Source organism: Magnolia sinica, chromosome 5 (genome assembly GCF_029962835.1).
Source record: "Magnolia sinica isolate HGM2019 chromosome 5, MsV1, whole genome shotgun sequence".
Classification (NCBI taxonomy): Eukaryota; Viridiplantae; Streptophyta; class Magnoliopsida; order Magnoliales; family Magnoliaceae; genus Magnolia; species Magnolia sinica.
In genome coordinates this window covers 52,925,606-53,069,784 of record NC_080577.1, presented here as the reverse complement: position 1 = coordinate 53,069,784, position 144,179 = coordinate 52,925,606, and positions in this window count along the sequence as shown.

The following is a 144,179-nucleotide window of genomic DNA, read 5'->3' as shown; positions in this document are numbered from 1 at the left end:
CTAAAACTACTCCCAAATCCCAAAACCTATTACCTAAACATAACCTTTCCCTAAACCATAACCCATTCTCAATTCCCTAAAGCTATAACCTATAACCTAAACCTAAACCTAAACATAAACCTAACCTAAACTTATAACCTTTCCTAAAACCTTTAACTTAAACCTAAACTTAAAACCTAAATGTATTCTCAAATTCTTAAACCCAAACCTACACCTAATCCTAATCTCAACTCCCTAACCTAAACCTAAATTGAAAGCCCAAACCTAAACCCAATCCCGAACCTGAACCCGATTTCCTAAACCTAAACCTTAACCTGTAATCAAGTTCCCAAAAGCTATAACCTATAACCTAAACCTTAACCTAAACCTAAACCAAAATCTATAACCTAAACCTTAACCTATAACCTAAACTTAATTATAACCTATAGCCTAACCTTAACCTAAACCTATAACCTAAACCTAAACCAAACCTAAACCTATAATCATATGGTGAGACCATTTCTTTTGTGTCAATTTCATTCCTCTTTGAGTTTTTTTTTTTAATTCATTAAGAAAAAAAAAAGTGGTTATACGTGATCACTTCTTTTACTGTCTTTCTTTTCTCTAATGGGCATTCTAATTTATGAATGACATGACTGTTTGTAGGATGATGGAATATACGAAGCTGCTGAAATTCGGTGAAGTCGAGCACATTTCTCTAATGAAGCCAAAGATTTGTATTTTCAGCATTATTGTATTTGTAACTGTATTTGATTGTAATTGTAATTAATTGAATGAAGGATAGTAATTGTAATTGAATGAATGAAGGATTGTAATTGTAATTGAATGAATGAACGATTGTAATTGTAATTGAATGAATGAATGATTGTAATTGAATGAATGAATGATTGTACAGGTGGTATTTGAATGAACAGGTGGTAATTGAATGAACAGGTGATGAATGAATGAATGATTGTACAGGTGGTAATTGAATGAACAGGTGATGAATGAATGAATGATTGTACAGGTGGTATTTGAATGAACAGGTGGTAATTGAATGAATAGGTAATTTAATTTTTCAATGTACAAAATAGCTACGGATATTGACCGTAGCCACTAGTCAAACAGGTGTAGACTTTTTAATTTTGGCATATTGCTACGGACTTTCAGCTACAAATAATATCCGTAGCTATTTGAAGTTTTTGCTACAGATATAATTGCTATGGATTATATCTGTAGCTATTTACAAAATAGCTACGGATTAAATCCGTAGCCAATAATCAGATAGGTATAGCCTTTTAAATTTTGCCCTATTGCTACGGACTTTCAGCTACAAATATATCTATAACTGTTTATTTTTTTTTGCTACAGGGGAAAAGGCTACGGATTTAATCCGTAGCCTTAGGTCTATGGCTACGGATTAAATCCGTAGCCATAGGTTCCAGACCTATCGTTATGGCACCTACGACGACGGTCGTGTTACGGACTAGCTACGGACTTAATCCGTAGCCATAGACCTAAGGCTACGGATTAAGTCCGTAGCCTTTACCCATTTTTTTGGTAGTGTAAATAAGCACACTTAGCTTAGATGGAGCACAGAATTATCTCTCAGAAGTTCGACGAAGATTGGCTTGAATGGATTAATTAATTCGATGATTTCTTCTGAGATTCGTGCACTATTGATAGGTGAGCAAATCGTGTCTTCGACTGGTCTAGGGAGCTCTTCGACTAGTCGAAGCAATAACAGATATTTGAAAAATCAGGCGCAATAAGTTTTGACCGTTCTATGACTGGTCGAAGGTCTCCTTCGACTGGTCGAAGAACCTGAAAAACATCGCTGGATTTTGAGTCGAAGATTTTCGACTGGTCGAAGATGCAGTCGACACTGCTGGTCAAACAGATTCCTGGACTAGTCAAAGCCTAACAGATTTTATCCAAAATTTGTAACAAACTCACGACTGATCGAGGAATTTCTTAGACTGGTCGAAGCAACTCTAGGACTAGTCAAAGAAGGCCTAGGACTAGTCGAAGAACAGATCAAACTTATGTAAAATAAACATTCGATTTATGTATCCAAACTGACCTACTTCTAAGGTCAACCTAAGGTCAGTCAAACCTCAACTATGAAGTAAGGACATTGAAACATTAGGAACTAGTGACCTTGAAGTATGAGCCTTGAAGTCTTGATGTAGTTCAATCTTGAAATCTTGATGTAGCTCAATCTTGAAATCTTGATGTAGCTCAATCTTGAAATCTTGATGTAGCTCAATCTTGAAAGTGTCTTGAGTTCTTTACAAACTGCCTTGTACTCTTCTTGAAGTCTTGCAGCTTTTGTCTTGTGAGTAGTTCTTGCATCCAAGATTAATCCTTGTACTTGTGAGCTTTGCTTGTTGTGAGCTTAGCTTGTTCATGAATGTTGATCCTTGAGAGAGCTTCACTTATGCAAGTTATATATAACAGTGATTTTGGCACCACAAATTTGACAACAAACAGGGATATAAACTATAGCACTTACAATAACTCCATCGTTTCATGCCAGATTGGATGAATTTTTGGTCATCTGAAAGGTACTTTAGTGCTCTTTCATTCCTGATTGGAATCGTCGTATTCCGAGACCATTTGGGCAACCGTAAGTGGGATCGTAGTCGTCAGTCCAGAATGTTTCCTTCATCTCCTTGTCCAATAGTAACCCTCATAACTCTCTCTTCAGAGGGCAAATTTAAACTATTTCAAGTCATTGGAATGGTAACTTCTCAATCTTCCAAATGGGACTAGAATTGCTTAATTCAGAGACCGTTTGATATCTCAAAAGCACGTTGGAACTCTTCGATCGTCATTTTTCAATATGGATTGTTAATCTTTTCAAATCGTGCAATCCAACGGAGACACCTATAACTCCATCGTTTGATGTCAGATTGGGTCGAATTTTGGTCATCTGAAAGGTACTTTAGTGCTCTTTCATTCTTGATTGAAATCGTCGTATTCCGAGACCATTTGGGTATCCGTAAGTGGATCGCAGTCGTCGGTCCAGAATGTTTCCTTCATCTCCTTGTCCAATAGTAACCCTCATAACTCTCTCTTAAGAGGTCGAATTTAGACTATTTCAGGTCATTGGAATGGTAACTTACCACGCTTCCAAATGGGACCAGAATTGCCTAATTCAGAGACCGTTCGATATCCCAAAAGCACGTGGAACTCTTCGATCGTCATTTCTTAATATGGATTGTTAATCTTTCCAAATTGCGCCACCTAACGGAGATGCCCATAACTCCATCGTTTGTTGTCGGATTGGGTGAATTTTTGGTCATCTGAAAGTTACTTTCGTGCTCTTTTATTCATGTCTGGTATCATTGTATTCCGACACCATTTTGCCAACCGTAAGTGGGATGCTGTCATCAGTCCAGAATATTTCCTTCATCTCCTTGTCCAATTGTAAACCTCATAACTCTCCCCTCAGAGTTCAAATTTAGATTATTTCAAGTCATGGGAATGGTAACTTGTAAAGCTACCAAATGGGACTCGAATGTCCTAATTCAGAGACCGTTTGATATCCCAAAAGCACGTTGGAACTCTTCGATCGTTATTTTTCATTATGGATTGTTAACCTTTATAAATTCTAATGGAGACACCCATAACTCCATCTTTTGATGTCGGATTTGGTCAAATTTTGGTCATCTGAAAGGTACTTTAGTGCTCTTTCATTCCTGGCTGGAATCGTCGTATTCCGAAATAATTCGGGCATCCGTAAGTGGGATCGCACTTGTCGGTCCAGAAAGTTTCTTCATCTCCTTGACCAATAGTAACCCTCCTAACTCTCTCTTCAGAGGTCAAATTTAGACTATTTCAGGTTAGTGGAATGGTAACTTGTCAACCTTCCAAATGGGACCAAAATTGCCCAATTAAGAGTCCGTTTGATATCCCAAAAGCACGTTGGAACTCTTTGATTGTCAATTTTCAATATGGACTGTTAATCTTTCCAAATTGCGCGATCCAATGGAGAGGCCCATAACACCATCATTTGATGTCAGATTGGGTCAATTTTTGGTCATCTAAAAGGTACTTTAGTGCTTTTTCATTCTTGACTGGAATTGTCGTATTCCGAGACCATTTGGGCACCTGTAAGTGGGATCGCAGTTGTTGGTCCAGAATGTTTCTTCATCTCCTTTTCCAACAGTAACCCTCATAACTCTCTCTTTAGAGGACGAACTTAGACTATTTCAGGTCATTGAAATGGTAACTTCTCAAGCTTCCAAATAGGACCAATATTGCCAAATTCAGAGACCGTTCGATATCCCAAAGGCACATTGGAACTCTTTGATCATAATTTTTCAATATTGATTGTTAATCTTTATAAATTGAACGATTTAATGGAGACGCCCATAACTCCATCGTTTGATGTGGGATTTGGTCGAATTTTGGTCATCTAAAAGGTACTTTAGTGCTCTTTCATTCCTGACAGGAATCGTCGTATTTCGAGACAATTTGGGCATCCGTAAGTGGGATCGCATTTGTCGGTCTAGAAATTTTCTTCATCTCCTTGACCAATAGTAACCGTCATAACTCTCTCTTCAGAGGTCGAATTTAGACTATTTCAGGTCACTGGAATGGTAACTTGTCAACCTTCTAAATGGGACAAAAATTTCCTAATTCAGAGACTGTTCGATATCCCAAAAGAACGTTGGAACTCTTCGATCGTCATTTTTCAATATGGAATGTTAATCTTTCCAAATCGCGTGATCGAACAGAGCCGCTAATAACTTCATCATTTGATGTTGGATTGGGTCGATTGGAGGTCATCTGAAAGGTACTTTAGTGCTATTTTATTCCGGACTGGAATCGTCATATTTCGAGACCATTTGGGCATTCGTAAGTGGGATCGCAGTTGTCGGTCCAGAATCTTTCTTCATCTCCTTATCCAATAGTAACCCTCATAACTATCTCTTCAGTGGACGAACATTGACTATTTCAGGTTATTGGAATGGGAACTTGTCAAGCTTCCAAATGGGACCTGTATTGCCTAATTTAGAGACCATTCGACATCCCAAAAGCACGTTGGAACTCTTCGATCGTCATTTATCAATATGGACTGTTAATCTTTCTAAATCACGCGAACCAACGGAGATGCCCATAACTCCATCGTTTGATTTCTGATTGGGTCGAATTTTAGTCATCAGAAAGGTACTTTAGTACTCTTTCATTCTTGACAGGAAGGTCATATTTCAAGACAACTTTGGCATCCATAAGTGGGATCGCAATCGTTGGTCCTAAATGTTTCCTCCATCTCCTTGTCCAACAGTAACCCTCATAACTCTCTCTTTAGAGGTCGAATTTAGACTATTCTAGGTCATTGGAATGGTAACTTGTAAAGCTTCCAAATGGAACTAGAATTTCCTAATACAGAGACCGTTCAATACCCCAAAAGCACGTTGGAAATCTTTGGTCGTCATTTTTTAATAAGGATTATTAATCTTTCTAAATCATGCGATCCAATGGAGACGCAGATAACTCCATCATTTGATGTCGGATTGGGTATATTTTTTGACATCTAAAAGGTACTTTAATGCTCTTTCATTCCTATCTGGAATAATCATTTTCCGAGACCATTCGGGCATCCGTAAGTGGGATCGCAGTTGTCGGTCCAGAATGCTTCCTTCATCTCCTTGTCCAATAGTAACCCTCATAACTCTCTCTTCAGAGGTTGAATTTAGACTATTTCAAGCCATTGGAATGGTAACTTGTCAAGCTTCCAAATGGGACCAGAATTTCCTAATTCAGAGACTGTTTGATATCTCAAATGCACGTTGGAACTCTTCGATCGTCATTTTTCAATATGGATTGTTAATCTTTCAAAATTGCGCGATCCAACGGAGACGCCCATAACTCCATTGTTTGATGTTAGATTGGGTCAAATTTTAGATATCTGAAAGGTACTTTAGTTTTCTTTCATTCCTAACTAGAATCGTCATATTCCGAGACCATTTGGGCATCCGTAAGTGGGATCGCAGTGGTCGGTCCAGAATGTTTCTTTCATCCCCTTGTCCAATAGTAACCCTCATAACTCTCTCTTCAGAGGTCGAATATAGAATATTTCAGGTCATTAGAATGGTAACTTGTCAAGCTTCCAAATGGGACTAGAATTGCTTAATTCAGAGACCGTTAGATATCTGAAAAGCACATGGAACTCTTCGATCGTCATTTTTCAATATGGATTGTTAATCTTTCCAAATCGCCCGATCCAACAGAGATGCCCATAACTCCATCGTTTGTTGTCAGATTGGTTGAATTTTTGGTAATCTGAAAGGTACTTTAGTGCTCTTTCAATCCTGACTGGAATCATCGTATTTCGAGACAATTTGGACAACCGTAAGTGGGATCGCAGTCGTCGGTCCAGAATAATTCCTTCATCTCCTTGTCTAATAGTAACCCTCATAACTCTCTTCAGAGGTCAAATTTAGACTATTTCAGGTCATTGGAATTATAACTTGTCAAGCTTCCAAATGGGACTAAAATTGCCTAATTCAGAGACCGTTCGATATCTCAAAAGCACGTTGGAACACTTTGATCGTCATTATTCAATATGGATTGATAATCTTTTTAAATCGTGCGATCCAAGGGAGATGCCCATAACTCCATCGTTTGATGTCAGATTGGGTCAAATTTTGGTCATCTGAAAGGTACTTTAGTGCTCTTTCATTCGTAACTGGAATCGTCATATTCCGAGACCATTTGGGTATCCGTAAGTGGGATCGCAGTCTTCGTTCCAGAATATTTCCTCCATCTCCTTGTGCAATAGTAACCCTCATAACTCTCTATTCAAAGGTCGAATTTAGACTATTTCAGGTCATTAGAATGGTAACTTGTCACGCTTCCAAATGGGACCAGAATTGCCTAATTCAGAGACCGTTCGATATCCCAAAAGCACATGGAACTCTTTGATCGTCATTTTTCAATATGAATTGTTAATCTTTCCAAATCGCGTGACCCAACGGAGATGCCCACAACTCCATTGTTTGTTTTCGGATTGGGTGAATTTTTGGTCATCTGAAAGGTACATTAGTGCTCTTTCATTCTTGATTGGAATCGTCGTATTCCAAGACCATTTTGGCAACCGCAAGTGAGATCGTAGTCGTCGGTCCGAAATGTTTCCTTCATCTCCTTGTCCAATAGTAACCCTCATAACTCTCTCTTCAGATGTCGAATTTAGACTATTTCAGGTCATTGGAATGGCAACATGTCACACTTCCAAATGGGACTAGAATTGCCTAATTCAGAGACCGTTCGATATCCCAAAAGCACGTGGAAGTCTTCGATCATAATTTTTCAATATGGATTGTTAATCTTTCCAATTCGCGCGACCCAACGGAGATGCCCACAACTCCATCGTTTGTTGTCAGATTGCGTGAATTTTTGGTCATCTGAAAGGTACTTTAGTGCTCTTTCATTCCTGACCAGAATTGTCGTATTCTGAGACTATTTTGGCAACCGTAAGTGGTATTACAATCATCGGTCCAGAATGTTTCCTTCATCTCCTTGTCCAATTATAAATCTCATAACTCTCCCCTCAGAGGTCAAATTTAGATTATTTCAGGTCATGGGAATGGTAACTTGTAAAGCTACCAAATGGGACCCGAATGTCCAAATTCAGAGACCATTCGATATCCCAGAAGCACGTTGGAACTCTTTGACCGTCATTTTTCAGTATGGATTGTTAATCTTATAAATTGAACGATCTAATGGAGATGCCCATAAGTCCATCGTTTGATGTCAGATTGAGTCGAATTTTGGTCATCTAAAAGGTACTTTAGTGATCTTTCATTCCAGACAGGAATAGTTGTATTCCGAGATATTTTGGGCATTCGTAAGTGGGATTGCACTTGTCAGTCCAGAAAGTTTCTTCATCTCCTTGACCAATAGTAACCATCATAACTCTCTCTTCAAAGGTCGAATTTAGACTATTTCAGGTCATTGGAATGGTGACTTGTCAAGCTTCCAAATGGGATAAGAATTTTCTAATTTAGAGACTGTTCGATATCCCAAAAGAACATTGGAACTCTTCAATTGTCTTTTTTCAATATGGAATGTTAATCTTTCCAAATCGTGTGATCGAATGGAGCCGCCAATAACTTCATCATTGGATGTCGGATTGGGTCAATTTGAGGTCATTTGAAAGGTACATTAGTGCTCTTTCATTCCTAACTGGAATCTTCATATTTCGAGACCATTTGGGCATCCGTAAGTGGGATCGCAGTTGTCGGTCCAGAATTTTTCTTCATCTCCTTATCCAATAGTAACCCTCATAACTATCTCATCAGTGGACGAACACTGACCATTTCAGGTCATTAGAATGGGAACTTGTCAAGTTTCCAAATGGGACCAGTATTGCCTAATTCAGAGACCGTTCGATTTCCCAAAAGCACGTTGGAACTCTTCGATCGTCATTTTTCAATATGGACTTTTAATCTTTCCAAATCGCACGAACCAACGGAGATGCCCATAACTCCATCGTTTGATGTTTGATTGGATCAAATTTTGGTCATCAAAAAGGTACTTTAGTGCTCTTTCATTCATGACAGGAAGGTCATATTCCGAGACAACTTTGGCATCCATAAGTGGGATCGCAATCGTCGATCCTAAATGTTTCCTCCATCTCCTTGTCCAAGAGTAACCCTCATAACTATCTCTTCAGAGGTCAAATTTAGACAATTTTAGGTCATTGGAATGGTAACTTGTCAAGCTTCCAAATGGGACCAGAATTTCCTAATTCAGAGACCATTCCATACCCCAAAAGCACGTTGGAACTCTTCGGTCATCATTTTTCGATAAGGATTGTTAATCTTTCTAAATCGCGCGATCCAATGGAGACGCAGATCACTACATCGTTTAATGTCGGATTGGGTCAATTTTTGGTCATCTGAAAGGTACTTTAGTGCTCTTTGGAATCGTCATATTCTGAGACCATTTGGGCATCCGTAAGTGGGATCGCAGTTGTCGGTCCAGAATGTTTCTTCATCTCCTTATCCAATAGTAACCCTTGTTGGGGGCAAAAATACAAGTCCGAAGACTCGGACTTAATGCCTCGGGACTCGGACTTGATACCTCGGGTCGCCGAAGGATGCGTCAAATCCGAGGCATGGTTCGCTAAACCGAGACAATGGTTGAGTCGGTTCGAACGACTTATCAGCGTTCCGGGCATGTGTCGGGCGGACCGAGATCGACCATCGCAAGATCAAGCCTCATCCCGGATATCTTGGGATAAGATCTCCGACCCCGAAGCTCACGGGATCGGATGATGGCTCAAGATGGGCACGATCCTATCTCCGTGATACCAGGAGAAGATCCCGCGCTCAATATCAGGAGGACCCCAGCAGCTATAAAAGGAGGACCCTTGTCACCTTGAGAGGTACGAAACAAATCCCTCCTAAAAACCTTCCAAGACTTTGAGACCCCGAGTCCAGGCCTGACTTTGGCATCGGAGGGTCCCCTGCTCGAGCCAGGGTCTCCTTTGTTTTCTTTCTGTGCAGGCATACAAGGGTCTAGGAGGACGAACCAGATAATCGCATCAACAACCCTCATAACTCTCTCTTCAGTGGACGAAGTTAGCCTATTTCAGGTCATTGGAATGGTAACTTGTCAAGCTTCCAAATGGGACCAGTATTGCCTATTTCAGAGACCGTTCGATATCCCAAAAGCACGTTGGAACTCTTCGATCATCATTTTTCAATATGGACTGTTAATCTTTCCCAATTGCGTGAACCATCGGAGATGCCCATAACTCCATTATTTGATGTCTGATTGGGTCAAATTTTGGTCATCTGAAAGGTACTTTAGTGCTCTTTCATTCTTGATAGGAAGGTCGTATTCTGAGATTAAGTTGGCATCCATAAGTGAGATCGCAATCGTCGCTCCTGAATGTTTCCTCCAACTCCTTGTCCAACAGTAACCCTCATAACTCTCTCTTCAAAGGTCAAATTTAGACAATTTCAGGTCATTGGAATGGTAACTTGTCAAGCTTCCAAATGGGACAGGAATTTCCTAATTCAGAGACCGTTTGATACCCCAAATGTACGTTGGAACGCTTCGATCGTCATTTTTCAATATGGATTGTTAATCTTTCCAAAGCACGTGATCCAACGGAGATGCCCATAACTCCATTGTTTAATGTTGGATTGGGTCGAATTTTGGTCATCTGAAAGGTACTTTAGTGCTCTTTGGAATCGTCATATTCTGAGACCATTTGGGCATCCGTAAGTGGGATCGCAGTTGTCGGTCCAGAATGTTTCTTCATCTCCTTATCCAATAGTAACCCTTGTTGGGGGCAAAAATACAAGTCCGAAGACTCGGACTTAATGCCTCGGGACTCGGACTTGATACCTCGGGTCGCCGAAGGATGCGTCAAATCCGAGGCATGGTTCGCTAAACCGAGACAATGGTTGAGTCGGTTCGAACGACTTATCAGCGTTCCGGGCATGTGTCGGGCGGACCGCCTTGCAAGACCGACCGTCGCTAGGTCAGATCTCATCCCGGATATCTTGGGATAAGATCTCCGACCCCAAAGATCACGGGATCGGATGATGGCTCAAGATGGGCACGATCCTATCTCCGTGATACCAGGAGAAGATCCCGCGCTCAATATCAGGAGGACCCCAGCAGCTATAAAAGGAGGACCCTTGTCACCTTGAGAGGTACGAAACAAATCCCTCCTAAAAACCTTCCAAGACTTTGAGACCCCGAGTCCAGGCCTGGCATCGGAGGGTCCCTGCTCGAGCCAGGGTCTCCTTTGTTTTCTTTATGCAGGCATACAAGGGTCTAGGAGGACGAACCTGATAATCGGATTGGCGCCGTCTGTGAGAACGTGCAAAAAGCCATCTCGTATCTCTATTTGAGTCCAATGGTGATGACTAGTAGGACGGTCCCTGAAGAAGATTTGAATGAGAACGCGATTACAGGCCACCCGGTCAATCGCTGCTTTCCCACGAACTCCACCTAACAACCGCGAGGGCGGGAACAAGCAACAATCGGGGTCGCGACGATGGGCGGTTGGACAAGGAGGTTCAGGAAATCCGCTCTGATATGAATACGATGAAGCAGATATTCTGGAACGAATGTATCAGCAGCAAATGCAGCCACTCCCGCATCTTCAAGGGAGCACGCGTACCAACGGCGGCGGTTGATCCTCAACCTTCTGCGCCGCAATCTTTCCGGCCGAGCCAACCCCAAGGCGGGTCAGAACCATCTCCAGCGCATTCAGCCAACGCCTCCCTCCCCTCGACTGATCTTCGGCACGAAATAGAACGAAGAAGGCGCAATCGCCCTTCCATGGAAGGCACGACAGAAAGCAGCGAACCTTGGAAAGCCGACATTCAAAATTTTAAAAAAGAAGTGCGGGAAGAGATGGCAAAAGAGATGGCGGACATAAAGCATGGCCGGAACGTATATTCAACCGGGTCCGAAGCGAAAGCATCCCCCTTTGTGGACTCGGTATTGAAAGCCCGATTGCCCGAGAGGTTTCGATTACCTCAAATCGCTCCTTTCACCGGCAAGACTGACCCGACATATTGAGTGCTTCAGAACCTATATGGAACTCCATGATGCCTCGGATGCAGTAATGTGTCGGGCCTTTTCTCTTACATTGACTGATGTAGCTCGACTGTGGTTCAAACAGCTGAAGCCAAAGTCCATCAGTTCATTCGTTGAGCTGAGCGACGCCTTCCTCACCAACTTCATCGGCGGAAAGAAAAAATTAAAGCCCCCTGCACATCTGAATAACCTAGTCCAGAAGCAGGGAGAGCTATTGAAAGATTACATCAAGCGTTTTAATTTCGAATCCCTTCAAGTTCGGAAACATTCGGAAGAAACGGCCCTCAATGCACTCATGCAAGGAGTTAGGGATAAGCCATTCCTGGCATCTCTAGACAAAACTCCGCCCGATACTCTGGCAGAGTTTATGGCGCGGTCCGATAAATATGCCAACGCCGAGGAAGCACGAATCCTGCGTGAAACTAAAACCTCGGCCAAAGAGTCGGCCAAAAAAGAAGCCGACTCGGCCGGGGGAAGGAAACGCAAAGAGGATCAAGCACGTGACGAGCGAAGGTCAGGAAAACGGCCGGATCGAAAATTTTCCATATACACTCCCCTGAATAAGACTCGGGAAGAGGTACTGATGGAAATAAAAAACGAAGGCTTTGTAAGCTGGCCCAGTAAGCTCAGGAGTAATCCTAATCGGCGGGATAAGGATAAGTACTGCCATTATCACCGCGATCACGGGCATAACACAAGTGATTGCCGTCACTTAAAAGAAGAAATCGAACGACTCATAAAAGACGGCCGACTCGGAGAACATATGGTCAAAGCTGGGGCATCCGAGGCGCGCCCGACCGAGAGTCAGCCTATGGAAGAAATTCGGACGATTATCGGCGGTCCACAAAGTGTGGGCGACTCAAACAAGGAATCACGCACGAAAACTCAGTCAGCCTCAGTCCGAGCTCATGATTATAGATCGGCCATCAAAGGAAAAGAAAAGAGAAAGGTATTGCATATCGTTCACTGAAGAAGACGCCCGAGGTATCCATCACCCCCACGATGATGCGCTGATCGTCTCCTTGGCGATCGCTAACCGAAAAGTGTTTCGGATACTCGTCGATACAGGGTCATCTGCAGACGTGTTATTTACTCAAGCGTTCGACAAAATGGGGATCGAACGATCCGCGTTACGCCCGGTTCGGACCCCATTGATCGGTTTTTCCGGAGGACAAGTATTGCCCGAGGGGACTGTCTCATTACCACTCACTGCTGGCACTGCCCCACCTCAGACGACGATGATGGTTGACTTCCTGGTCGTCGATCAACCCTCGGTATACAACGCGATACTCGGCCGACCTTCATTGAGTCTCCTCCAGGCCGTGGTATCCACATACCATCTTACAATGAAATTCCCGACCGAGTCAGGAGTCGGAATTGTTAAAGGAGACCAGCAAGACGCGAGGCGATGTTACATGATAGCTGTAAAAGGAGCCGCCGACAAGAATCCGACCAACATATTAACAATCGAATCGTTGGACCCTCGGGGCGAGAATTATGAACGAGGACAGCCGGTCGAGGATCTTGTCTCGGTCCCCTTGGTCGAGACAGATGGATCCAAGACAGTAGGATGAATTGGCTCGTCTCTGCAGTCCCCTTTGAAAGAAAAGCTGATAGCCCTGCTCCGCAGGTACACCGACGTCTTTGTCTGGGGTCACGAGGACATGCCCGGGATCGACCCCTCGTGGTGACTCACCGACTCAACATCGATCCGTCGTATCGACCATCCGACAGAAGCGGCGACCGCTCGGCCCTGAAACGATACGCTATCATCGAAGAAGAAGTCAACAAACTCCTCCGAGGCTAATTTCATAGAAGAAATACACTATCCGGAGTGGGTCGCGAATGTCATGCTTGTAAAGAAATCCAACGGAAGTGGCGAGTCTGTATCGACTATACCGACTTAAATAAAGCTCGCCCCAAGGATAGCTTTCGCTTCGAGGATAGACCGATTAGTAGATAGTACAGTGACATGAGCTCCTTAGCTTCATGAATGCATATTCGGTATAATCAAATTGTAATGCATCAAAGATAAATCAAAAACTACCTTTTTCACCGACAAAGGCCTTTATTGTTACCAAGTCATGCCATTTGGTCTCAAGAATGCCGTGCAACTTATCAAAGGTTAGTTAACAAAATCTTTGCTCGACTTATAGGCCGAACCATGGAAGTATACATCGACGACATGCTTGTCAAGAGCATACACGCGGCGGATCATACGAATGATTTGGAAGAAATGTTTCTAATCCTGCGGAAGTTCCGGATGAAGCTAAATCCAAGTAAATGTGCTTTTGGAGTAGGCTCCGGAAAATTCCTCGGTTTCTTAGTCAGTCAGCGAGGAATAGAGGCAAACCCTGAGAAGATAAAGGCTCTGATTGATATGGAATCCCCCAAAACCATTAAGGACGTCCAAAGATTGGCCGGACGAGTCGCAGCACTCAATCGGTTCCTGTCCAGAGCAACGGATAAGTGTCTCCCCTTCTTCAAACAATTGAAAGGAAGACAAGCGATGGGTTGGACGGAAGAATGTGAAGCAGCATTCCAGCAATTAAAATTATATCTCGGTTCTGCACCTCTCTTATCAAAACCTGAACCGGGGGAGTCGTTGCTCCTCTATCTAGCTGTATCCGAGGCAGCGGTTAGCTCGGCTTTGATACGAGAATCCGAAGGAAAGCAGCTACCGGTTTACTACGTCAGCAAAGCGTTATTGCCAGCAGAAACGAGATACCCAAGCTTGGAAAAAGTGGCCTTGGCTTTAATAACTTCCTCTCGGCGACTTAGGCCGTACTTCCATGCCCACACCATCATTGTAATGACCAACCTTCCGCTTCGCCAGGTACTGCAGAAACCAGAAGCTTCCGGCCGACTCACCAAATGGGCTATCGAGCTGAGTGAGTTTGATATTCAATATCGACCAAAGGCAGCAATCAAAGGGCAAGCCGTAGCTGATTTTATCGCCGAGGGAACGTCTTCAGCCGAACTTTCAGCAAATGATACACCGAAGGACGGTGCAGCTCCGACCTCAACCGCTTCCCCTTGCCCTATTCCATGGAATCTGTATGTCGACGGTTCTTCCAACTCAAAGGCCAGTGGGGCTGGGGTGGTGCTGGAAACCCCCGATCACACCTATATACAGTATGCCTTACGACTTGGATTTCAAGCGTCGAACAATACGGCGGAATATGAAGCGTTGCTACTCGGCCTCCGACTCGCCGCTAGCATGGAGGTCACGCACCTAAGCGTTTTCAGCGACTCTCAGTTGGTTGTTAACCAAGTTACCGGTGTATACCAGACACGGAAAGACCGGCTAAGAGCTTACATGGAGAAAGCGAAAGAACTTATCAACAGATTTCAATTCTGTCGTGTAACTCGGATACCTCGTACGGAAAACAGCAAAGCCGATTTGCTAGCAAAGCTCGCCTCGGCCGAAGAAGACGATATACCCAGGTCCGTCCCTATCGAATACGTCGATAAACCAAGTATAGACGAGCCAATTAGCGAGGCGGTCAATACAATCGACTCGGAACCATCCTGGATTGATCCAATCCGCCAATTCCTTGACGAAGGAAAGTTGCCAGAGGATCGCGCCGAGGCCCGACGAATTAAGATCCGAGCTTCCCGTTACACCATACTCAACGGGACCCTTTATAAGAAAGGATACTACGCCCCGTTGCTGCGGTGCCTCAAACCCAGCGAGGCAAACTATGTGTTACGGGAAATTCATGAAGGAATCTGCGGAAACCACTCTGGAGGGCGATCCCTCGCCTACAAGGTCTTACGACAGGGATACTACTGGCCCACTATCCAACACGACGCTCGTGAACTCGTTCAAAAATGCGACAGATGCCAACGGTTTGCGGTAATTCCGAGGCATGGTTCGCTAAACCGAGACAATGGTTGAGTCGGTTCGAACGACTTATCAGCGTTCCGGGCATGTGTCGGGCGGACCGCCTTGCAAGACCGACCGTCGCTAGGTCAGATCTCATCCCGGATATCTTGGGATAAGATCTCCGACCCCGAAGCTCACGGGATCGGATGATGGCTCAAGATGGGCACGATCCTATCTTCGTGATACCAGGAGAAGATCCCGCGCTCAATATCAGGAGGACCCCAGCAGCTATAAAAGGAGGACCCTTGTCACCTTGAGAGGTACGAAACAAATCCCTCCTAAAAACCTTCCAAGACTTTGAGACCCCGAGTCCAGGCCTGACTTTGGCATCGGAGGGTCCCCTGCTCGAGTCAGGGTCTCCTTTGTTTTCTTTCTGTGCAGGCATACAAGGGTCTAGGAGGACGAACCAGATAATCGCATCAACAACCCTCATAACTCTCTCATAATAGGACAAATTTAGACTATTTCAGATCATTGCAATCATAACTTGAAATGGGACCAGTATTGCCTATTTTAGAGACCGTTCGATATCCCAAAAGCACGTTGGAACTCTTCGATCATCATTTTTCAATATGGACTGTTAATCTTTCCAAATTGCGTGAACCATCGGAGATGCCCATAACTCCATTATTTGATGTCTGATTGGGTCAAATTTTGGTCATCTGAAAGGTACTTTAGTGCTCTTTCATTCTTGATAGGAAGGTCGTATTCTGAGATTAAGTTGGCATCCATAAGTGAGATCGCAATCGTCGCTCCTGAATGTTTCCTCCAACTCCTTGTCCAACAGTAACCCTCATAACTCTCTCTTCAAAGGTCAAATTTAGACAATTTCAGGTCATTGGAATGGTAACTTGTCAAGCTTCCAAATGGGACAGGAATTTCCTAATTCAGAGACCGTTTGATACCCCAAATGTACGTTGGAACACTTCGATCGTCATTTTTCAATATGGATTGTTAATCTTTCCAAAGCACGTGATCCAACGGAGATGCCCTTAACTCCATTGTTTAATGTTGGATTGGGTCGAATTTGGTCATCTGAAAGGTACTTTAGTGCTCTTTCATTCCTAACTAGAATCGTTGTATTCTGAGACCATTTGGACATCCGTAAGTGGGATCGCAGTCGTCGGTCCAGAATGTTTCTTTCGTCTCCTTGTCCAATAGTAACCCTCATAACTCTCTCTTTAGAGGTCGAATTTACACTATTTCAGGTCATTGGAATAGTAACTTGTCAAGCTTCTAAATCGGACCAGAATTGCCTAATTCAGAGACCGTTCGATATCCGAAAAGCACGTGGAACTCTTTGATCGTCATTTTTCAATATGAATTGTTAATCCTTCCAAATCATGCGATCCAATGGAGATGCTAATAACTCCATCATTTGTTGTCAGATTGGTTGAATTTTTGGTTATCTAAAAGGTACTTTAGTGCTCTTTCATTCCTGACTGGAATCGTCGTATTCCGAGACCATTTGGGCAACCGTAAGTGGGATCGCAGTCGTCGGTCCAGAATGTTTCCTTCATCTCCTTGTCCAGTATTAACCCTCATAACTCTCTCTTCAGAGGTCGAATTTAGACTATTTTAGGTCATTGGAATGGTAACTTGTCAAGCTTCCAAAAGGGATCAGAATTGCCTAATTCAGAGATCGTTCGATATCTCAAAAGCACGTTGGAACTCTTCGATCGTCATTTTTCAATATGGATTTTTAATCTTTTTAAATCGTACGATCCAACGGAGATGCCCATAACTCCATCGTTTGATGTCGGATTGGGTCAAATTTTGGCCATCTAAAAGGTACTTTAGTGCTCTTTCATTCCTACCTGGAATCGTCGTATTACGAGACCATTTAGGTATCCGTATGTGGGATCGCAATCGTTGGTCCAGAATGTTTCTTTCATCTCCTTATCCAATAGTAACCCTCATAACTCTCTGTTCAGAGGTCGAATTTTGACTATTTCAGGTCATTGGAATGGCAACATGTCACGCTTCCAAATGGGACCAGAATTGCCTAATTTAGAGACCGTTCTATATCCTAAAAGCACGTGGAAGTCTTCGATCGTCATTTTTCAATATGGATTGTTAATCTTTCCAATTCGCATGACCCAATGGAGATGCCCATTGCTCCAACGTTTGTTGTCAGATTGGGTGAATTTTTGGTCATCTGAAAGGTACTTTAGTGCTCTTTCATTCCTGACTGGAATCGTCGTATTCCGAGACCATTTTGGCAACCGTAAGTGGGATCGCAGTCGTCGGTCCAAAATGTTTCCTTCATCTCCTTGTCCAATTGTAAATCTCATAACTCTCCCCTCAGAGGTCGAATTTAGATTATTTCAGGTCATGGGAATGGTAACTTGTAAAGCTACCAAATGGGATCCGAATGTCCAAATTCAGAGACCATTCGATATCCCAAAAGCATGTTGGAACTCTTTGACTGTCATTTTTCAATATGGATTGTTAATCTTTATAAATTGATCGATCTAATGGAGATGCCCATAAGTCCATCGTTTGATGTCGGATTGGGTCAAATTTTGGTCTTCTAAAAGGTACTTTAGTGCTCTTTCATTCTAGACAGGAATCGCCGTATTCCGAGATAATTTGGGCATCCGTAAGTGGGATCGCACTTGTTGTCCAGAAAGTTTCTTCATCTGGTTGGCCAATAGTACCGTCATAACTCTCTCTTCAGAGGTTGAATTTAGACTATTTCAGATCACTGGAATGGTAACTTGTCAAGCTTCCAAATGGGACAAGAATTTCCTGGTTTAGAGACCGTTCGATATCCCAAAAGAACGTTGGAACTCTTCGATCGTCATTTTTCAATATGGAATGTTAATCTTTCCAAATCGCGTGATCGAACAGAGCCGCCAATAACTTCATCATTTGATGTCGGATTAGGTCGATTTGAGGTCATCTGAAAGGTACATTAGTGCTCTTTCATTCTTGACTGGAATCGTCATATTCCAAGACCATTTGGGCATCCGTAAGTGGGATCGCAGTTGTTGGTCCAGAATTTTTCTTCATCTCCTTATCCAATAGTAACCCTCATAACTATCTCTTCAGTGGACGAACGTTGACTATTTCAGGTCATTGGAATGGGAACTTGTCAAGCTTCCAAATGGGACCAGTATTGCCTAATTCAGAGACCGTTCGATATCCCAAAGCACGTTGGAACTCTTCGATCATCATTTTTCAATATGGACTTTTAATCTTTCTAAATCGCTCGAACCAACAGAGATGCCCATAACTCCATCATTTGATGTCTGATTGGGTCAAATTTTGGTCATCAGAAAGGTACTTTAATGCTCTTTCATTCTTGATAGGAAGGTCATATTCCGTGATAACTTTGGCATTCATAAGTGGGATCGCAATCGTTGGTCTTGAATGTTTCCTCCATCTCCTTGTCCAACAGTAACCCTCATAACTCTCTCTTCAGAGGTTGAATTTAGATAATTTTAGGTCATTGGAATGGTAATTTGTCAAGCTTCTAAATGGGACCAGAATTTCCTAATTCAGAGACCGTTCGATACCCCAAAAGCACGTTGGAACTCTTCGGTCATCATTTTTCAATAAGGATTGTTAATCTTTCTAAATCACGCGATCTAATGGAGACGCAGATCACTACATCATTTGATGTCGGATTGGGTCGATTTTTGGTCATCTGAAAGGTACTTTAGTGCCCTTTCATTCCTGACTGGAATTGTCATATATCGAGACCATTTGGGCATCTGTAAGTGGGATCGCAGTTGTCGGTCCAGAATGTTTCTTCATCTCCTTATCCAATAGTAACCCTCATAACTCTCTCTTCAGTGGACGAACTTAGCCTATTTCAGGTCATTGGAATGGTAAGTTGTCAAGTTTCCAAATGGGACCAGTATTGCCTATTTCAGAGACCGTTCGATATCCCAAAAGCACGTTGGAACTCTTCGATCATCATTTTTCAATATGGTCTGTTAATCTTTCCAAATCGCGTGAACCAACGGAGATGCCATAACTCCATCATTTGATGTCTAATTGGGTCAAATTTTGGTCATCTGAAAGGTACTTTAGTGCTCTTTCATTCTTGACAGGAAGGTCATAATCTGAGATAACTTTGGCATCCATAAGTGAGATCGCAATCATCGGTCTTGAATGTTTCCTCCATCTCCTTGTCCAACAGTAACCCTCATAACACTCTCTTCAGAGGTCGAATTTAGATAATTTCAGGTCATTGGAATGGTAACTTGTCAAGCTTCCAAATGAGACTAGAATTTCCTAATTTAGAGACCGTTTGATACCCCAAAAGCACGTTAGAACGCTTGGATCGTTATTTTTCAATATGGATTGTTAATCTTTCCAAAACACGTGATCCAACGAAGACGGCCGTAACTCCATCATTTAACGTTGGATTAGGTCGAATTTGGTCATCTGAAAGGTACTTTAGTGCTCTTTCATTCCTAACTGGAATCGTCGTATTCTGAGACCATTTGGGCATCCGTAAGTGGGATCGCAGTCGTCAGTCCTGAATGTTTCTTTCATCTCCTTGTCCAATAGTAACCCTCATAACTCTCTCTTCAGAGGTCGAATTTAGACTATTTCAGGTCATTGGAATGGTAACTTGTCAAGCTTCCAAATGGGACTAGAATTGCCTAATTTAAAGACCGTTCGATATCCGAAAAGCATGTGGAACTCTTCGATCGTCATTTTTCAATATGGATTGTTAATCTTTCCAAATCGCGCCATCCGACAGAGATGCCCATAACTTCATCGTTTGTTGTCAGATTGGTTGAATTTTTGGTCATCTGAAAGGTACTTTTGTGCTCTTTCATTCCTAACTGGAATCATCATGTTTCGAGATGATTTGGGCAACCGTAAGTGGGATCGTAGTTGTCGGTCCAGAATATTTCCTTCATCCCCTTGTCCAATAGTAACCCTCATAACTCTCTCTTTAGAGGTCGAATTTAGACTATTTCAAGTCATTGGAATGGTAACTTGTCAAGCTTCCAAATGGGACTAGAATTTCCTAATTCAAAGACCGTTTGATATCCCAAAAGCACGTTGGAACTCTTCGATCGTCGTTTTTCAATATGGATTGTAAATCTTTCCAAATCGCGCGATCCACGGAGACGCCAATAACTCCATCATTTGATGTCAGATTGGGTCAATCTTATGTCATCCGAAAGGTACTTTAGTGCTCTTTCATTCATGACTGGAATCGTCGTATTCTGAGACTATTTGAGCATCTGTAAGTGGGATCACAGTTGTCGGTCCAGAATGTTTCTTCACCTCCTTATCCAATAGTAACCCTCATAACTCTCTCTTCAAAGGACGAATTTAGACTATTTCAGGTCATTAGAATGGTAACCTGTCAAGCTACAAAATGGGACAAGAATTTTCTAATTTAGAGACCGTTCGATATCACAAAAGCACATTGGAACTCTTCGATCGTCGTTATTCAAAATGGATTGTTAATCTTTCCATATCGCGTGATCCAATGGAGACGTAGATAAAGCCATCATTTGATGTCGGATTGGGTCAATTTTTGCTAATCTGAAAGGTACTTTAATGCTCTTTCATTCCTAACTGGGATAGTCATTTTCTGAGACCATTTGGGCATCCTTAAGTGGGATCGCAGTTGTCGGTCCAGAATATTTTCTTCATCTCCTTGTCTCATAGTAACCCTCATCACTTTCTCTACAGAGGTCAAATTTAGACTATTTTAGGTCATTGGAATGCTAACTTGTCAAGTTTCCAAATGGGACCAGAATTGCCTAATTAAGAGATCGTTCAATATTTGAAAAGCACATTGGAACTCTTCGATCGTCATTTTTCAATATGGATTGTTAATCTTTCCAAATTACGTGATCCAACGGATACGCCCATAACTCCATCAATTGATGTCAAATTGGGTCAAATTTTGGTCATCTGAAAGGTGCTTTAGTGCTCTTTCATTCCTAACTGGAATCTTCGTATTCCGAGACCATTTGGGCATCCGTAAGTGGGATCACAGTCGTCGATCTAGAATGTTTCCTTCATCTCCCTGTCCAATAGCAAGCCTCATAACTCTCTCTTCAGAGGTCGAATTTAGACTATTTCAGGTCATTAGAATGGTAACTTGTGAAGCTTCCAAATGGGACCAGAATTGCACAATTTAGAGATCGTTCGATATCTCAAAGGCACGTGGAAGTCTTCGATCGTCATTTTTCAATATAGATTGTTAATCTTTTTGAATCACGCGATCCAATGGAGATCCCATAACTCCATCGTTTGTTGTCAGATTGGGTGAATTTTTAGTCATCTGAAAGGTACTTTAGTGCTCCTTAATTCATGACTGGAATCTTCATATTCCGAGAGCATTTGGGCAACCGTAAGTGGGATCGCAGTCGTCGGTGCAGAATGTTTCCTCAATCTCCTTATCCAATAGTAACACTCATAACTCTCTCTTAAGAGGTCGAATTTACACCATTTCAGGTCATTGGAATGGTAACTTGTCAAGCTTTCAAATGGGACCAAAATTTCCTAATTTAGAAACCGTTCGATATCCCAAAAGCACGTTGGAAGTCTTTGATCGTCATTTTTCAATAAGGATTTTTAATCTCTCCAAATCGTGCGATCCAACGGAGATGTCGATAACTCCATCGTTTGTGGTCAGATTGGGGGAATTTTTGGTCATCTGAAAGGTACTTTGGTGCTCTTTAATTCCTGACTGGAATCGTCGTATTCCGAGGCCATCTGGGCATTCATAAGTGGGATCGCAGTCGTTGGTCCAAAATTTTTTCTTCTTCTCCTTGTCCAATAGTAACCCTTATAACTCTCACTTCAGAGGTTGAATTTAGACTAGTTCATGTTATGAGAATGGTAACTTGTCAATCTTCCAAATGGGACTAGAATTGCCTAATTCAGAGACCGTTCGATATCCCAAAAGCACGTTAGAACTCTTCAATCGTCATTTTTCGATATGGATTGTTAATTTCTAAATCATGTGATCCAATGGAGACACCCATAAATCAATCGTTTGATGTCAGATTAGGTCAATTTTTAGTCATCTGAAAGGTACTTTAGTGCACTTTTATTACTGACTGGAATCATTGTATTTCGAGATCATTTGGGCATTCGTTAGTGGGATCACAGTTGTTCGATATCCCAAAAGCACATTGGAACTCTTCGATCATCATTTTCAAATATGGACTGTTAATCTTTCTGAATCGTGCAATCCAATGGAGAGGTCCATAAATACATCGTTTGATGTCGGATTGGGTCAATTTTTGGTGATCTAAAAGGTACTTTAGTGCTCTTTCATTCCTGACTGGATGGTCGTATTATGAGACGATTTGGGCATCTGTAAGTGGGATCAAAATCGTCGATCCTGAATGTTTCCTTCATCTTCTTGTCCAATACTGACCCATATAATGAGGGTTACTATTGGACAAGAAGATGAAGGAAACATTCTCGACCAACAACTGTGATCCCACTTATGGATGCCCTAATGGTCTCAGAATAAGATGATTCCAGTCAGGAATGAAAGAGCACTAAAGTACCTTTTAGATGACCAAAAATTGACCCTATCCAACATCAAACGATGGAGTTATGGGTGTCTTTGTTGGATCACGTGATTTGGAAAGATTAGCAATCCTTATTGAAAAATGACAATTTAAGAGTTCCAACGTGCTTTTGGGATATCGAACGGTCTTTGAATTAGGCAACTTTGGTCTCATTTGGAAGCTTGTAAAGTTCCCATCCTAATGACCTGAAATAGTCTAAATTTGAACTCTGAAGAGAGTGTTATAAGGGTTACTATTGGATAAGGAGATGTAGGAAATATTGTTGACCGATGACTGCACTCCCACTTAAGGATGCTAAAATGCTCTCGCAATATGACTATTCCCATGACAAGAAATAGTCTAAATTCGACAACTGAAGAGATAGTTATGAGGGTTACTATTAGACAAGGAGAAGAAGGAAACATTCTGAACCGATGACTGCGATCCACTTACGGATGCCCAAAAGGTCTCGAAATACGAGGATTCCATTCAGGAATGAAAGAGCACTAAAGTACCATTCAAATGACCAAAAATTGACCCAATCCAACCTCAAATGATGGAGTTATGGTCGTCTTCGTTGAATTGCACGATTTGGAAAGATTAACAATCCATAGTGAAAAATGATGATCAAAGAGTTCCAACGTGCTTTTGGGATATCGAGCGGTTTCTAAATTAAGGAATTCTGGTCTCATTAGGAAGCTTGACAAGCTACCATTCCAATGACCTGACGTAGTCTAAATTCGACCTCTGAAGAGAGTTATGAAGGTTACTATTGGACAAGGAGATGAAGGGAACATTCTAGACCGACGACTACCATCGCACTTAAGGAAGGCCAAATGGTCCTGAAATACGATGATTCTAGTCAGGAACGAAAGAGTACTAAAGTACCTTTTAGATAACCAAAAATCAACCCAATCCGACATCAAACGATGGAGTTATGGGCATTTTTGTGAGATCGTGCGATTTGTAAAGATTAACAATCCATATTGAAAAATGACAAACGAAGAGTTCCAATGTGCTTTTGGGATTCGAACGGTCTCTGAATCTGGAAATTCTAGTCCCATTTGAAAGCTTGACTAGTTACCATTCCCATGACCTGAAATAGTCTAAATTTGACCTCTAAAGAGAGATTTATGAGGGTTACTATTGGACAAGGGGATGAAGGAAGCATTCTGGACCGACGACTGCGATCCCACTTACAGATGCCTAAATGGTCTTGGAATACGACGATTCCAGTCAGGAATGGAACAGAACTAAAGTACCTTTCAGATGGCCAAAAATCAACCTAACTAGACATGAAATGGAGTTATGGGCGCCATCGTTGCATCCCGCGATTTGGAAAGATTGATGGTCCATATTGAAACATGACGATTAAAGAGTTCCAACGTGCTTTTGGGATATCAAACGGTCTCTGAATTAGACCATTGTAGTCCCATTTGGAAGCTTGACAAGTTACCATTCCCATGACCTGAAATAGTCTAAATTCAACCTCTGAAGAGAGAGTTATGAGGGTTACTATTAGACAAGGAGATGAAGGAAACATTCTGGACCGACAATTGCAATCCCACTTACGGATGCATAAATGGTCTCGTAATATGACGATTGAAGTTAGGAATGAAAGAGCACTAAAGTACCTTTTAGATGACCAAAAATCGACCCTATCCAACATCAAACGATGGAGTTATGGGCGTCTTTGTTGGATCACGCGATTTGGAAAGATTAGCAATCCTTATTGAAAAATGACAATTTAAGAGTTCCAACGTGCTTTTGAGATATCGAACGGTCTTTGAATTAGGCAACTCTGGTCTCATTTGGAAGCTTGTAAAGTTCCCATCCTAATGACCTGAAATAGTCTAAATTTGAACTCTGAAGAGAGTGTTATAAGGGTTACTATTGGACAAGGAGATGAAGGAAATATTGTTGATCGATGACTGCAATCCCACTTAAGGATGCCTAAATGCTCTTGCAATATGACTATTCCAATCAGGAATGAAAAAACACTGAAGTACCGTTCAGATGACCAAAAATTGACCCAATCCGACATTAAACAAGGGAGTTATGGGCATCTTCGTTGGATGGCGCGATTTGGAAAGATTAACAATCCATATTGAAAAATGACGATCAAAGAGTTCCAACGTGCTTTTGGGATATCGGACAGTCTTTGAATTAGGTAATTCTGGTCCCATTTGGATGCTTGACAAGTTACCATTCTAATGACCTGAAATAATCAAAATTCGACCTCTCAAGAGAGAGTTACGAGAGTTACTATTGGACAAGGAGAAGAAGGAAACATTCTAGACCGACAACTGCGATCCCACTTACGAATGCCCAAATAGTCGTAGAATACGACAATTCCTGTCAGGAATGAAAGAGCACTAAAGTACATTTCAGATGACCAAAAATTGACCCAATCTGACATCAAACAATGGAGTTATGGGCGTCTCCGTTGGATCACGTGATTTGGAAAGATTAGCAATCCATATTTAAAAATGACAATCGAAGAGTTCCAACGTGCTTTTGGGATATTGAATGGTCTCTGAATTAGGCAATTCTGGTCCCATTTGGATGCTTGACAAGTTGCCATTCTCAAGACCTAAAATAGTATAAATTTGACCACTAAAGATAGAATTATGAGGGTTACTATTGGATAAGGAGATGAAGAAAACATTCTGGACCGACGACTGCGATCGCACTTACGGATGCCCAAATGGTCTCGGAATACGACGATTCCACTTAGGAATGAAAGAGCACTAAAGTACCTTTCAGTTAACCAAAAATTGACCCAATCCAACATCAAATTAAGGAGTTATGGGTGCTTTCATTGGATCACGCGATTTGGAAAGGTTAGGAATCCATATTGAAAAATGACGATCGAAGAGTTCCAACGTGCTTTTGGGATATCAAACGGTCTCTGAATTAGGCAATTCTGGTCCCATTTGGAAGCTTGACAAGTTACCATTCCAATGACCTGAAATAGTCTAAATTTGACCTTGAAGAGAGAGTTATGAGGGTTACTATTGGATAAGGAGACGAAGGAACCATTCTAGACCGACGACTCCCACTTACAGATGCGCAAATGGTCTCGGAATAAGATGATTCTAATCATGAATGAAAGAGCACTAAAGTACCTTTCAGATGACTAAAAATCGACCCAATCCGACATCAAACGATGGAGTTGTGGTCGTCTTCATTGGATCGCGCGATTTGGAAAGATTAACAAATCATATTGAAAAATGACGATTGTACAGTTCCAACATGCTTTTGTGATATCGAACAGTCTCTGAATAAGGCAATTTTGGTCTCATTTGATAGCTTGGCAAGTTATCATTCCAATGACCTGAAATTGTCTAAATTCGACCTCCAAAGAGAGAGTTATGAGGGTTACTATTGGACAAGGAGATGAAGAAAGCATTCTGGATCGATGACTGCGATTCCACTTACGAACGTCGAAATGGACTCGGAATATGACGATTCCATTTCAGAATGAAAGAGCACTAAAGTACCTTTCAGATGACCAAAAATTGACCCAATATGACATCAAATGTTGGAGTTATGGGCGTCTTCATTGGATCACGCGATTAGGAAAGATTAGCAATCCATATTGAAAAAGGAGGATCGAAGAGTTCCAACGTGCTTTTGGGATATCGAACGGTCTCTGAATTAGGCAATTCTGATCCCATTTGGAAGCTTGACAAGTTAGGATTCCAATGACCTGAAATAATCTGAATTCGACCTCTGAAGGGAGAGTTATGAGGGTTACTATTGGACAAGGAGATGAAGGAAACATCCTGCACCGACGACTGTGATCTCACTTACGGATGCCCAAATGGTTTTGGAATACGACGATTCTAGGCATGAATGAAAAAGCACTAAAGTACCTTTCAGATGAGCAAAAATTGACCCAATCCGACATCAAATGACGGAGTTATGGTCATCTCCGTTCGATTGCGCGATTTAGATCAATGAACAATCCATATTGAAAAATGACGTTCGAAGAGTTCCAACGTGCTTTTGGGATATCGAAGGGTCTCTAAATTAGGCAACTCTGGTCTCATTTGGAATATTGACAAGTTACCATTTTAATGACTTAAAATAGTCTAAATTCAACCTCGAAGAGAGAGTTATGAGGGTTTTTATTGGATAAGGGGAGGAAGTAAATATTCTGGACCGATGACTGCAATCCCACTTAAGGATTCCCAATGGTCTCAGAATATGACCATTCCATTCAGGAATGAAAAAGCACTAAAGTACCTTTCAGATAACCAAAAATTGACTCAATCCGACATCAAACGATGGAGTTATGGGCGTCTTCATTGGATCGCGCGATTTGGAAAGATTAACATTACATATTGAAAAATGACGATCGAAGAGTTCCAGTGTGCTTTTGGTATATTGAACGGTATCTGAATTAGGCAATTCTGGTCCCATTTGGAAGCTTAACAAGTTACCATTCCCATGACCTGAAATACTCTAAATTCGACCTCTGAAGAGAGAGTTATGAGGGTTACTAATGGACAAGGAGATGAAGGAAACAATCTAGTCCGACAACTGCGATCCCACTTACGGATGCGCAAATGGTATCGGAATACGATGATTCCAGTTAGAAATGAATGATCACTAAAGTCCCTTTCAGATGACAAAAAATTGATCCAATCCGACATTAAACGACGGAGTTATGGGCGTCTCTGTTGGATTGCACAATTTGGAAAGATTAGCAATCCATATTGAAAAATGACAATGGAAGAGTTTCAACGTGCTTTTGGGATATCGAACGGTCTCTGAATTAGGCAATTCTGGTCCCATTTGGAAGCTTTAAAAGTTACCATTCCCATGACAAGAAATAGTCTAAATTCGACAACTGAAGAGAGAGTTATGAGGGTTACTATTGGACAAGGAGAAGAAGGAAACTTTTCGAACTGATGACTGCGATCCACTTACAGATGCCCAAAAGGTCTCAAAATACGAGGATTCCATTCAGGAATGAAAGAGCACTAAAGTACCATTCAAATGACCAAAAATTGACCCAATCCAACCTCAAACGTTGGAGTTGTGGGCGTCTCAGTTGAATTGTACGATTTGGAAAGATTAACAATCCATAGTGAAAAATGATGATCAAAGAGTTCCAACGTGCTTTTGGGATATCGAGTGGTTTCTGAATTAGGGAATTCTGGTCTCATTTGGAAGCTTGACAAGCTACCATTCCAATGACCTGAAGTAGTCTAAATTCGACCTCTGAAGAGAGTTATAAAGGTTACTATTGGACAAGGAGATGAAGGGAACATTCTGGAACGACGACTACCATCGCACTTACGGATGGCCAAATGGTCCCAAAATACGATGATTCTAATCACGAATGAAAGAGTACTAAAGTACCTTTCAGATAACCAAAAATCCACCCAATCCGACATCAAACGATGGAGTTATGGGCATTTCCGTGAGATCGCGCGATTTGTAAAGATTAACAATCCATATTGAAAAATGACGAACGAAGAGTTCCAATGTGCTTTTGGGATTCGAACGGTCTCTGAATCTGGCAATTCTAGCCCCATTTGAAAGCTTGACTAGTTACCATTCCCATGACCTGAAATATTCTAAATTCGACCTCTAAAGAGAGATTTATGAGGGTTACTATTGGACAAGGGGATGAAGGAAGCATTCTGGACCAACGACTGCGATCCCACTTACAGATGCCTAAATGGTCTTGGAATACGACGATTCCAGTCAGGAATGGAACAGAACTAAAGTACCTTTCAGATGGCCAAAAATCAACCTAACTCGACATGAAATGATGGAGTTATGGGCGCCATCGTTGCATCCCGCGATTTGGAAAGATTGATAATCCGTATTGAAACATGATTATTAAAGAGTTCCAACGTGCTTTTGGGATATCAAACGGTCTCTGAATTAGACTATTGTAGTCCCATGTGGAAGCTTGACAAGTTACCATTTCCGTGACCTGAAATAGTCTAAATTCAACCTATGAAGAGAGAGTTATGAGGGTTACTATTGGACAAGGAGATGAAGGAAACATTCTAGACCGACGACTGCAATCCCACTTACGGATGCGTAAATGGTCTTGAAATATGACGATTCCAGTCAGGAATGAAAGAGCACTAAAGTACCTTTCAGATGACCAAAAATTGACCCTATTCGACATCAAACGATGTAGTTATGGGCATCTCCGTTGGATCGCGTGATTTGGAAAGGTTAGCAATCCATATTGAAAAATGGCGATCGAAGAGTTCCAACGTGCTTTTGGGATATCGAATGGTCTCTAAATTAGGCAATTCCAGTCCCATTTGAAAGCTTGAAAAGTCACCATTCCCATGACATGAAATAGTCTAAAGTCGACCTTTGAAGAGAGAGTTATGAGGGTTACTATTGGACAAGGAGATGAAGGAAACATTCCGGACCGATGACTGCGATCCCACTTACTGATGCCCAAAAGGTCTCGTAATACAAGGTTTCTAGTAAGGAATGAAAGAGCACTAAAGTACCATTGAAATGACCAAAAATCTACCCAATTCGACATCGAACGATGGAGTTATGGCCGTCTCCGTTGGATCACGCGATTTGGAAAGATTAACAATCTATATTGAAAAATGACGATCAAAGAGCTCCATTGTGCTCTTGGGATATCAAACGAGTTTTGAATTAGGGAATTCTGGTCCCATTTGGAAGCTTGACAAGTTACCATTCCAATGACCTGAAATAGTCTAAATTCTTCCTCTAAGGAGAGAGTTATGAAGGTTACTATTGGACAAGGAGATGAAAGAAACATTCTGGACCAACAACTGCGAACCCACTTATGGATGCCCAAATGGTACCGGAATATGAAGGTTCTAGTTAGGAATGAAAGAGCACTAAAGTACCTTTCAAATAACCAAAAATCAACCCAATCCAAATTCAAACGATGGAGTTATGGGCGTTTCCGTTGGATCGCGCGATTTGTAAAGATTAACAATCCATATTGAAAAATGACGATCAAAGAGTTCCATGTGCTTTTTAGATATCAAACGATCTCTGAATTAAGCAATTCTGGTCCCATTTGGAAGCTTGACAAGTTACCATTCCAATGACCTGAAATAGTTTAAATTCAACCTCTAAAGAGAGAGAGAGGGTTACAATTGGACAAGGAGATGAAAGAAACATTCTAGACCGACGACTGCGATCCCACTTATAGATGCCTGAATGGTCTTGGAATACGACGATTCCAGTTAGGAGTGAAAGAGTGCTAGAGTACCTTTCAGATGACCAAAATTCAACCCAATCGGACATTAAATGATGGAGTTATGGGCGTCTCCCTTGGTTCGTGAAATTTTGAAAGATTAACAATCCATATTGAAAAATGACGATCAAAGAGTTCCATAGTGCTTTTGGGATATGGAACGGTCTCTCAATCAGGCAATTCTAGTCCCATTTGGAAGATTGACAAGTTACCTTTCCAATGACCTGAAATAGTCTAAATTCGACCTCTGAAGAGAGAGTTATGAGGGTTACTATCGGACAAGGAGATGAAGGAAACATTCTGGACCAACGACTATGATCCCACTCACGAATGCATAAATGGTCTCGGAATATGACGATTCCAGTCAGGAAAGGAAGGGCACTAAAGTTCCTTTTAAATGACCAAACATCGACCCAACCCGACATCAAACGATAGAATTATGGGCGTCATCATTGCATCCCACGATTTGGAAAGATTGACAATCCATACTGAAAAATTATGATCAAAGAGTTCCAACATGCTTTTTGGATATTGAACGGCCTCTGAAGTAGGCCATTGTTGTCCCATTTGGAAGCTTGACAAGTTACCATTCCGATGACATGAAATAGTCTAAATTCGACAACTAAAGAGACAGTTATGAGGGTTACTATTGGACAAGGAGATGAAGGAAACATTCCAGACCGACGACTGCGATCCCACTTACGAATGCATAAATGGTCTTGAAATATGATGATTTTAGTCAGGAATGAAAGAGCACTAAAGTACCTTTCAGATGACTAAAAATTGACCCCATCCGACGTCAAACGATGGAGTTATGGGCGTCTTAGTTGGATCACGGGATTTGGAAAGATTAGCAATCCCTGTTGAAAAATGACGATTGAAGAGTTCTAACGTGCTTTTGGGTTATCGAACGGTCTGTGAATTAGGCCATTGTGGTCCCATTTGGAAGCTTGACAAGTTATCACTCCCATGATCTTAAATAGTCTAAATTTAACCTCTGAAGAGAGAGTTATGAGGGTTACTATTGGACGAGGAGATGAAGGAAACAATCTGGACCGACGACTGCGATCCCACTTACGGATGCGTAAATGGTCTTGAAATATGATGATTTCAGTCAGGAATAAAAGAGCACTAAAGTACCGTTCAGATGACCAAAAATTGACCCTATCTGACATCAAACGATGGAGTTATGGGCATCTTAGTTGGATCGCGGGATTTAGAAAGATTAGCAATTCGTATAGAAAAATGACGATCGAAGAGTTCTAACGTGGTTTTGGGTTATCGAACGGTCTGTGAATTAGGCCATTGTGGTCCCATTTGGAAGCTTGACAAGTTATCACTCCCATTATCTGAAATAGTCTAAATTCAACCTCTGAAGAGAGAGTTAAGAGGGTTACTATTGGACGAGGAGATGAAGGAAATAATCTGGACCGACGACTACAATCCCACTTACGGATACGCAGATGGTCTCGGAATATGATGATTCTAGTCAGGAATGAAAGAGCACTAAAGTACCTTTTCGATGATAAAAAATTGATCCAATCCGACATCAAACGATGGAGTTATGGGCGTCTCCATTGGATCGCGTGATTTGGAAAGATTAGTAATCCATATTGAAAAATGACGATCGAAGAGTTCCAACGTGCTTTTGGGATATCGAACGGTCTCTGAATTAGGCAATTCTGATCCCATTTGGAAGCTTCAAAAGTTACCATTCCCATGACATGAAATAGTCTAAATTCGACAACTGAAGAGACAGTTATGAGGGTTACTATTGGACAAGGGGATGAAGGAAACATTCCAGACCGACGACTACGATCCCACTTACGGATGCCCAAAAGGTCTCGGAATACGAGGATTCCAGTCACGAATGAAAGAGCACTCAAGTACCATTCCGATGACCAAAAATCGACCCAATCCAACCTCAAATGATGGAGTTATGGGCATCTCCAGTGAATTGCGTGATTTGGAAAGATTAACAATCCATATTGAAAAATGATGATCAAACAGTTCCAAAGTGCTTTTGGGATATCGAACGGTCTCTGAATTAGGGAATTTTGGTCCCATTTGGAAGCTTGACAAGTTACCATTCCAATGACCTGAAATAGTCTAAATTCGACCTCTGAAGAGAGTTATGGAGGTTACTATTGGACAAGGAGATGATGGAAACATTCTAGACCGACGACTACTATCCCACTTACGGATGCCCAAAAGGTCCCGGAATACGATGATTCTAGTCAGGAATGAAAGAGCACTAAAGTACCTTTCAGATAACCAAAAATCGATGTAATCTGACATCAATCGATGGAGTTATGGGCATTTCCATGAGATAGCGCGATTTGTAAAGATTAACAATCCATATTGAAAAATGAAGAACGAAGAGTTCCAATGTGCTTTTGGTATACTCTGAAACAGGCAATTTTGGTCCCATTTGGAAGCTTGACCAGTTACCATTCCCATGACCTGAAATAGTCTAAATTTGACCTCTAAAGAGAGAGTTATGAGGGTTACTATTGGATAAGGGGATGAAGGAAGCATTCTGGACCGACGACTGCGATCCCACTTACAGATGCCTAAATGGTCTTGGAATACGACGATTCCAGTCAGGAATGGAAGAGAACTAAAGTACCTTTCAGATGGCCAAAAATCAACCCAACTCGACATCAAACGATGGAGTTATGGGTGTCATCATTGCATCCCGCGATTTGGAAAGATTGATAATCCATATTGAAAAATGACGATCGAAGAGTTCCAACGTGCTTTGGGGATATCGAACGGTCTTTGAATTAGGCCATTGTGGTCCCATTTGGAAGCTTGACAAGTTACCATTCCCATGACCTGAAATAGTCTAAATTCAACCTCTGAAGAGAGAGTTATGAGGGTTACTATTGGACAAGGAGATGAAGGAAACATTTTGGACCGACGATTGCAATCCCACTTACGGATGCGTAAATGGTCTCGGAATATGATGATTCCAGTTAGGAGTGAAAGAGCACTAAAGTACCTTTCAGATGACCAAAAAGTGACCCTATTCGACATCAACCGATGGACTTATGGGCATCTCCATTGGATCACGCAATTTGGAAAGATTAGCAATCCATATTAAAAAATGACGATCGAAGAGTTCCAACGTGCTTTTGGAATATCGAACGGTCTTTGAATTAGGCAATTCTAGTCCCATTTGGAAGCTTGAAAAGTTGCCATTCCCATGACATGAATAGTCTAAAGTCGACCTCTGAAGAGAGAGTTATGAGGGTTACTATTGGACAAGGAGATTATGGAAACATTCCGGACCAACGACTGCCATCCCACTACTGATGCCTAAAAGGTCTCATAATATGAGGTTTCCAGTTAGGAATGAAAGAGCACTAAAGTACCACTTAAATGACCAAAAATCTACCCAATCCGACATCGAACGATGGAGTTATGGCCGTCTCCGTTGGATTGTGCGATTTGGAAAGATTATCAATCCATATTGAAAAATGACGATCAAAGAGTTCCATCGTGCTCTTGCGATATTGAATGGACTCTGAATTAGGGAATTTTGGTCCCATTTGGAAGCTTAACAAGTTAGCATTCCAATGACCTGAAATAGACTAAATTATGCCTCTGAGGAGAGAGTTATGAAGATTACTATTGGACAAGGAGATGAAGAAACATTCTGGACCGACGACTGTGATCTCACTTATGGATGCCTAAATGGTACCAGAATACGACGGTTCCAGTTAGGAATGAAAAAGCACTAAAGTACCTTTTAGATAACCAAAAATCGACCCAATCCGACATCAAACGATGGAGTTATGGGCGTTTCCGTTGGATCGCGCAATTCGGAAAGATGAACAATCCATATTGAAAAATGACGATCGAAGAGTTCCACATGCTTTTCAGATATCGAATGGTCTCTGAATTAAGCAATGCTCATACCATTTGGAAGCTTGACAAGTTACCATTTGAATGACTTGAAATAGTCTAAATTTGACCTCTGAAGAGAGAGTTATGAGGGTTACTATTGGACAAGGAGATGAAAGAAACATTCTGGACCGACGACTGTGATCCCACTAACGGATGCCCTAATGGTCTCGGAATACGACGATTCCAGTTCAGAATGAAAGAGCGCTAAAGTACCTTTCAGATGACCAAAATTTGACCCAATTTGACATCAAACGATGGAGTTATGGGCGTCTCAGTTGGATCGCCCAATTTTGAAAGTTTAACAATCCATATTGAAAAATGACGATCGAAGAGTTCCAACATGCTTTTGGGATATCGAACGGTCTCTGAATTAGGCAATTCTGGTCCCATTTGGAAGATTGACAAGTTACCATTCCAATGACCTGAAATAGTCTAAATTCGACCTTTGAAAAGATAGTTATGAGGGTTATTAATAGACAAGGAGATGAAGGAAACATTCTGGACCGACGACTGCGATCCCACTTATGGATGCCTAATTGATCTCGGAATACGATGATTCCAGTCAAGAATGGAAGGGCACTAAAGTACCTTTCAAATGACCAAAAATTGACCCAACCTAACATCAAACGATGGAATTAAGGGCGTCATCGTTGCATCCCGCGATTTGGAAAGATTGACAATCCATATTGAAAAATTACGATCGAAGAGTTCCAACTTGCTTTTTGGATATCGAACGGTCTCTGAAGTAGGCCATTGTTGTCCCATTTGGAAGCTTGACAAGTTACCATTCTCATGACTTGAAATAGTTTAAATTCAACCTCTGAAGAGAGAGTAATGAGGGTTACTATTGGACAAGGAGACGAAGGAAACATTCTGGACTGACGACTGCGATCCCACTTACGGATGCGTAAATGGTCTTGAAATATGATGATTTCAGTCAGGAATGAAAGAGCACTAAAGCACCTTTCAGATGACCAAAAATTGACCCTATCCGACGCAAACGATGGAGTTATGGGCGTCTTAGTTGGATCACGAGATTTGGAAAGATTAGCAATCCATATTGAAAAATGATGATCGAAGAGTTCAAACGTGCTTTTGGGTTATCGAACGATCTGTGAATTAGGCCATTGTGGTCCCATTTGGAAGCTTGACAAGTTATCACTCCCATGATCTGAAATAGTCTAAATTCAACCTCTGAAGAGAGAGATATGAGGGTTACTATTGGACGAGGAGATGAAGGAAACAATCTGGACCGACGACTTCGATCCCACTTACGGATGCGCAAATGGTCTCGGAATACAACGATTCTAGTTAGGAATGAAAGAGAATTAAAGTACCTTTCAGATGATAAAAAATTGACCCAATCTGACATCAAACGATGGAGATGTGTGCGTATCCGTTGGATCGCGCGATTTGGAAAGATTAACAATCCATATTGAAAAATGACGGTCGAAGAGTTCCAACATGCTTTTGGGATATCGAACGGTCTCAGTATTAGGCAATTCTGGTCCCATTTGGAAGCTTGACAAGTTTCCTTTCCCATGACCTGAAATATTCTAAATTCAACCTCTGAAGAGAGAGTTATGTGGGTTACTATTGGACATGGAGAAGAAGTAAACATTTTGCACCAACAACTGCAATCCCACTTACCGATGCCTAAATGGTCTCGAAATACTACGATTCCAGTCAGAAATGGAAGAGCACTAAAGTACCTTTTAGATGACCAAAAATTGACCCAACCCGACATCAAACGATGGAGTTATGGGCGTCTCCATTGGATCGTGCGATTTGGAAAGATTAACAATCCATATTGAAAAATGACGAACGATGAGTTCTAACGTGGTTTTGGGATATCGGACAGTCTCTAAATCACGTAATTCTGGTCCCATTTGGAAGCTTGACAAGTTACCATTCCCATGACCTGAAATAGTCAAAATTCGACCTCTGAAGAGAGAGTTATGAGGTTATTATTGGACAAGGAGATGAAGGAAACATTCTGGATCGACGACTGTGATGCCACTTACGGATGTGTAAATGGTCTCAGAATATGACGATTCCAGTCAGCAATGAAAGAGCACTAAAGTACCATTCAGATGACCAGAAATCGACCCTATCCGACATCAAATGATGGAGGTATGGGCGTCTTCGTTGGATCGCACAATTTTGAAAGAAAAGCAATCTATATTGAAAAATGACGATCGAAGAGTTCCAATGTGCTTTTGGGTTATCAAACAGTCTTTGTATTAGGCAATTATGGTCCCATTTGGAAGCTTGACAAGTTACCACTCCCATGACCTGAAATATTCTAAATTCGACCTCTTAAGAGAGAGTTATGAGGGTTACTATTGGATAAGGAGATGAAGGAAACATTCTGAACTGACGACTGCAATCCCACTTACGAATGCCCAAATGGTCTCGGAATACGACGATTCCTGTTAGGAATGAAAGTGCACTAAAGAACCTATCAGATGACTAGAAATCGACCCAAACTGACATCAAACGATGGAGTTATGGGAGTCTCCGTTGGATCGCTCGATTTGGAAAGATTAACATTCCATTTTCAAAAATGACGATCGAAGAGTTCCAGCGTGCTTTTGGGATATTGAACGGTCTATGAATTAGGCAATTCTGGTCCCATTTGGTAGCTTAACAAGTCATTATTCCCATGACGTGAAATAGCCTAAATTCGACTTCTGAAGAGATAGTTATGAGGGTTACTATTGGACAAGGAGATGAAGGAAACAATCTAGACCGACGGCTACGATCCCACTTACGGATGCCCAGACGGTCTCGCAATATGACGATTCCAGTCAGGAATGAAAGAGCACTAATGTACCTTTCAGATGACCAAAAATTGACCCATTCCGATATCAAACGATGGAGTTATGGGCGTGTCCAATGGATCACTCTATTTGGAAATATTAACAATCCATACTAAAAAATGATGATCGAAGACTTCCAACGTGCTTTTGTGATATCGAATGGACTCTAAATTAGGCAATTCTGGTCCCATTTGGAAGCTTGACAAGTTACCATTCCAATGACCAGAAATAGTCCAAATTCGACCCCTGAAGAGAGAGTTATGAGGGTTACTATTGGACAAGGAGACGATGGAAACATTCTAGACCGACGACCCCCACTTACGGATGCGCAAATGGTCTCGGAATAAGGTGATTCTAATCATGAATGAAAGAGCACTAAAGTTCCTTTCAGATGACTAAAAATCGACCTAATCCGACATTAAACGATAGAGTTTTAGGCATCTCCGTTGGATCGCACAATTTGAAAAGATTAACAATCCAAATTGAAAAATGACGATCGATGAGTTCCAACGTACTTTTGGGATATCGAACGGTCTCTGAATTTGGCAATTCTTGTCCCATTTGGAAGCTGGACAAGTTAGCATACCCATGACCAGAAATAGACTAAATTCGACCTATGAAGAGAGAGTTATGAGGGTTACTAATGGACAAGGAGATGAGGGAAACATTCTGGACCGACAACTGCGATCCCACTTACGGATACACAAACGGACTCGCACAAACGGACTCGAAATACGATGATTCCAGTCAGGAATGAAAGATTACTAAAGTACCTTTCAGATGAACAAAAATCAACCCTATCAGACATCAAACGATGGAGTTATGTGCGTCTCCGTTAGATCACGGGATCTAGAAAGATTAGCAACCCATATTGAAAAATTGACGGGATCTGGAAAGACTAGCAACCCATATTGAAAAATTCGACCTCTGAAGAGAGATTTATAAGGGTTACTATTGGACAAGTAGACGAAGGAAACATTCTAGACCAACGACTGCGATCCCACTTACGGATGCCCAAATGGTCTCGGAATACGACGATTCCGGTCATGAATGAAAGAGCACAAAAGCACCTTTTTTAGATGACCAAAAATCAACCATAATAGACATCAAACGATGGAGTTATGTGCGTCTTCGTTGGATCACGCGATTTGGAAAGATTAGCAACCCATATTAAAAAATGACGATTGAAGAGTTCCAACGTGCTTTTGGGATATCGTACGGTCTCTGTATTAGTCAATTCTGGTCCCATTAAGAAGCTTGACAAGTTACCATTCCCAAGACTTGAAATAGTCTAAATTCAACCTCTGAAGAGAGAGTTCTGGAGGTTGCTATTGGACAAGGAGATGATGGAAACATTCTGGACCAACGAATTCGATCCCACTTATGGATGCCCAAATGGTCTCGGAATATGACGATTCTAGTCTGGAATGAAAGAGCACTAAAGTACCGTTCAGATGACCAAAAATCGACCCAATCCAACATTAAATGATGGAGCTATGTGCATCTCCATTGGATTGCATGATTTTGAAAGATTTACAATCCATATTGAAAATTGACGATCGAAGAGTTCCAACGTGCTTTTGGAAAATCGAACACTCTCTGAATTTTGCAATTCTGGTCCCATTTGAAAGCTTGACAAGTTATCATTCCCATGACCTGAAATAGTCGAAATTCGACCACTGAAGAGAGAGTTATGAGGGTTACTATTCGACAGGGAGATGAAGGAAACATTCTAGACCAACAACTGTGATCCCACTTACGGATGCACAAATGGACTCGGAATACGATGATTCTAGTCAGGAATGAAAGATCACTAAAGTACTTTCAGCTAACCAAAAATCAACCCTATCTGACATCAAATGATGGAGTTATGTGCATCTCCGTTGGATCGTGCGATTTGGAAAAATTAGCAATCCATATTGAAAAATGACGATCGAAGAGTTCCAACGTGCTTTTGGGATATCGAACGGTCTCTAAATTAGGCCATTGTGGTCCCATTTGGAAGCTTGACAAGTTACCATTCCCATGACCTGAAATAGTCTAAATTCAACCTCCGAAGAGAGAGTTATGAGGGTTACTATTGGACAAGGAGATGAAGGAAACATTTTGGACCGACGATTGCGATCCCACTTACGGATGCGTAAATGGTCTCGGAATATGACGATTCCAGTTAGGAGTGAAAGATCACTAATGTACCTTTCAGATGACCAAAAAGTGACCCTATTCGACATCAAACGATGGAGTTATGGGCATCTCCATTCGATCGCGCGATTTGGAAAGATTAGCAATCCATATTGAAAAATGACGATCGAAGAGTTCCAACATGCTTTTGGGATATCGAACGGTCTTTGGATTAGGCAATTCTGGTCCCATTTGGCCGCCTAAGAAGTTACCATTCCCATGACCTGAAATAGTCAAAATTCGACCTCTGAAGAGATAGTAATGTGGGTTACAATTAGACAAGGAGATGAAGGAAACATTCTGGACTGACGACTGCAATCCCACTCATGGATATGCAAATGGTCTCGGAATATGACGATTCTAGTCAGGAATGAAAGACATTAAACTACCTGTTAGATGACAAAAAATCAACCCAATGCAACATCAAACGATGGAGTTATTGTTGACTTTGTTGGATCGCATGATTTGGAACGAATAACAATCCATATTGAAAAATGATGATCGAAGAGTTCTAACGTGCTTTTGGGATATCGAACGATCTCTGAATTAGGCAATTCTGGTCCCATTTGGCAGCCTGACAAGTTACCATTCTCATGACCTGAAATAGACTAAATTCGACCTCTGAAGAGATAGTTATGAGGGTTACTATTGGACAAGGAGATGAAGAAAACATTCTGGACCTACGACAGCGATCCCACTTACAGATGCACAAGTGGTCTTAGAATATGACGATTCCAGTCATGAATGAAAGAGTACTAAAGTACCTTTCTAATGACTACAAATCGACCCAATCCGACATCATATGATGGAGTTATGGGCGTCTCCATTGGATCGCACGATTTGAAAAGATTAACAATCCATATTGGAAAATGACGATCGAAGAGTTGCAACGTGCTTTTGGGATATTGAACGATCACTAAATTAGGCAATTTTGGTCCCATTTGGAAGCTTGACAAGTTACCATTCCCATGACCTAAAATAGACTAAATTCGACCTCTAGAGGGAGAGTTATGAGGGTTACTATTGGATAAGGAGATGAAGGAAACATTTTGGACCGACGCCTGCGATCCCACTTACGGATGCCCAAATGGTCTCGAAATACGACGATTCTAGTCATGAATGAAAGAGCACTAAAGCACCTTTCAGATGACTAAAAATCGACCCAATCTGACATCAAAGATGGAGTTATGGGCGTCTTCGTTGGATAGCGCAATTTGTAAAGATTAACAATCCATATTGAAAAATGATGATCGAATAGTTCCAACGTGCTTTTGGGATATCGAACGGTCTCTGAATTAGGCAGTTTTGGTCCCAATTAGAAGCTTGACAAGTTACCATACCCATGATCTAAAATAGTCTAAATTCGACCAGTAAAGAGAGAGTTATGAGGGTTACTATTGGACAGGGAGACGAAGGAAATATTTTGGACCGACGACTGTGATCCCACTTACAGATGCGTAAATGGTCTCAGAATATGACGATTCCAGTCAGGAATGAAAGAGCACTAAAGTACCTTTCAGATGACCAAAAAGTGACCCTATTCGACATCAAACGATGGAGTTATGGGCATCTCCGTTGGATCGCGCTATTTGGAAAGATTGGCAATCCATATTGAAAAATGACGATTGAAGAGTTCCAACGTGCTTTTGGGATATCGAACGGTCTCTGAATTAAGCAATTCTAGTCCTATTTGGAAGCTTGAAAATTTACCATTCCCATGACATGAAATAGTCTAAAGTCAACCTCTGAAGAGAGAGTTATGAGGGTTACTATTAGACAAAGAGATGAAGGAAACATTCCGGACAGATGACTGCGATCCCACTTACTGATGCCCAAAAAGTCTCGGAATACGACGATTCCAATTAGGAATGAAAGTGAACTAAAGTACCTTTCAGATGATAAAAAATTGACCCAAATGACATCAAATGATGGAGTTATGGGAGTCTCTGTTGGATCGCTCGATTTGGAAAGATTAACATTCCATTTTCAAAAATGGTGATCGAAGAGTTCCAACGTGCTTTTGGGATATTGAACGGTCTCTGAATTAGGCAATTCTGGTCCCATTTGGTAGCTTAACAATTTATTATTCCCATGACGTGAAATAGTCTAAATTCGACCTCTGAAGAGAGAGTTATGAGGGTTATTATTGGACAAGGAGATAAAGGAAACATTCTAGACCGATGACTACGATCCCACTTACAGATGCCCAAACGGTCTCGGAATATGACGGTTCCAATTAGGAATAAAAGAGCACTAAAGTACCTTTCAGATGACCAAAAATTGACCCAATCCGACATCAAACGATGGAGTTATGGGCGTGTCCAATGGATCACTAGATTTGGAAATATTAACAATCCATACTAAAAAATGACGATCGAAGACTTCCAACGTGCTTTTGTGATATCAAATGGACTCTAAATTAGGCAATTCTGGTCCCATTTGGAAGCATGACAAGTTACCACTCCCATGACCTGAAATATTCTAAATTCGACCTCTGAAGAGAGAGTTATGAGGGTTACTATTGGACAAGGAGATGATGGATACATTCTGCACCGACGACTGCGATCCCACTTACGGATCCCCAAATGGTCTCGGAATACGACGATTCTAGTCAGGAATGAAAGAGGACTAAAGTACCTTTCAGATGGGAAAAATCAACCCAATCCGACATCAAACGATGGAGTTATGGGCGTCTCCATTGGATCACGCGATTTGGAAAGATTAACTATCCATATTGAAAAGTGAGGATGGAAGAGTTTCAACGTGCTTTTAGGATATCGAATGGTCTCAGAATTTGGAATTTCTGGTCCCATTTGGAAGCTTGACAAGTTACCATTCCGATGACATGAAATAGTCAAAATTTGACCTCTGAAGAGATTGTTATGAGGGTTACTGTTGGACAAGGAGACGAAGGAAACATTCTCGACCGACGACTACGATCCCACTTAAAGATGCCCAAATGGTGTTGGAATACGACGATTCTAGTAAGGAATGAAAGAGCACTAATGTACCTTTTTGATGACTAGAAATCAACCCAATCTGACAATAAACGATGGAGTTATGGGCATCTCCGTTGGGTCGCGTAATTTGGAAAGATTAACAATCCATTTTGAAAAATGACGAATGAAGAGTTCCAATGTGCTTTTGGGATATCGAACGGTCTCCGAATTAGGCAATTCTTGTCCCATTTGGAAGCTGGACAAGTTAGCATACCCACGACCTGAAATAGACTAAATTCGACCTCTAAAGAGAGAGTTATGTGGGTTACTAATGGACAAAGAGATGAAAGAAACATTTTGGACCGACAACTGCGATCCCACTTACAGATACACAAATGGACTCGGAATACGATGATTCCAGTCAGGAATGAAAGACTACTAAAGTACCTTTTAGATGACCAAAAATCAACCATATCTGACATCAAACGATGGAGTTATGTGCGTCTCTATTGGATCGCGGGATTTGGAAAGATTAGCAACCTCTGAAGAGAGAGATATTTGGGTTACTATTGGACATGGAGATGAAGGAAACATTCTGGACCGACGACTGTGATCCCAATTACGGATGCCAAAATCATCTCGAAATATGACGATTCCAGTCAAGAATGAAAGAGCACTAAAGTACCTTTTAGATGACCAAAAATCAACACAATCTGACCTCAAACGTGGAGTTATGGGCGTCTCCGTTGGATCGCGTGATTTGGAAAGATTAACAATCCATATTGAAAAATGACGATCGAAGAGTTCCAACATGCTTTTGTGAAATCAAACGGTCTCTAAATTAGGTAATTCTGGTCCCATTTGTAAGCTTAACAAGTTCCAACTCCCATGACCTGAAGTAGTCTAAATTCGACCTCTAAAGAGAGAGTTATGAGCGTTACTATTGGACAAGGAGATGATGGATACATTCTGCACCAACGACTGCGATCCCACTTACGGATCCCTAAATGGTCTTGGAATAGGACGATTCCAATCAGGAATGAAAGAGCATTAAAGTACCTTTTAGATGACTAAAAATCAACCCAATCTGACATCAAACGATGGAGTTATGGGCGTCTTAGTTGGATCGCGTGATTTGGAAAGATTAACAATCCATATTGAAAAATGACGATGGAAGAGTTTCAACGAGCTTTTTGGATATCGAACGGTCTACGAATTGGGCATTTCTAGTCCCACTTGGTAGCTTGACAAGTTACCATAACCATGAACTAAAATAGTCTAAATTCGACCCCTGAAGAGAGAGTTATGAGGGTTACTATTAGACAAGGAGACAAAGGAAACATTCTAGGCCGACTACTGTGATCCTACTTACGGATGCCCAAATGGTCTCAGAATACGATGATTCCAGTCATGAATGAAAGAGCACTAAAGTTCCTTTTAGATGACCAAAATTCAACCCTAACAGACATCGAACGATGGAGTTATGTGCGTCTCCGTTGGATCGCGCGATTTCGAAAGATTAGCAACCTATAATGAAAAATGCGATTGAAGAGTTCCAACGTGCTTTTGGGATATCGTATGGTCTCTGAATTAGTCAATTCTGGTCCCATTTAGAAGCTTGACAAGTTACCATTCCCAAGACCTGAAATAGTCTAAATTCGACCTCTGAAGAGAGAGTTCTGGAGGTTACTATTGGACAAGGAGATGATGGAAACATTCTAGACCGACGACTTCGATCCCACTTATGGATGCCTAAATGGTCTTAGAATACGACGATTCTAGTCTGGAATGAAAGAGCACTAAAGTACCGTTCAGATGACCAAAAATCGATCCAATCCGACATCAGACGATGGAGCTATGGGAGTCTCCGTTGGATTTCATGATTTGGAAAGATCAACAACCCATATTGAAAATTGACGATCGAAGAGTTCCAATGTGCTTTTGGGAAATCTAACCCTCTCTAAATTTTACAATTCTGGTCCCATTTGGAAGCTTGACAAGTTGTCATTCCCATGACCTGAAATACTCGAAATTCGACCACTGAAGAGAGAGTTATGAGGGTTACTATTGGACAGGGAGATGAAGGAAACATTCTGGACCGACAACTGCGATCCCACTTACGGATGCACAAATGGACTCGGAATACGATGATTCTAGTCATGCATGAAAGAGCACTAAAGTACCTTTCAGATGGCCAAAAATCAAACTTAACAGACATCAAACGATGGAGTTATGTGCATCTCTGTTGGATCGTGCGATTTGGATAGATTAGCAACCCATATTGAAAAATGACGATCGAAGAGTTCTAACGTGCTTTTGGGATATTGAACGGTCCCTAAATTAGTCAATTCTTATCCCATTTGGAAGCTTGATAAGTTACCATTCCCATGACCTGAAATACTCTAAATTCGAACTCTGAAGAGAGAGTTATGAGGGTTAGTATTGGACAAGGAGATGATAGAAACATTCTAGACCGACGACTACGATCCCACTTATGGATGCCCAAATGGTCTCAGAATATGACGATTCTAGTCAGGAATGAAAGAGCACTAAAGTACCTTTCAGATGACCAAAAATTGACCCAATCTAACATCAAACGATGTAGCTATCAGCGTCTCCGTAAGATTGCACTATTTGGAAAGATTAACAATCCATATTGAAAAATGACGATCGAAGAGTTCCAACGTGCTTCTGCGATATCGAACGGTCTCTGAATTTCGTAATTCTGGTCCAATTTGGAAGCTTGACAAGTTGCAAATTGAAGAGTTCCCATTCCCAAGACCTGAAATAGTCTAAATTCGACCTCTGAAGAGAGAGTTCTGGAGGTTACTATTGGACAAGGAGATGATGGAAACATTCTAGACCGATGACTTCGATCCCACTTATGGATGCCCAAATGGTCTCGAAATATAATGATTCTAGTCTGGAATGAAAGAGCACTAAAGTATCGTTCAGATGACCAAAAATCGACCTAATCCGACATAAAACGATGGAGCTATGGGCGTCTCCGTTGGATTACATGATTTAGAAAGATTAACAATCCATATTGAAAATTGATGATCGAAGAGTTCCAACGTGCTTTTGGGAAATCGAACGCTCTCTGAATTTTGCAATTCTAGTCCCATTTGAAAGCTGAAATAGTCAAAATTCGACCACTTAAGAGAGAGTTATGAGGGTTACTATTGGACAGGGAGATGAAGGAAATATTCTGGACTGACAACTGCGATCCAACTTACGGATGCACAAATGGACTCGGAATACGATGATTCTAGTCATGAATGAAAGAGCACTAAAGTACCTTTCAGATGGCCAAAAATCAAACTTAACCGACATCAAACGACGGAGTTATGTGAGTCTCCATTGGATCGTGCGATTTGGAAAGATTAGCAACCCATATTGAAAAATGACGATCAAAGAGTTCCAACGTGCTTTTGGGATATTGAACGGTCTCTAAATTAGTCAATTCTTGTCCCATTTAGAAGCTTGACAAGTTACCACTCCCATGACCTGAAATAGTCTAAATTCGAACTCTGAAGAGAGAGTTATGAGGGTTAATATTGGACAAGGAGATGATGGAAACATTCTTGACCGACGACTACGATCCCACTTATGGATGCCCAAATGGCCTCGGAATATGACGATTCTAGTCAGGAATGAAAGAGCACAAACTTACTTTTCAGATGACCAAAAATTGACCCAATCTGACATCAAACGATGTAGCTATCGGCATCTCCGTTGGATTGCACTATTTGGAAAGATTAACAATCCATATTGAAAAATGACGATCGAAGAGTTCTAACGTGCTTTTAGGATATCGAACGGTCTCTGAATTTTGCAATTCCGGTCCAATTTGGAAGCTTGACAAGTTGTAATTCCCATGACCTGAAATAGTCTAAATTCGACCTCATAAGAAAGAGTTATTAGGGTTACTATTGGACAAGGAGATGAAGGAAACATTCTGGACTGACGACTGTGAACCCACTTACGGATGCCCAAATGGTCTCAGAATACGACGATTCCAGTCAGGAATGAAAGAGCACTAAAGTACCTATTAGATGACAAAAAATCAACCCTATCTAACATCAAACGATGGAGTTATGGGTGACTTCGTTGGATCGCGTTATTTGGAACAATTAACAATCCATATTAAAAAATGACGAACGAAGAGTTCTAACGTGTTTTTGGGATATCGAACGATCTCTGAATTAGGCAATTCTGTCCCATTTGGCAGCTTGACAAGTTGCCATTCTCATGACCTGAAATAGTCTAAATTCGACCTCTGAAGAGATAGTTATGAGGGTTACTATTGGGTAAGGAGATGAAGGAAACATTCTGGATCGACAAATGTGATCCCATTTACGAATGCGCAAGTGGTCTCAGAATATGACGATTCCAGTCATGAATGAAAGAATACTAAAGTTCCTTTCAGATGACTAAAAATCGACCCAATCTGACATCATATGATGGAGTTATGGGCGTCTCCATTGGATCGTACGATTTGAAAAGATTAACAATCCATTTTGAAAAATGACGATCGAAGAGTTCCAACGTGCTTTTAGGATTTCGAACGGTCTCTAAATTTGGCAATTATGGTCCCATTTGGAAGCTAGACAAGTTACCATTCCCATGACCTGAAATAGTCTAAATTCGACCTCTAGAGGGAGAGTTATGAGGGTTACTATTGGACAAGGAGATGAAGGAAACATTTTGGACTGACGTCGGCGATACCACTTACGGATGCCCAAATGGTCTCAAAATATAACGATTCCAGTCATGAATGAAAGAGCACTAAAGCACCTTTCAGATGACTAAAAATCGACCCAATCCGACATCAAACGATCGAGTTATGGGCGTCTCCGTTGGAACGCGCGATTCATAAAGATTAATAATCCATATTAAAAAATGACGATTGAATAGTTTCAACGTGCTTTTGGGATATCGAACGGTCTCTGAATTAGGCAGTTCTGGTCCCAAGTAGAAGCTTGACAAGTTACCATTCCTATGACCTGAAATAATCTTAATTCGACCACTGAAGAGAGAGTTATGAGGGTTACTATTGGATAGGGAGACGAAGGAAACATTCTGGACCGACGATTGTGATCCCACTTACGGATGCGTAAATGGTCTCAGAATATGACGATTCTAGTCAGGAATGAAAGAGCACTAAAGTACGTTTTAGATGACCAAAAAGTGACCCTATTCGACATCAAACGATGGAGTTATGGGCAACTCCGTTAGATCACGCGATTTGGAAAGATTGGCAATCCATATTGAAAAATGATGATCGGAAGTTCCAACTTGCTTTTGGGATATCGAACGGTCTTTGAATTAGGCAATTCTAGTCCCATTTGGAATCTTGACAAGTTACCACTCCCATGACCTGAAATAGTCTAAATTTGACCTCTGAAGAGAGAGTTATGAGGGTTACTATTGGACAAGGAGATGAACGATACATTCTACACTGACGACTGCGATCCCACTTACAGATGCCCAAAGGGTCTCGGAATACAATGATTCCAGTCAGGAATGAAAGAGCACTAAAGTACCTTTCAGATGACCAAAAATCAACCCAATCTGACATCAAATGATGGAGTTATGGGCATCTCCGTTGGATTGCGCGATTTGGAAAGAATAACAATCCATATTGAAAAATGATGATTGAAGAGTTCCAACGTGCTTTTGCGATTTCGAACAATTTCGAAATTAGGCAATTCAGGTCCTATTTGGAAGCTTGACAAGTTACCATTCCCATGACCTGAAATAGTCTAAATTCGACCTCTGAAGAGGGAGTTATGAGGGTTACTATTGGACATAGAGATGAAGGAAACATTCTTGGCCGGCGACTCCCACTTACGGATGCGAAAATGGTCTCGGAATACAACGATTCCAGGCATGAATGAAAAAGCACTAAAGTCCATTTCAGATGACTAAATATTGACCCAATCTGACATCAAACGATGGAGTTTTGGGCGTCTCCATTGGATCGCTCGATTTGTAAAGATTAACAATCCATATTCAAAAATGTCGATCGAAGAGTTCCAATGTGCTTTTGGGATATCAAACGGTTTCTAAATTAGGCAATTCTGGCCCCATTTGGAAGCTTGACAAGTTAGCATACCCATGACCTGAAATAGTCTAAATTCGGCCTCTGAAGAGAGAGTTATAAGGGTTACTAATGGACAAGGAGATGAAGGAAACATTCTGGACCGACAACTGCGATCCCACTTATAGATGCGCAAATGGACTCGGAATACGATGATTCCAGTCAGGAATGAAAGAGCACTAAAGTACCTATCAGATGACCAAAAATCAACCCAATCCGACAACAAACGATGGAGTTATGTGCATCTCCGTTGGATCGAACGATTTGGAAAGATTAGCAACCCATATTGAAAAATGACAATCGAAGAGTTCCAACATGCTTTTGGGATATCGAACGGTCTCTGAATTAGTCAATTCTGGTCTCATTTAGAAGCTTGACAAGTTACCATCCCCATGACCTGAAATAGTCTAAATTCGACCTCTAAAGAGAGAGTTATGAGGGCTGCTAATGGATAAGGAGATGAAGGGACCGATGACTATGATCCCACTTATGGATGCCCAAATGGTCTCGGAATACAATGATTCCAGTCAGGAATGAAAGAAAACTAAAGTACCTTTTAGATGACTAAAAATCAGCCCAATTTGACATCAAATGATGGAGTTATGGGCGTCTCCGTTGGATCGCGTGATTTGGAAAGATTAACTATCCATATTGAAAAATGATGATCGAAGAGTTCCAATCTGCTTTTATGATATCAAACGGTCTCTGAATATGGCAATTCTGGTCCCATTTGGAAGCTTGACAAGTTACCACTCAAATGACCTGAAATAGTCTAAATTCGACCTTTGAAGAGAGAGTTATGAGGGTTACTATTAGACAAGGAGATGATGGATACATTCTGCACCGATGACTACGATCCCACTTACATATCCCCAAATGGTCTCGGAATAGGATGATTCTAGTCAAGAATTAATGAGCACTAAATTACCTATCAGATGACAAAAAATCGACCCGATCCGACATCAAACGATGGAGTTATGGGCGTCTTCATTGGATCGCACGATTTGGAAAGATTAACAATCCATATTGAAAAATGACGATGGAAGAGTATTAATGTGCTTTTGGGATATTGAACGGTCTCTGAATTGGGCATTTCTAGTCCCACTTGGTAGCTTGACAAGTTACCATACCCATGACCTGAAATAGGCTAAATTCGACCTCTGAAGAGAGTTATGAGGGTTACTATTGGACAAGGAGACGAAGGAAACAATCTAGATTGACGACTGCGATCCCACTTATGGATGCACAAATGGTCTCAAAATACGATGATTCCAGTCAGGAATGAAAGAGCACTAAAGTACCTTTCAGATGACCAAAAATCAACCCTAACAGAGAGCAAACGATGGAGTTATGTGCATCTCCATTGGATCGTGCGATTTGGAAAGATTAGCAATCCATATTAAAAAATGACGATCGAAGAGTTGCAACATGCTTTTAGGATATCGAACGGTCTCTGAATTAGGCAATTCTGTTCCCATTTGGAAGCTTGAAAAGTTAACATTCCCATGACATGAAATAGTCTAAATTCGACTACTAAAGAGAGAGCTATGAGGGTTACTATTGGACAAGGAGATGAAGGAAACATTTCGGACCGACGAACGCGATCCCACTTCTAGATGCCCAAATGGTCTCGGAATACGATGATTCCAGTCAGGAATGAAAGAGCACTAAAGTATCTTTCAGATGACCAAAAATTGACCCAAACCGACATCAAACGATGGAGCCATGGCCGTCTCCGTTGGACTGCACGATTTGGAAAGATTAACAATCCATATTGAAAAATGACGATTGAAGAGTTCAACGAGCTTTTGGGATATCGAACGGTCTCTGAATTTGGCAATTTTGGTCACATTTGGAAGCTTGACAAGTTGCCATTCCCATGACCTAAAATAGTCTAAATTCGACCTCAGAAGAGGGAGTTTTGAGGATTACTATTGGACTAGGTGATGAAGGAAACATTGTGGACCGACGAGTGCGATGCCACTTACGGATGCCCGAATGGTCTCGGAACACGACGATTCTAGTCAGGAATGAAAGAGCACTAAAGTATCTTTCAGATGACAAAAAATAGACCGAATCTAACAACAAACGATGGAGTTTTGGGAGACTTCATTGGATCACGTGATTTGGAACGATTAACAATCCATATTGAAAAATGACGTTCGAAGAGTTCCAACGTGCTTTTGGGATATCGAACGGTCTCTGAATTTGGCAATTCTGTTCCCATTTAGCAGCCTGACATGTTACCATTCCCATGACTTGAAATAGTCTAAATTCGACCTCTTAAGAGATAGTTATGAGGGTTACTATTGGACAAGGAGATGAAGGAAACATTTTGAAACGACGACTGCGATCCCACTTACGGATGTGCAAATGGTCTCAGAATATGACAATTCCAGTCAGGAATGAAAGAGCATTAAAGTACTTTTTAGATGACCAAAAATTGACCCAAACTGGCATCAAACGATGGAGTTATGGGCGTCTCCATTGGATCGCGCGATTTGAAAAGATTAACAATCCATATTGAAAAATGATGATCGAAGAGTTCCAATATGCTTTTGGGATATCGAACGGTCTCTAAAGTAGGCAATTCTAGCCCCATTTGGAAGCTTGACAAGTTACCATTCCCATGACCTGGAGTAGTCTAAATTCGACCTCTGAAGAGAGAGTTATGAGGGTTACTATTGGACAAGGAGATGAAGGAAACATTCTGGACTGACGACTGCGATCCCACTTATGGATGCACAAATGGTCTCGGAATATGACGATTCCAGTTAGGAATGAAAGAGCACTAAAGTACCTTTCAGATGACTAAAAATCAACCTTATCCGACATCAAACGAAGGAGTTATGGGCATCTTCATTGCGTTGCGCGATTTGAAAAGATTAGCAATCCATATTGAAACATGATGATCGAAGAGTTCCAATGTGCATTTGGGATATCGAACGGTCTCTGAATTAGGAGTTTCGTTCCCATTTGGAAGCTTGACAAGTTACCATTCCCATGACTTGAAATAATTTAAATTCAACCTCCGAAGAGAGAGTTATGAGGTTTACTATTGGATAAGGAGAAGTAGGAAACATTTTGGACTGACGCCTGCGATCCCACTTATGGATGCCCAAATGGTCTCAAAATACGACGATCTCAGTCAGGAATGAAAGAGCACTAAAGTACCTTTGAGATGACTAAAAATCGACCCAATCCAACCTCAAACAATGGAGTTATGGGTTGTAAGTGCTATACTTTATATCCCTGTTTGTTGTCAAATTTGTGATGCCAAAATCACTGTTATGTTATATATAACCTGCTTAAGTGAAGCTCTCTCTCAAGGATCAACATTCATGACTTCATGAACAAGCTAAGCTCACATCAAGCAAAGCTCTCAAGTACAAGACTCAGGATCTTGAATGAAAGAACTGATCACAAGACAAGACTCTTGAATGCCAGAACTGCTCACAAGACTCAAGCTGAAAAGAAAAAGAAAGTACAAGGCAAGACTCAAGCTGAACTCAAGACTCAAGTTGAAACTCAAGCCACTTTCATGATTGAGCTACTTCAAGGTTTAGTCTACATCAAGACTTCAAGGCTCATTCTTCATGGTCTCTTGTTTCAATGTCCATACTTCATGATTGAGGTTTGTTTGACCATAGGATGACCTTAGAAGTAGGTCATTTCGGATACATAAGTCGAATGTTATTTTACATGTGATTGATTCCGTTCTTCGACTAGTCTTAGGTCCTTCGACTAGTCCTAGACTTGCTTCGACCGATCTAAGAAATTCCTCGACCAATCGTAAGTTTGTTATAAATTAGGATAAAATCATTAGCCTTCGACTAGTCACGGAATGCATTCGACCGATCGTAGGAAGCAGTGTTTGCATCTTCGACCGATCGTAGAATCTACGACTCGAAGTCCAGGGAAGGTTTTTAGGTTCTTCGACCGATCGAAGGAAACCTACGACCCGTCGTAGGTGACCTACGACCAGTCGTAGGAGGGCTACGACCAGTCGTAGAACGGTCTGCGCTTATCCCGCCTAATCTTTCAAATATCTGTTAGAGCTTCGACTAGTCGAAGAGCACTCTAGACCAGTCGAAGACCTGATCTTTTCACTTATAAATAGAGCACGAATCTCAGAAGAAATCATCGATTTAATTATAGTATTCAAGCCAATCTTCGTCGAACTTCTGAGAGATAATTTTGTGCTCCATTTAAGCTAAGTGTGCTTATTTAATATCTTCTTTCCTTAGCTTTATTTTAATTGATTTTGTTTCTGCTATTCCAATCTGATTTGAAAAGAGGAATTGTTATTCCCTTTCTTTGGAATCAAAATCAATTAAGGCAAGCCCTGTTTGGTTTAATTTAAAATCAATTAGATCTAGAACCATTGTAATCAAGTACTGGACATTGAACTTGGACATTCAATCATCTACTTTGATTTGGTTCTACCGGCTGCTACAACGAAGGAGATTTTCAGGTATTTTACATATTGTAAATTCCTTTCTATTATTTTGGTTTCTTTCAAGATTTGCAGAAAAATCTTGTTATTTTGGTTATCTGAGGAGAGCCAGGAAAACTCAGAAGTGGGGGTTTTTAATTGTGTAAGCCCACATACAAAGACACAATTGTAAGGGTTTTGGGTGAACCGGGAAAACCTATTTTTATTGAACGCTAATATCCCCTGTGTGAGGATATTAGGAGTGGAGTAGCTTTTTGTGTGGCTGTTGGATAACAGTTGGTGAACACACAGGCGAACCACTATAAATCCTTTGAGTTGTGGTTGATTGATTTATTCTTTTAATTATTTTTATTCTTTTTGTGGGATGTATGTATGGTGGTGAATGTTGTAATTATTTCAAGCTTTGTGAGAATGTTGTAATAGCTTAGAATTTACTTTCTGCTATTCCTTTATAAGCTTGTTTTTCAATTTCATTTTGAAAGTTGTTCCAGAAGGTTGCCTGCCATTTTTATGGTGTATGGCTGTCCCTAGAACAATACATCTTTAATTACAAGTTATTTCAATTCAGTTCATATTTGTTTTTGTATTCCTCTTCGATTTGAGACTTGTTACAAAGACTTTTCTAGAAATAAGGTTGTCCTACCATAAACTCTGTTTTTGGTGTAAGGTTGTCCTTAGAATAACATTTGTATCAACCTCTCAAGATCTGAATTTTGAGGTTGTTTTTCTTTCCTGCATTATTATTTAATTTGGCTATCATTTTCTTTATTATTCCGCTGTTATAAGTTTTTATTTGGCATTGTCCTATTCACCCCCCCTCTAGGACATATAGCTTGGCCTTTTCAAGTGGTATCAGAGCCTAATAGCTCCTTTTTTCTTGGATTTAATTCCTGAGCTAACGATTTAAGCTATTCAGATGTCAAATTTTGATAGCCTTTCGGTCTCTAGGCCTCCACCCTTTGATGGCTCCAACTATGCTTATTGGAAAGCCAGAATGAGGATCTTCCTCAAATCAATGGATGAAAATGTGTGGCAAGCCACAGTGACTGAATGGAATCCTCCTATCATGGAAGTTACTGGGGTTGATGGTTCAAAGTCTATGAAAACCACACCATATTACCAATGGACCACCCTTCAGAAAAGTGAGAGTAGTGCAAATGCTAAAGCACTAAATGCAATTACTTGCGCACTATCACCGGATGAGTTCAAAAGAATCATTTCCTGTGATACTGCAAAGCAAGCTTGGGATACATTAGAAATGACACACGAGGGTACTACAATTGTCAAAAAATCTAAAGTCCAACTCCTCACAACCAGATTTGAAGAAATTCATATGGAGGAAAATGAGATGTTTATGGACTTTTACACTAGATTGAATGACATTGTAAACTCAATGTGGGGTCTTGGCGATAAAATCCCAGAAAGTAAAGTATGTGCAAAAATATTACGCTCACTTCCTGAACGGTTCAATTCTAAAGTAACCGCAATCCAGGAACTTCGTGATACGGATAATATGAGGGTTGAAGAACTAGTTGGTTCTCTACAAACCTATGAGTTAAACTTTAAAGCTCCTAAAGGTAAATCTATCGCTCTAAAATCTTCTAAATGTAGTTCAGAAGAAAATTCTGATTCAGAAGATGACATGGCTCTTTTAGCTAAAAATTTTTATAAGATTTTCAAAAGCAAGAAAAGAGTTGATTTTCAAAAATCAAATGACAAAAAGAAGTTTAGACCCAAATCTCGAAAATCTTTGAAAGATAGTCAATGTTACAACTGTCTAAAATATGGGCACTTAGCAAATAGATGTCCTAAAAGGGACAAACCCAAGAAGAAGGGTATGTTGGCTACATGGGATGAATCATCTGATTCTGAAGGTTCTTCTGAATCAGAAGATTCTGAAACTGAGTCGGGCAATGAGGTCAAAGCTCTTATGACTCTAGCCAAATTCACATTTTCAGATAATGACTCTACAAGTGAAGAAAATCTGAATAGTGAATGTGAAAATGAAGATGATCTTCAAGATGCTTACAATGCCCTATATAAGGAAAGTTGTAAAATTTCTGTCAAACTTAAACTTCAAAAAGAAAAGTTTTCTAAACTCAAAAATTGTTTTGAATCGCTTGTCTTAGAAAAATCACAAATTTAGATAATTTTGAAAAATCAAAATGCGATTTGGAATTTAAAAACTCTCAAATTGTTGATTTAAAATCTGAAATTGAGAAACTTAAAACTGAAGTTTCCTCTCTTCTGAGTTTAAAGGACACATGGAAATATGCCCAAGGTGATCCAAAGTTAGAAAAATTGTTATCCGGATCAAGAAAATGTGGCGATCGATCCGGGTTGGGCTATGATAAAAATCAACCTCCTAAACAAAAGTATACTCCTCCTATATTTGTTAAAGGAGAGTCCTCAAACTCAAAAGGGAAAAGTACTTATCAAGATTTTTCTAAAAATTCAAAAACTTTTCAAAAACCTAGAAACAGCCATGTCAACTTCAATCGAATCGAAATCCACTAGCTGAAAAGATAGTTGATTTACTCAAGGAGCTATTAAAATCTAAATATATATGTCATTCCTACAAATATACACAAAACAAGACAAACAAAGTTACTAAACCCAAAAAAATAAAGAAATTGGTTCCTAAAATCACATGCTTGGTTGCTCACACAGCTTTCAAATCAACAAGTCATTCAAAGTAGTACCTAGACAGTGGATGCTCCGGGCATATGACAGGTGACAAAGCCTTATTCACCGATCTGAAAGATATGACTGATGGTTCAATCACATTTGGTGATGGAAGCAACTGCAAGATTATAGGCCAAGGTACGGTTCAACTTTTTAATCTTCCCGTGTTTAAAAATGTTTTATATGTTGAAGGCCTAAAGCACAACTTGCTTAGTATATCACAAATATGTGATAATAACCATAATGTTCGGTTTTCTAATCAAAGCTGTGAGATATTAAATAATAAGGGTTCTGTAATATTAACTAGACGTAGAACGTCTGAAAATTGCTATATTATTAGCGAATCCAGCTCATCTAATCAAACATGTTACATGGTCCATACAGACGAGACTGACTTATGGCACAAACGTCTTGGACATGTACATTATCGAAAGCTATATCGATTGAGCAAACGAGAAGTGGTAAGAGGTTTACCCAAACTTCAGAAATTAGATAAAATATGTGGTGAGTGCCAGATAGGCAAACAAACAAAGAACTCACACAAAAAGGTGAATTCAAATACCACATCAAGACCACTCGAACTTCTCTACATGGATCTGATAGGACCTACCAGAACAGAAAGTCGAGGTGGGAAAAGTACATCTTGGTAATAGTTGATGACTTTACCAGATTCACTTGGGTAGTCTTCTTAAGGGATAAATCTGAAACCCTTGAAGAAGTAAGAAAAATTCTCAAAAGGATTCAAACTGAAAAATCCTCTCAAATCAGTAAGATTCGTAGTGATCATGGATCTGAATTTGAGAATAGCAATTTTGAGAAGTTCTGTACCGACCAAGGAATATTACATGAATTCTCTGCTCCCAAAACTCCACAACAAAATGGAATTGTAGAAAGGAAGAATAGGGTGCTTCAAGAAATGGCTAATGTCATGTTGAATAGCATGAAGCTCTCTAAAAATCTTTGGGTTGAAGCAGTCAACACAGCTTGCTATATTATTAACCGAGTCTACACAAAAAAAGATAATAATAAGACGGCTTACGAATTGTGGTTCAATAAAAAGCCTACTGTTAAATACTTTCGAGTTTTTGGCAGCAAGTGCTATATTTTACGTGATCGTGAAAATTTGGGAAAGTTCGATACGAAGAGTGATGAAGGTATTTTCTAAGATATTCTTTAAACAGTCGAGCATATAGGGTCATGAACAAAAGGATCGGTGTGATTCAAGAATCCATTAATGTTGTCATTGATGATCATTTAAACACACCAACTTCTAATTCAGATAATGATGAAGTACTAATCTTTGATAAACCCGATACTTCATCAAATCAAACTGATTCTGAGTTGAGGACTGTTAAAGATCATCCAACCACACAAATTCTTGGAAACCCTCTCACCGGTGTTCGCACCCGTAGACAACTTGAGGATATATGTAATTATGTATGTTTTACATCCCAAATTGAACCATCTAACGTAAAAGAAGCGCTTACTGATGAGAACTGGATTGTTGCGATGCAAGATGAACTCAACCAATTCATAAGAAATGATGTTTGGTATCTCGTACCAAGACCTAAAAATAAACACATCATCGGAACAAAATGGATTTTCAAAAATAAGTCTGACGAATGTGGAAATATAATGAGAAACAAGGCTAGACTGGTGGTACAAGGTTATACTCAAATTGAAGGAATTGATTTCGATGAAACCTTTGCGCCAGTAGCACGTCTTGAATCTATCAGACTATTTATATCCATTGCATGTTTTAAAAAGATAAAGATCTATCAAATGGATGTGAAAAGTGCTTTTCTAAATGGCGATTTACATGAAGAAGTCTATGTTGAACAGCCAATGGGATTTGAAGATTCCAAAAATATTGATCATGTGTATCGGCTTAAAAAGGCACTTTATGGATTAAAACAAGCACCTAGGGCATGGTATGAGAAACTAACGAAATTTCTTTTAACTCATAATTTTCAAATGGGATCTGTTGATAAAACTCTGTTTGTTAAAAAACAAAATGATCATATCTTAATGGTACAGATTTATGTTTGATATCATTTATGGATCAACTTGTACTAACTTGACTACTGAGTTTGCAGATTTGATGAAATCACAGTTTGAAATGAGCATGGTTGGGGAATTGACTTATTTCCTTGGATTACAAGTAAAGCAACAATCTGAAGGAATATTCATTTCTCAATCTAAGTATGCCTTGAATCTAATCAAGAGATTTGGATTTGAGAATGGCAAGAATTTCGATACTCCTATGAGTACTACCCTGAAACTATCAAAAGACTCTAATGGTAAAAATGTTGACTCAAAACTTTATCGGAGTATGATTGGTAGTTTGTTATATCTAACTGCTAGTAGACCTGATATTTCTCTAAGTGTTGGTATTTGCGCAAGATATCAATCTGATCCAAAAGAATCTCACTTGATTGCTGTCAAGCGAATTATTAGATATGTCGCAAGTACTATAAATCTCGGTCTCTGGTATCCTCATGAAACCAATGTTCAATTAGCTGGGTACTCGGATGCTGATCTAGATGATAGAAAATCAACCAGTGGTGGTTGTTTTTTATTGGAAATTGTCTAGTTTCCTGGTTTAGTAAGAAACAAAATTCTATATCACTTTCAACAACTGAAGCTAAGAGCTGGTAATGCATGTACATAGCTTGTTTGGATGCAACGAATGCTAAGTGATTATGGAATTAAACAGATTCTATGTTATTACATTGTGATAATTCCAGTGCGATAAATATTTCAAAAAATCCTATTCAGAATTCTCGTACTAAGCACATTGACATTAGATTTCATTATATAAGGGAATTAGTAGAAGAAAAGTTATATCTCTAGAATATATTCCTACTGAAGATCAACGTGCTGATATTTTCACAAAACCTCTTGATAAAAGCAGGTTCAAAAAGATGAAATTTGATCTTGGCATGTGCATTTTAAATTGATAATTTATGCCTTCTTGTATAATATTGTATATATTTGCTAGATTGTATTTCAATTTTTGTTTAAATTGCAAGATAATTCATGCTATCTCAAATGGTACTCAGATTTGTTTGCCATCCTTAATCTGTCATTTCATTCTTCAGTTTCGACTCCATCCTGGTCATAGTGACATTCCATTTGCATACTTTATGACTGTATTGGCTACTCATATGTTAGTCGATATGCCTGTTGATGAAGCACCTATCCATCATCTGATCTTCAACAATACAAATATTAATAAGATGAAGTTGGATCTGCTTCCTGAACAAGGTGGTGGTGGTGGTGGTGGTCCTGAAGAAGCTGGTGTTGATATTAATATGGATGATATTTTTGAGGAACTGGATTCTGACTCTGCTAATGATCCAGATTTTGTACCATCTGATGTTGATGCACGTTTGAGTGCATTAGAAGATAAAGTTGAGAATATTAATGTTAAGTTGGAGAACATGTCTATTGCTCATGATTTGCAATTCAAATACATGCGCAAATACCTAAGGCGCTTGAACAAAGGCATGCACCAACTTGATCCTTCTATTCCTGCTCCATCTTCAAGTTCTAATTCTGACTAGTTTCTATGAGACTTTTGGTATGTAATAACTTTATTACTTTGCTCTTGTTTGATTGAGTTTGAGTTGGATTCTATGCTGGATGTTTGTTCTTAATGTAATATTTATGCTGGATATCTGTGATGCTATCTTGAGTATCTCTATGACTCTTTTGCTATACTCTATTTCCTCCTCATGTTTACTCTCATTCCTTTATTTAGTTCTCCTTTGTCATCTTGTGACAAAAAGGGGGAGAATGGTTTGTTGTTAATGTGATTGTGAGAGGAGTAGCATTGGTTATGTTACTCAGGGGGAGTGGGGTGTCAAGAAGAATATATGTTTGATCTTGTTTCTTGTTGAATGTTGAAACTGGTTAAATGTTAAATGTTGATTTGCATGTATTAACCAGTTGTTTTACTTTTGTTTGGTTATGTGTTTTGTCACTAATTTGACAAAGGGGGAGATTGTAAGTGCTATACTTTATATCCCTGTTTGTTGTCAAATTTGTGATGCCAAAATCACTGTTATGTTATATATAACCTGCTTAAGTGAAGCTCTCTCTCAAGGATCAACATTCATGACTTCATGAACAAGCTAAGCTCACATCAAGCAAAGCTCTCAAGTACAAGACTCAGGATCTTGAATGAAAGAACTGATCACAAGACAAGACTCTTGAATGCAAGAACTGCTCACAAGACTCAAGCTGAAAAGAAAAAGAAAGTACAAGGCAAGACTCAAGCTGAACTCAAGACTCAAGTTGAAACTCAAGCCACTTTCATGATTGAGCTACTTCAAGGTTTAGTCTACATCAAGACTTCAAGGCTCATTCTTCATGGTCTCTTGTTTCAATGTCCATACTTCATGATTGAGGTTTGTTTGACCATAGGATGACCTTAGAAGTAGGTCATTTCGGATACATAAGTCGAATGTTATTTTACATGTGATTGATGACTGTTCTTCGACTAGTCTTAGGTCTGCCTTCGACTAGTCCTAGACTTGCTTCGACCGATCTAAGAAATTCCTCGACCAATCGTAAGTTTGTTACAAATTCCGGATAAAATGCATTAGCCTTCGACTAGTCACGGAATGCATTCGACCGATCGTAGGAGCAGTGTTTCGCATCTTCGACGATCGTAGAATCTACGACTCGAAGTCAACTTTTGATAGGTTCTTCGACCGATCGAAGGAAACCTACGACCGATCGTAGGTGACCTACGACGATCGTAGGAGAGCTACGACGATCGTAGAACGATGCGCTTATCCCGCCTAATCTTTCAAATATATATTAGAGCTTCGACTAGTCGAAGAGCACTCTAGACGATCGAAGACCTGATCTTTTCACTTATAAATAGAGCACGAATCTCGAAGAAATCATCGATTTAATTATAGTATTCAAGCCAATCTTCGTCGAACTTCGAGAGATAATTTTGTGCTCCATTTAAGCTAAGTGTGCTTATTTAATATCTTCTTTCCTTAGCTTTATTTTAATTGATTTTGTTTCTGCTATTCCAATCGATTTGAAAAGAGGAATTGTTATTCCCTTTCTTTGGAATCAAAATCAATTAAGGCAAGCCTGTTTGGTTTAATTTAAAATCAATTAGAACTAGAACCATTGTAATCAAGTATTGGACATTGAACTTGGACATTCAATCATCTACTTTGATTTGGTTCTACCGGGCTGCTACGAAGAAGATATTCAGGTATTTTACATATTGTAAATTCCTTTCTATTATTTTGGTTTCTTTCAAGATTTGCCAGAAAAATCTTGTTATTTTGGTTATCTGAGGAAAGCCAGGAAAACTCAGAAGTGGGGTTTTTTTAATTGTGTAAGCCCACATACAAAGACACAATTGTAAGGGTTTTGGGTGAACCTGGGAAAACCTATCTTTAGTGAACGCTAATATCCCCTGTGTGAGGATATTAGGAGTGGAGTAGCTTTTTGTGTGGCTGTTGGATAACAGTTGGTGAACACAGGCGAACCACTATAAATCCTTTGAGTTGTGGTTGATTGATTTATTCTTTTAATTATTTTTATTCTTTTTGTGGGATGTATGTATGGTGGTGAATGTTGTAATTATTTCAAGCTTTGTGAGAATGTTGTAATAGCTTAGAATTTACTTTCTGCTATTCCTTTATAAGCTTGTTTTTCAATTTCATTTTGAAAGTTGTTCCAGCAAGGTTGCCCTGCCATTTTTATGGTGTATGGCTGTCCCTAGAACAATACATCTTTAATTACAAGTTATTTCAATTCAGTTCATATTTGTTTTTGTATTCCTCTTCGATTTGAGACTTGTTACAAAGACTTTTCTAGAAATAAGGTTGTCCTACCATAAACTCTGTTTTTGGTGTAAGGTTGTCCTTAGAATAACGTTTGTATCAACCTCTCAAGATCTGAATTTTGAGGTTGTTTTTCTTTCCTGCATTATTATTTAATTCGGCTATCATTTTCTTTATTATTCCGCTGTTATAAGTTTTTATTTGGCATTGTCCTATTCACCCCCCCTCTAGGACATATAGCTTGGCCTTTTCATGGGTGTCTCCGTTGGATCGCGCGAATTGTAAAGATTAACAATCCATATTGAAAAATGAGGTTCGAAGAGTTCCAACGTGCTTTTGGGATATCAAAGGGTCTCTGAATTAGGCAGTTCTAGTCCCATTTGGAAGCTTCACAAGTTACTTTACCCATGACTTGAAATATTCTAAATTTGACCACTGAAGAGAGAGTTATAAGGGTTACAATTACACAAGGAGATTAAGGAAACATTCTGGACTAACGACTGCGATCCCACTTACGGTGGAGCAAATGGACACGGAATACGACGATTCCAGTCAGGAATGAAAGAGCACTAAACTACCTTTCAGATGCCCAAAAATCGACCCTATCCGACATCAAATGATGGAGTTATGGGTGTCTCTGTTGGATTGCTCGATTTGGAAAGTTGGCAATCTATATTGAAAAATGATGATCGAAGAGTTCCAGTGTGCTTTTGGGATATCGAACGGTCTCTAAATTAGGCAATTCTAGTCCCATTTGGAAGCTTAACAAGTTAGCATACCCATGACCTTAAATAGTCTAAATTCAACCTCTAAAGAGAGAGTTATGAGGGTTACCAATATACAAGGAGATGAAGGAAACATTCTGGACTAACAACTGCTATCCCACTTATGGATGCACAAATGGACTCAGAATACGATGATTCCATTTAGGAATGAAAGAGCACTAAAGTACCTTTCAGATGACCAAAAATCAACCATAGCTGATATCAAACGATGGAGTGATGTGCGACTCTGTTGGATCACGCGATTTAGAAAGATTAACAATCCATTTTGAAAAATGGTGATCGAAGAGTACCAACATGCTTTTGGGCTATCAAACGGTCTCCGGATTAGGATATTCTGGTCCCATTTGGTAGCTTGACAAGTTACCATTCCCATGACCTGAAATAGTCTAAATTCGACCTCTGAAGAGAGATTTATGAGGGTTACTATTGGACAAGGAGATGAAGGAAACATTCTGGGCCGACGGCTGCGATCCCACTTATGGATGAGCAAATGGTCTCGGAATACGATGATTCTAGTCAGGAATGAAAGAGAGTACCTTTCAGATGACTAAAAATTGACCCAATCCAACATCAAATGATGGAGTTATGGCGCGTCTCCATTGGATCGCGCTATTTGTAAAGATTAACAATTCATATTGAAAAATGACGATCGAAGAGTTCCAACTTGCTTTTGGGATATCGAACGGTTTCTGAATTAGGCAATTCTACTCCCATTTGGAAGCTTAACAAGTTAGCATACCCATGACCTGAAATAGCCTAAATTCGACCTCTGAAGAGAGAGTTATGAGGGTTACCAATATACAAGGAGATGAAGGAAACATTCTGGACTGACAACTGCTATCCCACTTATGGATGCGCAAATGGACTCAGAATACGATGATTCCATTTAGGAATGAAAGGGCACTAAAGTACCTTTCAGATGACCAAAAATCAATCGTAGCTGATATCAAACGATGGAGTTATGTGCGACTCTGTTGGATCACGCGATTTAGAAGGATTAACAATCCATTTTGAAAAATGGCGATCAAAGAGTACCAACATGCTTTTGGGATATCGAACGGTCACTGGATTAGGATATTCCGGTCCCATTTGGTAGCTTGACAAGTTACCATTCCCATGACCTGAAATAGTCTAAATTCGACCTCTGAAGAGAGATTTATGAGGGTTACTATTGGACAAGGAGATGAAGGAAACATTCTGGGCCGACGGCTGCGATCCCACTTACGGATGAGCAAATGGTCTCGGAATACGATGATTCTAGTCAGGAATGAAAGAGAGTACCTTTCAGATGACTAAAAATTGACCCAATCCAACATCAAATGATGGAGTTATGGGCGTCTCCATTGGATCGCGCTATTTGTAAAGATTAACAATTCATATTGAAAAATGACGATCGAAGAGTTCCAACTTGCTTTTGGGATATCGAACGGTCTCTGAATTAGGCAATTCTAGTCCCATTTGGAAGCTTAATAAGTTAGCATACCCATGACCTGAAGTAGTCTAAATTCGACCTCTGAAGAGAGGGTTATGAGGGTTACCAATATACAAGGAGATGAAGGAAACTTTCTGGACCGACAACTGCTATCCCACTTATGGATGTGCAAATGGACTCAGAATATGATGATTCCATTTAGGAATGAAAGAGCACTAAAGTACCTTTCAGATGACCAAAAATCAACCGTAGCTGATATCAAACGATGGAGTTATGTGCGACTCTGTTGGATCGCACGATTTAGAAAGATTAACAATCCATTTTGAAAAATGGCGATCGAAGAGTACCAACATGCTTTTGGGATATCGAACGGTCTCTGGATTAGGATATTCCGGTCCCATTTGGTAGCTTGACAAGTTACCATTCCCATGACCTGAAATAGTCTAAATTCGACCTCAGGAGAGAGATTTATGAGGGTTACTATTGGACAAGGAGATGAAGGAAACATTCTGGGCCAACGGCTGCGATCCGACTTACGGATGAGCAAATGGTCTCGGAATACGATGATTCTAGTCTGGAATGAAAGAGAGTACCTTTCAGATGACTAAAAATTGACCCAATCCAACATCGAATGATGGAGTTATGGCGCGTCTCCATTGGATCGCCCTATGTGTAAAGATTAACAATTCATATTGAAAAATGACGATCGAAGAGTTCCAACTTGCTTTTGGGATATCGAACGATCTCTGAATTAGGCAATTCTAGTCCCATTTGGAAGCTTAACAAGTTAGCATACCCATGACCTTAAATAGTCTAAATTCGACCTCTGAAGAGAGAGTTATGAGGGTTACCAATATACAAGGAGATGAAGGAAACATTCTGGACTGACAACTGCTATCCCACTTATGGATGCGCAAATGGACTCAGAATACGATGATTCCATTTAGGAATGAAAGAGCACTAAAGTACCTTTCAGATGACCAAAAATCAATCGTAGCTGATATCAAACGATGGAGTTATGTGCGACTCTGTTGGATCACGCGATTTAGAAGGATTAACAATCCATTTTGAAAAATGGCGATCGAAGAGTACCAACATGCTTTTGGGATATTGAACGGTCTCTGGATTAGGATATTCCGGTCCCATTTGGTAGCTTGAAAAGTTACCATTCCCATGACCTGAAATAGTCTAAATTCGACCTCTGAAGAGAGATTTATGAGGGTTACTATTGGACAAGGAGATGAAGGAAACATTCTGGACCGACGGCTGCGATCCCACTTACGGATGAGCAAATGGTCTCGGAATACGACGATTCTAGTCAGGAATGAAAGAGAGTACCTTTCAGATGACTAAAAATTGACCCAATCCAACATCAAATGATGGAGTTATGGGCGTCTCCATTGGATCGCGCTATTTGTAACGATTAACAATTTATATTGAAAAATGACGATCGAAGAGTTCTAACTTGCTTTTGGGATATCGAACGGTGTCTGAATTAGGCAATTCTAGTCCCATTTGGAAGCTTAATAAGTTAGCATACCCATGACCTGAAATAGTCTAAATTCGACCTCTGAAGAGAGAGTTATGAGGGTTACCAATATACAAGGAGATGAAGGAAACTTTCTAGTCCGACAACTGCTATCCCACTTATGGATGTGCAAATGGACTCAGAATATGATGATTCCATTTAGGAATGAAAGAGCACTAAAGTATCTTTCAGATGACCAAAAATCAACCGTAGCTGATATCAAACGATGGAGTTATGTGCGACTCCGTTGGATCGCATGATTTAGAAAGATTAACAATCCATTTTGAAAAATGGCGATCGAAGAGTACCAACATGCTTTTGGGATATCGAACAGTCTCTGGATTAGGATATTCTGGTCCCATTTGGTAGCTTGACAAGTTACCATTCCCATGACCTAAAATAGTCTAAATTTGACCTCTGAAGAGAGATTTATGAGGGTTACTATTGGATAAGGAGATGAAGGAAACATTCTGGACCGACGGCTGTGATCCCACTTACGGATGAGCAAATGGTCTCGGAATACAACGATTCTAGTCAGGAATGAAAGATAGTACCTTTCAGATGACTAAAAATTAACCAAATCCAACATCAAATGATAGAGTTATGGGCGTCTCCATTGGATCGCGCTATTTGTAAAGATTAACAATCCATATTGAAATATGACAACCGAAAAGTTCCAACTTGCTTTTGGGATATTGAACGATCTCTGAATTAGGCAATTCTGGTCCCATTTGGAAGCTTGACAAGTTATCATTCCCATGACTTGAAATAATCTAAATTTGACCTCTGAAGAGAGAGTTATGAGGGTTACTATTAGACAAGGAGATGAAGGAAACATTTTGGACCGACGACTGCGATCCCACTTTCTGTAAGACCCGTATCTTAGACCTTAACGTTCCGTAGGCTTCCGCGATCCTCCCAGTCAAATTTTGGTAACCCTCAACCTGTATCCAATGTTTGCACGCGATCCTAAGCTATGTCCTGCATACCAAAGTCGGCTCGACCTGAAACTTGTACTTTAGTGATTGTGCCATCACCGCGGTTCTAATGCCGCGACTCACGCATTGATCCGATACCCGGGCCAGGAGATGTGGGCCCACGTTCATTCCGAAGAAATGCCGCACGTTGCGAATTCTCAGAGAATCTCCACGACATGTCATATCAAATTAAGTCAAGTACACCACCATACCTCAATGCCACCTCACTCCATCGCAAGTACAAGCAACCATCACTCTTTTTCCACAAGTCAACTCTTTCTCTCCCTGCCCATCCCTCTTTTTCAAAAAATTCAAACAAACCCATGCTTTCCCATTCGCCTTCCTTACAACACCCATCCCATATCAATCCATCATTCTTCTCTCTCTCTCTCTCTCTCTCTCTCTCTCTCTCTCTCTCTCATTCTCTAACAATTCCCAACTTCCATGAGAGCTCTAACATCTAAGCTCTCTCTTCCAAAAAAACTAAGTGGGGCCCACTTTCCCACCCTCTCATCTCACATCTCAACCATCAAAACTTCATCATCTCCAATAAGATTGAAGCTAAGACGACTATGAGTCTAAGGAGCTAAAGGAGAAGGCCAATAGATGGGTGATTTACCGTCGATTTTGTGATTTGAGGGCCCACATGTGGTGGGACCCATCTTGATGTATGTATTGTGTATCAAGGAGGGGCCCATAGTGGCGGGGTCCCTCCATCACCATCCGATCTCTCTCTCTCTCTCTCTCTCTCTCTTTTAGCTTTTGTGTGATGTGTGTTTGTGTGGCCTACCATGATGACTTTAATCCACGCCGTCCAACCAAGTGGACCTAACCAAAGCCCACCTAGTGGCCACATTGCTGCTCGTTTGGGCAAGCCCTGCTAGAGGGAGATGCAAGTATCAGCTTGATTCATAGACCCCATGTGTTGTACGTGTGCCATCCACACTATCCAGCACTTGGACGTGGGGCCAGCTCGATGTGTGTGGCTAGCATACATGGACCCCGTATTGATGCAGGTGTTGCATGTCCAGTCATTGGGCGTCCAGCAGTAGAGGCTACTGGACTATATTTAAGGGATAACACAAATATCAACTTTATGCTGTAGCTGGTGGGTCTCACACATGTGGACCCACTTTTTATGTATGCGTTTCAACCATGTGGGGCCCATATGCCATGTGCATGATCCAGACTGCTCAGATCAGGGGCCCCGCCCTGATGTATCTGTTTACCCCACACCGTCCAACAGTTGGACGTGTGGGGCCTGCCTTGTTGGATGCGTTGCATCCGTACTGTTCATTGGCTGGGCGCTGATGATTATAATAATAATAATAATAATAATAATAATAAATATTATTATAATATATTTTATTATCTATGATGGTGGCCTCATGTGGGACCCACCTTGGTGTTTGATGCAGCCCAACCATTCATCTAGACGAAGAGAAAATATAAATATCAGCTTGATCCCGGACGTGCGGCCCACTGGACGTGGGACCACCATGAAGTACGTGATCCATCCACACCGTCCGTCCAAGCGTCCAGAGGGTCTGGAAGCTGGACTCTTTTCTAAGTATAATATAATATAATATTATATTATATCTATATATATAGTCATATATGCATTGGTGGGCCACGTGTGTGAGACCCACCATGTGGTATGGGTTATATCTATACCGTCCATCCGTCTGATTGGATGGACGCCAACTAGTTCTGGGGGTACGATCACGAGGTATGTGTTGTATCACAACCGTCCCTCCATTGGATGCGGACCTACCATGGCACATGTGTGGGGCCCACATGGATGTATTGCACGTGGGTATCACCCACCATGATACGTGTGTACATCCAGCCACATCCAGCCGTCCGTCCTGGCCTGGACAGGGACGTTAGATGCTGAGTTTGTCTAAAAAAATAATAATAATAATAATAAAATATATGATATATATATATATATATAATACAATATATTGTATTGATGGACCCCACATGGTAATTGTCCATGTTGGTGAGGATTGGCTGGACGTCCATATACCAGAGACATAGCTGATGTATTGGCATCAGCAAGTAGGTGGGACCCACTCCCCCATGTTGATCCGTCGTGTAATCAGTGGGCCGCACCTGATGTATTTATCCAACCGTCCATCACCACATGTGATGTATGTGTAGTATCCATACCGTCCATTTGCTGGACGCCGGGCTACTGGCCCAGCAGTCCAGCAGCATGGATGCCTGGTACGGCCCCACCACGATGCATGTACTGTATTTGATGCAGGTGTTGCATTTATACCGTCCATCAATGGTTCCATGTAATCAACAGTTCTGTGGGGTCCATTGATGCAAAATCGTCCATCCATTGACATGCTCACCATGGTCGGCCACGCTTGTGGACCCCCACTCTGATGTATAGGGTGCATCCAAACCGTCCATCCATTTGGTGAGCTGGAATGGCCTAGCTATATGTCCTAGAGGGGGGGGAGGGGGTGAATAGGACAATGCTAAAATAAAACTTTAACAGAGGAATAAAGAAAGATAGATAGCCAAATAAACTAAATCAATTCACAATGCTGAAATAAAAGCAACCTTACTAAACAAGTATTGAGAGGTTGATAGGAATTCAGTTCTAAGGACAACCTTACACCATAAAAACCAAGGGTTTATGGCAGGACAACCTTATTTCTAGAACGTCCTTTGTATCAAAAACTCAAATCGGATAGGAATAAATAAATAGCAAGGAATTGATATAAATTGCAGGAATTTAAAACTAAATTATTACAACATTCTCATTGTGCTTGAAATGTAAATTTTACAACATTCACATCCACACATACATTCCACAAATTTGAATGAAAAGAGATAAAAACTTAAGCAAGCATTTAAACCACAAGACAAAGAGTTATAGTGGTTTGCCTATGTGTACACCAACTGTTCAACAACAGCTACACAGCGCTACTCCATTCCTAATATCCTCACACAGGGGATATCAGCGTTCACTATCAAATATAGGTTTTCCAGGTTCACCAAAAACCTTCGCAATTGTGTTTTTCTCTGTGGGCTTACACAATTAAAAAAAAACCCCTCTTCTGAGTTTTCCTGGCACTCCTCAGATAACCAATACAATGAGATTTTTCTAGCAAAGCCCAAAACAAAACCAAATGAAAGTAGATTACACAAACGCAAAATACCTGAATTTCTCCTTCGTTGTAGCAGCACGAAAGAACCAAGTCAGTGTAGAGATTTGAATGTCAAAGTTCAAAGTCCAATACTCACTTTATAATGGTTCTAGGTTCTAATAGATTTTAAATTAAACCAAATGGGGCATAACTCTATTTGATTTTGATTCCAAGAAGACGGAATACATCAATTCTACTTTTCAAATAAGATTGGAATACATGAACAAAATCAAATAAGGAAAACTAAAGAAAGAGAATATTAAATATGCACACTTAGCTTAAAATGGAGCACAGACTTATCTCTCAGAAGGCCAAATTAAATTAGCTTCAATTTCATTATTTAATTCTGAGATTCCTGCTCTATTTATAGGTGAACAAATCACGTCTTCGACTGGTTTAAAGACCTCTATGACTGGTCGTAGAACCAACAGATATTTGAATGGCGCGATAAGATCTGGTAGTTTTACGACTAGTCGTAGGTGATCTACGACTCGTCGTAGGTCCCCTTCGACTGGTCGTAGGTTGCTCACGACTAGTCGAAGCTAGCCGAATTTCAATACTGTACTTTGAGTCGTATGTCTACGATTGGTCGAAGAAGTAGTCGACACTGTTCATATGACTAGTCGAACAGACCCTAAGACTAGTCGAAGCCTAACAAAAAAAATTTGAACTTTACATCAAACTTACGACTGATCTAGCAAATTCTTAGACAGGTCGAAGCAGTGCTAGGACTAGTCGAACAAAGTCCAGGACTAGTCTTAGAACAGCCTAAACTCACTTATATAAAACATATGAATTATGTATCCAGAATGACCTACTCTAAAGGTCAACCTAAGGTCAATCATACCTCAATAGTGAAGTAAGGACATTGAACATAGGAGGCTAGAGACCTTTGAAAGTAGCAAGGCTTGAAGTCTTGATGGAGATCAAACTTGAAAGCTTCTTGAGATCTTGAGGTTGAACTTGAAAGCTTCTTGAGATTCTTGACTTGTGAATAGTGCTTGTTAAACAAAGTTGATCTTGAGTAGAGCATTGTTCTTCACAGATGCAAGCTTCATAACAGTGTCTTTAGCATCACAAATTTGACAACAAAAATGGCTATAAACTATAGCACTTACAATCTCCCCCTTTGTCAAATTAGTGACAAAACACACTTCCAAGATATGTTACATAACACAGAATATTTGATTAAAGAATCATGCACCAGTTGTTATATCATGTACCAGTTGTTATCAATCGGCATACATGATCCTGCAAACCTGTAAATCAATATTCAATATAACATACATGATCTTGCAAACCTGTAACTCAATATTCAATACAGTCCACTTCTGCACATACTCCCCCTGAGTAACATACAATGTTACTCCCTCCTCATAACATAATCATTCATTAGACACATCACATCCATATCCATTCTCTCCCTTTTTGTCACAATAAGACAAAGGAAGCATAGAACAAATGGCTAAGGAGAAATAAGGAAAGAGATATATGAGTGGAAACAAGACAAGATATGATTAACCAGCATAAACAGCTCACATAATTCATATACAGAGCTAAGTCAAAAATAACTACAGTCTCAAAACCAGTTAAGCTAACACAAGAGTAATAAAGTTATAACAAACCAGCTAACTTAAAATAACTAATCTGAACCAGATGAAGGAGCAGGGATGGAAGGATAAAGTTGATGCAAGCCCTTGTTCAAGCGCCTAAGATATTTGCGTATATACTTGAATTGTAAATCATGGGCAACAAACATGTTTTTCATCTTAACATTCATATTCTCAACTTTATCTTCCAATGCACGTAGACGTGCATCAAACTCAGAAGGCTCATAATCTGGATCATTTCTAAAATCAGATTCAAGTTCTTCAAATATATCACCCATGTTGATATCATCAGGAGGAATATCACTAGCTTCTTCCTCATGTTCAGCTTCAGCATTGCCACCACCAACACCTTGACCAGGAAGGAAGTCAAGCTTCATCTTATTGATATTAGATGATGGATAGGGGCCTCTCTAACCGACATATCGACTAACATATGCGTAGCCAACACAGCCATTAAATAACCACAAGGAATGTCACTATGACCTGGATGGAGTCGAAATTGAATAATGGAGTGACAAATTAAGGATGGTAGACAAACATGAGCACTGCTAGCAACAGCATGAAGAATACGGACCATGAAGGACGTCAATTCAGATTTATTACCCGAACGAGGATACAAGTTAGACACAAAGATTTTGTGAAGAACTCTGTATTTGAGTAATAGATATTTTGAAGGAAGCGCATTCCCTTTATGAGTCCTTTGAACATCCAAATTGCATAAATCTTTAGTGAGCATACGTTTTTCAGATACAGAGGGTTTTTCAGATAAGTTATGGATAGGAATGACCTCATCATTCACAGGAATTTTCATAAGAGCTGAAATCAAATGACGATCAACATCAAATGGTCCTTCTCTTGTGGTTATCTTAAAAGATAAATTTTTCAATGAAAAATCACATATGCATGCAAATATGGACTGGGCAATGGACCAGTATGCTGGCCCACCCCAATGTAATGAGTTATCCTAACCTACAGCTTAGAGCATAGGAAGGATATCAAAAGGAGCAACATGATCAATATCAACAGGATGTTCAACAATAACATTACATAATCTGATGTCCCGAACATAGGATGGATCGTCCTCGGGAGCCCGAAGATGACGCTTAGTAATAGGGGCTGATCTAGAGGAAGAAAAAGGACCACAAGATGTTGTTTTTCTACTTCTAGATGCCATTTGCAACAAGGATTTCAAGGAAATAGAGAGTTGCAAAGGATTGAGAAGTGAGTTTTCTCAAATCAGATTTTACCCAAGAAAAACTCCAAATCTCAACGAAATTTGAAAATAGAAAACTTCAATAGTCAAATAGAAGAAATCTAGACTCAAATCTACAAAAAAAATATAAAAGGAGCACTAACCTTGAAGATTTTGAAGGATGGGTTTAACTGGTCGTGCGTCAGCCCGTTGGAGAGTGAAGAAGAAATGAAGAAGAAGAAGCATTTTCCCCAAATGTTAAGTGATTCACGCGATTCACGATTGGTCAAGTACCGGCCAGAAAAACTGATTTTCAGCATTATATTCAAAAAATTTGAAAACAAATCAAGTAATTATATACACCATGATACAAATAGACATAAATAATCACTTTAAAATGCACATGCCAAGATCAAATTTTGTTTTGTTAAACCTACTTTTGTCAAGTGGTTTAGTGAAATTGTCAGTACATTGATTCTCGGTAGGGATATATTCCAAAGATATAACCTTTTCTTCTACTAATTTTCGAATATAATAAAATCTAATGTCAATGTGCTTAGTACGAGAATGCTGAATTGGATTTTTTGAAATATTTATAGTACTAGAATTATCTCAATATAATAACATAGAATCCTGTTTAATTCCATAATCACTTAGCATACGTTTCATCCAAACTAGCTGAGTACACGCATTACCAGCTGTGATATATTCAGCTTCAACTGTTGAAAGTGATATAGAACTTTGTTTCTTGCTAAACCAAGAAACTAAACAGTTTTTAATATAGAAGTAACCACCACTGGTTGATTTTCTATCATCAAGATTACCAGCCCAGTCAGCATCCGAGTACCCAGCTAATTGAACACTAGTCTCATGAGGATACCAGAGACCGAGATTAACAGTACTTGCGACATATCATATAATCTGCTTGATAGCAGTCAAGTGTGACTCTTTAGGATCAGACTGATATCTAGCGCAAATACCAACACTTAGAGCAATATCAGGTCTACTAGGAGTTATATACAGTAAACTACCAATCATACTTCGATATAATTTTGGATCCACATTTTTACCTTTAGAATCTTTTGAGAGTTTCAAAGTTGTACTCATAGGAGTATCAAATTTCTTACCATTCTCAAATCCAAATCTCTTAATCAAATTCATAGCATATTTAGATTGAGAAATGAACATTCCATCAGGTTTTTGTTTTACCTGCAACCTAAGGAAATAATTCAATGCCCCAACCATGCTCATTTCAAGCTGAGATTTCATCAAATCTGCAAACTTAATAGTCATGCCAGTACAGGTAGATCCATAAATGATATCATCAACATAAATCTATGCTATTAGAATGTGATCATTATGTTTTTTAATAAATAGAGTCTTATCAACACATCCCATTTAAAAAATATAGCTTAATAGAAACTTTGTTAGTTTCTCGTACCATGCCCTAGGAGGTTGTTTTAAACCGTAAAGTACCTTTTTAAGACAATACACATGATCAGCATTTTTTAGGTCTTCAAAACCATTGGTTGTTCAACATAGACTTCCACATGCAAATCGCCATTAAAAATGCATTTTTCACATCCATTTGATAAATCTTAAACTTTCTAAAACATGCAATGGATATAAAAAGTCAAATTGATTCAAGACGTGCTACTGGTGCGAAGGTTTCATCAAAATCAATGCCTTCAATTTGAGTGTAACCTTGTACCACTAGCCTAGCCTTGTTTCAAATAATATTGCCAAGCTCGTCAAACTTATTTTTGAAAATTCATTTAGTTCCAATGATGTATTTATCTTTAGGTCTAGGTACGAGATCCAAACATCATTTCTCACAAATTGGTTAAGTTCTTCTTGCATCGCAACAATCCAGTTTTTATTAGCAAGAGATTCTTTTACGTTAGATGGTTCTATCTGGGATGTAAAACATACGTAATTACATATATTCTCAAGTTGTTTATGAGTACGAACACCAGTGAGAGGGTTTTCAAGAATCTGTGTGGTTGGATGATCTTTAACAGTCCTCAGTTCAGAGTCAGTCTGATTAGATGAAGTATCAAATTTATCAATCACTAGAACTTTATCATTATCTGAACTTAAGACTGGTGTGTTTAAGTGATCATCAATGACTACATTGATAGACTCTTGAATCACACCGGTCCTTTTGTTCAGAACCCTATAAGCTCGACTGTTTAAAGAGTATCCTAAAAAGATCCCTTCATCACTCTTCGTATCAAACTTTTCCAGATTTTCACGATCTCATAAAATATAGCACTTGCTGCCAAAAACTCGAAAGTATTTGACAATAGGCTTTTTATCGAACCACATTTCATAAGCCGTTTTATTATTACCTTTACTAGTGTAAACCCGGTTAATGATATAGCAAGCTGTATTGACTGCTTCAGCCCAAAGATTCTTAGAGAGCTTCATACTATTCAACATGACATTAGCCATTTCTTGAAGCACTCTATTTTTCCTTTCAACTATTCCATTTTGTTGTGGAGTTTTGGGCACTGAGAATTCATGTAATATTCCCTGGTCACTATAGAACTTCTCAAAACCGCTATTCTCAAATTCAGATCTATGATCACTACGAATCTTACTGACTTGAGAACCTTTTTCAGTTTGAATCCTTTTGAGAACCTTTTTCACTTCTTCAAAGGTTTCTGATTTGTCCCTTAAGAAGACAACCCATGTATATCTGGTAAAGTCATTTGCTATTACTAAGATATATCTTTTGCCACCTCGACTTTCCATCCTGGTAGGTCCTATAAGATCTATATGGAGAAGCTCGAGTGGTCTTGATGTGGTATTGGAATTCACCTTTTTGTATGAGTTCCTCATTTGTTTGCCAATTTAGCATTCACCACATATTTTATCTAACTTTTGTAGTTTGGGTAAACCTCTTATAAGTTCTCATTTGTTCAATCTATATAGATTTTGGTAGTGTACATGTCTAAGACGTTTGTGCCATAAATCAGTCTCATCTGTATGGACCATGTAACACGATTGATTAGATGAGCTGGATTCACTAATAATATAGCAGTTTTCAGACATTCTATGTCCAATTAGTATTACTGAATCCTTGTTGTTTAGAATCTCACAGCATTGATTAGAAAATCAAAAAAATGGTTATTATCACAAATTTGTGATATGCTTAGAAGATTATGTTTCAGACCTTTAACATACAAAATATTTTTAAACAAAGGAAGGTTATAGAGTTGAATCATACCTTGGCCCATAATCTTGCAATTACTTCCATCACCAAAAGTAACTGACCCATCAGTCATATCTTTAAGATCGGTGAATAAGGCCTTGTCACCTGTCATATGCCTGGAGCATCCATTATCTAGGTACTACTTTAAATGGTTTGTTGCTTTGAAAGTGGTGTGGGCAACCAAGCAGGCAACTTTAGGAACCCATTTCAGAACTATTTTGGGTTTAGGAGTATAGTTGGTCTTCTTCTAACTGTTGTTATAAGAATGACCTACCGAGTTAGATTTTAAGAGCTCCTTGAGTAAATCCACTATCTTTTCAGCTAGTGGGTTTTTGTTCTGATTTTTGAAGTTGACATAGCTGCCTTTAGGTTTTTGAAAAGCTTTTGTATTTTTAGAAAAACCTTGACTAGTATTTTTTCCTTTTGAGTTAAAGGACTCTCCTTTCACAAATTTAGGAGAAGTATACTTTTGTTTAGGAGGAACATTTTTATCATAGCCCAACCCGGATCTGTCGCTATATTTTCTAGATCCAGATAAAAGTTTTTCTAATTTTGGATCTCCTTGGGCATACCTCCATGTATCCTTTAAACTCAGAAGAGAAGATACTTCATTTTTAAGTCTCTCATCTCCAGATTTCAGATTTTCAATCAGGAAGGTTTTGAATTTTAAATCACATTTTAATTTTTCAAAACAATCTAAAATTTGAGATTTTTCTAAAACAAGAGATTCAAAACATTCTTTGAGTTTAAAAAACTTTTCTTTTTGAAGTTTAAGTTTGACAACAATTTTACAACTTTCCATGTATAGGGCATTGTAAGCATCTTAAAGATCATCTTCATTTTCATAATCACTATTCTGATTTTCTTCGCTAGTTGAATCATCATGATCTGAAAAAGTGAATTTGACTAGAGTCATAAGGGCTTTAACTTCACTGTCTGACTCGGTTTCAGAATCTTCTGATTCTGAAGAAGCTTCAGAATCAGATGATTCATCCCAAGTAGCCAACATACCCTTCTTTTTGGGTTTGTCCTTTTTAGGACACTTGTTTTCTAAATGCCCATATTCTTGGCAATTGTAACATTGACTATCTTTCAAAGACTTCCAAGTTTTATATTTGGGTTTTGATCTTTTCTTATCATTTGATTTTTAAAAATCAACCATCTTTTTACTCTTGAAAATCTTGTAAAACTTTTTTGCTAAAAGAGCCATATCATCTTCAGAATCAGAATTTTCTTTAGAAGATTTAAGAGCGATAGATTTACTTTTAGAAACTTTAAAGTTTAACTCATAGGTTTGTAAAGAACCAAGTAGTTCTTCTACCCTCATATTGTCTGTATCACGAAGTTCCTGGATCGCAGTTACCTTAGAGTTGAACTATTCAGGAAGTGAGCATAGTATCTTTGCACACATTTACTTTCTAGGATTTTATCACCAAGACCCCACATTAAGTTTACAATGTCATTTAATCTAGTGTAAAAGTCCAAAAACATTTCATTTTCCTCCATATGAATTTCTTCAAATTTGGTTGTGAGGAGTTGGACTTTAGATTTTTTGACAATTGTAGTACCCTCGTGTGTCATTTCTAATATGTCCCAGGCTTGCTTTACAGTATCACAGGATATGATTCTTTTGAACTCATCCAGTGATAGTGCGCAAGTGATTGCATTTAGTGCTTTTGCATTGACACTACTCTCATTTTTCTGAAGGGTGGTCCATGAGAAATATGGTGTTACTCTCATTGATTTTGAACCATCAATACCAGTCATTTCAGTGGTAGGTGGGTTCCATTCAGTCACTGTGGCTTGCCACACACTCTCATCTATTGATTTGAGGAAGATCCTCATCCTGGCTTTCCAATAGGCATAGTTGAAGCCATCAAAGGGTGGAGGCATAGTGACTGATAGGCTATTAAAATTTGACATCTTATATATAGCTTAGATCGTTAGCTCAGCAATTAAATCTAAATAAAAAGCAATAAGAGCGAGCTATTAGGATTTGATACCACTTGAAATGGCTTAGCTATATGTCCTAGAGGGGGGGAGGGGGTGAATAGGACAATGCCAAAATAAAACTTTAACAGAGGAATAAAGAAAGATAGATAGCCAAATAAACTAAATCAATTCACAATGCTGAAATAAAAGCAACCTTACTAAACAAGTATTGAGAGGTTGATAGGAATTCAGTTCTAAGGACAACCTTACACCATAAAAACCAAGGGTTTATGGCAGGACAACCTTATTTCTGGAACGTCTTTTATATTAAAAACTCAAACCAGAGAGGAATAAATAAATAGCAAGGAATTGATATAAATTGCAAGAATTTAAAACTAAATTATTACAACATTCCCACTGTGCTTGAATGTAAATTTTACAACATTCACATCCACACATACATTCCACAAATTTGAATGAAAAGACATAAAAACTTAAGCAAGCATTCAAACCACAAGACAAAGAGTTATAGTAGTTCACCTGTGTGTACACCAACTGTTCAACAATAGCCACACAGTGCTACACCACTCCTAATTCCTCACACAGGGGATATCAGCGTTCACTATCAAAGATAGGTTTTCCAGGTTCACCAAAAACCTTCACAATTGTATTTTTCTCTGTGGGCTTACACAATTAAAAAAACCCCTCTTCTGAGTTTTCCTGGCTCTCCTCAGATAACCAATATAATGAGATTTTTTTGACAAATCTCAAAAGAAAACCAAATGAAAGTAAATTACACAAACGTAAAATACCTGAATTTCTCCTTCATTGTAGTAGCCCAGAAGAACCAAGTCGGAGTAGAGATTTGAATGTCAAAGTTCAATGTCCAATACTCACTTTATAATGGTTCTAGGTTCTAATAGATTTTAAATTAAACCAAATGGGGCGTAGCTTTATTTGATTTTGATTTTAAGAAGACGGAATACAACAATTCCACTTTTCAAATAAGATTGGAATACAGGAACAAAATCAAATAAGGAAAGCTAAAGAAAGAGAATGTTAAATATGCACACTTGCTTAAAATGGAGCACAGACTTATCTCTCAGAAGGCCAAATTAAATTAGCTTCAATTTCATTATTTAATTTTGAGATTCGTGCTCTATTTATAGGTGAACAAATCACGTCTTCAACTGGTCTAAAGACCTCTACAACTGGTCGTAAAATCAACAAATATTTAAAAATTTGGGCGCGATAAGTTCTAGCAATTTTACGACTGGTCGTAGATGATCTACGACTGGTCATAGGTCCCCTTTGACTGGTCATAGGTTGCTCATGACTAGTCGAAGCTAGCCGAATTTTAATACTGCACTTTAAGTCGTAGGTCTACGACTGGTCGAAGAAGTAGTCGACACTGTTCATACGACTAGTCGAACAGACCCTAAGACTAGTCGAAGCCTAATAGAAAAATTTTGAATTTTGCAACAAACTTACGACTGATCGAGGAAATTCTTAGACAAGTCGAAGCAGTGCTAGGACTAGTTGAACAAAGTCCTGGACTAGTCTTAGAACAGCCTAAACTCACTTATATAAAACATATGAATTATGTATCCAGAATGACCTACTCTAAAGATCAACCCAAGGTCAGTCATACCTCAATAGTGAAGTAAGGACATTGAATATAGGAGACAAGAGACCTTTGAAAGTAGCAAGGCTTGAAGTCTTGATGGAGCTCAAACTTGAAAGCTTCTTGAGATCTTAATGTTGAACTTAAAAGCTTCTTGAGATTCTTGACTTGTGAATAGTGCTTGTCAAACAAAGTTGATCTTGAGTAGAGCATTGTTCTTCACAGATGCAAGCTTCATAACAGTGTCTTTGGCACCACAAATTTGGTAACGAAAAGGGCTATAAACTATAGAACTTACATGAGTTAGTCCTAAGGCTTGAGACTAAAAATTAGACTGATCCGATCATCAGGTGGACCACACTATAGAAAGCAGTGGATTGAACACCCTCATTGAAACCCATTTGGGGTTACAGAAGTTTTGAACCAATATGATATTTATTTTTCCTCTAAATCCAGGTCTTTGTGAACTTATGAATAGTCTGGATGGGAAATAAATGCTATGGTGGGCCCTCTAAATTTTTAACAGTGTGAATCATTATCACCACTGCCATTTGTGGTATGGTCCAAATGATCCTTTGGATTTGATTCATTTTTTTATGCTCTATAATGATCTCTAACTATGGTTGAACGGCCCATTTGATTGGCCCAATTGACTTGGCCCATTTGATTTGGCCTATTTGATTTGACCTGTTGATACAACCTGATGTTATATACATTAGCCCATGAGTGAGGCCCAATGTGATGTGTATATGCCCCTTAAGTGAGGCCCATGATGATGTATATTAGGCCCTTATATGAGGCGATGGGCCCATTATACGATTGACCCTATGAGTATCATTCCTTGGGAGCAATGTTGGTTAAAGGTACACATAATTGGGCAATGATAGTTGAACACCCACATTATGACCTTCCCTTAGGCCTTGTCCCTTCCTCATCATTCTCTTGTGGGTTAACCCTAATCAGTGGGCCCCATTCGCCATAGATGGATGGTTTCACACTATCGGGTCTGATATAACTACGGCCGAGGGCCGATCTTTATATTATGGTTTGATCGATTGTTCATATATGGACCTCGCCTTGCTTATAGGCCAATTATTGGTAACGATTATCGATGTTGATTACTGATGCCGATTATCGAGGTCAATTCTGATTGTCGAGACCGATTCTGATTATTGAGGCCGATTTTGATTATCGATGCCGATTCTGATTATTGAGGCCAATTCTGATTGTCGAGGCTAATTTCGATTGTCAAGGCCAATTCCGATTATTGAGGTCGATTCTGACTATCGAGGCCAATTCTGATTATTGAGGTCGATTCTGACTATCAAGGCTGATTCTGACTATTGAGGCTGATTTCGATTGTCAAGGCCGATTCTGACTATCGAGACCGATTTCGATTGTCAAGGCCAATTCCAATTGTCGAGGCCGATTTTGACTATCGAGGCCGATTTTGACTATCGAGGCCGATTCTGATTGTCGAGGCTGATTCCGATTATTATCAAGGCCAATTCTGATTATTAAGGTCGATTCTGATTGTCAAGGTTGACCCCGATTGTCGAGGCCAATTGTCGAGGCTGATTACCGAGGCCCATTGTGATGTATATGCAGTCCGTATTTGAGGCCCATTCTGATGAGCATTCGGCCTCAGCTTAATGTATTTGAGGCCTATCTAATGTATGTGAGGCCTATGTGATGAGGCCCATTGTGGTGCATTTGAGGGCCAGGTGATGGAGCCCGTTGTGTTGTATATTAGGCCCATATGAGAGGCCCATCGTGATGTATATTAAACTCTTCAGTGAAGCCCATGGTGTTATATATTAGGCCCTTGTGTGAGGTTATGGGTCCACTATATGTTAGGCTCTATGCGGGCCATTCCTTGGAGGCAATGTTGGTTAAATGTCCACATTGTCGAGGCCGATTGTCGATGCCGGTTATTGATACCCATTATGAGTATGTGACAACATAGCATCATGATACATGCCCATACGTATCATCTGTATGTTTGTTATGAGATGTGGTTAACCATTACATATGTCATTGGGCAGGTTGTTATGAGACTCCCTGATAGGCGGAGATTGTCTCACATGAGCGCACGGTATGCATAGGATTGATACATGACTGAATTGTATGACTCATACATCTGTCATTATGTGTTGTGATTACTATATGCTCTAGGGACATCAGGGCCGTAGCCTCCACATGCATATCATGGATGGCCAGATGGGACATCGAAAATATGTTATTAGCATCGGGCTGTCATAAATGGCCTTGAGTGAAAATCCCTAAACCCTCTTAGTACTAGAGGACGCCCAAACATCGAGACCGAGTGAATATATATGAGCGTATGAGGGCCATATACCAGTAGGCTGCGTCTCCGACTATGTCGTGGTCGGTTGGGAGGGGGTGTAGCCTTACCCTCCTGAGGGAGTAGGCATAGCTAGGCTGAGTTTGACTAGCTCGTGAATGGGTCCACTCTCGACGTGCCGGGTAGATATTGGTCGACTACTGGCAAGGCAGATAGTGAGGTCTTTTCCACTTACGTAGTTATGTGCTTGATGGGGCGGCAAGCTGGTGTAGAGTGTACTAGACTTTGGTGATGATCCCAGAGATGAACAGTACTGATATGTGGACTTATTAGGCAGGAGTTGCATATTCATTCACTATCCACTTGGGCTGGTGGTGCGTAACTATTTGTTACGTGTGCCTTCGCAATGGCCAGGATTTTTGTTGGGGCGCGCGACTAACCTGAGATCAAGAGTTTATCACATTGAGTCTGACTATCCAAATTTAGGTATGGGACTAGTTTGGATAAAAGTCCCTTGTAATGGACCCCATAGCCTATGATACTACATATTATCATCCCGACTTCACACTCCAGCATGGTCATTCTATTCGCACCGCATATTACATTACATCAACGACATATGGTATTTTGGGTTACTGTGTTTCTGCATTTATATGGTCTAGATATGACATCTGATATTTAGTTCTGTATGACTCCTCATTTGCATAGTTGATCTGTATTACGTACTCTGATATTGTTTGACTCATGGACTTATTAGTATTTCTGCTTACTCTGATATCGTATGATTCGTCATCTTACCTGTATTTTTGACTTTGTATGATTGTGACGTTGTATTTGTATGCTTGGCACTTATCTTGCGCACACACTTTCACCACCCTTTAAGCTTTCTATAAGCTTATGTACGATAGATGCGTGCAGGTAATGTTAGGTTGTAGTGGCATGGACCATGGAGCATGTAGCTGACTTCTGGAGTTTTGATTTTAATATATGTAATTCCCCTTTGAGCATTATATTCAAATGTATATATTAGTGGATATGTGATGATGATGTTACCTTTATGATTTGGATAAAGTTATGGTTATGCCTCTTACGAGATAAATGCATGTTGAAAAATCCTCCTTATAAGATCTCAGGATCGGAACATGGCATATGGACGTAGGGAGTCGAGAATGGGGTACTACGGAGGCTGTCGGCACCAGATTCGGCAATTGAGATTCCTGTGAATCCAATTTTTGGGTTTGGGGCGTGACATTTTTAGATGCCCAAATGGTCTTAGAATACGATGATTCCAGTCAAGAATGAAAGAGCACTAAAGTACCTTTCAGATGAACAAAAATCGACCCAAGCTGACATCAAACGATGGATTATGGGAGTCTCCGTTGGATCGCGCAATTTGAAAAGATTAACAATCCATTTTGAAAAATGATGATCGAAGAGTTCCAACGTGCTTCTGGGATATCGAACGGTCTCTGAATTAGGCAATTTGAGTCCCATTTGATAGCTTGACAAGTTACCATTCCCATGACTTGAAATAGTCAAAATTCGACCTCTGAAGAGAGAGTTATGAGGGTTACTATTGGACAAGGAGATGAAGGAAACATTCTGGACCGACGACTACGATCCCACTTACGGATGCACAAATGGTCAAAACATGACGATTCCAATCAGGAATGAAAGAGCACGAAAGTACCTTTCAAATGATTAAAAATTGACCCAATCCAACATCAAATGATGGAGTTATAGGCGTCTCCATTGGATCGCACGATTTGTAAAGATTAACAATCCATATTGAAAAATGACGATCGAAGAGTTCCATCTTGATTTTGGGATATCAAACGGCCTCTGAATTTGGCAATTCTGGTCCTATTTGGAAGCTTGACAAGTTACCATTCCCATGTCCTGAAATAGTCTAAATTCGACCACTGAAGAGAGAGTTATGAGGGTTACTATTAGACAAGGAGATGAAGGAAACATTCTGGTCCGACGACTGCGATCCCACTTATGGATGGGCAAATGGTCTCGAAATACGATGATTCCAGTCAGGAATGAAAGAGCACTAAAGTACCTTACAGATGACAAAAAATTGACCCTATCCGACATCAAATGATGGAGTTATGGGCAACTCCGTTCGATTGTTCGATTTGGAAGGATTAACAATCCTTATTGAAAAAGGATGATCGAAGAGTTCCAACGTGCTTTTGGGATATCGAACGGTCTCTGAATTAGGCAATTCTAGTCCCATTTGGAAGCTTGACAAGTTACCATTCTCATAACATGTATAGTCTAAATTTGACATCTGAAGAGAGAGTTATGATGGTTACTATAGGACAAGGAGATGAAGGAAACATTTTGGACCGATGATTGCGATTCCACTTACGGATGCCCAAATGGTCTCGGAATACGATGATTCCGGTTAGAATGAAAGAGCACTAAAGTACCTTTTAGATGACCAAAAATCAACCCAATCTGAGATCAAACGATGGAGTTATGGGCGTCTACGTTGGATCACATGACTTGGAAAGATTAATAATCCATATTGAAAAATGACGATCAAAGAGTTCCAATGTGCTTTTGGGGTATCGAACAGTTTTTGAAATAGGCAATTCTGGTCCCATTTGGAAGCTTGACAAGTTACCATTCCCACGAACTTAAATAGTCTAAATTCGACCTTTGAAGAGAGAGTTATGAGGGTTACTATTGGACAAGGAGATGAAGGAAACATTTTGGACCGATGACTACGATCCCGCATACGGATGCCCAAATGGTCTCGGAATACCACGAATCTAGTCAGGAATGAAAGAGCACTAAAGTACCTTTTAGATGACCAAAAATTGACCCAATCCAACATCAAACGATGGAGTAATGGGCGTCTCCGTTAGATCGTGTGATTCGGAAAGATTAACAATCCATATTGAAAAATGATGATCGAAGAGTTCCAACGTGCTTTGGGATATCGAATGGTCTCCGAATTAGGCAATTCTGGTCCCATTTGGAAGCTTTACAAGTTACCATTCCCATGATATGCCATAGTCTAAATTCGACCTTTGAAGAGAGTGTTATGTGAGTTACTATTGGACAAGGATTTGAAGGAAACATTCTGGACCGATGACTGCGATCGAACTTACTAAAGCCCAAATGGTCTTGTAGTATGATGATTCCAGTCAGGAATGAAAGAGAACTAAAGTACCTTTCAGATGACAAAAATCCGACATCAAATGATGGAGTTATGGGCGTCTCCGTTGGATCGTGCGATTTGGAATGATTAACAATCCATATTAAAAAATGACGATCGAAGAGTTCCAACATGCTTTTGGGATATCGAACGGTCTTTGAATTAGGCAATTCTAGTCCCATTTGGTAGCTTGACAAGTTACCATTCCCGTGACCTAAAATAGTATAAATTCGACCTCTGAAGAGAGAGTTATGAGGGTTACTATTGGACAAGGAGATGAAGGAAACATCAGGACCAACGACTGCAATTCTACTTACAGATGTCCAAATAGTGTCGAAATCTGACGATTCCAGTCAGGAATGAAAGAGCACTAAAGTACCTTTGAGATGACCAAAAATCGACCCAATCCGACATCAATTGATGGAGTTATGCGTATCTCTATTGGATTGAGCGATTTGGAAAGATTAGCAATCCATACTGAAAGATGATGATCGAAGAGTTCCAACATGCTTTTAGGATATCGAATGGTCTCTGAATCAGGCAATTCTGGTCCAATTTGGAAGCTTGACAAGTTACCATTCCAATGACCTAAAATAGTCTAAATTCGACCTCTGAAGAAGGAGTTATGAGGGTTACTATTGGACAAGGAGATGAAGGAAACATTCAGGACCGACGGCTGCGATCCCACTTACGGATGTCCAAATGGTCTCAGAATACGACGATTCTAGTCAGGAATGAAATAGCACTAAAGTACGTTTCAGATAATCAAAAATCGACCCAATTCGACATCAAACGATGGAGTTAAGGGCGTCGCCCATCGATCGCGTGATTTGGAAAGATTAACAATCCATATTGAAAAATGACGATCGAAGAGTTCCAACGTGCTTTTAGGATATTGAACGGTCTCTGAATTTGGCAATTTTGGTCCCATTTAGAAGCTTGACAAGTTACCATTCCCATGTCCTGAAATAGTCTAAATTCGAACTCTGAAGAGAGAGTTATGAGGGTTACTCTTGGACAAGGAGTTGAAGAAAACATTCTGGACCGACGACTGTGATCACACTTACAGATGCCCAAATGGTCTCGAAATAGGATGATTCCAGTCAAGAATGAAAGAGCACTAAAGTACCTTTCAGATGACTAAAAATTAACCCTATCCGACATTAAATGATGGAGTTATGGGCATCTTCGTTGGATCGCGCAATTTGGAAAGATTAGCAATCCATATTGCAAAATGACAATCAAAGAGTTCCAACGTGCTTTGTGATATCGAACGGTCTCTGAATTAGGCAATTCTAGTCCCATTTGGAAGCTTGACAAGTTACCATTCCTATGAGCTGAAATAAAGTAAAGTCGACCTCTGAAGAGAGAGTTATGAGGGTTTCTAATGGACAAGGAGATGAAGGAAGCATTCTGGACTAACGACTGCGATCCCACTTACGGATGCGCAAATGGTCTCGGAATATGATGATTCCAGTCAGGAATGAAAGAGCACTAAAGTTCCTTTCAGATGACTAAAAATTGACCCAACTGACATCAAATAATGGAGTTATGGGCGTCCCCGTTGGATCGCGCGATTTGTAAAGAGTAACAATCTATATTGAAAAATGATGATCGAAGAGTTCCATCTTGCTTTTGGGATATCGAACGGTCTCTGAATTAGGCAATTCTGGTCCCATTTGGAAGCTTAACAAGTTACCATTCTCATAACATGAAATAGTCTAAATTCGACATATGAAGGAGAGTTATGAGGATTACTACTGGACAAGGAGATGAAGGAAACATTCTAGACCGACGACTTCGATCCCACTTACGGATGCCCAAATGGTCTCGGAATATGACGATTCCATTTAGAATGAGAGAGCACTAAGGTTTCTTTTATATGACCAAAAATCAACCCAATCCGACATCAAACGATGGAGTTATGGGCGTCTACGTTGGATCACGCGATTTGGAAAGTTTAATAATCCATATTGAAAAATGACGATCAAAGAGTTCTAATGTGTTTTGGGGTATCGAACGGTCTCTGAATTAGGCAATTCTAGTCCCATTTGGAAGCTTGAGAAGTTACCATTCCCACGAACTGAAATAATCTAAATTCGACCTCTGAAGAGAGAGTTATGAGGGTTACTAATGGACAAGGAGATGAAGGAAACATTTTGGACCGACAACTACGATCCCACATACGGATGCCCAAATGGTATCGGAATACCACGATTCTAGTCAGGAATGAAAGAGCACTAAAGTACCTTTCAGATGACCAAAAATTGACCCAATCCAACATTAAATGATGGAGTAATGGGCGTTTCCGTTGGATCGTGTGATTTGGGAAGATTAACAATCCATATTGAAAAATGATGATCGAAGAGTTCCAACGTGCATTTGGGATATCGAACGGTCTCTGAATTAGGCAATTCTGGTCCCATTTGGAAGCTTTACAAGTTACCATTCCCATGACATGACATAGTCTAAATTCAACCTCTGAAGAGAGTGTTATGAGGGTTACTATTTGACAAGGATATGAAGGAAACATTCTGGACCGACGACTGCGATCCAACTTACTAAAGCCCAAATGGTCTAGGAGTATGATGATTCTAGTCAGGAATGAAAGAGCACTAATGTACCTTTCAGATGATAAAAATCCGACATCAAACGATGGAGTTGTGGGCGTCTCCGTTGGATCGTGCGATTTGGAATGATTAACAATCCATATTGAAAAATGACGATTGAAGAGTTCCAACGTGCTTTTGGGATATCGAACGGTCTCTGAATTAGGTAATTCCAGTCCCATTTGGTAGCTTAACAAGTTACCATTCCCATGACCTAAAATAGTCTAAATTCGACCTCTGAAGAGAGAGTTATGAGGGTTACTATTGGCGAAGGAGATAAAGGAGACATTCTGGACCCACGACTGCGATCCCACTTACGGATGCCCAAATGGTCTTGGAATACGACAATTCCAGTCAGGAAATAAAGAGCACAAAGGTACCTCTCAGATGAATAAAAATTGACCCAATCCCACATCAAACGATGAAATTATGGGCATCTCTGTCAGATTGCGCGACTTGTAAAAATTAACAATCCATATTGAAAAATGATGATCGAAGAGTTCCAACGTGGTTTTGGGATATCGAACGGTCTCTGAATTAGGCAATTCTGGTCCCATTTGGAAGCTTGACAAGTTACCATTCCCATGACCTGAAATAGTTTAAATTCGACCTCTAAAGAGTGCGTTATGAGGGTTACTATTAGAAAAGGAGTTGAAGGAAACATTCAGGACTGACGATTGCGATTCTACTTATGGATGAGCAAATGGTCTCGGAATATGATGATTCCAGTCAAGAATGAAGGAGCACTAAAGTTCCTTTCAGATGACTAAAAATTGACCCAATCCGACATCAAATGATGGAGTTAAGGGCTTCCCCATTGGATCACGCGATTTGTAAAGAGTAACAATCTATATTGAAAAATTACGATCGAAGAGTTCCATCGTGCTTTTGGAATATCGAACGGTCTCTGAATTGGGCAATTCTGATCCTAATTGGAAGCTTAACAAGTTACCATTCCCATGAATTGAAATAGCCTAAATTCGACCTCTGAAGAGACAGTTATGAGGGTTATTATTGGACAAGGAGATGAAGGAAACACTCTGGACCGACAACTGTTATCCCACTTACGGATGCCCAAATGGTCTCAGAATACGATGATTCCAGTCAGGAATGAAAGAGCACTAAAGTACCTTTCAGATGATGAAAAATTGACCCTATCTTACATCAAACGTTGGAGTTATGGGTGTGTCCATTGGATCACGCGATTTGGAAAGATTAGCAATTCATATTGAAAAATGACGATGGAAGAGTTCCAACATGCTTTTGGGATATCGAACGATCTTTGAATTAGGCAATTCTAGTCCCCTTTGGAAGCTTGAGAAGTGACCATTGCCATGACCTGAAATAGTCTAAATTTGACCTCTGTAGAGAGAGTTATGTGGGTTACTATTGGACAAGGAGATGAGGGAAACATTCTGAACCGACAACTGCGATCCCACTTACGGATTCGTAAATGGTCTCGGAATATGACGATTCCAATCTGGAATGAAAGAGCACTAAAGTACCTTTCAGATGACCGAAAATCGACCCTATCCGACATCAAAAGATGGAGTTATGGGCGTCGCTTTTAGATCGCGTGATTTGGAAAGATTAGAAATCCACATTGAAAAATGACGATTGAAGAGTTCCAACATGCTTTTGGGATATCGAACAGTCTCTGAATTAGGAAATTCTAGTCCCATTTGGAAGCTTGACAAATAACCATTCCCACGAACTGAAATAGTCTAAATTCAACTTTTGAAGAGAAAGTTGTGAGGGTTACTATTGGACAAGGAGATGAAGGAAACATTTTGGACCGACAACTGCGATCCCACTTACGGATGTGCAAATGGTCTCGAAATACGATGATTCTAGTCAGGAATGAAAAAGCACTAAAGTACCTTTCAGATGACCAAAAATTGACCCTGTCCGACATCAATCAATGGAGTTATGAGCATCTCCATTAGATCACACGATTTGGAGACATTAGCAATCCATATTGAAAAATGATGATCGAAGAGTTCCATCGTGCTTTTGGGATATTAAACGGTCTCTAAATTAGGCAATTCTGGTCCCATTTGGTAGCTTGATAAGTTACCATTCCCATGACCTGAAATAGTCAAAATTCAACCTCTGTAGATAGAGTTATGAGGGTTACTATTGGACAAGGAGTTGAAGGAAACATTCTGGACCAACAACTGCGATCCCACTTACCGATGCGCAAATGGTCTCGGAATATGATGATTCTAATCAGGAATGAAAGAGCACTAAAGTACATTTCAGATGACTAAAAATCGACCCAATCCATCATCAAACGATGGAGTTATGGGCATCTCCGTTGGATCACGTGATTTGCAAAGATTAACAATCCATATTGAAAAATGACGATCGAAGAGTTCTATCATGCTTTCGGGATCGCGAATGGTCTCTGAATTATGCAATTATGGTCCCATTTGGAAGCTTGACATGTTACCATTCCCATGAACTGAAATAGTCTGAATTCGACCTCTGAAGAGAGAGTTATCAGGGTTTCTATTGGACAAGGAGATGAAGGAAACATTCTAGACTGATAACTGCGATCCCACTTGCGGATGCGCAAATGGTCTCGTAATATGACGATTCCAGTCAGAAATGAAAGAGCACTATAAGTACCTTTCAGATGACCAAAAATCAACCCTATCCGACATCAAACGATGGAGTTATGGGCGTCTCCGTTAGATCGCTTAATTTGGAAAGATTAGCAATCCATATTGAAAAATGATGATCGAAGAGTTCCAATGTGCTTTTGGGATGTCGAATAGTCTTTAAATTAGGCAATTCTCATCCCATTTGGAAGCTTGACAAGTTACCATTCCCATGACCTGAAAAAGTCTAAATTTGACCTTTGAAGAGATAGTTATGGGGGTTTCTATTGGACAAGGAGATGAAGGAATCATTCTAGACCGACGACTGCGATCCCACTTACGGATGCACAAATGGTCTCGAAGTATGACGATTCTAGTCTGGAATGAAAGAACACTAAAGCACCTTTAAAATGACCAAAAATTGACCCTCTACGACATCAAATGATGGAGTTATGGGTGTCTCCATTGGATCACGTGATTTGGAAAGATTAGCAATCCATCTTGAACAATCACAATCGAAGAGTTCCAATATGCTTTTGGGATATCGAACGGTCTCTAAATTAGGCAATCCTGGTCCTATTTGGAAGCTTGACATTTTACCATTCCCATGACCAGAAATAGTCTAAATTCGACCTCTGAAGAGTGAGTTATGAGGGTTACTATTGGACAAGAAGATGAAGGAAACATTCTGGACTGACGACTGCGATCCCACTTACGGATGCCCTAATGGTCTCAGAATACGACGATTCCAGTCAGGAATGAAAGAGCACTAAAGTATCTTTCAGATGACCAAAATTGACCCAATCCGACATTAAATGATGGAGTTATGGGCGTCTCCATTGGATTGCGTGATTTGGAAAGATTAACAATCCATATGGAAAAATGACGATCAAAGAGTTCCAACATGCTTTTGGGATATCGAACAGTCTCTGAATTAGGCAATTCTGGTTCCATTTGGAAGCTTGACAAGTTGTCATTCCCACGACCTGAAATAGTCTAAATTCGACCCCAGAAGAAAGAGTTATGAGGGTTACTATTGGACGAAAGAGTTATGAGGGTTACTATTAGACAAGGAGATGACAGAAACATTCTAGACCGACGATTGCGATCCCACTTACGGATGTGCAAATGGTCTCGTAATACGACGATTCCAGTCAGAAATGAAAGTGCACTATAAGTACCTTTCAGATGACCAAAAATCAACCCTATCCGACATAAAAAGATGGAGTTATGGGCATCTCCATTGGATCGCACAATTTGGAAAGATTAGCAATCCATATTGAAAAGTGATGATCGAAGAGTTCCAATGTGCTTTTGGGTATCGAATAGTCTTTGAATTAGGCAATTCTGGTCCCATTTGGAAGCTTGACAAGTTACCATTCCGATGGCTTGAAATAGTCCAAATTTGACCTTTGAAGAGATAGTTATGGGGGTTGCTATTGGACAAGGAGATGAAGGAATCATTCTGGACCGATGACTGCGATCCCACTTACGGATGCGCAAATGGTCTCGGAGTACGACGATTCTAGTCTGGAATGAAAGAGCGCTAAAGCACCTTTCAAATGACCAAAAATTAACCCTTTACGACATCAAACGATGGAGTTATGGGTGTCTCCATTGGATCACTTGATTTGGAAAGATTAACAATCCATATTGAACAATCACAATTGAAGAGTTCCAACATGCTTTTGGGATATTGAACGGTCTCTGAAGTAGGCAATTCTGGTCCTATTTGGAAGCTTAACATGTTACCATTACCATGACCGGAAATAGCCTAAATTTGACCTCTGAAGAGTGAGTTATAAGGGTTACTATTGGACAAGAAGACGAAGGAAGCATTCTAGACCGACGACTGCGATCCCACTTACGGATGCCCTAATGGTCTCAGAATCCGATGATTCCAGTCACAAATGAAAGAGTACTAAAGTATCTTTCAGATGACCAAAAATTGACCCAATCTGACATCAAACGATGGAGTTATGAGTGTCATCGTTGGATCGCACGATTTAGAAAGATTAACATGCCATATGGAAAAATGACGATCGAAGAGTTCCAACGTGCTTTTGGGATATCGAACAGTCTTTGAATTAGGCAATTCTGGTCCCATTTGGAAGCTTGACAAGTTTCCATTCCCACGACCTGAAATAGTCTAAATTTGACCTCAGAAGAGAGAGTTATGAGGGTTACTATTAGACAAGGAGATAAAGAAAACATTCTGGACCGACGACTATGATCTCACTTAGGGATGCCCAAACAATCTCAGAATGCGATGATTCTAGTCAGGGATGAAAGAGCACTAAAGTACCTTTTAGATGACCAAAAATTGACCCAATCCGACATCAAATGATGGAGTTATGTGCGTCTCTATTGGACCGCTCAATTTGGAAAGATTAGGAATCCAAATTGAAAAATGATGATCGAAGAGTTCCAACATGCTTTTGGGATATCAAACGGTCTCTGAATTAGGAAATTCTAGTCCCATTTGGAAGCTTGACAAGTTACCATTCTAAAGACATGAAATAGTCTTAATTCGACCTCTGAAGAGAGAGTTATGAGGGTTACTATTGGACAAGGAGATGAAGGAAACATTCTGGACCGACGAGGGCGATCCCACTTACGGATGCCCAAATGGTCTCGGAACACGACGATTCCAGTCAGGAATTACAGAGCACTAATGTACCTTTTAGATGACTAAACATCAACCCAATTCGTCATTAAATGATGGAGTTATGGGCGTCTCTGTCAAATCGGGCGATTTGTAAAGATTAACAATCCATATTGAAATGTGACGATCAAAGAGTTCCATCGTGTTTTTGGGATATCGAACGGTCCCTGAATTAGGCAATTCTGGACCCATTTGGAAGCTTAACAAGTCACACATGAACTGAAATAGTCTAAATTCGACCTCTGAAGAGAGAGTTATGAGGGTTACTATTGGTCAAGGAGATGAAGCAAACATTCTCGACCGACTACTGCGATCCCATTTACGGATGCGCAAATGGTCTCGTAATACGATGATTCCAGTCAGGAATGAAAGAGCACTAAAGTACCTTTCAGATGACCTAAAATCTACCCTATCCGACATCAAAAGATGGAGTTATAAGTGTCTCCGTTGGATCACCCGATTTGGAAAGATTAACAATCCATATTGAAAAATGACGATTGAAGAGTTCCAACGTGCTTTTGGGATATCGAACGGTCTCTGAATCAGGCAATTCTAGTCCCATTTGGAAGCTTGACAAGTTACATTCCAATGACCTGAAATAGTCTAAATTTGACATCTAAAGAGAGAGTTATGAGGGCTACCATTGGACACGAAGATGATGGAAGCATTCTGGACCAACGACTATGATCCCACTTACGGATGCCCAAATAGTCTCGAAATACGATGATTCCAGTCAAGAATGAAAGGGCACTAAAGTGACTTTCAGATGACCAAAAATTGACCCTACCTGACATCAAACGATGGAGTTATGGGCGTATCCATTGGATCGCGCGATTTGGAAAGCTTAACAATCAATATTTAAAAATGACGATCAAATAGTAACAGCGTGCTTTTGGGATATCGAACGGTCTCTAAATTAGGCAATTCTGGTCCCATTTAGAAGCTTGACAAGTTAACATTCCCATGAACTGAAATAATGTAAATTCAACCTCTGAAGAGAGAGTTATGAGGGTTATTATTGGACAAGGAGATGAACGAAACATTCTGGACCGACGACTGCCATCCCACTTACGGATGCGCAAATGGTCTTGGAATATAACGATTCCAGTCAAGATTGAAAGAGCATTAAAGTACCTTTCAAAAGACTAAAAATTGACCCAATCTGACCTCAAACGTTGGAGTTATGGGTGTCCCCGATGGATCACGTGATTTGTAAAGAGTAACAATCCATATTGAAAAATGACGATCGAAGAGTTCCAACGTTCTTTTGGGGTATCGAACGGTCTCTGAATTAGGAAATTCCGGTCCCATTTGGAAGCTTGACAAGTTACTATTCCCATGACCTGAAATAATGTAAATTCGACCTCTAAAGAGAGAGTTATGAGAGTTACTAATGGACAAGGAGATGAAGGAAACATTCTGGACTAATGACTGCGATCCCACTTACGAATGTGCAAATGGTCTCGGAATATGACGATTCTAGTCAGGAATGAAAGAGCACTAAAGTTCCTTTCAGATGACTAAAACTCGACCCAATCCGACATCGAACGATGGAGTTATGGGTGTCCCCGTTGGATCACGCAATTTGTAAAGAGTAACAATCTATATTGAAAAATGACGATCGAAGAGTTCCATCGTGCTTTTGGGATATCGAACGGTCTTTGAATTAGGCAATTCTGGTCTCATTTGGTAGCTTGACAAGTTACCATGCCCATGAACTGAAATAGTGTAAATTCGACCTCTGAAGAGAGTTATGGGGGTTACTATTGGACAAGGAGATGAAGGAAACATGCTGGAACGATGACTGTGATCCCACTTACGGATGAGCAAATGGTCTCGGAATATGACGATTCCAGTTAGGAATGAAAGATCACTAAAGTACCTTTTAGATGACCAAAAATTGACCCTTTCTTGCATCAAACGTTGGAGTTATGGGCGTCTCCGTTGAATCACGTGATTTGGAAAGATTAGCAATCCATTTTGAAAAATGACGATCGAAGAGTTCCAACGTGCTTTTGGGATATCAAATGGTCTCTGAATTAGGCAATTCTGGTCCCCTTTAGAAGCTTGAGAAGTTACCATTCCCATGACCTGAAATAGTCTAAATTTGACCACTGTAGAGAGAGTTTTGAGGGTTACTATTGGACAAAGAGATGAGGGAAACATTCTGGACCGACGACTATGATCCCACTTACGGATTCGCAAATGGCCTCGGAATATGGCGATTCCAGTCAGGAATGAAAGAGCACTAAAGTACCTTTCAGATGACCAAAAAATCAACCCTATCTGACATGAAAAGATGGAGTTATGGGCGTCTCTGTTGGATCATGTGATTTGGAAAGATTAGAAATCCATATTGAAAAATGACGATCGAAGAGTTCCAACATGCTTTTGGGATATCGAACAGTCTCTGAATTAGGCAATTCTGGTCCCATTTGGAAGCTTGACAAGTTACCATTCCCACGAATTGAAATAGTCTAAATTCGACTTCTGAAGAGAGAGTTGTGAGGGTTACTACTGGATAAGGAGATGAAGGAAACATTTTGGACCGACGACTGCAATCCCACTTATGGATGCGCAAATGGTCTCGAAATACGATGATTCTAGTCAGGAATGGAAGAGCACTAAAGTACCTTTCAAATGACCAAAAATTGACCCTATCCGACATCAAACAGTGGAGTTATGGGCATCTCCATTAGATCACATGATTTGGAAAAATTAGCAATCCATATTGAAAAAGGACGATCGAAGAGTTCCAACATGCTTTTTGGATGTTGAATGGTCTCTAAATTAGACAATTCTGGTCCCATTTGGTAGCTTGACAAGTTACCATTCCCATGACCTGAAATAGTTAAAATTCGACCTCTGTAGATAGAGTTATGAGGGTTACTATTGGACAAGGTGTTGAAGGAAACATTCTGGACCAACGACTGCGATCCCACTTACAGATGCACAAGTGGTCTTAGAATATGACGATTCTAGTCAAGAATGAAAGAGCACTAAAGTACCTTTCAGATGAATAAAAATTGACCCAATCCGTCATCAAACGATGGAGTTATGGGCGTCTCCATTGGATCGCGCAATTTTTAAAGATTAACAATCCATATTGAAAAATGACGATCGAAGAGTTCCATCATGCTTTCGGGATCTCCAACGGTCTCTGAATTATGCAATTCTAGTCCCATTTGGAAGCTTGACATGTTACCATTCCCATGAACTGAAATAGTTTAAATTTGACCTCTGAAGAGAGAGCTAACAGTGTTATGATTGGACAAGGAGATGAAGGAAACATTATGGACTGACAACTACGATCCCACTTACGGATGCGCAAATGGTCTCGTAATACGACAATTCCAGTCAGAAATGAAAAAGCACTATAAGTACCATTCAGATGACCAAAAATCAACCCTATCTGACGTCAAATGATGGAGTTATGGCCGTCTCCGTTGGATCGTGCAATTTGGAAAGATTAGCAATCCATGTTGAAAAATGATGATCGAAGAGTTCCAACGTGCTTTAGGGATATTGAACAGTCTTTGAATTCGGCAACTCTGGTCCCACTTGGAAGCTTGACAAGTTAACATTCCCATGACATGAAATAGTCTAAATTCGACCTCTAAAGAGATAGTTATGAGGGTTGCTATTGGACAAGGAGATGAAGGAATAATTCTGGACTGATGACTGGGATCCCACTTACGGAAGCACAAATGGTCTCGGAATACGACAATTCCAGTCTGGAATGAAGGAGCACTAAAGTACCTTTCAGATGACCAAAAATCAACCCTCTAAGACATCAAACAATGGAGTTATGGGTGTCTCCATTAGATCACGCAATTTGGAAAGATTAACAATCCATATTGAACAATGACGATTGAAGAGTTCCAACATGCTTTTGGGATATCAAACGGTCTCTGAATTAGGCAATTCTGGTCCCATTTGGAAGCTTAGCATGTTACTATTCCCATAACCGAAAATAGTCTAAATTCGACCTCTGAAGAGTGAGTTATGAGGGTTACTATTGGATAAGGAGATGATGGAAACATTCTGGACCGACGACTGCGATCCCACTTACGGATGCCCTAATGGTCTTAGAATACGATGATTCCAGTCAGGAATGAAAGAGTACTAAAGTATCTTTCAGATAACCAAAAATTGACCCAATCCAACATCAAACGATGGAGTTATGGGCGTCTTCATTGGATCGCGCGATTTGGAAAGATTAACATTCCATATGGGAAAATAACGATTGAAGAGTTCCAACGTGCTTTTGGGATATTGAACGGTCTCTGAATTAGGCAATTTTGGTCCCATTTGGAAGCTTGACAAGTTAACATTCTCACGACCTGAAATAGTTTAAATTCGACCTCAGAAGAGAGTTATGAGGGTTACTATTGGACAAGGAGATGAAGGAAACATTTTGGACCGACGACTGCAATCCCACTTACGGATGCCCAAACGGTCTCGGAATGCGACGATTCTAGTCAGGAATGAAAGAGCACTAAAGTACATTTCAGATAACTAAAAATTGACCCAATCTGACATCAAATGATGGAGTTATGGGCGTCTCCATTGGATCGTGTGATTTGGAAAGATTAACAATCCAAATTGAAAAATGATGATCGAAGAGTTCCAACATGCCTTTAGGATATCGACTAGTCTCTGAATCAGGAAATTCTAGTCCCATGTGGAAGCTTGACAAGTTACCATTCTAAAGACATGAAATAGGTTAAATTTGACCTCTGAAGAGAGAGTTATGAGGGTTATTATTGGACAAGGAGATGAAGGAAACACTCTAGACCGACAAGGGCGATCCCACTTACGGATGCCTAAATGGTTTCGGAACACGACGATTCCAGTCGGGAATTACAGAGCAGTAATGTACCTTTCAGATGAATAAAAATCGATCCAATCTGTCATTAAATGATGGAGTTATGGGCGTCTCCGTCGAATCATGCAATTTGTAAAGATTTACAATTCATATTGAAAAATGATGATCAAAGAGTTCCATCGTGCTTTTGGGTTATTGAACGATCTCTAAATTAGGCAATTCTAGTCCTATTTGGAAGCTTAACAGGTTATCATTCCCATGAACTGAAATAGTCTAAATTCGACCTCTAAAGAGAGAGTTGTGATGGTTACTATTGGTCACGGAGATGAAGGAAACATTCTGGACCGACTACTACGATCCCATTTACGGATGCGCAAATGGTCTCGTAATACGATGATTCCGGTTAGGAATTAAAGAGTACTAAAGTACCTTTCAAATGACCAAAAATCTACCCTATCTGACATTAAATGATGGAGTTATGAGTGTCTCCCTTGGATCGTGTGATTTGGAAAGATTAGCAATCTATATTGAAAAATGACGATCCAAGAGTTCCAATGTGCTTTTGAGATATCGAACGGTCTCTGAATTAGGCAGTTTTGGTCCCATTTGGAAGCTTGATAAGTTATCATTCCCATGACTTGAAATAGTCTAAATTCGACCACAGAAGAGTGAGTTATGAGGGTGACTGTTGGACATGGAGATGAAGGAAGCATTCTAGACCGACGACTGCGATCCCACTTATGGCTGCCCTAGTGGTCTCAGAATACGACCATTCCAGTTAGGAATGAAAGAGCACTAAAGTGCCTTTCAGATGACCAATAATCGATCCAATCCGACATCAAATGTGGAGTTATGGGCATCTCCATTGGAACGCGTGATTTGGAAAGATTAACAATCCATATTGAAAAATGACGATTGAAGAGTTCCAACGTGCTTTTGGGATATCGAACGGTTTCTGAATCAGGCAATTCTGGTCCCATTTGGAAGCTTGACAAGTTACATTCCACTTACCTAAAATAGTCTAAATTCGACATCTAAAGAGATATTTATGAGGGTTACCATTGGACAAGCAGATGAAGGAAGCATTCCGGACCAACGACTACGATCCCACTTAAGGATGACCAAATGGTCTCAGAATACGATGATTCCAGTCGGGAATAAAAGAGCTCTAAAGTACCTTTCAGATGACCAAAAATTGACCCAATTCGACATCAAACGATGGAGTTATGGGGGTATCCATTGGATCACATGATTTGGAAAGATTAACAATCCATATTGAAAAATGATGATCGAAGAGTACCAACGTGCTTTTGGGATATCGAACGGTCTCCGAATTAGCCAATTCTGGTCCCATTTGGAAGCTTGACATTTACCATTCCCATGACTTAAAATAATGTAAATTCACCCTCTGAAGAGAGAGTTATGAGGGTTATTATTAGACTAGGAGATGAAGGAAATATTCTGGACCGACGATTGCGATCCCACTAACGAATGCGCAAATGGTCTCGGAATACGATGATTCCAGTCAGAAATGAAAGAGCACTAAAGTTCCTTTCAGATGACTAAAAATTGACCAAATCCGCCATCAAACGATGGAGTTGTAGGCATCCCCATTGGATCGCTCAATTTGTAAATAGTAACAATCCACATTGAAAAATGTTGATTGAAGAGTTCCAACGTGCTTTTGGGATATCGAACGGTCTCTAAATTAGGCAATTCTGGTCCCATTTGGAAGCTTGACAAGTTACCATTCCCATGAACTGAAATAGTCTAAATTTGACCTCTGAAGAGAGTCATGGGGGTTGCTATTGGACAAGGAGATGAAGGAAACACTTTGGACCGATGACTGCAATCCCACTTATGGATACGTAAATGGTCTCGGAATACGACGATTCTAGTTAGGAATGAAAGAGCACTAAAGTACCTTTCAGATTACCAAAAATTGACCCTATTTAACATCAAACGTTGGAGCGATGGGTGTCTCCGTTAGATCACACGATTTGGAAAGATTAGCAATCCATATTGAAAAATGATGATCGAAGAGTTCCAACGTGCTTTTGGGATATCGAACGGTCTCTGAATTAGGCATTTCTGGTCCCATTTGGAAGTTTGAGAAGTTACCATTCCCATGACCTTAAATAGTCTAAATTCGACCTCTATAGAGAGAGTTATGAGGGTTACTATGGACAAGGAGATAAAGGAATCATTCTGGACCAACGACTGCGATCCCACTTGCGGATGCGCAAATGGTCTTGGAATACGACAATTCCAGTTCAGAATGAAAGAGCACTAAAGTTCCTTTCAGATGACCAAAAATTGACCCTCTACAACCTCAAATGATGGAGTTATGGGTGTCTCCATTGGATCACGTGATTTGGAAAGATTAGCAATCCATATTAAAAAATGACGATCGAAGAGTTCCAACAAGCTTTTGGGATATCGAACGGTCTCTGAATTATGCAATTCTTGTCCCATTTGGAAGCTTGACGTGTTACCATTCCCATGACCGGAAATAGTCAAAATTTGACCTCTGAAGAGTGAGTTATGAGGGTTACTATTGGACAAGGAGATGAAGGAAACATTCTGGACCGACGACTACGATCCCACTTACGGAACCCTAATGGTCTCAGAATACGACGATTCCAATCGGGAATGAAAGGGCACTAAAGTATCTTTTAGATGACCAAAAATAGACCCAATCCGACATCAAACGATGGAGTTATGGGCATCTCCATTGGATCGCACGATTTGTAAAGATTAATAATCCATATGGAAAAATGACAATCGATGGGTTCCAACGTGCTTTTGGGATATTAAACGGTCTCTGAATTAGGCAATTTTGGGCCCATTTTCAAGTTTAACAAGTTACCATTCCCACGACCTGAAATAGTCTAAATTCAACCTATGAAGAGAGAGTTATGAGGGTTACTATTAGACAAGGAGATGAAGGAAACATTCTAGACTAACGACTGCAATCCCACTTATGGATGCCCTAACGGTCTCAAAATGCGACGATTCCGATCAGGAATGAAAGAGCATGAAAGTGCTTTTCAGATAACTAATAATCGACCCAATTCGACATCAAACGATGGAGTTATGGGTGTCTCCGTTGGAACGCGGGATTTGGAAAGATTAACAATCCATATTGAAAAATGACGATTGAAGAGTTCCAATGTGCTTTTGGGATATCGACCGTTCTCCGAATCAAGCAATTCTAGTCATATTTGGAAGCTTGACAAGTTACCATTCCAATGACCTGAAATAGTCTAAATTCAACCTCTAAAGAGAGAGTTATGAGGGCTACCATTGGACAAGGAGATGAAGGAAGCTTTCTGGACTGACGATTGCAATCCCACTTAAGGATGCCCAAATGGTCTCGGAATATGACGATTCTAGTCAGGAATGAAATAGCACTAAAGTACCTTTCAGATGACCAAAAATCGACCCTAGCCAACATCAAATGATGGAGTTATGGCTATATCCATTGGATCGGGCGATTTGGAAAGATTAACAATCCATATTGAAACATGACGATCGAAGAGTACCAACGTGTTTTTGGGAAATCGAACGGTCTGCGAATTAGGCAATTCTGGACCTATTTGGAAGCTTCACAAGTTACCATTCCCATGACGGTAATAATGTAAATTCGACCTCCGAAGAGAGAGTTATGTGGGTTACTATTGGACAAGGAGATGAAGGAAACATTCTAGACCGACGACTGCGATCCCACTTACGGATGCGCAAATGGTCTCAGAATACAACGATTCCAATCAGGAATGAAAGGGCACTAAAGTTCCTTTCAAATGACTAAAAATCAACCCAATCCGACATCAAACGATGGAGTTATAAGCATCCCCATTGGATCACGCGATTGTAAAGAGTAACAATCCATATTGAAAAATGACGATCAAAGAGTTCCATTGTGCTTTTGGGATATCGAACGGTCTCTGAATTAGGCAATTCTGGTCCCATTTGGAAGCTTGACAAGTTACCATTCCCATGACCTGAAATAGTCTAAATTTGACCTCTGAAGAGAGAGTTACGGGGTTTACTATTGGACAAGGAGATGAAGGAAACACTCTAGCCCGACGAATGCAATCCCACTTATGTATGCGTAATTGGTCTCGGAATACGACAATTCTGGTCAGGAATGAAAGAGCACTAAAGTACCTTTTAGATGACCAAAAATCGACCCTATCTAAAATCAAACATTAGAGTTATGGGCGTCTCCATTGGATCACGCGATTTGGAAAGATTAGCAATCGATATTGAAAAACGGCGATCGAAGAGTTCCAACGTGGTTTTGGGATATCGAACGGTCTCTGAATTAGGCAATTATGGTCCCATTTAGAAGCTTGATAAGCTACCATTCCCATGACCTGAAATAGTCTAAATTTGACCTCTGAAGAGAGAGTTATGGGGTTTACTATTGGACAAGGAGATGAAGGAAACACTCTAGACCGATGACTGCGATCCCACTTAGGTATGCGCAATTGGTCTCAGAATACGACGATTCCGTTCAGGAATGAAAGAGCACTAAAGTACCTTTTAGATGACCAAAAATGGACCCTATCTAACATCAAACGTTGGAGTTATGGGCATCTCCATTGGATCACGCGATTTGGAAAGATTAGCAATTCATATTAAAAAATGATGATCGAAGCATTCCAACGTGCTTTTGGGATATCGAACGATCTCTGAATTAGGCAATTCTGGTCCCATTTGGAAGCTTGACAAGTTACCATTCCCACGAACTGAAATAGTCTAAATTCGACTTCTGAAGAGAGAGTTGTGAGGGTCACTATTGGACAAGGAGATGAAGGAAACATTTTGGACCAACGACTGCGATCCCACTAACGGATGCGCAAATGGTCTCGAAATACGACGATTCCAGTCAGGAATGAAAGAGCACTAAGTACCTTTCAAATGACCAAAAATCAACCCTATCCGACATCAAACAATGGAGTTATGGGCATCTCCATTAGATCACGCGATTTGGAAAGATTAGCAATCCATATTGAAAAATGATGATCAAAGAGTTCTAACATGCTTTTAGGATATTGAACGGTCTCTAAATAAGGCAATTCTGGTCCCATTTGGAAGCTTGACAAGTTACCATTCCCATGACCTGAAATAGTCAAAATTCGACCTCTATAAATAGAGTTATGAGGGTTACTATTGGATAAGGAGTTGAAGGAAACATTCTGGAATGACGACTGTGATCCCACTTACAAATGTGCAAATGGTCTCGAAATATGACGATTCTAGTCATGAATGAAAGAGCACTAAAGAACCTTTCAGATGACTAAAAATTGACCCAATCCGTCATCAAACAATGGAGTTATGGGCATCTCCGTTGGATCGCATGATTTGAAAAGATTAACAATCCATATTGAAAAAAGACGATCGAAGAGTTCCATCGTACCTTTTGGATCTCGAACAGTCTCTGAATTATGTAATTCTGGTCCCATTTGGAAGCTTGACATGTTAGCATTCTCACGAACTGAAATAGTCTAAATTTGACCTCTGAAGAGAGAGTTATCAGGGTTACTATTGGACAAGGAGATGAAGGAAACATTCAGGACCGACAACTGCGATCCCACTTACAGATGCACAAATGGTCGCATAATACAACGATTCCAGTTAGAAATGAAAGAGCACCATAAGTACCTTTCAGATGACCAAAAATCAACCCCATCCGACATCAAACGATGGAGTTATTGGCGTCTCCGTTGGATCGCGTAATTTGGAAAGATTAACAATCCAAATTGAAAAATGATGATCGAAGAGTTCCTACGTGCTTTTGGGATATCGAACAGTCTTTGAATTAGGCAATTCTAGTCCCATTTGGAAGCTTGACAAGTTACCATTCCCATGACCTGAAATAGTCTAAATTCAACCTCTGAGGAGAGAGTTATGGGGTTTACTATTGGACAGGGAGATGAAGGAAACACTCTAGACTGACGACTGCGATCCCACTTACGTATGCGCAATTGGTCTTGAAATACGACGATTCCGGTCAGGAATGAAAGAGCACTAAAGTACCTTTTAGATGACTAAAAATTGACCCTATCTAACATCAAACGATGGAGTTATGGGTGTCTCCATTGGATCATGCGATTTGGAAAGATTAGCAATCAATATTGAAAAATGACGATCGAAGAGTTCCAACATGCTTTTGGGATATCGAACGGTCTCTGAATTAGGAAATTCTGGTCCCATTTGGAAGCTTAGCATGTTACCATTCCCATAACCAGAAATAGTCTAAATTCAACCTTTGAAGAGTGAGTTATGAGGGTCACTATTGGATAAGGAGATGAAGGAAACATTCTGGACCGACGACTGCGATCCCACTTACGCATGCCCTAATGGTCTCAGAATACGACAATTCCAGTTAGGAATGAAAGAGCACTAAAGTATCTTTCAGATGACCAAAAATTGACTCAATCTGACATCAAACGATTGAGTTATGGGCGTCTCCGTTGGATCATGAGATTTGGACAGATTAACAATCCATATGGAAAAATGACGATCGAAGAGTTCCAACGTGCTTTTGGGATATTGAACGGTCTCTGAATTAGGCAATTCTGGTCCCATTTGGAAGCTTGACAAGTTACCATTCCCATGACCTGAAATAATCTAAATTCAACCTCTGAAGAGAGAGTTATGAGGGCTACTATTGGACAAGGAGATGAAGGAATCATTCTGGACCTACGACTGCGATCCCACTTACGGATGCCCAAACGGTCTCAGAATGCGACGATTCTTGTCAGGAATGAAAGAGCACTAAAGTACCTTTCAAATGACCAAAAATTGACCCAATCCGACATCAAATGATGGAGTTATGGGTGTCTCCATTGGATCGCGTGATTTGGAAAGATTAACAATCCAAATTTAAAAATGATGATCGAAGAGTTCCAACGTGCTTTTAGGATATCGATCGGTCTCTGAATCAGGAAATTCTAGTCCCATGCGGAAGCTTGACAAGTTACCATTCTGAAGACATGAAATAGTATAAATTTGACCTCTAACGAGAGAGTTATGAGGGTTTCTATTGGATAAGGAGATGAAGGAAACATTTTGGCCTGACGAGGGCAATCCCACTTACGGATGCCCAAATGGTGTCGAAACACGACGATTCCAGTCAGGAATTATAGAGCACTAATGTACCTTTCAGATCACTAAAAATTGACCCAATCCGTCATTAAACGATGGAGTTAAGGGTGTCTCCATTGAATCGCGCGATTTGTAAAGATTAACAATCCATATTGAAAAATGACGATCAAAGAGTTTCATCGTGCTTTTGGGATTTCGAACGGTCTCTGAATTAGGCAATTCTGCTCCCATTTGGAAGCTTGACAAGTTACCATCCCCATGAACTGAAATAGTCTAAATTCGACCACTGAAGAGAGAGTTATGAGGGTTACTATTGGACACGGAGATGAAGGAAACATTCTGGACCAACGATTACGATCTCACTTACGGATGCCCAAATGGTCTCGGAATACGACGATTCCATTCAGGAATGAAAGAGCACTAAAGTACCTTTCAAATGACCAAAAATCAATCTAATCCGACATCAGACGTTGGAGTTATGGGCGTCTTCGTTGGATCATGCAATTTGCAAAGATTACCAATTCATATTGAAATATGATGATCGAAGAGTTCCAACGTGCTTTTGGGATATTGAACGATCTCTGAATTTGGCAATTTTGGTCCTATTTGGAAGCTTGAGAATTTACCATTCCCATAACCTGAAATAGTCTAAATTTGACCTCTGAAGAGAGAGTTATGATCGTTGTTATTGGACAAGGAGATGAAGGAAACATTCTGGACCGACTACTGCAATCCCATTTACGGATGCGCAAAAGGTCTCGTAATACGATGATTCCAGTCAGGAATGAAAGAGCACTAAAGTACCATTCAAATGACAAAAAATCTACCCCATCTGACATCAAACGATGGAGTTATGAGCATCTCTGTTGGAACGCGCGATTTGGAAAGATTTGCAATCTAGATTGAAAAATGACGATCCAAGAGTTCCAATGTGCTATTGGAATATCGAAAGTCTCTGAATTAGGCATTTCTGGTCCCATTTGGATGCTTGAAAAGTTACCATTTCCATGACATGAAATAGTCTAAATTCGACCACGGAAGAGTGAGTTATGAGGGTGACTATTGGACATGGAGATGAACGAAACATTCTGGACCGACGACTGCGATCCCACTTACGGATGCCCAAATACGACGATTCCAGTCAGGAATGAAAGTGCACTAAAGTACCTTTCAGATGACCAAAAATCACCCCAATCCAACATTAAATGATGGAGTTATGGGCGTCTCCATTGGATCATGCGATTTGCAATGATTACCAATCCATATTGAAATATGACGATTGAAGAGTTCCAACGTGCTTTTGGGATATTGAACGGTCTCTGAATTAGGCAATTTTGGTCCCATTTGGAAGCTCAACAAGTTACCATTCCCACGACCTGAAATACTCTAAATTCGACCTTTTAAGAGAGAGTTATGAGGGTTACTATTGGACAAGGAGATGAAGAAATCATTCTGGACCGACGGCTGCGATGCCACTTACAGATGCCTATACAGTCTCGGAATGCGACGATTCCAGTCAGGAATGAAAGAGCACCAAGCACCTTTCAAGTGACTAAAAATTAACCCAATCCGACATCAAATGATGGAGTTTTGGGTGTCTATGTTGGTTTGCGCGATTTGGAAAGATTAACAATCCAAATTGAAAAATGATGATCGAACAGTTCCAACGTGCTTTTGGGATATCGAACGGTCTCTGAATTAGGAAATTCTGGTCCCATGTGGAAGCTTGACAAGTTACCATTCTAAAGACATGAAATAGTCTAAATTTGACCTCTGAAGAAAGAGTTATGAAGGTTACTATTGGACAAGGAGATGAAGGAAACATTCTGGCCCGATGAGGGCGATCCCACTTACGGATGCCCAAATGGTCTTGAAACACGATGATTCCAGTCAGGAATTACAGAGCACTAATGTACCTTTCAGATGACTAAAAATTGACCCAAACCGTCATTAAACGATGGAGTTATGGGCATCTCCATTGAATCACGCGATTTATAAAGATTAACAATCCATATTAAAAAATGATGATCAAAGAGTTCCATCGTGCTTTTGGGATATCAAACGGTCTCTGAATTAGGCAATTCTGGTCCCATTTGGAAGCTTGACAAGTTACCATCCCCATGAACTGAAATAGTCAAAATTCGACCTCTGAAGAGAGAGTTATGAGGATTACTATTGGACAAGGAGATGAAGGAAACATTCTGGACTGGCGACTGCGATCTCACTTACGGATGCCCAAATGGTCTCAAAATACGACGATTCCATTCAGGAATGAAAGAGCACTCAGGAATGAAAGAGCACTAAAGTACCATTCAAATGACCAAAAATCAACCCAATCTGACATCAGACGTTGGAGTTATGGGCGTCTCCATTGGATCACGCAATTTGCAAAGATTACCAATTCATATTGAAATATGATGATCAAAGAGTTCCAACGTGCTTTTGGGATATCAAACGATCTCTGAATTTGGCAATTCTGGTCTCGTTTGGAAGCTTGACAAGTTACCATTCCCATGACCTGAAATAGCCTAAATTTGACCTCTGAAGAGTGAGTTATGATGGTTACTATTGGACAAGGAGATGAAGGAAACATTCTGGACCGACGACTGCGATCCCACTTACGGCTGCCCGAATGGTCTCAGAATACGACCGTTCCAGTCGGGAATGAAAGAGCACTAAAGTACCTTTTAGATGACCAATAATCAACCCAACCCGACATCAAACGATGGAGTTATGGGCGTCTCCGTTGGATCGCGCGATTTAGAAAGATTAACAATCCATATTTAAAAATGATGATTGAAGAGTTCTAACGTGCTTTTGGGATAACGAACGGTATCTGAATTAGGCATTTCTGGTCCCATTTGGAAGCTTGACAAGTTAACATTCCAATGACCTGAAATATTCTAAATTCGACCTCTAAAGAGAGAGTTATGAGGGCTACCATTAGACATGGAGATGAAGGAAGTATTCTAGACCGATGACTGCAATCCCACTTACGGATGCCCAAATGGTCTCTGAATACAAGGATTCCGGACAAGATTGAATGAGGACCAAAGTACCTTTCAGATGACCAAAAATTGACCCTATCCGACATCAAACGATGGAGTTATGTGTGTATCCGTTGGATCGCGTGATTTGGAAAGATTAACAATCCATATTGAAAAATGACCATCGAAGAGCCCCAACGTGCTTTTGGGATATTGAACGGCCTCTGAATTAGGCAATTCTGGTCCTATTTGGAAGCTTGACAAGTTGCCATTCCCACGACCGGAAATAGTCTAAATTCGACCTCTGAAGAGAGAGTTATGAGGGTTACTATTGGGCAAGGAGATGATGGAAACATTCTTGACCGACGACTGCAATCCCACTTACAGATGCCCAAACGGTCTCGAAATGCGACGATTCCAGTCAGGAATGAAAGAGCACTAAAGTACCTTTCAGATGACCAATAATCGACCCAATCCGACATCAAACGATGGAGTTATGGTGTCTCCGTTGGATCATGCGATTTGGAAAGATTAACAATCCATATTGAAAAATGACGATCGAAGAGTTCCAACGTGCTTTTTGGATATCGAACAGTCTCTGAATTATGTAATTTTGGCCCCATTTGGAAGCTTGACAATTTACCATTGCCATGACCTGAAATTGTCTAAATTCGACCTCGAAAGAGAGAGTTATGAGGTTTACTATTGGACAAGGAGTTGAAGGAAACATTCTGGACCGATGACTGCGTTCTCACTTACGGATGCCCAAATGGTCTCAAAATACGATGATTCTAGTCAGGAATGAAAGAGCACTAAAGTACCATTCAGATGACCAAAAATCAACCCAATCCGACATCAAACGATGGAGTTATGGGCATCTCCATTTGATCACGAAATTTACAAAGATTTCTAATCCATATTGAAATATTATGATTGAAGAGTTTCAACGTGGCTTTGGGATAGCGAATGGTCTCTGTATTAGGCAATTCTGATCCTATTTGGCAGCTTGAAAAGTTACAATTCCCATGACCTGTAATAGTCTAAAGTCAACCTCTGAAGAGAGTGTTATGAGGGTTACTATTAGGCAAGGTGATGAAGGAATCATTCTGGACCGACGACTACAATCCCACTTACGGATGCGCAAATGGTCTCGGAATATGACGATTCCAGTCAGGAATGAAAAAGCACTAAAGTATCTTTCAGATGACCAAAAATTGACCCTCTCCAACATCAAACGATGGAGTTAAGGGGTCTCCATTGGATCGTGCGATTTGGAAAGATTAACAATCCATATTGAAAAATGACGATCGAAGAGTTCCAACGTGCTTTTGGAATATCGAACAGTCTCTGAATCAGGCAATTCTGGTCCCATTTGCAAGCTTGACAAGTTACCATTCCAAAGACGTGAAGTAGTCTAAATTCGACCTCTAAAGAGAGAGTTATGAGGGCTACCATTGGGCATGGTGATGAAGCAATCATTCTGGATCGACGACTGCGATCCCACTTACGGATGCGCAAATGGTCTCGAAATACGACGATTCCAGTCAGGAATAAAAGAGCACTAAAGTACCTTTCAGATGACCAAAAATTGACCCTCTCCAACATCAAATGACGGAGTTATGGGCGTCTATAATGGATCATGTAATTTGGAAGGATTAGCAATCCATATTGAAAAATGACGATCGAAGAGTACCAACGTGCTTTTCGGATATCGAACAGCCTCTGAATTATGCAATTCTAGTCCCATTTGGAAGCTTGACAAGTTACCATTGCCATGACTTGAAATAGTCTAAGTTCGACCTTAGAAGAGAGAGTTATGAGGGTTAATATTGGACAAGGAGTTGAAGGAAACATTCTGGACCGACAACTGTGATCTCACTTATGGATGCCCTAATGGTCTCGGAATACGACGATTCCAGTCAGGAATGAAAGAGCATTAAAGTACCTTTCAGATGACCAAAAATCATCCCAATCTGACATCAAATGATGGAGTTATGGGCATCTCCGTTAGATCATGCAATTTGTAAAGATTACCAATCCATATTGAAATATGACGATCGAATAGTTCCAACGTGCTTTTGGGATAGCGAACGGTCTCTGTATTAGGAAATTTAGGTCTCATTTGGAAGCATGAGAAGTTACCATTCCCATGACCTAAAATAGTCTAAATTTGACCTCTGAGGAGAGAGTTATGAGTGTTACTATTAGACAAGGAGATAAAGGAAATATTTTGGACCGACGACTGCGATCCCACTTACGGATGCCCAAATGGTCTCGGAATACGGCGATTCCAATCAGGAATGAAAGGGCACTAAAGTTCCTTTCACATGACCAAAAATTGACCCAATCCGACATCTAACGATGGAGTTATGGGTGTCTCCGTTGGATCGCATGATTTGGAAAGATTAATAATCTAAATTGGAAAATGATGATCGAAGAGTTCCAACATGCTTTTAGGATATCGAACAGTCTATTAATTCAACCTCTGAAGAGAGAGTTATGAGGGTTACTATTGGTCAAGGAGATGAAGGAAACATTCTAGACCGACTACTGCCATCCCATTTACAGATGTGCAAATGGTCTTGTAAAACGATGATTCCAGTTAGGAATGAAAGAGCACTAAAGTACCTTTCAGATGACCAAAAATCTACCCTATCCGACATCAAATGATGGGGTTATGAGCGTCTCCGTTAGATCATGCAATTTGGAAAGATTAGCAATCCATATTGAAAAATGACGATCTAAGAGTTCCAACGTGCTTTTGGGATATCGAACGGTCTCTAAATTAGGTAATTCTGGTCCCATTTGGAAGCTTGTAAAGTTACTATTCCCATGACCTAAAATAGTCTAAATTCTACCTCTGAAGAGAGAGTTATGAGGGTTAATATTGGACAAGGAGATGAAGGAAACATTCTAGACCGACGACTGCGATCCCACTTACGGATGCCCAAATGGCCTCAGAATACAAGGATTCCAGTCTGGAATGAAAGAGCACTAAAGTACCTTTCAGATGACCAAAAATTGACCCTATCCGACATCGAACGATGAGTTATGGGCGTATCCATTAGATCGCGCAATTTGGAAAGATTAACAATCCATATTAAAAAATGACGATCAAAGAGTACTAACGCGCTTTTGGGATATCGAACAGTCTCTGAATTAGGCAATTCTAGTCTCATTTGGAAGCTTGACAAGTTACCATTGCCCTGACCTGAAATAGTCTAAATTCGACCTCTGAAGAGAGAGTTATGAGGGTCACTATTGGACAAGGAGTTGAAGGAAACATTCTAGACTGACGACTGCTATCTCACTTATGTATGCCCATATGGTCTCGGAATACGACGATTCCAGTCAGGAATGAAAGAGTACTAAAATACCTTTCAGATCACCAAAAATCATCCCAATCTAACATCAAACGATGGAGTTATGGGCGTCTTCATTGGATCACGCGATTTGCAAAGATTACCAGTACATATTGAAATATGACGATCGAAGAGTTCCAATGTGCTTTTGGTATATTGAACGGTCTTTGTTTTAAGCAATTCTGGTCCCATTTGGAAGCTTAAGAAGTTACCATTCCCATGACCTGAAATAGTCTAAATTTGACCTCTGAAGAGAGAGTTATGACCGTTGCAATTGAACAAGGAGATGAAGGAAACATTTTGGACCGACGGCTGGGATCCCACTTGCGAATGCCCAAATGGTCTCGATATGATGATTCCAGTCAAGAATGAAAGAGCACTAAAGTACCTTTCAGATGACCAAAAATTGACCCAATCTGACATCTAACGATGGAGTTATGGGCATCCCTGTTGGATCACGCAATTTAGAATGATTAACAATCCAAATTGGAAAAAGATGATCGAAGAGTTCCAACATGCTTTTGGGATATCGAACGGTCTCAGAATTTGACCTGTGAAGAGAGAGTTATGAGGGTTACTATTGGTCAAGGAGATGAAGGAAACATTCTGGACCAACTACTCTGATCCCATTTATAGATGTGCAAATGGTCTCGTGATACGATGATTCCGTTCAGGAATGAAAGAGCACTAAAGTACGTTTCAGATGACCAATAATCTACCCTATCTGACATCAAACGATGGAGTTATGAGCGTCTCCGTTGGATCATGCGGTTTGGAAAGATAAGCAATCCTTATTGAAAAATGACGATCCAAGTGTTCCAACGTGCTTTTGGGATATCGAACGGTCTCTGAATTAGGCAATTCTGATCCCATTTGGAAGCTTGAAATGCTACCATTCCCATGATCTGAAATAGTCTAAATTCAACCTCTGAAGAGAGAGTTATGAGGGTTACTATTGGGCAAGGTGATGAAGGAATCATTCTGGATCGATGACTCCAATCCCACTTACGGATTCGCAAATGGTCTCAGAATACGACGATTCCAGTCAGGAATGAAAGAGCACTAAAGTACCTTTCAGATGACCAAAAATTGACCCTCTCTAACATCAAACGATGGAGTTACGGGCGTCTACACTGGATCATGCGATTTGGAAGGATTAGTAATCCATATTGAAAAATGAGGATCGAAGAGTTCCAACGTGCTTTTGGAATATTGAACGGTCTTTAAATTAGGCAATTTTGGTCCCGTTTGGAAGCTTGACAAGTTACCATTCCCATGTCCTGAAATAGTCTAAATTTGACCTCTGAAGAGTGAGTTATGACGGTTACTATTGGACAAGGAGATTAAGGAAACATTCTGGACCAACGATAGCAATCCCACTTACAGCTGGCCGAATGGTCTCAGAATACGACCATTCTAGTCAGGAATGAAAGAGCACTAAGGTACCTTTCAGATGGCCAATAATCAACCCAATCCGACATCAAACGAAGGAGTTATGGCTGTCTCCGTTGGATCGCTCGATTTGGAAAGATTAACAATCCATATTGAAAAATGATGATCGAAGAGTTCCAACGTGCTTTTGGGATGTCGAATGGTCTCCGAATCAGGCAATTCTGGTCCCATTTGGAAGCTTGACAAGTTACCATTCCCATGAACTGAAATAGTCTAAATTCGTCCTCTGAAGAGAGAGTTATAAGGGCTACCATTGGACAAGGAGATGAAGGAAGCATTCTGGACCGACGACTGTGATCCCACTTACGGATGCCCAAATGGTCTCGGAATACGAGGATTCCAATCAAGAATGAAAGAGTACTAAAGTACCTTTCAGATGACCAAAAATTGACCCTATCAGACATCAAACGAAGGAGTTATGGGCGTATTTGTTGGATTACGTGATTTGGCAAGATTAACAATCCATATTGAAAAATGACGATCGAAGAGTACCAACGTGCTTTTGGGATATCGAACGGTCTCTAAATTAGGCAATTCTGGTCCCATTTGGAAGCTTGACAAGTTACCATTACCATGACCTGAAATAGTCTAAATTTGACTTCTGAAGTGAGTGTTATGAGCATTGCTATTGGATAAGGAGATGAAGGAAACATTCTGGACCGACGACTACGATCCCAGTTACGGATGCCCAAATGGTCTCGGAATACAACGATTTCAGTCAGGAATGAAAGAGCATTAAAGTAACTTTGAGATGACTAAAAATTGACCCAATCTAACATCAAGCGATGGAGTTATGGGCGTTTCCATTGGATAGCGTGATTTGGAAAGATTAACAATCTATATTTGTCACGCCCCATACTTGGAAACTGAGCTCACAAAATTCCCGATCGCCGAATCCGGCGCTGACAGCCTCCGTAGAACCCCATTCTCTGTTCCCGGCACCCATTTACCAGGTTCCGATCCTGGGATCCTAAAAGGAGAATTTCTAATATCAATTTATTTCATAATGAGCATAACTAAAAGCATAACCCAGGAACAATAACCACAAGAACACCATCACAGAATCCACTATGATAAAAACTTTTGAGTACAATGCATCTGAAGGGAATATAAGATAATACAAAAGATAAAAACTTCAAAAGCTCTTCTGCACGCTCCTGTTGCTACTATGCTACGAATGCGTCCTGATGTCACCTGCACGCATCAATCGTGCATACGCTTATAGAAAGCTTAGAGGGTGGTGTAAGTGTGTGCGCAGTATAAGCGTGCTCAGAATGCAAGGTCAGGGTAATGCAGAATTATGCTGATGAGTACATGAATGCAATCAGCCGTATTAGGGCTATGCAGTGCAAGATATGAATGTTATCAGCCATATCAAGACCATGCGATGCGAGATGCAACTCAGGTATGTCAATCCTCATTCAAATCCACATATCAATACAGTTCTCATTCTGGATAATCACCGGGGTCTAGTACACTCTACGCTAGCTTGTCGCCCCTATCCGGACGAACAACTGGGAGAGTGGAAGAGATCTCACTATCCGCCTGCCAATATCAGGCTCGGCTCGTCGATAGCAGACCCATTCCTCAATCTGGTCAAACTCAACTTAGAAATTACCCCCTCACTTAGGCGGGTAAGGTCACACCCCTTTCTAACCGACCAAGACAGTGAGAGACGCTGCCTACTGGTATACAGCCCTCGTGCGCTCGTATATCCACTCGGTCTCGACATTGGAGTCATCCTCTGGTACCATCGGGTTTAGGGATTTTCACCCAGGGACATCTATGGAGCCCCGATGCTAAAACCAGTATTTTCAGTATCCAATCCAGCCATCCACGATGTGTCTGTGGAGGCTATGGTCCTGATGTCACTAGGGCATACCATAATTATAACCACACAAATGCAAGTACATGAATCACTCTACTAGACATGTAACAAATCCTGCGCATACCGCGCACTCATGATGGGCAACTCCGCATATCAAGGAGCCCATAAATAATCTGCCCGAGGACATGCTATGATCAGTCACTCCTCATATCAAGTATACATATGATGCGTATGATCATGAATCATGGATCTATACTAAGCATGTTATATAGTGATGGGCTCTGTGCATAATGAAGATGGGCCTAGACGTCCTACACTACCAATATGGGCCTAACAATGGGCCCTAGGGAGAGTGACAATGCGGACATTTAACCAACATTATCCTACAATGTGGACGTCAAACCAACATTGTTCCCAAGGCATCATCACATAAACCATGGTGGAATCACACATTGCAATGGGCCTTATGTACTTCTCATTGGGCCTCGACCCATGGGCCTCCAATACATCAATTGGGCCTCATACCATGGGTCTCATATGTATCAAAGTGGGCCTCAACAACAGGCCACAAATATATCAAGATGGGCCGATCACATGGGCCTCATGTATCAAAGTGGGCCTCAACAACGGGCCACAACTACACCAAGATGGGCCTAATCACATGGGCCTCATATGTATCTATATCAAAGGATCAACTGGACCCCACTCCAAATAACAGTGGTGACCATGATTTCCACCATGAAAATTCTTAAGGCCTATCATAACATTTATTTCCTATCCAATCTAGTCGTGAGGTCACACAGACTTGGATTAAAAGGAAAACAAATTTCCTAATGATCCAAACTCTTATGACAACAAGGAGTTTCAATGGCAGAAGCTCAATCCTCACTGCCTTTTGCTGGGTGGTCCACTTGATTCTAGATCCGTCTCAAGCTTTAGCTCATGCCATAAAATGAACTTTCAAAATGGTTGGGCAGCTTGGATGCAACACATGCATCATGGTAGGTCCCATAAAGGCCCACCATCATATATACGTATATATATATATATATATATAATATAATATAATATATATAATATATATAATATAAATAATATATACAATATAATATATATATACACATGCACACACACGAGGTGCAGCCCCCACACGTGGGGTGGTCCCATATAGATGAACGTCATGGATGAAACATATAACTCATGGTGGGGTCCCCCTGCCGTCCAGCAGCCACATAAAATGGCTGGATGGCAGAGATATAACACATACATCTGGGTGAGCTCCACTATCCACGACAGTGGTGCGAATAAAACACGTACATCACTGTGGGCTCCACGTGGGGCCCACCATAATGTTTATAAGCCATCCAATCTGTTCATATGGTCACGTAGACATGGATGAAGAGTAAAAACAAATTTCATATTGATTTAAATCGTCTGTGCTGACCCAAAAGGGGTTCCAATGGCATACGTTAAATCTCCACTATTTCCTGTTATGTGGGCCACCTGAGCGTCAGATCGGCCTGATCTTTAGAGGGATCACAGCCCTAAGGGGCCCCTTCAAAATGCACGGTGTGGATTATCGAGACACATCAAGGTGGGGCCCATGGCTGGGACCATGGGTTCCTGCCAGGCCGTCCGTCCGCCAGTGCCGCAGGCAGTGCCTGCACGTCTCTGATGTGTCAGTGGCAGCAGCGCTGCCTGCTTGTTGTTGTTGTTTTTTAAAAAAAAATTGAAATTCTATGATTTTTCCCCTGTAGGGCCTACATCAGATGAATCCACTCCAGCCATTGGATTCCACGGTCCAAGACAGACCAAATAAGTCCAATATGTGGCCCGTTTTTGGCAAATAGAAGGATCAAGGTGGGTTTTAATGGTATTACCGCTATTCCCTATGGTATGGCCTGCCAGAAAGTGGGATCAGCTTCATGTTTCAGCTCAACGCCTAAAATGAGCTGGAGAATGGAATGGACGGTGTGGATTAATCTTCATACACCAAGGTAGGGCCTGCATGAACAGCCCACCTCAAAAAGCCCCTTTGTTTTCCTCTTTTTGTTAGCTTGTAAGTACACACCCCTAATAGTACACGCACTCCATGTTATCCACCCCTACTTCATCCAGCGTCCAGAGACGCTCGACGGGATGGACATCATGGTGGGTCCCACATACACATGGCCCACCTGATCAGTCTAATATTTTTGTTTTTCCATCATCCAGGTTAGGCCATTGGATGGCATGGAAAAAGCAGATGGATGGCGTTGATAGAATACATCCATCATGGTGGGTCCACGATCGGTGTGGATCTAGTGGACCACACCCATAACAAAAGAGAGAGAGAGAGAGAGAGATACGATGAGATAGAGGGACCCTGCCACTATAGGCCCCTCTTGATTAAATCACATACATCAAAATGGGTCCCACCAACAAGTGGGCCCTAAGATAAGAAATAACGGTGGATCACCCACCTATCTTCCTTCTTCTTACTCCCTTAGCCTCCTTAGCTCCTTGCCTTCAAGTTTGATGGAGGTAGATGATGGATGGATGGTTGAGATGTGATATGAGAGGGTGGAAAAAGTGGGTCACACTTATTGCTTGGGAGAGAGGAGCTTGGACGTAGGAATTTTTACTTGGGAGAGAATTTATTTTTTTGAGAAATGAGGGAGAGAGAGAAGTGATGGGTTGATAAGAGGTAATGGGGTGATGTGTGATGGGTGATGGGTGGAGTGATAGGTTGTAAGAAAGGGATGGGTGGAGAGAGAGAGAGAGTTGACTTTGGGAATGGGAAGGGATGGGTTGATGTACTTGGGATGTGGAGTGACTTGACTTGTACTTAACATTGATTGATTGATTGATTGATGGGACATGACGTAGAGGTTCCATCGAAATTCACAATGCGCGGCGTTTCTTTGGAATGAATGCTGGCCCACATCTCCTGGCCTGGGCATCGGTTCGGTGCGCGAGTCACGGCGTTGGAATCGTGGCAACGACACAGTCGCTATGATACAAGTTTCGGTTCGAGCCGACTTTAGTAAGTGGGACCCGGTTTAGGATCACGCGCAAACGTCAGATACGATGCGAAGGTTACCAAAATTCGACCGGAAGGACCATGGAAGGCAACGAAATGGTACGAACTATGATAAGGTCTTACAATATTGAAAAATGATGATCGAAGAGTTCCAATGTGCTTTTGGGATATCGAACGGTCTCTGAATCAGGCAATTCTGGTCCCATTTGGAAACTTGACAACTTGCCATTCCAATGACCTCAAATAGTCTAAATTCGACCTTTAAAGAGAGAGTTGTGAGGGTTACTATTGGACAAGGAGATGAAGGAAGCATTCTGGACCGATGACTGTGATTCCAATTACGGATGCCCAAGTGGTCTTAGAATACGACGATTCCAGTCAGGAATGAAAGAGAACAAAAATACCTTTTAGATGATTAAAAATCAACCCAATCTGACATCAAACAATGGAGTTATGGGCGTCTCCGTCGGATCACGCGATTTAGAAAGATTAACAATCCATATTGAAAAATGACGATCGAAGAGTTCCAATGTGCTTTCGGGATATTAAACGGTCTCTGAATTAGGCAATTCTGGTCCCATTTGGAAGCTTGACAAGTTACCATTCCCACGACCTGAAATAGTCTAATTTCGACCTCTGAAGAGAGAGTTATAAGGGTTACTATTGGACAAGGAGATGAAGGAAACATTCTGGACTGACAATTGTGATCCCACTTACGAATGCGCAAATGGTTCGGAATACGATGACTCCAGTCAGGATTGAAAGAGAATTAAAGTACCTTTTAGATGATCGAAAATTGACCCAATCCGACATCAAGTGATGGAGTTATGGGCATCTCCATTGGATCGCGTGATTTAGAAAGAATAACAATCCATATTGAAAAATGACGATCGAAGAGTTCCAACGTGCTTTTGGGATATCGAACAGTCTTTAAATTAGGCAATTCTAATCCCGTTTGGAAGCTTGAGAAGTTACCATTCCCATGACCTGAAAGAGCCTAAATTTGAACTTTGAAGAGAGAGTTATGAGGGTTACTATTGGATAAGGAGATGAAGAAAACATTCGGGACCGATGACTGTGATCCCACTTACGGATGCCGAAATGGTCTTGGAATATGACAATTCCAGTCAGGAATGAAAAAGTACTAAAGTACCTTTTAGATGACTAAAAATTGACCCAACCCGACATCAACCGATCGAGTTATGGGCGTCTTTGTTGGATCGTGCGATTTGGAAGGATTAACAATCCATATTCAAAAATGACGATCGAAGAGTTCCAATGGGCTATTGGGATATAGAATGGACTTTGAATTTGGAAAATCTTGTGCCATTTGGAAGCTTGACAAGTTACCATTCCAATGACCTCAAATAGTCTAAATTCTACCTTTAAAGAGAGAGTTATGAGGGTTACTATTGGACAAGGAGATGAAGGAAGCATTATAGACCGACGACTATGATTCCACTTATGGATGCCTAAGTGGTCTCGAAATACGACGATTCCAACAGGAATGAAAGAGAACTAAAGTACTTTTCAGATGATCAAAAATTGACCCCATCCGACATCTAACAATGGAGTTATGGGTGTCTCCATTGGATCGCGCGATTTGGAAAGATTAACAATCCATATTGAAAAATGACGATCGAAGAGTTCCAACGTGCTTTTAGGATATTGAACGGTATCTGAGTTAGGCAATTCTGGTCCCATTTGAAAGCTTGACAAGTTACCATTCCCACAACCTGAAATAGTCTAATTTCGAGCTCTGAAGAGAGAGTTATGAGGGTTACTATTGGACAAGGAGGTGAAGGAAATATTCTGGACCAACAACTGCGATCCCACTTACGAATGCACAAATGGTCTCGGAATACGACGATTCCAATCAGGAATGAAAGAGAGCGAAAGTACCATTCAGATGACTGAAAATCAATCCAATCTGACATCAAGTGATGGAGTTATGGGCGTCTCCATTGGATCAGGAGATTTTGAAAGAATAACAATCCATATTGAAAAATGACGATCGAAGAGTTCCAAAGTGTTTTTGGGATATCGAATAGTCTTTGAATTAGGCAATTCTAGTCCCGTTTGGAAGCTTGACAAGTTACCATTCCCATGACCTGAAATAGTCTAAATTCAAACTTTGAAGAGAGAGTTATAAGGGTTACTATTGGACAAGGAGATGAAGAAAACATACTGGACCGATGACTGCGATCCCAGTTACGGATGCCTAAATGGTCTCGGAATACGATGATTCCAGTCAGGGATGAAAAAGTATTAAAGTACCTTTAAAATGACTAAAAATTGACCCAATCTGACATCAAATGATGGAGTTATGGACGTCTTCGTTGGATCCCACGATTTGGAAGGATTAACAATCCATATTGAAAAATGATGATCGAAGAGTTCCAACATGCTATTGGGATATCGAACGGACTCTGAATTAGGCAAATCTAGTCCCATTTTGAAGCTTCACAAGCTACCATTCCCATGACCTGGAATAATCTAAATTCGAACTCTGTAGAGAGAGTTATGGGGGTTACTATTATACAAGGAGATGAAGAAAACATTCGGGACCGACGACTACGATCCCACTTACGGATGCCCAAATGGTCTCAGAATACAATGTTTCCATTCAAGAATGAAAGAGCACTAAAGTTCCTTTCAGATGACCAAAAATCGATCCAATCTGACGTCAAATGATGGATTTAAGGGTGTCTTCGTTCGATCGCGCAATTTGGAAAGATTGACAATCCATATTAAAAAATGACGATCGAAGAGTTACAACGTGCTTTTGGTATATCGAACGGTCTTTGAATTAGGCAATTCTGGTCCCATTTGGAAGCTTGACAAGTTATCTTTCTAATGACCTGAAATAGTCTAAATTTGACCTCTTAAGAGAGAGTTAGGAGGTTTATTATTGGACAAGGAGATGAAGGAAACATTCTGGACCGTTGACTGCAATCCCACTTATGGAAGCCCAGATGGTCTCGGAATACGACGATTCCAGTCAGGAATGAAAGAGCACTAAAGTACCTTTCAGATGACCAAAAACTGACCCAATCCAACATCAAACGATGGAGTTATGGGTGTCTCCGTTGGATCACGCGATTTGGAAAGATTAACTATCCATATTGAAAAATGACGATCGAAGAGTTCCAACGTACTTTTGGGATATCGAACGGCCTTTGAATTAGGCAATTCTGGTCTCATTTGGAAGCTTGACAAGTTACCATTCCCATGACCTAAAATAGTCTAAATTCGAACTCTTAAGAGAGGGTTATGAGGGTTACTATTGGACAAGGAGATGAAGAAAACATTCTGGACCGACGACTGCGATCCCACTTAGGGATGCCCAAATGGTCTCGGAATACGACGATTCCAGTCAAGAATGAAAGAGCACTAAAGTACCTTTCAGATGACCAAAAATTGATCCAATCCGACATCAAACGATGGAGTTATGGGCTTCTTCATTGGATCGCACAATTTACAAAGATTGAGAATCCATATAGAAAAATGATGAACGAAGAGTTCCAACGTGCTTTTGGGATATCGAACAGTCTCTGAATTAGGCAATTCTGGTCCCATTTGGAAGCTTGACAAGTTACCATTCTAATGACCTGAAATAGTCTAAATTCGACCTCTAAAGAGAGAGATATGAAGTGTAAAAGTCCACGCCCACACTGTATGATATTGTCCGCTCTGGGCACAACCTGCACGGTTTTATTCTTGTGGTCACCCCTAAAAGGCCTCATACAGTATAGGGTGGCAACTACACATATAACCACCATAACTTCAGACAACACTTTCGATGTGGGATAAAGTTTCACCTTCACTGCGTGCACAGTAGCCTGCCAGCCACACAATAGCCTGCCAGCCATCTTGGTGCCCACCCACATGTGCGAACGCCCACATGTGCCCGCCCACATGTGACCCCAATGACTGGGCATCACAATATCCCCCACAGAGGGTAGATCTGTCCTCGGCTCTGATACCATTTGTAACAGCCCACGCCCACACTGTATGATATTGTCCACTCTGGGTACATCCCACATGATTTTATTCTTGGAGTTGCCCCCAAAAGGCCTCATACAGTATAGGATGACAACTCCATATATAACCACCACAACATCAGACGACACTTCCAATGTGGGACAAAGTTTCACCTTCACTGTGTGCATAGTAGTCTGCCAGCCACACAGTAGGCTACTAGCCATCTTGGGGCCAGCCCACGTGTGCCCGTCCACATGTGACCACAGTGATGGGGTGTCACATGAAGGTTACTATTCGACAAGGAGATGAAGGAAACATTCTTGACCGACGATTGTGATCCCACTTGTGGATGCCCAAATGGTCTCGAAATATGACATTTCCAGTCAGGAATGAAAGAGCACTAAAGTACCTTTCAGATGACTAAAAATTGATCGAATCCCGCATAAAATGATGTAGTTATGGGAGTCTTTGTTAGATCACGCTATTTGGAAAGATTGACAATCCATATTGAAAAATGATGATCGAAGAGTTCTAATGTGCTTTTGGGATATTGAATGGTCTCTGAATTAGGATATTCTGGTCCAATTTGGAAGCTTGACGAGTTACCATTCCAATGACCTGAAATAGTCTTGATTCGACCTCTGAAGAGAGTTATGAGGGCTACTATTGGACAAGGAGATGAAGGAAACATTCTGGACCGACGACTGCGATCCCACTTATGGATGCCCAAATGGTCTCAGAATGCGACGATTCCAGTCAGGAATGAAAGAGCACTAAAGTACGTTTCAGATGACCAAAAATTGACCCAATCCAACATCAAACGATGGAGTTATGGGCGTCTCCGTTGGATCGCGTGATTTGGAAAGATTAACTACCCATATTGAAAAATGACGATCGAAGAGTTCCAACATACTCTTGGGATATCGAACGGCCTTTAAATTAGGCAATTCTGGTCTCATTTGGAAGCTTGAGAAGTTACCATTCCCATGACCTAAAATAGTCTAAATTTGAACTCTTAAGAGAGAGTTATGAGGGTTACTATTGGACAAGGAGATGAAGACCGACGACTGCAATCCCACTTACGGATGCCTAAATGGTCTCGGAATACAACGATTCCAGTCAGGAATGAAAGAGCATTAAAGTACCTTTCAGATGGCCAAAAATTGATCCAATCCGACATCAAACGATGGAGTTAGGGCCATCTTCGTTGGATCGCACAATTTAAAAAGATTGACAATCCATATAGAAAAATGACGAATGAAGAGTTCCAACGTGCTTTTGGGATATCGAACGGTCTCTGAATTAGGCAATTCTGGTCCCATTTGGAAGCTTGACAAGTTACCACTCCAATGACCTGAAATATTCTAAATTCGACATCTAAAGAGAGAGTTATTAAGGTTACTATTTGATAAGGAGATGAAGGAAACATTCTGGACTGGCGATTGTGATCCCACTTATGGATGCCCAAATGGCCTCGGAATACGACATTTCCAGTCAGGAATGAAAGAGCACTAATGTACCTTTCAGATGACGAAAAATTGACCCAATCCCGCATAAAATGATGGAGTTATGGGCGTCTTCATTGGGTGGCGCCATTTGGAAAGATTGACAATCCATATTGAAAAATGACGGTCGAAGAGTTCTAATGTGCTTCTGGGATCATTTGGAAGCTTGATGAGTTACCATTCTAATGACCAGAAATAGTCTGGATTCGACCTCTGAAGAGTGTTATGAGGGTTACTATTGGACAAGGAGATGAAGGAAACATTCTGGACCGACGACTGCGATCCCACTTACGGATGCCCAAATTGTATCAGAATACGACGATTCCAATCAGGAATGAAAGAGCACTAAAGTACCTTTCAGATGACTAAAAATTGACCCAATCCGACATCAAATGATGGAGTTATGGGCGTCTCCATTGGATCGTGCGATTTGGAAAGAATAACTATGCATATTGAAAAATGACGATCGAAGAGTTCCAACAAACTTTTGGGATATCGAACGGCCTTTGAATTTGGCAATTCTGGTCTCATTTGGAAGCTTTACAAGTTACCATTCCCATGACCTAAAATAGTCTAAATTCGAACTCTTAAGAGAGAGTTATAAGGGTTACTATTGGACAAGGAGATAAAGAAAACATTTTAGACCGATGACTACGATCCCACTTACGGATGCCCACTTATGAATACCCAAATGCTCTCGGAATACGACGATTCCAGTCAGGAATGAAGGAGCACTAAATTACCTTTCAGATGACCAAAAATTGATCCAATCCGACATCAAACGATGGAGTTATGGGCGTCTTCATTGGATCACGTAATTTAGAAAGATTGACAATCCATATAGAAAAATGATGAACGAAGAGTTCCAACGTGCTTTTGGGATATCGAACGGTCTCTGAATTAGGCAATTCTGGTCCCATTTGGAAGCTTGACAAGTTACCATTCCAATGACCTGAAATAGTCTAAATTCAACCTTTAAGGAGAGAGTTATGAAGGTTACTTTTCGACAAGGAGATGAAGAAAACACTTTAGACCGACGATTGCGATCCTACTTATGGATGCCCAAATGGTCTCGGAATACGACATTTCCAGTCAGGAATGAAAGAGCACTAAAGTACCTTTCAGATGATGAAAAATTGACCCAATCCTGCATAAAATGATAGAGTTATGGGCGTCTTCGTTGGATCGCGCTATTTGGAAAGATTGACAATCCATATTAAAAAATGATGATCGAAGAGTTCCAATGTCCTTTTAGGATAATGAATGGTCTCTGAATTAGGCTATTCTAATCCCATTTGAAAGCTTGATGAGTTACCATTCCCATGACCTGAAATAGCCTTGATTCGAACTCTGAAGAGAGTTATGAGGATTACTATTGGACAAGGAGATGAAGGAAACATTCTGGACCGGCGACTGCGATCCCACTTACGGATGCCCAAATGGGATTAGAATACGACGATTCTAGTCAGGAATGAAAGAGCACTAAGGTACCTTTTAGATGACCAAAAATTGACCCAATCCAACATCAAACGATGGAGTTATGGGCGTCTCCATTGGATCGGGCGATTTGGAAAGAATAACTATACATATTGAAAAGTGATGAACGAAGAGTTCCAACAAACTTTTGGGATATCGAACGGCCTTTGAATTTGGTAACTCTGGTCTCATTTGGAAGCTTTACAAGTTACCATTCCCATGACGTAAAATGGTCTAAATTAGAACTCTTAAGAGAGAGTTATAAGGGTAACTATTGGACAAGGAGATGAAGAAAACATTTTGGACCGATGACTGCGATCCCACTTATGGATGCCCACTTAAGGATACCCAAATGCTCTCGGAATACGACAATTCCAGTCAGGAATGAAGGAGCACTAAAGTACCTTTCAGATGACCAAAAATTGATCCAATCCGACATCAAACGATGGAGTTATGGGCGTCTTCATTGGATCACGTAATTTAGAAAGATTGACAATCCATATAGAAAAATGACGAACGAAGAGTTCCAACGTGCTTTTGGGATATCGAACGGTCTCTGAATTAGGCAATTCTGGTCCCATTTGGAAGCTTGACAAGTTACCATTCCAATGACCTAAAATACTAAATTTGACCTCTAAAGAGAGAGTTATGAAGGTAACTATTCGACAAGGAGATGAAGGAAACACTCTAGACCGACGATTGCGATCCCACTTATGGATGCCCAAATGGTCTCGGAATACGACATTTCCAGTCAGGAATGAAAGAGCACTAAAGTACCTTTCAGATGATGAAAAATTGACCTAATCTCGCATAAAATGATGGAGTTATGGGCGTCTTCGTTGGATCGCGCTATTTGGAAAGATTGACAATACATATTAAAAAATGATGAGAGAAGTGTTCCAATGTGCTTTTGGGATAATGAATGGTCTCTGAATTAGGCTATTCTAGTCCCATTTGGAAGCTTGACGAGTTACCATTCCCATGACCTGAAATAGCCTTGATTTGAACTCTGAAGAGAGTTATGAGGATTACTATTGGACAAGGAGATGAATGAAACATTTTGAACCGACGACTGCGATCCCACTTACGGATGCCCAAATGGTCTCATAATATAACGATTCTGGTCGGGAATGAAAGAGCACTAAAGTACCTTTCAGATGACCAAAAATTGACCCAATCCGACATCAAACGATGGAGTTATGGGTGTCTCTGTTGGATCGCGCGATTTGGTAAGATTAACTATCCATATTGAAAGATGACGATCGAAGAGTTCCAACGTACTTTTGGGATATCGAACGGCCTTTGAATTAGGCAATTCTAGTCTCATTTGGAAGCTTGACAAGTTACCATTCCCATGACCTAAAATAGTCACAATTCAAAGTCTTAAGAGAGAGTTATGAGGGTAACTACTAGACAAGGAGATGAAGAAAACATCCTGGACCGACGACTGCGATCCCACTTAAGGATGCCAAAATGGTCTCGGAATACAACGATTCCAGTCAAGAATAAAAGTGCACTAAAGTACCTTTCAGATGGCCAAAAATTAATCCAATCTGACATCAAACGATGGATTTAGGGACGTCTTCGTTGGATCGCGCAATTTAAAAAGTTTGACAATCCATATAGAAAAATGACGAACAAAGAGTTCCAACGTGCTTTTGGGATATCGAACGGTCTCTGAATAAGGTAATTCAGGTCCCATTTGGAAGCTTGACAAGTTATCATTCCAATGACCTGAAATATTCTAAATTCAACATCTAAAGAGAGAGTTATTAAGGTTACTATTCGACAAGGAGATGAAGGAAACATTCTGGACCGACGATTGCGATACCACTTATGGATGCCCAAATGGACTCGGAATACAACATTTCCAGTCAGGAATGAAAGAGCACTAAACTACCTTTCAGATGACGAAAAATTGACCCAATCCCGCATAAAATGATGGAGTTATGGACGTCTTTGTTGGATCACGCTATTTGGAAAGATTGACAATCCATATTCAAAAATGACGGTCGAAGAGTTCTAATGGGCTTCTGGGATATTGAACGGTCTCTGAATTAGGCTATTCTAGTCCCATTTAGAAGCTTGACGAGTTACCATTCTAATGACCTGAAATAGTCTAGATTCAAACTCTGAAGAGTGTTATGAGAGTTACTATTGGACAAGGAGATGAAGGAAACATTCTGGACCGACGACTGCGATCCCACTTATGGATGCCCAAATGGTCTCAGAATACGACGATTCCAGTCAGGAATTAAAGAACACTAAAGTACCTTTCAGATGAACTAAAATCCACCCAATCCTACATCAAATGATGGAGTTATGGGCGTCTCCGTTAGATCGTGCGATTTGGAAAGAATAACTATCCATATTGAAAAATGACGATCGAAGAGTTCCAACAAACTTTTGCGATATCGAACGGCCTTTGAATTTGGCAATTCTGGTCTCATTTGGAAGCTTTACAAGTTACCATTCCCATGACCTAAAATAGTCTAAATTCGAACACTTAAGAGAGAGTTATAAGGGTTACTATTGGACAAGGAGATGAAGAAAACTTTTGGGATCGATGACCGCCATCCCACTTACGGATGCCCACTTTCAGATACCCAAATGGTCTCGGAATACGACGATTCCAGTCAAGAATGAAGGAGCACTAAAGTCCCTTTCAGAAGACCAAAAATTGATCCAATCCAACATCAAACGATGGAGTTATGGGCGTCTTCGTTGGATCGCGCACTTTAGAAAGATTGACAATCCATATTGAAAAATGACGAACAAAGAGTTCCAACGTGCTTTTGGGATATCGAACGGTCTCTAAATTAGGCAATTCTAGTCCCATTTGGAAGCTTGACAAGTTACCATTCCAATGACTTGAAAAAGTCTAAATTCGACCTTTAAAGAGAGAGTTATGAAGGTTACTATTCGACAAGGAGATGAAGGAAACATTCTGGACCGACGATTGTGATCCCACTTATGGATGCCCAAATGGCCTCGGAATATGACATTTCTAGTCAGGAATGAAAGAGCACTAAAGTACCTTTCAGATGACGAAAAATTGACCCAATCCCGCATAAAATGATGGAGTTATGGGCGTCTTCGTTGGATCGTGCTATTTGGAAAGATTGACAATACATATTAAAAAATGATGATCGAAGAGTTCCAATGTGCTTTTGGGATAATGAATGGTCTCTGAATTAGGCTATTCTAGTCCCATTTGGAAGCTTGACGAGTTACCATTCCCATGACCTGAAATAGCCTTGATTCGAACTCCGAAGAGAGTTATGAGGATTACTATTGGACAAGGAGATGAATGAAACATTCTGGACCGACGACTGCGATCCCAGTTACGGATGCCCAAATGGTCTCAGAATACGACGATTCTAGTCGGGAATGAAAGAGCACTAAAGTACCTTTCAGATGACCAAGAATTGACCCAATCCGACATCAAACGATGGAGTTATGGGTGTCTCTGTTAGATCGCGCGATTTGGAAAGATTAACTATCCATATTGAAAGATGACAAATGAAGAGTTCCAACGTACTTTTGGGATATCGAACGGCCTTTGAATTAGGCAATTCTAGTCTCATTTGGAAGCTTGACAAGTTACCATTCCCATGACCTAAAGTAGTCTAAATTCGAAGTCTTAAGAGAGAGTTATGAGGGTAACTACTGGACAAGGAGATGAAGAAAACATCCTGGACCGATGACTGCGATCCCACTTAAGGATGCCTAAATGGTCTCGGAATACAACGATTCCAGTGAAGAATGAAAGTGCACTAAAGTACCTTTCAGATGGCCAAAAATTAATCCAATCCGACATCAAACGATGGAGTTAAGGGCGTCTTCGTTGGATCGTGCAATTTAAAAAGTTTGACAATCCATATAGAAAAATGACGAACGAAGAGTTCCAACGTGCTTTTGGGATATTGAACTGTCTCTGAATAAGGCAATTCAGGTCCCATTTGGAAGCTTGACAAGTTACCATTCCAATGACCTGAAATATTCTAAATTCGACATCTAAAGAGAGAGTTATTAAGGTTACTATTCGACAAGGAGATGAAGGAAACATTCTGGACCGACGATTGCGATCCCACTTATGGATGCCCAAATGGCCTCGGAATACGACATTTCCAGTCAGGAATGAAAGAGCACTAAAGTACCTTTCAGATGACCAAAAATTGACCCAATCCCGCATAAAATGATGGAGTTATGGGCATCTTCGTTGGATCACGCTATTTGGAAAGATTGACAATCCATATTCAAAAATGACGGTCGAAGAGTTCTAATGGGCTTCCGGGATATTGAACGGTCTCTGAATTAGGCTATTCTAGTCCCATTTAGAAGCTTGACGAGTTACCATTCTAATGACCTGAAATAGTCTAGATTCAAACTCTGAAGAGTGTTATGAGGGTTACTATTGGACAAGGAGATGAAGGAAACATTCTGGACCGACGACTGCGATCCCACTTATGGATGCCCAAATGGTCTCAGAATACGACGATTCCAGTCAGGAATTAAAGAGCACTAAAGTACCTTTCAGATGAACTAAAATCCACCCAATCCTACATCAAACGATGGAGTTATGGGCGTCTCCGTTGGATCATGCGATTTGGAAAGAATAACTATCCATATTGAAAAATGACGATCGAAGAGTTCCAACAAACTTTTGCGATATCGAACGGCCTTTGAATTTGGCAATTCTGGTCTCATTTGGAAGCTTTACAAGTTACCATTCCCATGACCTAAAATAGTCTAAATTCGAACACTTAAGAGAGAGTTATAAGGGTTACTATTGGACAAGGAGATGAAGAAAACTTTTGGGATCGATGACCGCCATCCCACTTACGGATGCCCACTTTCGGATACCCAAATGGTCTCGGAATACGACGATTCCAGTCAGGAATGAAGGAGCACTAAAGTCCCTTTCAGAAGACCAAAAATTGATCCAATCCAACATCAAACGATGGAGTTATGGGCGTCTTCGTTGGATCGCGCACTTTAGAAAGATTGACAATCCATATTGAAAAATGACGAACGAAGAGTTCCAACGTGCTTTTGGGATATCGAACGGTCTCTGAATTAGGCAATTCTGGTCCCATTTGGAAGCTTGATAAGTTACCATTCCAATGACATGAAAAAGTCTAAATTCGACCTTTAAAGAGAGAGTTATGAAGGTTACTATTCGACAGGGAGATGAAGGAAACATTCTGGACCGACAATTGCGATCCCTCTTATGGATGCCCAAATGGCCTCGGAATATGACATTTCTAGTCAGGAATGAAAGAGCACTAAAGTACCTTTCGGATGATGAAAAATTGACCCAATCCCGCATAAAATGATGGAGTTATGGGCGTCTTCGTTGGATCGCGCTATTTGGAAAGATTGACAATCCATATTAAAAAATGATGATCGAAGAGTTCCAATGTGCTTTTGGGATAATGAATGGTCTCTGAATTAGGCTATTCTAGTCCTATTTGGAAGCTTGACAAGTTACCATTCCCATGACCTGAAATAGCCTTGATTCGAACTCTGAAGAGAGTTATGAGGATTACTATTGGACAAGGAGATGAATGAAACATTCTGGACCGACGACTGCGATCCTACTTACGGATGCCCAAATGGTCTCAGAATACGACGATTCCAGTCGAGAATGAAAGAGCACTAAGGTACCTTTGAGATGACCAAGAATTGACCCAATCCGACATCAAACGATGGAGTTATGGGCGTCTCCGTTGGATCGCGCGATTTGGAAAGATTAACTATCCATATTGAAAATGACGATCGAAGAGTTCCAACGTACTTTTGGGATATCGAACGGCCTTTGAATATGGCAATTCCGGTCTCATTTGAAAGCTTGACAAGTTACCATTCCCATGACCTAAAATAGTCTATATTCGAACTCTTAACCTAAAATAGTCTAAATTCGAACTCTTAAGAGAGAGTTATAAGGGTTACTATTAGAGAAGGAGATGAAGAAAACATTCTGGACCGAAAGAGCACTAAAGTAGCTTTCAGATGACCAAAAATTGATCCAATCCGACATCAAACGATGGAGTTATGGGCGTCAACTTTGGATCGTGCGATTTGGAAAGAATAACTATCCATATTGAAAAATGACGATCGAAGAGTTCCAACATGCTTTTGGGATATTGAACGGTCTTTGAATTAGGCAATTCTGGTCTCATTTGGAAGCTTTACAAGTTACCATTCCCTTGATCTAAAATAGTCAAAATTCAAACTCTTAAGAGAGAGTTATAAGGGTTACTATTGGACAAGGAGATGAAGAAAACATTTAGGACCAATGTCCGTGATCCCACTTACGGATGCCCCCTTACGGATACCCAAATGGTCTCGGAATACGACGATTCTAGTCAGGAATGAATGAGCACTAAAGTACCTTTCAGATGATAAAAAATTGATCCAATCCGACATTAAACAATGGAGTTAGGGGCGTCTTCGTTGGATCGCGCAATTTAAAAAGATTGACAATCCATATTGAAAATGACAAACGAAGAGTTCCAACGTGTTTTTGGGATATCGAACGGTCTTTGAATTAGGCAATTTTGGTCCCATTTGGAAGCTTGACAAGTTACCATTCCAATGACCTAAAATATTCTAAATTCAACCTTTAAAGAGAGAGTTATTAACGTTACTATTCGACAAGGAGATGAAGGAAACATTCTGGATCGACGATTGTGATCCCACTTATGGATGCCCAAATGGCCTCAGAATACGACATTTCCAGTCAGAATGAAAGAGCACTAAAGTACCTTTCAGATGATCAAAAATTGACCCAATCGCGCATAAAATGGAGTTATGGCCATCTTCGTTAGTTCACACAATTTGGAAAGATTGACATTCCATATTGAAAAATGACGGTCGAAGAGTTCTAATGTGCTTCTGGGATATTGAACGGTCTCTGAATTAGGCTATTCTAGTCCCATTTAGAAGCTTGACGAGTTACCATTCTAATGACCTGAAATAGTCTAGATTCAAACTCTGAAGAGTGTTATGAGGGTTACTATTGGACAAGGAGATGAAGGAAACATTCTGGACCGACGACTGCGATCCCACTTATGGATGCCCAAATGGTCTCAGAATACGACGATTCCAGTCAGGAATTAAAGAGCACTAAAGTACCTTTCAGATGAACTAAAATCCACCCAATCCTACATCAAACGATGGAGTTATGGGCGTCTCCGTTGGATCATGCGATTTGGAAAGAATAACTATCCATATTGAAAAATGACGATCGAAGAGTTCCAACAAACTTTTGCGATATCGAAGGGCCTTTGAATTAGGCAATTCTGGTCTCATTTAGAAGCTTGACAAGTTACCATTCCCTTGACCTAAAATAGTCTAAATTTGAACTCTTAAGAGAGAGTTATGAGGGTTACTGAACATTCTGGACCAACGACAGTGATCCCACTTACGGATGCCCAAATGGTCTCGGAATACGATGATTCCAGTCAGGAATGAAAGAGCACTAAAGTACCTTTCAGATGACCAAAATTTGATCCAATCCAACATCAAACGATGGAGTTATAGGTGTCTTCATTGGATCACGCAATTTAGAAAGATTGACAATCCATATAGAAAAATGACGAACGAAGAGTTCCAATGTGCTTTTGGGATATCGAACGGTCTCTGAATTTGGCAATTCTGGTCCCATTTGGAAGCTTGACAAGTTACCATTCCAATGACCTAAAATAGTCTAAATTCGACCTCTAAAGAGAGAGTTATGAAGGTTACTATTCGACAAGGAGATGAAGGAAATATTCTGGACCGACAATTGCGATCCCACTTATGAATGCCCAAATCGTCTTGGAATACGACATTTCCAGTCAGGAATGAAAGAGCACTAAAGTACCTTTCAGATGACCAAAAATTGACCCAATCCTGCCTAAAATGATGAAGTTAAGGGCATCTTCGTTGGATCGCGCTATTTGGAAAGATTGACAATCCATATTGAAAAATTATGATCGAAGACTTCCAATGTGCTTTTGAGATTTTAAAAGGTCTCTGAATTAGGCTATTCTAGTCCCATTTGGAAGCTTGATGAGTTACCATTCCAATGACCTGAAATAGTCTTGATTCGACCTCTGAAGAGAGTTACGAGGGTTACTATTGGACAAGGAGATGAAGGAAACATTCTAGGCCTACAACTGCAATCCCACTTACGGATGCCTAAATGGTCTCAGAATACGACGATTCCAGTCAGGAATGAAATAGCACTAAAGTACCTTTCAGAAGACCAAAAATTGACACAATCCGACATCAAACGTTAGAGTTATGTGCGTATCTGTTGGATCGCGCGATTTGGAAAGATTAACTATCCATATTGAGAAATGACAATCAAAGAGTTCCAACGTACTTTTGGGATAGCGAACGACCTTTGAATTAGGCAATTCTGGTGTCATTTGGAAGCCTGATAAGTTACCATTCCAATGACCTAAAATAGTCTAAATTCGTACTCTTAAGAGAGAGTTATGAGGGTTACTATTGGACAAGGAGATGAAGAAAACATTCTGGACCGACGACTGCGACCCCACTTACGGATGCCCAAATGGTCTCGGAATACGACGATTCCAGTTAGGAAAGAAAAAGCACTAAAGAACCTTTCAGATGACCAAAATTTGATCCAATCCGACATCAAACAATGTAGTTATGGGCATCTTCGTTGGATCGCGCAATTTAGAAAGATTGACAATCCATATAGAAAAATGACGAACGAAGAGTTCCAACGTGCTTTTGGGATATCGAACGGTCTCTGAATTAGGCAATTCTGGTCCCATTTGGAAGCTTGACAAGTTACCAATCCAATGACTTGAAATAGTCTAAATTTGACCTCTAAAGAGAGTCGTATGAAGGTTACTATTGGACTAGGAGATGAAGGAAACATTCTGGACCGACGATGGCGATCCCACTTATGAATGCCGAAATGGTCTTGGAATACAAGATTTCCAGTCAGGAATGAAAGAGCACTAAAGTACCTTTGGGATGACCAACAATCGACCTAATCCGACATGAAATGATGAAGTTATGGGTGTCCTCGTCGGATCGCGTGATTTGGAAATTACCATTACCATGACCTAAAATTGTCTAAATCTGAACTCTTAAGTGAGAGTTATGAGGGTTACTATTGGACAAGGAGATGAAGAAAACATTTTGGACTGACAACTGCGATCCCACTTGCGGATGCCCAAATGGTTTCGGAATACGATGATTCCTGTCAGGAATGAAAGAGTACTAAAGTACCTTTCAAATGACCAAAATTTGATCCAATCCGACATCAAACGATGGAGTTATAGGCATCTTCATTGGATCGTGCAATTTTGAAAGATTGACAATCCATATAGAAAAATGACGAACGAAGAGTTCCAATGTGCTTTTGGGATATCGAACGGTCTCTGAATTAGGCAATTCTGGTCCCATTTGGAAGCTTGACAAGTTACCATTCCAATGACCTAAAATAGTCTAAATTCGACCTCTAAAGAGAGAGTTATGAAGGTTACTATTCGACAAGGAGATGAAGGAAACATTCTGGACCGACGAATCCGATCCCACTTATGAATGCCCAAATGGTCTCGGAATATGAGATTTCCAGTTAAGAATGAAAGAGCACTAAAGTACCTTTCAGATGACCAAAAATTGACCCAAACCCGCATAAAATGATGGAGTTATGGGCGTCTTCGTTAGATCGAGCTATTTAGAAAGATTGACAATCCATATTGAAAAATGACGATCGAAGATTTCTGATGTGCTTTTAGGATATTGAATGGTCTCTGAATTACGATATTTTAGTCCCATTTGGAAGCTTGATGGGTTACCATTCCCATGACCTGAAATAGCCTTGATTCGAACTCTGAAGAGAGTTATGAGGATTACTATTGGACAAGGAGATGAATGAAACATTTTGGACCGAAGACTGCGATCCAACTTAAGGATACCCAAATGGTCTCAGAATACGACGATTCCAATCAATAATGAAAGAGCACTAAAGTAACTTTGAGATGACCAAAAACTGACCCAATCCGACATCAAACGATGGAGTTATGGGCATCTCCGTTGGATCATGTGATTTGGATTGATTAACTATCCATATTGAAAAATGATGATCGAAGAGTTCCAACGTACTTTTGGAATATCGAACGGCCTTTGAATTAGGCAATTTTGGTCTCATTTAGAAGCTTAACAAATTACCATTCCTATGACCTAAATTAATCCAAATTTGAACTATTAAGAGAGAGTTATGAGGGTCACTATTGGACAAGGAGAAGAAGAAAACATTTTGGAACGACGACTGCGATCCCACTTACGGATGCCCAAATGGACTCGGAATATGAGGATTCCAGTCAAGAATGAAAGAGCACTAAAGTACCTTTCATATGACTAAAAATTGATCCAATCCGACATCAAATGATGGAGTTAAGGGCGTCCTCGTTGGATCGCACAATTTAGAAAGATTGACAATCCATATAGAAAAATGACGAACGAAGAGTTCCAACTTGCTTTTGGGAAATCGAACGGTCTCTGAATTAGGCAATTCTGGTCGCATTTGGAAGCTTGACAAGTTACCATTCTAATGACCTAAAATAGTCTAAATTTGACCTCTAAAGAGAGAGTTATGAAGGTTACTATTCGACAAGGAGATGAAGGAAACATTCTGGACCGACGATTGCAATCCCACTTATAGATGCCCAAATGGTCTCGAAATACGACGTTTCCAGTCATGAATGAAAAAGCACTAAAGTACCTTTCAGATGACCAAAAATTGACCCAATCCTGCATAAAATGTAGTTTTGGGAGTATTCATTGGATCGAGCGATTTAGATATATTAACTATCCATATTGAAAAATAACGATTGAAGAGATCCAAAGTACTTTTGGGATATCAAATGGCCTTTGAAATAGGCAATTCTGGTCTCATTTGGAAGCTTGATAAGTTACCATTCGCATGACCTAAAATAGTCTAAATTCGAACTCTTAAGAGAGAGTTATGAGGGTTACTATTGGACAAGGAGATGAAGAAAACATTCTGGACCGACGACTACGATCCCATTTACGGATGCCCACTTACGGATGCCCAAATGGTCTCGGAATACAACGATTCCAGTCAGGAATGAAAGAGCACTAAAGTACCTTTCAAATGACCAAAAATTGATCTTATCTGACATCAAACGATGGAGTTGTGGGCATCTTCGTTGGATCGTGTAGTTTAAAAAGATTGACAATCCATATAGAAAAATGACAAATGAAGAGTTCCAACGTGCTTTTTGGATATCGAACGGTCTCTGAATTAGGCAATTCTAGTCCCATTTGTAAGCTTGACAAGTTACCATTCCAATGACCTGAAATAGTCAAAATTCGACTATGAAGAGAGAGTTGTGAAGGTTACTATTCGACAAGGACATGAAGGAAACATTCTGGACCGACGATTGCGATCCCACTTATGGATGCCCAAATGGTCTCGGAATACGCGATTTCCAGTCAAGAATGAAAGAGCACTAAAGTACCTTTCAGATGACTAAAAATTGACCTAATCTTGCATAAAATGATGGAGTTATGGGGGTCTTCATTGGATCGTGCTATTTGGAAAGATTTACTATCCATATTGGAAAATGACGATCGAAGAGTTCCAATGTGCTTTTGGGATATTGGACGGTCTCTGAATTAGGCTATTCTAGTCCCATTTAGAAGCTTGACGAGTTACAATTCCAATGACCTGAAATAGTCTTGATTCGACCTCTAAAGAGAGTTTTGAGGGTTACTATTAGACAAGGAGATGAAGGAAATATTCTGGACCGACGACTGCGATCCCACTTACGGATGCCCAAATGGTCTCAGAATACGACAATTCCTGTCTGGAATGAACGAGCACTAAAGTATCTTGCAGATGACCAAAAATTGACCCAATCCGACATCAAATGATGGAGTTATGGGCGTCTCTGTTGGATGTGCGATTTGGATAGACTAATTATCCATATTGAAAAATGTCGATCGAAGAGTTCAAACGTACTTTTGGGATATCGAACGGCCTTTGAATTAGGCAATTCTAGTCTCATTTGGAAGCTTGACAAGTTACCATTCCCATGACCTAAAATAGTCTAAATTCGAATTCTTAAGAGAGAGTTGTGAGGGTTACTATTGGTCAAGGAGATGAAGAAAACATTCAGGACCGACAACTGCAATCCCACTTACGGATGCCCCAATGGTCTTAGAATACGATGATTCCGGTCAGGAATGAAAGAGCACTAAAGTACCTTTTAGATGACTAAAAATTGACCCAATCCGACATCAAACGATGGAGTTATGGGGATATCCGTTGGATTGTGCGATTTGGAAAGATTAACTATCCATATTGAAAAATGATGATCGAAGAGTTCCAACATACTTTTGGGATATCGAACGGCCTTTGAATTAGGCAATTCTGGTCTCATTTGGAAGCTTGACAAGTTACCATTCCCATGACCTAAAATAGTCTAAATTCGAATTCTTAAGAGAGTGTTATGTGGGTTACTATTGGACAAGGAGATGAAGAAAACATTCTGGACCGACGACTACAATCCCACTTACGGATTCCCACTTACGAATGCCCAAATGGTCTCGGAATACGACGATTCCAGTCAGGAATGAAAGAGCACTAAAGTACCTTTCAGATGACCAAAAATTAATCTTATCCGACATCAAACGATGGAGTTATGGGTGTCTTCATTGGATAGCACAATTTAGAAAGATTGACATTCCATATAGAAAAATGACGAATGAAGAGCTCCAACGTGCTTTTGGGATATCGAACGGTCTCTGAATTAGGCAATTCTGGACCCATTTGGAAGCTTGAGAAGTTACCATTCCAATGACCTGAAATAATCTAAATTCGACCTCTAAAGAGAGAGTTATGAAGGTTACTATTCGACAAGGAGATGATGGAAACATTCTGTACCGACGATTGCGATCCCACTTATGGTTGCCCAAATGGTCTCGGAATAAGACATTTCTAGTCAGGAATGAAAGAGCACTAAAGTACCTTTTAGATGACCAAAAATTGACCCAATCTCGCATAAAATGATGGAATTATGGGCGTCTTCGTTGGAATGTGCTATTTGGAAAGATTGACAATCCTTATTGAAAAATGACGATCGAAGAGTTTCAATGTGCTTTTGGGATATTGGACGGTCTCTGAATTTGGCTATTCTATTCCCATTTGGAAGTCTGACGAGTTACAATTCCAATGACCTGAAATAGTCTTGATTCGACCTCTGAAGAGAGTTATGAGGGTTACTTTAGATAAGGAGATAAGGAAACATTCTGGACCGACGATTGCAATCCCACTTACGGATGCCCAAATGGTCTCAGAATACGACGATTCCATTCAGGAATGAAAGAGCACTAAAGTACCTTTCAGATGACCAAAAATTGACCCAATCCGACATCAAACGATGGAGTTATGGGCGACTCCGTTGGATCGCCCGATTTGGAAAGATTAACTATCCATATTGAAAAATGATGATTGAAGAGTTCCAACGATCTTTTGGGATATCGAACGGCCTTTGAATTAGGCAATTCTTGTCTCATTTGGAAGCTTGACATGTTACCATTCCCATGACCTAAAATAGTATAAATTCAAACTCTTAAGAGAGAGTTATGAGGGTTACTATTGGACAAGGAGATGAAGAAAACATTCTGGACCAACGACTGCAATCCCACTTACGGATGCCCAAATGGTCTCAGAATACGACGATTCCAGTCAGGAATGAAAGAGCACTAAAGTAACTTTTAGATGACCAAAAATGATCCAATCCGACATCAAATAATGGAGTTATGGGCATCTTTGTTGGATCGCGCAATTTATAAAGATTGACAATCCATATAGAAAAATAACGAATGAAGAGTTCCAACGTGCATTTGGGATGTCGAACGGTCTCTGAATTAGGCAATTCTGGGCCCATTTGGAAGCTTAACAAGTTACCATTCCAATGACCTATAATAGTCTAAAGTCGACCTCTAAAGAGAGAGTTATGAAGGTTACTATTGGACAAGGAGATGAAGAAAACATTATGGACCGACGACTGCGATCCCACTTACGGATGCCCAAATGGTCTCAGAATACGACGATTCCAATCATGAATGAAAGAGCACTAAAGTACCTTTCAAATGACAAAAAATTGACCCAATTCGACTTTAAACCATGGAGTTATGGGCATCTCTGTTGGATCGCGCGATTTGGAAAGATTAAGTATCCATATTGAAAAATGACGATCGAAGAGTACCAACGTACTTTTGGGATATCGAATGGCCTTTGAATTAGGCAATTCTAGTCTCATTTAGAAGCTTGACAGGTTACCATTACCATGACCCAAAATAGTCTAAATTTGAACTCTTAAGAGAGAGTTATGAGGGTTAGTATTGGACAAGGAGATGAAGAAAACATTCTGGACCGACGACTGCGATCCCACTTACGGATGCCCAAATGGTCTCAGAATACGACGATTCCACTCAGGAATGAAAGAGCACTAAAGTAGCTTTCAGATGACCAAAAATGATCCAATCCGACATCAAACGATGGAGTTATGGGCGTCTTTGTTGGATCACGATATTTGGAAAGATTGACAATCCATATTGAAAAATGACGATCGAAGACTTCCAATGTGCTTTTGGGAGATTGAATGGTCTCTGAATTAGGCTATTCTACTCCTGTTTGGAAGCTTGACGAGTTACCATTCCAATGACCTAAAATAGTCTTGATTCGACTTTGATGAGAGTTATGAGGGTTAGTAATGGACTAGGATATGAAGGAAACATTCTGGACTGACGACTTCGATCCCACTTACGGATGCCCCAACAGTCTCAGAATACGACCATTTCGATCAGGAATGAAAGAGCACTAAAGTACCTTTTAGATGACCAAAAATTAACCCAATCCGACATCAAACGATGGAGTTATCGGCGTCTCCGTTGGATCGCGCGATTTGGAAAGATTAGTTATCCATATTGAAAAATGACGATCGAAGAGTTCCAATGTACTTTTGGGATATTGAACGGCCTTTGAATTAACTAATTCTGGTCTCATTTGGAGGCTTGACAAGTTACCATTACCATGACCTAAAATAGTCTAAATTCGAACTCTTAAGAGAGGGTTATGAGGGATACTATTGGACAAGGAGATGAAGAAAACATTATGGACCGACAACTTCGATCCCCCTTATGGATGCCCAAATGGTCTCGGAATACGACGATTCCAGTCAAGAATGAAAGAGCACTAAAGTACCTTTCAGACGACCAGAAATTGATCCAATCCGACATCTAATGACGGAGTTATCGGCGTCTTCGTTGGATCACGCAATTTAGAAAGATTGACAATCCATATAGAAAAATGACGAACGAAGAATTCCAACGTGCTTTTGGGATATCGAACTGTCTCTGAATCAGGCAACTCTGGTCCCATTTGGAAGCTTGAAAAGTTACCAGTCCTATGACCTGAAATAGTCTAAATTCGACCACTAAAGAGAGAGTTATGAAGGTTACTATTCGATAAGGAGATGAAGGAAACATTTTGGACCGACGATTGCGATCCCACTTATGGAGGCCCAATTGGTCTCCGAATATGACATTTCCAGTCAGGAATGAAAGAGCACTAAAGTACCTTTCATATGACCTAAAATTAACCCAATCCTGCAAAAATGATGGGGTTATGGGCGTCTTCATTGGATCACGTTATTTGGAAAGATTGACAATACATATTGAAAAAGGACGATCGAAGACTTCCAATGTGCTTCTGGGATATTGAACGGTCTTTGAATTAGGCAATTCTAGTCTCATTTGGAAGCTTGACAAGTTACCATTCCCATGACCTAAAATAGTCTAAATTCGAATTCTTAAGAGAGTGTTATGAGGTTTACTATTGGATAAGGAGATGAAGAAAACATTCTGGACCGACGACTACAATCCCACTTACGGATTCCCACTTACGAATGCCCAAATGGTCTCGGAATACGATGATTCTAGTCAGGAATGAAAGAGCACTAAAGTACCTTTTAGATGACCAAAAATTAACCGAATCTGATGTCAAACAATGGAGTTATGGGCGTCTTCGTTAGATCGCTTAATTTAGAAAGATTGACAATCCATATAGAAAAATGGCGAACGAAGAGTTTCAACGTGCTTTTGGGATATCGATCGGTCTCTGAATTAGGCAATTCTGGCCCCATTTGGAAGCTTGACAATTACCATTCCAATGACCTGAAATAGTCTAAATTTAACCACTAAAGAGAGAGTTATGAAGGTTACCATTTGACAAGGAGATGAAAGAAACATTCTGGACAAACGATTGCAATCCCACTTATGGATGCCCAAATGGTCTCGAAATACGACATTTCCAGTCAGGAATGAAAGAGCACTAAAGTACCTTTCAAATGACAAAAAATTGACCCAATCTCACATAAAATGATGAGAGTCTTCGTTGGATCGTGCTATTTGGAAAGAATGACAATCCATATTGACAAATGACAATCGAAGATTTCTAACTTGCTTTTGGGATATTGAACGGTCTCTGAATTAGGCTATTCTAGTCCCATTTGGAAGCTTGACAAGTTACCATTGCAATGAGCTGAAATAGTCTTTATTCGATCTCTGCAAAGAGAGTTTTGCGGGTTACTATTGTACAAGGGGATGAAGGAAATATTCTGGACCGACGACTGCGATCCCACTTACGGATGACCAAATGGTCTCGGAATACGACGATTCCAATCAGAAATGAAAGAGCACTAAAGTACCTTTCAAATTGCCAAAAATCAACCCAATCAGACATCAAATGTTGAAGTTATTGGCGTCCCCGTTGGATCGCGCGATTTGAAAATATTAACACTGCATATTACAAAATGACGATTGAACAGTTCCAACGTGCTTTGGGCATATCGAATGGTCTCTGAATTAGGCAACTCTGGTCTCATTTGGAAGCTTGACAAGTTACCATTCCCATGACCTAAAATAGTCTAAATTCAAACTCTTAAGAGAGAGTTATGAGGGTTACTATTGGACAAGGAGATGAAGAAAACATTTTGGACCAACGACTGCGATCCCCCTTACGGATGCCCACTTACGGATGCCCAATTGGTCTCAGAATACGACGATTCCAGTCAGGAATGAAAGAGCACTAAAGTACCTTTCAGATGACCAAAAATTGATCCAATCCGACATCAAACGATGGAGTTATGGGCATCTTTGTTGGATCGTGCAATTTAGAAAGATTGACAATCCATATAGAAAAATGATGAACGAAGAGTTCCAACGTGCTTTTGGGATATCGAACGGTCTCTGAATTAAGCAAGTCTGGTCGCATTTGGAAGCTTGACAAGTTACCATTCCAATGACCTGAAATAGTCTAAATTTGACCTCTAAAGAGAGAGTTATGAAGGTTACTATTCGACAAGGAGATGAAGGAAACATTCTGGACCGACGATTGCGATCCCACTTATGGATGCCCAAATGGTCTCGAAATACGACATTTCCAGTCAGGAATGAAAGAGCACTAAAGTCCCTTTCAAATGACCAAAAATTGACCCAATCCCTCATAAAATGGAGTTATGGGCATCTTCGTTGGATTGCGCTATTTGGAAACATTGACAATCCTTATTGAAAAATGACGATCGAAGACTTCCAATGTGCTTTTGGGAAATTGAACGGTCACTGAATTATGTTATTCTAGTCCATTTTTGGAAGCTTGGCGAGTTACCATTCCAATGACTAGAAATGTCTTGATTCGACTTCTGAAGAGATTTATGAGGGCTACTATTGGACAAGGAGATGAAGGAAACATTCTGCACCAACGACTGCGATTCCACTTATGGATGCCCAAAGGGTCTTAGAATACGACGATTCTAGTCAGGAATGAAAGATCAATAAAGTCACTTTCGAATGACCAAAAATTGACCAAATCTGACATCAAATGATGGAGTTATTGGTGTCTTTTGGATCACACGATTTGGAAAGATTAACTATCCACATTGAAAAATGACGATTGAAGAGTTCCAACGTACTTTTAGGATATCGAATGGCCTTTGAATTAGGCAATTCTGGTCTCATTTGGAAGCTTGACAAGTTACCATTCCCATGACCTAAAATAGTCTAAATCCGAACTCTTAAGAGAGAGTTATGAGGGTTACTATTGGACAAGGAGATGAAGAAAACATTTTGAACCGACGACTGCGATTCCACTTATGGATGCCCAAATGGTCTTAGAATACGACGATTCTAGTCAGGAATGAAAGAGCACTACAGTACCTTTCAGATGAGGAAAAATGATCCAATCCGACATCAAACGTTGGAGTTTGGGCGTCTCCGTTGGATCACACGATTTGGAAAGATTAACTATCCACATTGAAAAATGACGATTGAAGAGTTCCAACGTACTTTTAGGATATCGAATGGCCTTTGAATTAGGCAATTCTGGTCCCATTTGGAAGCTTGACAAGTTAACATTCCAATGACCTGAAATAGTCTAAATTTGACCTCTAAAGAGAGAGTTATGAAGGTTACAATTCGACAAGGAGATGAAGGAAACTTTCTGGACCAACGATTGCGATCCCACTTATGAATGCCCAAATGGTCTCGGAATACGACATTTCCAGTCAGGAATGAAAGAGCACTAAAGTACCTTTCAGATGACCAAAAATTGACCCAATCTATCATAAAATTGAGTTATGGGCGTCTTCGTTGGATTGCGCTATTTGGAAACATTGACAATCCATATTGAAAAATGACGATCGAAGAGTTCCAATGTTCTTTTGGGATATTGAACGGTCTCTGAATTAGGCTATTCTATTCCCATTTGGAAGCTTGACGAGATACCATTCCAATGACCTAAAATAGTCTTGATTTGACCTCTGAAGAGAGTTATGAGGGTTACGATTGGCCCAGTAGATGAAGGAAACATTCTGAACCGACGACTGCGATCCCACTTATTGATGCCCAAATGGTTTCAGAATACGACGTTTCCAGTCACAAATGTCAGAGCACTAAAGTACCTTTCGGATGACTAAAAATTGACCCAATCCAACATCAAACGAGGGAGTTATGAGCTTCTCCATTCGATCGCGCGATTTGGAAAGATTAACAATCCAAATTGCAAAATGATGATCAAAGAGTTCCAATGTACTTTTGGGATATTGAACGGCCTTTGAATTAGGCAATTCTGGTCTCATTTGGAAGCTTGACAAGTTACCATTACCATGACCTAAAATTGTCTAAATCTGAACTCTTAAGTGAGAGTTATGAGGGTTACTATTGGACAAGGAGATGAAGAAAACATTCTGGACGGACGACTACGATCCCACTTATGGATGCCCACTTACGGATGCCCAAATGGTCTCGGAATAGGACGATTCCAGTCAGGAATGAAAGAGCACTAAAGTACATTTCAGATGACCAAAAACTGATCTAATCCGACATTAAACGATGGAGTTATGGGTGACTTCGTTGGATCGTGCAATTTAGAAAGATTGACAATCCATATAGAAAAATGACGAACAAAATGTTCCAACGTGCTTTTGGGATATCGAATGGTCTCTGAATTAGGCAATTATGGTCCCATTTGGAAACTTGACAGGTTACCATTCTAATGACATGAAATTGTCTAAATTCGACCACTACAGAGAGAGTTATGAAGGTTACTATTCGACAAGGAGATGAAGGAAACATTCCGGACCGACGATTGCGATCCCACTTATGGATGCCCAAATGGTCTCAGATTACGACATTTCTAGTCAGGAATGAAAGAGCACTAATGTACCTTTCAAATGACCAAAAATTGACCCAATCTTGCATAAAATGATGGAGTTATGGGCATCTTCATTGGATCATGCTATTTGGAAAGAATGACAATCTATATTGAAAAATGGCGATCGAAGAGTTCCAACGTGATTTTGGGATATTGCACAGTCTCTGAATTAGGCAATTCTGTTCCAATTTTGAAGGTTGACAAGTTACCATTCAAATGACCTTAATTAGTAAAAATTCAACCTCTGAAGAGTGAGTTATGAGGGTTATTATTGGACAAGGAGATGAAGGAAACATTCGGGACCGACGACTGTGATCCAACTTACATATGCCCAAATGGTCACGGAATACGACGATTCTAGTCAGTAATGAAGGTGCATTAAAGTATCTTTCAGATGACCAAAATTGACCCAATCCGACATCAAACCATGGTGTTATGGACATCTCCGTTGGATCTTGCGATTTGGAAAGATTAACAATCCATATTGAAAAATGACGATCGAAGAGTTCCAATGTGCTGTTGGGATATCGAACGGTCTCTGAATTAGGCAATTCTGGTCCCATTTGGAAGCTTGACAAGTTACAATTCTAATGACCTGAAATAGTATAAATTTGAACTCTGAAGAGAGAGTTATGAGGGCTACAACTGGACAAGGAGATGAAGGAAACTTTCTGGACGGACGACTGTGATCTGGAATACGAAGATTTTAGTCAGAAATGAAAAAGAACTAAAGTACCTTTCAAATGACCAAAAATTGATCCAATCCGACATCAAACGATGGAGTTATAGGCGTCTCCATTGGATAGCGTGATTTGGAAAGATTAACTATCCATATTGCAAATGACGATCAAAGAGTTCCAACGTGCTTTGGGATATCCAACGGTCTCTATATTAGGAAATTCTAGTCCCATTTGGAAGCGTGA